Source organism: Monodelphis domestica, chromosome 6 (assembly GCF_027887165.1).
Source record: "Monodelphis domestica isolate mMonDom1 chromosome 6, mMonDom1.pri, whole genome shotgun sequence".
NCBI classification, from domain to species: Eukaryota; Metazoa; Chordata; class Mammalia; order Didelphimorphia; family Didelphidae; genus Monodelphis; species Monodelphis domestica.
In genome coordinates, this window is record NC_077232.1 from 133,227,767 (window position 1) to 133,371,945 (window position 144,179).

At 34.9% G+C, this 144,179-nt stretch overlaps 2 protein-coding genes across 7 annotated transcripts; one reads left to right on the top strand and one right to left on the bottom strand.

The window, feature by feature from the left end:
* The first annotated feature begins 325 nt into the window (after positions 1 to 325).
* Positions 326 to 39,996, top strand: GUF1 (GTP binding elongation factor GUF1). Its single transcript, XM_001372735.5, has 17 exons — positions 326 to 1,243; positions 2,243 to 2,354; positions 2,680 to 2,828; positions 3,057 to 3,137; positions 5,905 to 5,982; positions 7,312 to 7,395; positions 14,285 to 14,349; positions 14,525 to 14,728; positions 15,971 to 16,110; positions 17,606 to 17,729; positions 18,570 to 18,702; positions 21,109 to 21,252; positions 23,346 to 23,479; positions 25,975 to 26,076; positions 36,573 to 36,692; positions 37,192 to 37,228; positions 39,763 to 39,996. Exons 1-17 carry the CDS (start codon positions 1,061 to 1,063, stop codon positions 39,898 to 39,900), a joined length of 2,028 nt encoding a protein of 675 aa, XP_001372772.3. The 5' UTR covers positions 326 to 1,060; the 3' UTR covers positions 39,901 to 39,996.
* Positions 39,997 to 40,604: 608 nt separating this feature from the next.
* Positions 40,605 to 72,654, bottom strand: GNPDA2 (glucosamine-6-phosphate deaminase 2). 6 transcript variants are annotated; one of them, XR_468998.3, is made up of 8 exons: positions 72,473 to 72,636; positions 70,841 to 71,002; positions 67,846 to 67,947; positions 66,518 to 66,700; positions 64,266 to 64,450; positions 56,556 to 56,730; positions 46,903 to 47,011; positions 40,605 to 41,642 (listed from the first exon to the last, which is right to left on the bottom strand). XR_468998.3 is itself a non-coding variant. In XM_056802578.1 (8 exons), the coding sequence occupies exons 2-7, from the start codon at positions 70,962 to 70,964 to the stop codon at positions 48,499 to 48,501; spliced, it is 828 nt and encodes a 275-aa protein (XP_056658556.1). In that variant the 5' UTR covers positions 70,965 to 71,002; positions 72,473 to 72,636; the 3' UTR covers positions 46,914 to 47,011; positions 48,477 to 48,498. The 6 variants fall into 6 exon arrangements, 3 of the variants coding, with proteins under 3 accessions (XP_007496560.1, XP_056658557.1, XP_056658556.1); XR_469000.3 differs by lacking the exon at positions 46,903 to 47,011 and adding an exon at positions 50,196 to 50,259; XM_056802578.1 differs by lacking the exon at positions 40,605 to 41,642 and adding an exon at positions 48,477 to 48,557 and having other exon boundaries at positions 46,914 to 47,011.
* Between the last annotated feature and the right edge of the window lie 71,525 nt (positions 72,655 to 144,179).

Here is a 144,179-nt window from a genome sequence, read left to right on the forward strand (position 1 = left end):
AGGGAGAAGGTAGAATAAGTCTTACATATACATTCTTGTGTGTACCCATTTCTATCTTCTCTAAACTCAGACTAGGAGCAATAGGTAGAAATGTCATTACCTGCCTGAAATTTAAAATGGATTTCAGGAAAAGCTTACCAACAATCAATTTTCCAAAGTGCACTGAGCTGGTGGTGCCCAAACTTGGTTGTGTTATACGGTGAAGTGAGTGGCTGGGCTTCTGGAATCCCTCTATGATGCTGTAACTCCAGGTAAGCTTTCAGCTTTCACTTTCTACCCAAATGGAACCTGTATTGGCTGAACCGTTTAAAATTCGAAGCAAACCGGATGTAAAGGAGGAGGATTAAAAGAAGTTATTGTATTTAGGCTTTAAGGCTGCAGTGTTAATTTAGTCGAGAATCCAGTTGGCAATGAGTTGAGGATTACTAAGGAAGCAGAGGCTGCAGGTAAAGGTCTCAGTGAAAGGAGGAGGATCCTGGGCTCCAGTTTGCAGGGAGGAGGGTCAAGGAAAAGGGTTCTCAACAAAGGGCAGACGACCCAGGCCCGTGTTCCTGCTCTTGGTTGGGGCTGAGGAATGGAGCGGTTCTCAAGCCAAGTCCCAAGAGCCCCAGGGAATAGAGTGGCATCCAAGTGACAGTGGCTATTTGGGCAGGTCAGTGGGAGAACAATACTCTGTCAGTTCTCCCTAACCTGAACATCGGGACAAGTAAGGTGAAGAAACATACTAGAAACAAGTACGAATCACCAGCCAATAAGCTTTTTCTTATCAGTTACTGGCGGCGGCAACGTGCAGACGCAGTGACGTCAGGTATCTCGCAGAGGGCGGTGTGAGGACCTAGCGTGAGGTCACGTCCTCTGCCGGCCGTGACCGCGGGTACTGAAAAGAGATTTTATTAATGGATCCTTGAGCTGCCCAGGGTGTCTCCGGGTCCGGAAAGTCTAAGTTTCTTCCAGACATTGCCATATCCGGTCGGGAAGGTCGACTGCAACCACCGAAGTGGATGGACATGGCTCTACGCTCTGACTCCTGAGAGCGGAGCGTGAAGGAGGCTTTGGGGCGATGTTGGCTCGATTAGGGCCCGGACCGGGGCACCGGGGGGCTTGGGTGGCGCGGGCCACACTGGGGACCCTTTGGGGCCGGCTGCCGATGGCGGACCTGGCAGCCCCCTTCTCTCCGCGTCTAGAGAAGAACCCTGCCTTTCGGGTGATCCCCTGCAGAACACATAACTACACGGACCAAACGGTGACCGCTGGGCCTACTCGGGAGTATTTGGGCGGACTGGGAAGCGGGATCCGAGGCTGGAAGCCTGGGAAGTTTACTGGGAACTAGGCCCCCCGGAGGAGGGATTAGCTTGCTGTCTCACGAGACTTTGTTAGGCCTCTATACTATTGGAAATTTATTCTGGGTAGGAGGCTATCAATCAATCATTTTGCAAAACTTATGCAGCTCCAAAGGGCGTATGTCCTGGGTGGTCTTTGCTAATCCAATGTTGCTCTTATCTTAGAGCTGAAAGGGATTTTTAGAACTCAGTTTGTCCCAACATCCTGCAGAGAGGAATTTTAAGACCATAGAAATGCAGTGAAATATCAATTAAGATTTGAACCCAGCATTCTAAATCCGTATTCCCTATACCATTCTGTGATATAAAATGGAAATGAAATGAAAAAGTTGATTTTTCAAATTAAAAAAAGATTTTCTTATGGGTTTCTTTCGTTTAGCTATAATTTGAAATAAAGTACAAAATATGAAAAGCATTTTGAGGTTTGGCAGAATGATGGTACAGGTATGGGAACAATGTTTTAAAATTAAAGTTCTTGAAGTTATGCATCTTTTGTGGTTTTGCATCTTAATTTTAAGATCGATTTTTATGGAAATTAAAAAAACAGACTAAATGACTGAAACTATATTTAAATAGTTGGAGTTAAAAGTAAAAGTCAGTGCAAATGTGTTTTCGCCAGGCCTGTCTTTTCTATTTTTCTACTCTTCTAGTAAATAAAGGGTAACTCTCCAAAGGATGACTTTCTTAACCTCCATGTTCACCTGTATTGTAACATTTATTTGTTAAATTCTGTTACAAATCCTAGTACCATTACCTTTTTTTGTTATTGTGAAAGGTGTAAGAAAAAGTCTAAAGAAAAAAAATTCCATAAAAGCAGTTTTATTAGAACAGAGGTAAAAAGTGTGGATTTGTTCAATCTGTAAACACATATTAATGAGTTTCCTATTTTTCTGCCTTTCTAGGAAAGAATGGATATGTCTAAATTTCCTGTTGAAAATATTAGAAATTTTGGCATCATTGCTCATGTGGATCATGGCAAAAGTACTCTAGCTGACAGGCTTCTGGAATTAACAGGTATGTAGACTCTTTAATGTGGATTGGAGACTTGAACAGTCTTAATTTGGCATAAGGTTAATTCATAGACTTATTTTTTACATGTGTTGTTATTTTGTTTCTATTCCTTAACCAGTTATTAATATGTATGTTTTCAAAATGTTGAATGTTGATTTATTCATTTAGGCCTATCTTAATGAAAGACTCAGTTGGTATATTTCCTTATATAAAATGAACTTTTAAGAATTTGAATATGTCTCTGCATAACCTAACTCATCTTCAAAGATACTTTGTAAAACTCATTGCTATTATCTTCTGATAAAAATTCACAAAATTTTGTTCCTAGGTACAATTACCAAAACTGATCATAATAAACAAGTACTTGATAAACTTCAAGTAGAACGGGAAAGAGGAATCACTGTTAAAGCACAGACTGCATCTCTTTTTTACAATTATAAGGGAAAAGTATACCTTTTAAATCTCATTGATACACCTGTAAGTTAAACTTTAATCTTGGGTTTTATCTTGTTTGTTAATGTTATCTAAATTAGCCTTAAATTTATTTGTAAATCATGCTTTTCCTTTGACTACTGTTCCCTTTAATGTCACTTGTTTCCTGAATGATTAACAAATAAATAAATCCAGGTTTAATTGAAAAAGTTAAGATCAAATAGTAAGAAGTTGGATGTCACATTCAGTTGTTTTAATTTTTTTTCTTCTTAGGGTCATGTTGACTTTAGTTATGAAGTGTCAAGATCACTTTCTGCTTGTCAAGGTGTCTTACTTGTAGTGGATGCAAATGAGGTATACATTTCATTAAATTTTTTAAAATAATAAACAATGATATTTCTGTTAAATTCCCTTGGAATATATATGTGTGTGTATATTTATATATATATTTATAAAAAGGAATTCTCTTTTTTGACTGAACAGATCATTTAGTTCAAAATGATGTCTTGTGCATTCTGTTTGTTAGACTCTGGTGATATGTATAGCTATTATTTCTGTGAATTAAGTTTTAAAAAGTAATGTGAAGGACGAAAACTTTTAAAGATATGACATGCCTATTTTTAGTAATAATTTGGTCATAATCTCAAGTATGACTAAAATTTATAGCACTAACCTGACATTTGTTTCTGGCATACTTAGGAATCAAATTTTGAAAATTAATGATTGTCAGGATAGTTGAGAATCACAAAGTACGAAAAAAATATGATAAGCCATTATTTGGAAAAATGTTAGGTTTTGAGGAAAATTAATGTTGAACTGAATTACATATTAGTAATATTTCTATGAAACATTTCTTAAACTAAGTTTTGAAGGTCAGCTTGCTTCCTTGCTAAAGGAATTTATTCCCAGCCCCAAGGCATCTAACTGGTCTGGGACCTTGTGTCTTTTGTTTAAGGCTTTGAAAGGAGGAAGGCCCTTTTTTATCTGCAAATGAGAATACTTTCCTTAAGACCTTTGAAAGCTGAATGTTTTGGCCTTGTATCTTTAGCTATGGGAAGATCCACCTATCTGAAGAGTAGCCTGACCTCGCCTTGGGTGAAAGTTGTGGGCTAAAAGTTGGAGATCTTTTTAAGTCTCTTAAAAAATATCCCCAATCAGAACTACTGGTGTCGATCTCAAGGACAAACTCAGGCCAATCAGAAAGAAGGCTCTCCTCCCTACAAAAGAGAGGGTCAGGTCTTAGGGAATAGCTTTTCATGTAAGAGGCAGATTAGAGGGACCCTTCTTTCATTAATAAGTTGCATGCCCCTTTTAATAAATGATGTTATTCTCAGGCATGTGGCCTCATTATTTATTGGTTAAAGTGCTGGGTGCTATGAATTTAAAGAAATTAATCTCCCAGAAGGGTAATAGAGAGAAGTACTGCAAGGTAGCATAATGAAGCAATCACTAGACTTGGAGCTGTGTGTTTGGTTATAAAATTTTCTTCAGATACTGTATCAATATGGACAAGTAACCTCATTTCTCTGAGCTTCATTTATTTATTGATAAATGGTGTCATGGTGAATAGAATGCCAAGCTTGAAATCAGGAAGACTCATCTAAGTTCAGATCTAACCTCAGATACTTAATAGCCATGTGACCATGGACAAGTCATTTAAGTCTGTTTGCCTCAGGTTCCTCATCTCTAAAATGAGCTGGAGAAGGAAATGGCAAACCACTGCAGTATCTTTGCCAAGGAAACTCCAAACGGGTCTTAAAGAATCAGACATGATTGAATAACTAAATAACAACAACAACAACTAAATACGAAGTAAAATAAAAATAACTTCTGCCATAGACCTTACTAAGCCCTGGAAACCCCCCACATTTTATAGTAAAATATTAATTCCAGTGTGTCTGCTTTTTATAAGGCACTGTGCTAGGCTGTAATACTACCTCTGCCTTTAGAAATGGCAAATCTTATAAACTATTTATGTCACTATTTTTAAAAAAATACTTTATTCTCTAGCAGACACTGGGATCATCTGGATTTTATAATTGTAGAATTTTAGAAGAGGAAGAAGAAATCATTTAGTGTAACCCTCAAATGATAGAGTAGGAAACATGGGTACAGAGAGATTTAAGACTGCTCTTTTTCTCAGTACTGAGAAAGAACTTGCTATATAGAAATTTGATCATTCAGATTCCCCTTTGTTTTTCCACGAACTGTTATCTTTGTGTCTGACTAGTTAACTGCCATTCCTGTGAGTGAAAAATCCCCTACTCCCTTATATGAGGATTAAATTTTAAGGTTAGCAGTAGTCTTTAGTTAATCGTAATTGTAATTCTAGGAGAGTTGAATATTGTTAGCATAAGTGATGATTTTAGATTTAGATTAGAATTTTTGTGATTATTTTAGTATAAGTATTAAGATTGAATTAAATGAGATGACTGAATTAACATATTTAATCATTGTTAGCATAGACCTCAGTGTCAGCCTTAGACTTCAAATTTTTTTATATCATGTACCATCAGCAATAATTATGGTCTTGAACTTGTGATCCAGTATAAGTCACTAGGCCTGACTCTGAGTTCAAATCCTGGTACCACCCAACACCACCCATTCTTATCATTTGCATCAGTAGTCCAGGCTCCCCCGCTCCCCCCTTGTCTATCAAGTGACTTTCAAGTCATCATCAAGTGACTTCTACCAATGAGAAGTCTTGGATTATTTTTAGCTTTGTATATAAGTTGTGATATTCTTTGGGGTATATAAGTATATATTTTTTCACAGTGCGCTGGGTCTTGGTCTTGACCAGAAGTCCAGCTTTATTGTGAGTCTAGCCCTGTTACAATAAACCTATTTCTTTTTGGCGTGGAGACTCAATTTCCCTTATTTGAGTTCTTGCAGTTAGAAATTATGCAACACTCCTGGGTGATGATTGTTCAGTGCCATTGCTCTTCTGGTGTCAGCATTGTCTGATTTGAGCTCCCTACACCAGAAATGTGCATAGGTGAGGATCTGGGGATCATCAATATTATGCCAAAATGTTAATTTTTAAAAATGTATAAATCATGTTGATTTTTGTTTTCTAGTGAATTGCAAGCACTTAGAAATTTGTCTACTTTAATATTTTTAGGGTATTCAAGCTCAAACTGTAGCAAATTTCTTTCTCGCCTTTGAAGCACAACTTTCAATAATTCCTGTTATAAACAAGGTAAATATAAAAAGTACTATGTAATTATATTTTTGTGTTTTTAAAATAACTGTTTGACTGATTTAGTAATAAAAAGCCTAGTATCTTATTTTTCTAAGTGATTCTCTTCCTCCCCCTAAGGAATTTCATTTAAATCAAAGTTAATTGTCTTTCATCAGTTAACTAATAGCTATGGATTGCTTTCTAGGTGCATACACTGTATTAGCCACTATATTGTATTAAAAAAGTGGCCTTGTTATAAAGAAGATTATTATTTGATAAGGGAAACAAAAGTTAAATATGCAGAATTCATTGAATTGTAATGGAGACAATAGCCCTGATGTTTTTGTCAAGGTTATTAATATAGTGGTACACTATCCAAGCACAATAGCCAAAACAACTGGACCAAAATGTATAAGCTATTAAATAATAAATTCTGAGCCCAGGGTCTTTTGGTCTTGCTTTTGTATTAATCTGGAGACATCAGATTTATAAGCATTTATTAGTAGAGAGAGGAACAGATAGAGGAGAAAAAGATCTTTCTAACTTAAGGTAAAATTAGGCTCCTGATTCCAACCCAGTGGTCCCATCCACACTGTGGGTAGCAAGATAAATAGATAAACTGTCATCTGAATGGCTCAGAGAGAGAGAGAGAGGAAGAGCAGAACTCCAAAGAGACCATTCAAAAGCCCCTTCTTCCTGTGCTCGCCTATGGAGAGCTTGTACTGGTGGGGGGACGAGCCATTAGGCCAGTCAGACAAGCTATGTGACTGACTCCTATGTCCCATGTGCAGGATCCAAACCTCCTAAATAATTACTTTGCACAGGTCCATTTGGATAAGTCCAGGAAAGTTTCAAGGAAGTGGATTTTGAACAAAGCTTAAGAAAATCTAGCTTTTATAAACCCAATTCTTAGGGATGTGATAAAGAAAATTAGATGTCTATTATTGAAAAAAAATTAATATAATTAATTTGCATGTATTAATTTGGAATTTGCTAAGTTAGACATTGTATTACTAGAATGTAGACCATTAGGTAAACTTTTTAGCAATAACAAACTTAAGAAAGCATCTAATTAGGAACAGACAAGCTGCAATTCATATTAGTGATAAGAGAAATCAATGATCTTTTGAAATATTTGAAGAGTAAATTTGTCAGCAATATATAAAAGTTGCTAATGCTTAATCTAAACTATATGTTGTGCATTAAAATATTAATTTGTATATTCAGTAAAATATAGTACTCTCAAATTTGAGGGTTTGGGGAAAAAGGCAAACAGTTAAAATTCTTTTACATTTCTCTGAGCATTTTTATTTTAGCATGTTTAGATTTACTATTAATGTTTTATAGATAGATCTGAAGAATGCTGACCCTGAAAGGGTTGGAAAACAAATTGAAAAGATGTTTGACATTCCCAGTGATGATTGTATTAAGGTAAAAATATCTCATTTTTGTTCTTTCATTTGTACTTTTTTACCCAGAAGGCTAAAGTGGACTTGGTTTTAACTTTAATCATCATTGTCATCAGGAAAATAATTTTAACATTTTCATAGATTCGGTGGTACTGTCATACTTTTGGAAACAAATGAATATTTGATCCACTGTTGACTTACTATAATTTCCTGCCCAAATTATTGAGCTAATATCTGATGAAATGATACAGTAAAAAGAATATTTAGCCTGTTCAGAAGATTTGGGTTCAAATCTTGACTCATAGTTAATGTTTTTACTCATGGGGCCCACCATATAACCTCTGAGCCTTTTTACATATGTAAAATGAAGATAATATTTTTGCTTCTCAGTTCCTAGATTTGTCATAATGAAAGTGATAAATTAATCTTAAAGTATTAAATGAAGACAAGTAGTTATTAAAATGGGTTTTTGCCTCAAACAGGTATTTGTCCAAATATAGGACACCCATAATTTAGACTTCTTTGAAAAGAAAAAAAATTTTGATTATAGATATGCATGCATTAGAAAAATGGGCTGTACAAAGAGTTGATACAAGCCAAAGTTATGTTGGAAAGTATATTCTCTGTTCATATCCATGTCATATTTTCTAGTGATATAGTCAAGATTATTCAGTTTCTATCCAAATACCTTTTAAAGATTGAGTTGAATTAATAACTTTGAATCTTTGATCTTGGTTTAGAGACTCATTATTTTCTTGCTGCTTATCACCATTATACACTTGATGCAACTTTTATTTGTGTCCTGTAAATTTTCTGTGGGGAGTCCTGGCTGTAGGACTTATTCTATATCTTACTTATTACATTGTCTGGGTACTAAAACAACATTTGATTTATACTTCTGTTAACATTTGTTGGTTGATTAATCCACTTCTTTTTCCAATTATGCATTTCTTTTACAACTTTTCATTTGCATAATTTATTAGTTGTAATGTTAACTTGTCTGTCCTTTCTGGGAAAAAATTGTGATCATTTAAAGTGCTAGGCAATATTTTAAATGCAGTTTGGCACAATCTTTCTCCTGTTCAATTTCAGATGTACTTAAGTGCCTTTTTGTTTAAAAAACATATATATATATATATATGTATATATATTATATATCATAAATATATATAATTTTATCTTATCCAACAGGGTAAAGGAGAAGGGAAAACCAAGAGGGGTAGGTGGGGAGGGAACACAAAAAAGGAGGGAAGGAGAGGGGGGAGGGGAAGGTAACAAAAAGGGAGGGGCTAGAAAGGGAAACATATCAAGGGAGAGGACTAGGGGGACTGATTTAACGTAAATCACTAGCTTAAAAGGTTATAGCTAAAGAAGAAAGGTCAGAATTAGGGGAGGATATCAAAATGCCAGGGAGTCCATAATTGACAATCATAACTTTTAACATAAATGGGATGAACTCACCCATAAAATGTAGACAAATAGCAGAATGGATTAGAACCCAAAACCCTACCATATGTTGTCTTCAAGGAACACACATGAGGCGGGTAGACACTCACAAGGTCAGAATTAAAGGATGGAGTAAGACCTGGGCCTTAACTTATAGAAAGAAGGCAGGAGTTGCAATCATGATATCTGAGAAAGCCAAAGCAAAAACAGACCTGATTAAAAGGGATAGGGAAGGTAAATATATTTTGTTAAAAGGGACTTTAGTTATGAGGAAATATCACTAATCAACATGTATGCACCAAATAGTATAGCACCGAAATTTCTAATGGAGAAACTAGGAGAATTGAAGGAGGAAATAGACAGTAAAACCATATTAGTGGGAGATTTGAACAAACCACTATCAAATTTAGATAAATCATATAAAAAATAAATAAGAAAGAGGTAAAAGATGTGAATGAAATCTTAGAAAAATTAGAGTTAATAGACATATGGAGAAAAATAAATAGGGACAAAAAGGAATACACCTTTTTCTCAGCACCACATGGCACATTCACAAAGATTGACCATACACTATGTCACAGAAACATGGCATACAAATGCAGAAAAGCAGAAATAATAAATGCAGCCTTTTCAGATCATAAGGCAATAAAAATAATGATCAGTAAGGGTGCATGGAAAACCAAATCAAAAATTAATTGGAAATTAAATAATATGATACTCCAAAATTGGTTAGTTAGAGAACAAATCATAGAAACAATTAATAATTTCATTGAGGAAAATGACAATGGTGAGACATCCTTTCAAGCCTTATGGGATGCAGCCAAAGCAGTAATCAGAGGAAAATTCATATCCCTGAGTGCATATATTAACAAACTAGGAAGGGCAGAGATCAATGAATTGAAAATGCAAATAAAAAAAACTTGAAAGCAAACAAATTAAAAACCCCCAGAAGAAAACCAAACTAGAGATCCTAAAAATTAAGGGAGAAATTAATAAAATAGAAAGTGATAGAACTAATACATAAGACTAGAAGTTGGTACTTTGAAAAAACAGACAAAATAGACAAAGTATTGGTCAATCTAATTTAAAAAAGGAAAGAAGAAAAGCAAATTAACAGCATCAATGATGAAAAGGGGGACATTACCTCCAATGAAGAGGAAATTAAGGCAATCATTAAAAATTACTTTGCCCAATTATATGGCAATAAATATACCAACCTAGGTGATATGGATGAATATTTACAAAAATATAAACTGCCTAGACTAACAGAAGAAGAAATAGAATTCTTAAATAATCCCATATCAGAAAATGAAATCCAACAGGCCATCAAAGAACTCCCTAAGAAAAAATCCCCAGGGCCTGATGGATTCACAAGTTAATTCTATCAAACATTCAAAGAACAGCTAATCCTAATACTATACAAACTATTTGACATAATAAACAAAGAGGGAGTTCTACCAAATTCTACTGATTCCAAAACCAGGCAAGTGAATTCTATCAAACATCCAGAGAACAGTTAATCCCAATACTATACAAACTATTTGACATATTAAGCAAAGAGGGAGTTCTACCAAACTCCTTTTATGACACAAACATGGTACTAATTCCAAAACCAGGCAGGTCAAAAACAGAGAAAGAAAACTATAGACCAATCTCCCGAATGAATATAGATGCAAAAATCTTAAATAGGATACTAGCAAAAAGACTCCAGCAAGTGATCAGAAGGGTCATCCACCATGATCAAGTAGGATTTATACCAGGGATGCAGGGCTGGTTCTATATTAGGAAAACCATCCACATAATTGACCATATCAACAAGCAAACCAACAAAAATCACATGATTATTTCAATAGATGCAGAAAAAGCCTTTGATAAAATACAATACCCATTCCTATTAAAAACACTAGAAAGCATAGGAATAGAAGGGTCGTTCCTAAAAATAATAAACAGTATATATCTAAAACCATCAATATCAATACCAATAATATCATCTGCAATGGGGATAAACTAGCTGCATTCCCAATAAGATCAGGAGTGAAACAAGGATGCCCATTATCACCTCTATTATTTGACATTGTACTAGAAACACTAGCAGTAGCAATTAGAGAAGAAAAAGAAATTGAAGGCATTAAAACAGGCAAGGAAGAGACCAAATTATCGCCCTTTGCGGATGACATGATGGTCTACTTAAAGAATCCAAAAGATTCAACCAAAAAGCTAATCGAAATAATCAACAACTTTAGCAAAGTTGCAGGATACAAAATAAACCCCCATAAGTTATCAGCATTTCTATATATCTCCAACACAGCTCAGCAGCAAGAACTAGAAAGAGAAATCCCATTCAAAATCACCTTAGGCAAAATAAAATACTTAGGAATCTATCTCCTGAGACAAACACAGGAACTATATGAACACAACTACAAAACACTCTTCACACAACTAAAACTAGACTTGAGCAATTGGAAAAACATTGACTGCTCATTGGTAGGACGAACCAATGTAATAAAAATGAACATCCTACCCAAACTTATTTATCTATTTAGTGCCATACCCATTGAACTTCCAAAAAATTTCTTTACTGATTTAGAAAAAACCATAACAAAGTTCATTTGGAAGAACAAAGGATCAAGGATATCCAGGGAAATAATGAAAAAAAATACAAAGGAAGGGGTCTTGCAGTCCCAGATTTCAAACTATATTACAAAGTAGCGGTCATCAAAATAATTTGGTACTGGCTAAGAGACAGAAAGGAGGATCCGTGGAATAGACTTGGGGCAAGTGACCTCAGCAAGACAGTATACAATAAACCTAAAGATCCCAGCTTTTGGGACAAAAATCCACTATTTGATAAAAACTGCTGGGAAAATTGGAAGACAGTATGGGAGAAATTAGGTTTGGATCAACACCTCACACCCTACACCAAGATAAATTCAAAATGGGTGAATGACTTGAACATAAAGAAGAAAACTATATGTAAATTAGGCAAACACAGAATAGTATAAATGTCAGACCTTTGGGAAGGGAAAGACTTTAAAACCAAGCAAGACTTAGAAAGAGTCACAAAATGTAAAATAAATAATTTTGACTACATCAAATTAAAAAGCTTTTGTACAAACAAAACCAATGTAACTAAAATCAGAAGGGAAGCAACAAATTGGGAAACAATCTTCTCAAAAACCTCTGACAAGGGTTTAATTACTCAAATTTACAAAGAGCTAAATCAATTGTACAAAAAATCAAGCCATTCCCCAATTGATAAATGGACAAGGGACATGAATAGGCAGTTTTCAGATAAAAAAAATCAAAATTATTAATAAGCACATGAAAAAGTGTTCTAAATCTCTTATAATCAGGGAGATGCAAATCAAAACAACTCTGAGGTATCACCTCACACCTAGCAGATTGGCTAACATGACAGCAAAGGAAAGTAATGGCTGCTGGAGGGGATGCGGCAAAGTAGGGACATTAATTCATTGCTGGTGGAGTTGTGAATTGATCCAACCATTCTGGAGGGCAATTTGGAACTATGCCCAAAGGGTGATAAGAGGCTGTCTACCTTTTGGTCCAGCCATAGCACTGCTGGGTTTGTACCCCAAAGAGATAATAAGGAAAAAGTCATGTACAAAAAAAATCCGTAGCTGTGCTCTTTGTGGTGGCCAAAAATTGGAAAATGAGGGGATGCCCTTCAATTGGGGAATGGCTGAACAAATTGTGGTATATGTTGGTGATGGAATACTATTGTGCTCAAAGGAATAATAAAGTGGAGGAATTCCATGGAGACTGGAACGACCTCCAGGAAGTGATGCAGAACCAGGAAAACATTGTATACAGAGACTGATACACTGTGGTACAATCAAATGTAATGGACTTCTCCATTAGTGGCAGTGTAATGTCCCTAACAATGTCCTAAACAATCTGTAGGAATCTAGGAGAAAAAACAATATCCACAAGCAGAGGACAAACTGTGGGAATAAAAACACCGAGGAAAAGCAACAGGGGTGGAGGGGATATGAATGAGGAGAGACTCTAAATGAACACTAATGCAAATACCAACAACATAGAAATGGGTTCGAATGAAGAACACATGTGATACCCAGTGAATTGTGGGTCGGCTATGGGAGAGGTGGTGGGAGGAAAAGAAAATGATCTTTGTCTCCAATGAATAATGTTTGGAAATGACCAAATAAAATAATGTTTAAAAACAAAAAAACAAAAACCTATAAATGAACTAGCTCTGTGGACTTCCCCTCTAACATCCTGTCACTGCCCAGACAACTAGCATTCATTTACTTGTTTCTTTTTCCTGTAAGTAGTTGTTGAACTTTAGTAATTGAAATTTCATTAAGAAGGCTTAACAAGGCAATATTCAAATGACTTTGTTGAATGTTGCATAATGTAGTGTCATCTGCATATGGTCCTTAAAAAAACCCTACTATCTGTAGTGAAGTCTTTCTTTTGAATTCTGTAGTGATAGTATACATGATTGAGCCAGGTATTTTTTTTGTAGGCATGCATCTTCTTGTTTTATTTCTCTTTTGATCCTGTTAATTAGGATCTTCAAATTTTCAGTGTTGCCTCTTTGAAGGTATCTTGTACAATGTTAAGTTGGCACAGGATACACTTTATCAGAGAAGAGCCCTTAAAGATACAGTTTGCTTTTTCCAAAATAAATACTTTTTATTTTCAACAAGTATAGTACTTAGATTCTCTTTATCTTCATTTAATTATGTGCCTAGAAGGATGAAGTCTTTTATATGGTACATTTATGAAAGATTGACTCCTTCATATACTGCATCAAAAATGGGTCTAAATATGTGAGTAAATTATTCTTTGAAGTTTTGGATTGTTTTAAAAATTATTATGTCTGTGTTTTTTTCTTTTTTATGGATCTTTAGAATTGATTTTTTAAAACCCTTACCTTCCCTCTTAGAATCAATACCATGTATTGGTTCTAAGGCAGAAGAGTAGTAAGGGAAAGCAATTGGGATTAAGTGACCTGCCCAGGGTCACACAACTGGGAAGTGTCTGAGGCCAGATTTGAACCTAAAACCTCTCATCTCTAGATCTGGCTTATCCACTGAGCCACTCAACTGCCCCTTTAGAATTAATTTTTGAAACACAGTTGCATTCCTTCTCCAATATTGCTTTAATGCCATTTCTGCTTCCTTATATAATAGATTAGAGACTTTAATGTTAACAATCCAAATGTGGTATTCTACTGTCATTGATGGGAAAATATTACATTGTTGAAATCTTTGTTAATTTTTCCCATCTTTTGTCATCCAGTTTTTATACTTTTCTTCTACTGCTTCTCCTTAGGAACTGATACTAGTTGTTATCTTTCTTTATGAGATGTTACAAATAAGCTATATATTCTAGCAGATATTAAGAATTCAATAAATAATAGCTATATTGCCAAATATTTTTTCTTTAAAATTTATCATATTTTATATTCTTTTTGTTAGATTTCTGCTAAACTAGGAACAAATGTTGAAAAAGTTCTTCAAGCAGTCATTGAAAGAATAGCTCCGTGAGTATTTGTTTTAGTCTTTCTAAAAGTATGCAATAGATTAATTGCTGATTTGTGTCAGTAGAGGGAATTCCTTGTACTGATGACATGATCTTTAGCATATTTTAAAATATATTTCTATATGTGTGTGTATGCATGTAGTGGAGTTTTTATTTTTATTTTATATGTTTGATAGGCCAAAAGCAAATCGAGAAAATCCCCTGAAGGCTTTGGTATTTGATTCTACTTTTGACCAGTATAGGGGCGTTATAGCTAATGTAGCACTATTTGATGGAATTGTTTCCAAAGGAAATAAGATTGTATCTGCTCATACAGAGAAAATTTATGAAGTTAATGAAGTTGGAATTCTAAGCCCAGATGAACAACTAACTCAGAAACTGTAAGTAATCAATGCTACAAAGAGTTTTAGTAAAATTTTTATCTGCAAGAATAGCTGAATTTTCAGTTTAAAAATTTGTATTTAGTCTTATTGATAAATTCATTTTTGTGAAATAGCATTAAAAATTTAAAAAAAAATTAAGCTGGAATGTTTGGAGAAATTCTTAAAGACAACTCAATATAGTACCATGGAATTGCATTGAAAAGACTGAGGTGGTGGTCATATTCTATATTTTGCAAATTATGTGATCCCTTTAAGTTCACTTAATGAAAAATTTTAGGATTGGGTTGGATGATCACTTTAAAATTCCTTTTCTCAGAATATTAATTCTGTGATTATATTTTTGTGATTATAGTTAATAATTGCCCAGAGAATATTATTTCAATGAGTTATAGAAAGGTCTAAAATTATACAAAGATCATTCCTCATGGCAAAATTCTAAATATCACAATTTTTCATGATTGAGTTACAATGATCTTAAAAACATAAGCCCAGGAAATATCTAGTAGCTTGCCTTTTTCTTTCTTATTTTTTGACTAAATCTATGGTATTTTGTCTCATGTAGTTTGCTTCTCTTTTTTTAAGTTGTATATATGAAAGAAAACATTGGCACTAGTTGTTCCTTTTAGTATACTTAATGTGTAACATTATTCCTAATGGAGAAAGTTAGTGTAGTATAGTGGATCAAGAACTCAGATGCTGAGCTTGGAGTCAGGAACACCTGGATTTAAGTCTTGACACTGAATAGTAACTTGGAAAGTCAATTAATTGTGCATTCTCAGTCAGCTCCTTAGCAGTAGCATTTATCTAATGAGTCATAGTGGGTTTTCTTTCTGCCTTGGATTTCCTTTTATTTTCATATTCTGCATGGGGAAATAACTGTCACAAGCCATCTTCACAGTTATTCTCAGTATCTTAAGTATTAATTTCTACCTGTTTTCTTTTGGAAAGAGGAAATAGACTTACTGAAAGGGAATGGTGTTGGGGATTTTTTTATGTTGAATATTCTGTTGGTGGAGGAAAATAATATTAAAGAGAGCTTTACTGGAGGCTTTGGCATAGAGATCTACTTCATATTACAAGAACGGAGCCATTGGTTGCTTCAAGGACAAATGATTTGAAATAGAGATGTTTTTTTCTGTATTAGAAGAATTAATGGTTATAAATGTAAAGAATTGAGCTGCAGGAGTGGGGTATTCTTAAACTGTACACAATATTCCATATAATGCTAATTTTATTTAGCTATGCAGGACAGGTGGGCTATCTGATTGCTGGGATGAAAGATGTCACTGAAGCTCAAATAGGAGATACATTATATTTACATAAACAACCAGTGGAACCCTTGCCTGGGTTTAAGTCAGCGAAACCAATGGTTTTTGCAGGTGAGGTGTTCACAAGTTCAAAAAATTAGAGCAGTTATTTTATTCTTAATTATACTATACAGCAAGAATAATTGTGACATAGATTTTTGTTCCACCTAATGAAATATTTTAATATTTAAGTAGTTTTAAAAGAGATTAAATACATATAGTGATTTTTAAACTTTTATTATCAAAGCATATTACCTAGAATATCCCAATAAATAAGTTCTGAAATGCTAAAACCTATTTACTAAATTTAATTCAGCTTTTGTTCTAAGGAAATAAATACCTTATGATAGCATTATAAGTTTGATTGGGGGTCTAGGGAAGTCCTAGGATAGAAAGGCCTTCTACCAATGCAAGAATGTAACACAAGGCACTTATAAGTTAAATGACTTATCTGGTCACCCAATAGATAGGTATGAGAGAACTTTGGTCTTGAAACTGGCTATTCCTGACTTCAAGGCTAGGTGAAATCAGAATGCTTCAAAATAATTGTAATGTAGAATAATGTATAATGTATAAGTAATGTTTGCTTATAATAGAAACAAGCAGAATATCTTGTTAACAGGATTAGAGAAGAATTTATTCTTATTACTTTTTTGGGGGGGATTTTTCTCATGAAGAGAAACATAGGCATGAGATAATAAAACAGATCGAATTGTACACATGTATAGCTTTATCAAATATTTTTCACCTAAGATTTAAACCTGTGCTTTAGAGTGGCAATTCTTTTTTAAATAATGACTTAATGGAAGTCACTTGAAAAGTATTGATCTAATCAGAACTGGAAGACTTTGTAGTTTACACTGTTCCGTTTTCTGAAGATGACATACTGGAAATAAGCTGTGTTTTTTTTTGTTTTTTTTTTCAGACTAATAAAACATCTAACTGAATAGTATTTCTGGAGCAGAGTTTAGGGTTTCCAAAGGGTTTTCTCGCTAAGATAATAAGCTATTTTCAAGGAAGATTAAAGAAATCTCAATCTATAAATAAAACACATTTCAGGATACTGTCAGTAAATTGGAGCAATTGCCTGTTCTCATTTTGGGTAATCTTTCTTGTGGTACCAAGAATCAACTGCATTAGTTTTCACTATTCTTTATAAAATATTGTACATAGCATTTGACAGTTTACAAAACATCTTCCTTACAACTTTTTTTAGAGGCTGATACAAATTTGTTATAGAATATCTACTTTGTAATCTTTGAGAAATATGCAGTGTGATTTATTTTTATAAGAATCCCTTTCCTAAATTTTATTTCCTCAACATTGATAGAAATATTTTAGTTGGTAGGTAGTGAATGTTATATGATAGTTGATTGGTAGGGTGCTAGTGTAAAGTTAGGATGATATTCTAGCATAAATTTATTTACAGACTTTTAGACAAATCGAGGAATATCTAGTAAAACATGGGGAAAAAAGTTTGTGATGTAGGATTAATGTATGTGGTATTATGTCTTAGACTAAGCTTTTCAGTGTGTCAAATGAAACATTTTATTAAATATTTTCATAGGAATGTACCCCATAGACCAATCTGAATATAATAATTTGAAGAGTGCTATAGAAAAACTGACATTAAATGATTCCAGTGTGATGGTACATCGGGATAGTAGCCTTGCCTTAGGTGCTGGTTGGAGGTAAGATTCATTATCTATTTTTTAATGAGAGTTTTAATCAGTAACGCATTATTAATCATTGACTAGTAGCCCTGAGCTTTGTGAAACACTAGGAATGCAAAGACAGAAGACCAATTCCTTGCCCTTAAGGAGCTTATGTTCTGTAGAAGAGATAACATATACATTTGTGGAGAAGTAACTAGCAACTGAGAGAGGGTATCAGAAACAGCCTTCCATTGGAAGTGGCTTCTGATCTGACCTTTGAAAGAAATTTGGGATTTTTAGAGACAGAAGTGGGGAAAGAGTCCATTTCTCTCCCTTCCATGGGAAACAACTTGTGCAAAGAAAGGTATGGAGTTGGGAAATGCAGTGTACTATGTAAGAAGCCACAAGAATGACATTTTGGCTGGGCTGAAAAAATATGTAAAAAAGCTGGAAAGTTGTGTTCAAGCCAGATTGTGAAATGCATTAAATGTCAAATTCACGAGTTTATATTTGATTCTAGTCCAGAGGGAGTGATTAGAGCTTTTTGAGCTTATGGAACAATGACATGACACATATTTGCCAGAGAGCTCTGAATGATGAATAAAAGAGGGAAGAGACTGGAAATAGATCAATTAGAAAGCTATTTAAATTGTTTAGGAAGGGTATAAACTAAAGTGGCATCCATATAAATGGAGAAAAAGGGATGGATGCAAGAGATTATATAGAAAAATTATGAGATCTGGCAACTAATTAGACATTGGTTAAGTTGTATATATTGATGGCTTTAAAAAAAATGATTTAAAATAGCACTTAAAATGAGCATTAAGGGTTTATGCAATTGGAGTGACAATTTTGATTTTTTTGTTTTCCTCCAAGGTTGGGGTTTCTTGGTCTCCTACACATGGAAGTTTTTAATCAACGGTTAGAGCAAGAATATAATGCTTCTGTTATTTTGACTACACCTACTGTTCCTTATAAAGCTGTTCTTTCATCAGCCAAGTTAATAAAGGTACTTGAAATTTCTGATCTTGAAATTCATAGCACTTGCAATATAATTAAATATTCTGTATTGTAGTAGTTGGAAATGTAAAGTCAATTTTGAATTATAACTGATGAAGAGCAAATTAGCTTTGTCTTTCTTATCAGTAAAATAAAGAATAGGAACAATACTTTATAGAACTCTAAGGTTTTTGTTTTTAAACCTTTACCTAACATATTGGTTCTAAGAACAACAGTAAGGGCTGGGCAATGGGGTTTAAGTGACTTGCCTAGGGTCACATAGCTAGGAAGTGTCTGAAGCTAGATTTGAACCCAGAACCTCCCATCTCTAGGCCTATCTCTCAATCCACTGAGCCACCTATCTGCTCCCTAGAACTCTTATTGTTAATTAGGGAAGAGCTAAGTTCTAAGAATTCTACCTAACTGTTTAACATAGATCTTATCCCAACTTTTAACTTAAAACAGTTCCATGCATTCCATAAAAGTATTTTTCATTGAAATCTTTTACTGGGAAAAATGTAGATTTGCCTAGAAAAATGGTGTTCTAATTGGAAATAAAAATAAAGATTTATTACTTTTGATAAAAAGTGAAAAACATGGCAGAGAATGATAACTTTCAGGGTCAACCATAAGGGGCAGTGAGTTCCTTCTTTGTAGTCTTTTGAGCAAGTTCTTTCTTGTATCCTATAAATATATTTAAGCTATACATTTGCTCTGAATGCTATTAGTGGATAGATGAAGATTTAATGATATATTTATCATGGTTGACTTAACCAAATTTTCAAGAGGACAAATTTTTTCTCAGACTATAATTACAGAAAGATTATCTGCATTGGTGGAGTATTTGTACAAAACAATAATTCAGTCATCATCAAGCATTTATTAAATGTCTGCTTATGGGCCAGGCACTCTTGTCAGTTGATTGACTATAAAAATAAGCCCTTCAATGAGCTTATATTTGAAGCAGGGGTAGCTGCATATTCACAGAAAATAGATACAGTAAATACAAGATGCTTTTGGACTTGAAGAGGGAGGCATGCTTAACATCTAGTGATATCAGGATAGGCTTCTTGCTGGTAGTATTACTTGGATCTTATCATTGAAGGAAGCCAGAATTGAAGAGGTACAAAGTGAGAGAATATTCCAGGGATGGGGACAGCTTGTACAAAGAACAGGTAGGAGATGTAATGTTTCGTGTTTAGGAAGCAGCAAGTAACCTGATTTGGTGGGGATTTAGAATATATGAGGAGGACAGAGTAATCATTTTGAAAAATAAAACAGACTCAAGGCAGATTATAAAAGGTCTTTATGTGCCAAACAATGTAGTTAATATTGAGGTTACAGATAGCTACTCAAACTTAAAGCTTTAAAAGCCATTACTTTACCACATTAAATTATAGATCTGAATGGGAGGGAAATTATCTTATTACTACTTATTAATTGGTAATTATTTGCATGACTATTGTAGGGGCAAACTAAATATTAGATCATAATACACTTTGCTTTTCAATGTCTACATGGAAGGCATGAAATAATTGGTAGTACCTTTAAAATGCTTTCTTATGTGTGTGTTATATGTATATCAATAATGAACTATAAAGGGGGATAGCTGGGTGGCTCAGTGGATTGAGTCAGACCTTGAGATGGTCCTGGGTTCAAATTTGGCCTCAGATACTTCTTAGCTGTGTGACCCTTGGCAAGTTACTTAATCCCCATTGCCTAGCCCTTACTGCTTTTCTGCCTTGGAACTAATATATAGTGTTGATTCTAAAATGGAAGGTAAGGGTTTATTAATAATAATTGTAATTATAAATTATCAAATTAAGGATTATAAATTTGGGATTTAGTGTTGCGTAGTAACTGAAAGCAATGCAGAGAACTTTCAAAACTCTAGAGGTCCTAGGATTATGCCTTTCTAATTGGAAGGTAATAAATATCATTAGCCTTGGTGAAGTATTGACACATGTACCCAGCTAGCACAGAGGCGGCTGCTCTCTTCCCATTCTTCCCAGAGCCTGGGGACATTTTTTCACATGCCCTGCCCCTCTGCCCAGCTGCCCAAAGTGAGCACTTCCTCCCTCCACTCTCTGGGGTAATGTGTGTGGGGGCTCACAGGCAGCTTGAAGTTGCAGTTTGAGCACCCAAACTCAAAAATGTTTGCCAGTGCTGGTCTAGGTGAATTGCTACCTTTCACAAGTGAGAAAACTGTGGCCTTGAGAGCTTAAATGACTGGCTCAAGGTTACATAGGTAGAAAATAAATTGCAGACCAGGATTCAAGTCTAGCATTCTTTCTATTCCAAGTTATTTCTGATTCTAATAAAAAAAAAAAGGTGACTTTTGAAAAGTAAAATTGAATTATAAGACTGCATTGAGAATATTTTCAAGTCAGTGATTTTTTTTCTCCCCCACTTTCAGGAATACAGAGAAAAGGAAATTACAATCATCAACCCTGCCCAGTTTCCTGATAAATCAAAAGTAACAGAATATTTGGAGCCAGTTGTTTTGGGTACCATTATAACACCAGATGAATACACTGGAAAAATAATGACACTTTGCCTGGTATACACAGAATACAATCACATACTTAACTCTATTACTTCACCTAACTTTTGCTTGGATTTAGAATAGTACTTTATCATTTTTAATTGACTATTAATAAAAAATGTATTCATATTTTAAAAAGAATGTTTAAAATAAGCATATACTTTCATTCATTATATAAAAGAAACATTAATAAAAGGTTTATTTAGAGATGGAAAATTTTGGAGGCAAATGTGACAAAATTTCAGAGACTGAATTCTATTAGAATTACTGTTACTGTTCAGGTGATGGGATATAATAAAGTAAGCAATGAACATGGAGTTTGGAAGACCTGGGTTTGAATTCCATCTTTTGACATTTACTTGCTATTTGATCCTAGGCAAATCACTTAACTCTCCTGGGCCAAGTTCCCTTATCTATAAGACAAGATTAATGATAACTGATATCCATCTCATTTTGATTGGAATTCAACTGATTTTATGTATATAAAGTTCTTTGAAAACCTTAATATACTTTGTAAATGCCAATAGTTATATACATATATATATATATATACATATATATATATATAGTTATAAATGCACTTCTATTTTTCTTTTGTTTAAATTTAGTAATAAAATTTTAGAAAAATCATTCTTTTGGGATGAGGCAGGGAGGGGTGGGGAACTGAAAGCCAATAGTCCTGAATGGAGCAGGTAACCTGACTGTGAATTATTTGGGAGAAAGGAGAGTGATATTCATTTTCTTCATTTTCTAGATGATCTGAACTCTGATCATGAGCAAGTAATCTAATTTCTTTATGCTTTGGTATCCATATATATATATATATATATATATATATATATATATATATATATATATATAAATTGAGAGGTTTAGACTTAGTGACTCTGTGTTCCTTCCAACTCTAAATATGTGATCTTGGGACCATGGAATCAGGAACACCAGAATTTAGATTACATCCTTGTGCTTTTACAACTCTGTTACTGGTTAATTATTTTCTGAGCCTATTTTTTTTTTAGTCTAAAATTGAGAGGCAAACGCCACCTCATTTCCCTGGGTTCTTAAGTTATAAAACACTTTAAAGACTTTTTGAGTACTCTCTAAATCATTATCACTATTCTTAAATTTATTATTTCATTAAATATTTCCCAACTATATTTTTTAAAATTACGAATTTTTATAATAAATTGAATTCCAAATTCTCTCCCATCATCCATCTACCCTGTGAGAAGGCAAGCAATATGCTATCATTTGTACATGTGAAATCAAGTAAAACATTTCCACCCAAAGGGAAACACACATATGTACACACAGTGAAAAAAGTATGCTTCAGTATGCATTCATAGTTCATTAGTTGTCTCTGGAAGTAGACAGCCTTTTCATTATGAGTCTTTCACAGTTCAATCATCATTACAAAATTGCTGTTACTATGTGCAATGCTCCCTTGTTTCTGCTCATTTCACTTTGCATTGGTTTATAAAAGACTTATAAAGTTTTTCTGAAACCATCCTGCTTGTTATTTCTTATAGTAAAATAGCATTTTATCATAGTCATATATAATAACTTTTTTAGCCATTCCCCAATCATTGGGTTTCTCCTCAGTTTCTAATTCTGTGCCACCACAAAAAGAACAGTTTTAAATATTTTAGTAGAAATAGGTCCTCTTCCCTTTGATTTCTTTGGACTACAGACCTAATAGTAGTACATAAAATTTTATAACCCATTGGCCATAGGTCCAAATTGTTCTCTACAATGATTAGACCAGTTCACAACTCCACTGCATTTCTGCATTAGCATTTTTATTTTTCTGCATCCCCTCCAGCATTTATTCTTTTCCTTTTCTGCCAATTTGGCCAGTCTATCATTCTTAACAGAGTTTTGAGGAAAGGGTGATTTATTCACGTGTAGATGAGCCTAGAGGGAGTACAGGCCCCTTCTATTTAGATCTTTCCCTTATGACTATTTTGTTATTAAGATGCTAATGAAATTTTTATATTTTTGCCAGCCACAAAACACTTTGTTTTACTAGAATTTTAAGCATAGAATTTACATATTTTTAGTAATCAGTTTTTAAGTAACTTGTGACTAAGATTTTTATGTTTTTTTAGGCTCGAAGAGCAGTTCAAAAAAATATGGTGTTTATTGATCAAAATCGAGTTATGCTTAAATACCTTTTCCCTTTGAATGAAATTGTGGTGGATTTTTATGATTCCTTGAAATCTCTTTCTTCTGGATATGCTAGGTAAGTATTTTTGTGAGAAACAACTGTAGACATTTTCTTTTAAGAGTATAATAGCATTCTTTTTTTTTTTTAACCTATGGTTATTATTCTCAGACACTTTCAGTTTTCTGGAATACAGATGAGAATCTAAATTTTGGATTATAAAATAATATCAGTGTCAGAGTTTATGCTCCAACATTTTTATATTCTTAGTTATTGGGAGATATAAGGTCCTCAGTCAGAACCTATGTATTTTCTCCCTCGTTCTACCAAAGTGTTGTTATCTGACTTCTCAGAAGCATATATATATATATATATATAAAACAGCAAATTGGTGTGGTAGGGGAGGGCTAGAGGCAGATACAATTGATGGCAGAGAAACAATAAAACCAAAAGCAGCCTGCTACCTATCATCTTTTAGGAGCAAGCAGCACCATGCAGCTCAATAATTCAGTATTTTATAGTAATAAAGATCCTAAATCAAAGAAAAGATTATCTTTATTGTATACTAAGAAGTGAGGGGAATGTATAATGTACTTTAGAAAAAATTCTTTCTAAAAAGCTAAAATTCCCCCCTATAATTAATTGATAAACAATCTTTAGTGAAAGATGAACTTGGGCAGAATATCTCATTCTCCACTAATTCCTAATAAGTGAATAAGATTACCGTTTTTTTGGAGTAATTGTGAGGTTCTACCTCTAACTTTTACAAAAGCAGATTATTTTACCTTTTTCTATGTTGAGTTTATTCCAATTAGTCTGTCATACAGGTTTTTTTCTTTTTTTTTCTTTAAACCCTTCCTTTTTGTCTTAGAATCAATTCAAAGGCGGAGGAATCCTAAGGGATAGGCACTTGGGAGATTAAGTGACTCATTCAGGTCATATAGACAAGTGTCTTGCAGTCAGATTTGAACCTCAGGACATCCTGTCTCTAGGCCTGGCTCTCAATCCACTTTGCCACCTACTACCTCCACAGGTTTATTTTTTATGGATTCCTTGTAATAATGAAAAAAATATTTTAAAATTATTAATACCTTTTGTTTTTGCAACATTTTTGTTTCCATATTCCTTATAACAGTGTATCAGATCTAAAAGAGGAATTGTTGAGCAGATTAGAGATACCTACTCATACTAAAAAAAAAGCTTTAAATACAACTGAAGGATCATGTAAATAAAATGCTTAAGATTTTTTTCCCTATTATGATTTGTTTTGAGAAAATTACAAAATATTTTTCAAGTGATATTTTTTTTAAATACCTTTATCTAGAGAATCTTAACTTGATTCCAGGCTTAATTAGAAATTATATTTTTGTAGTGACTAGAAATAAAATGATGAAAATTTGAAAATTAAGATTTATAAATATGTAAGCAGAAGTCTTGACTTTAAAGCATCTGTAAAGTCCTTAGAAGAATCAGCATGATATAAAAAAAAAAGATTTTAGAAAGGCCTGAGTATGAGACCCATTTCATAAGAATTTAAAACTGTTATTACGACAAATCACTTAAATGCTTAGAATCTCAGTTGCCTATAAAACAGGGACTAACACCTTCTTTATTAATATGCTATTATTTAGTATTGATAGATGTGAACAACTTGATCAGCCTTCTGCCTAGAATTTAGAATACTAGTTTTGAGGGTGTCAAGACTGAAGGGTCAAAGATTTTTTTTTTTTTTGATGTTGGGTGCTAACTCAAAATCTGTAGTAGAAATTTTCCTTATCTACTGGGTTAAAACAAACAAACATTCCTGCTAAAAAGTAGTTATCTTTCTCTCATCTCATATTGTGGCTCATGGGGCAGCATAGTTAAGAGAAATTAAACAATCCATTTCCTTATGGAGCTTATATTTTATCAGGGATATGATTTTTAGGTGGGAGCATAAGGAGCTGAGCTTCATGCAGAAAGTGGTATTATCAGGAAGAACAAAATTCTTTAGATAAATAAAAAGGGCAGGTGAAAGGAAACTCATTTTTTAATAGAAAAGCAAACAACAAAGCTAAATATCGTAACTGCTAAAATCCAAAATTACAACATGGTCAGTACATTGTGTGTCAGTACACATGTGTGACCTAGAACTGGGCCATTATCATTTTTGGGTCTTGGCTTCCTCATCTCTAAAATTGTGGAAGTTAGATTGTGGAAGTTGGACTGACCTCTCACATCTCATATATATAGATATACATATCTAGAAGTCAAAGGGCCTAGGTTAAAAATCCCAGCTATGCCCCTTACTCTGTTACTTGACCTTCATAGCCTTCCTCTGTATAATAAAATAGGTGGAACAACTTATCTTCTAGCTCCACACTTTATCCTACAGCACCTTCTGAATTCAATTCAGTAGAAATACTGTGTCTCATAAAAACTGATTGTCTCATTACCTCTTAGATGCTCCTTCTGGGAATGTAGATGAAATATTTTAATATGAAGCCAGGTATTTCGGTATTGTATTTTCTCATTTTCAAGCATAGTTTGGTAGGAAATATAAATATTAACCATATGGTTGTTTCCTCCATTAGTTTTGATTATGAAGATGCTGGATATCAGACTGCAGACCTTGTAAAAATGGATATTCTGTTAAATGGCAGTCCTGTGGAGGAGTTGGTAACAATTGTACACAAGTAAGTTGCATAGGGTCCAATTACATGCAATTAAAGGAATCTTTTTTTTTTTTAAGGTTTTTCATTTTACTCAAATTTTATTTTTAGAAATCTTTTATAATAACAGGAAAAGTATTTAAAGAAATCCTGTATTTGGGATATATTACAGAATCTCAGGTGTTAGGGGTCACAGAGACCATTTAGTCCAAGGCTAATTTGAACAGTAGTTCCTTTTACAACAGAGCTAATAATTCATGCTTTGCTTAAGGACTACCTATATGAGGGATCTGGTACCCTTTCATTAAGAAAATGAAGCTAAATTTGCATGTGTCCCAAACTTGTTGCCAATTTTGCCCTTTCAAACTAAACATAAATATTAATCCCTTTTCTTGAGGCTATTTCCCCAAGTTCCTTCAGCTAAACTTCATTGGCATGATCTTTAGATGCTTTGCTAATCTGAAGAATATCTTAGGTTATTTATGTCCTTCCTGAAATGTTTTCAGAATTGAACACAGTATTCGAGATGTGATTTGATCAGGGCAGAATACTTGGTAGGAATATAATTACACTTCTGGACAGAGTGTAGATAGCCTCCTCTTGCCAATGCACCAGTCTTTTGTTTCTACTTTTCTCCAAATAACTTTGAGGAGAAACTGATGATGGAAAATCAGAATGCTTATGCAAATGGTTTACCGCTATTTTTGTGTTTATATGTGGTAAATTTTTTGAAATCAATAAAACTGTGGTATGAGGAATTTAGGTTTAAAAGTTAATTATAAAACTTGTTTCAAAAAATAGTTCTTATGATTTTATATTCAATTTTTATTTTATATATTTTTTAGATTATTATTTAAAAAAAAACTCATTACTTTTCATCTTATCCATTCCAAGGCAGAAGAGCAGTAAGGACAAGTCAATAAGGTTTAAGTGATTTGACCACAGTCAAACAGCTAGGAAGGACCTTCTGTCTGTAGGCCTGGTTTTCTATCCACTGAACTACCTGAGCTACCCTGGTTAATTTATTCTTAACATTTTTTTCCTTAATGATTGAGTTCTGAATTCTTTCCTTCTCTTCTTCATTGAGAAGGCTAGTAATCTGATACCAATATACATGTGAAATCATGTAAAACATTTTCATATTAGCCATGTTGCCAAAAAAAGTGAGAAAAACAGTGAAAATATTATAATTTGTCATCAGAGTTGATTTCTCTAAAGGCAAATAGCATTTTTTTTCCTTGTGATTGCTTTAAATAATCCTCTTAATATTACCTTATTGCTCTTCTTGTGTAAAATTTGATTCTGCTTATTTAATTTAGTATCAATTCATATCCATCTTCCCAGGCTTTTCTGAAACCATCCTTTTGTCACTTTTTGTAGTGCAGTGGTATTCTATCACAATCATCCATGATACCACTAAAAACGACTTTAAGTATTTTTGAGCTAATAGGTCCTTTTCTCTTTCTTTGGTCTCTTTGGGATACAGACCTTATAGTAGTATTTCTGGTTTGGAAATGCAGTTTTATAGTCCTTTTTTTATAGTCCTTTTATAGTCCTTTATCAACTCTTGCCTTATTTACCTCAGCTAAACAATAAGATTCTTCCCCAGCCCTTTCTTTTAACTCTTGATTTCTTACCAATAATAAGTTGTTTTTTTGGTTTCTAATACATTTTGCTATCTTGCTTCCATATTCTGAGTAAATTCATTCCATTCACAGTTATGATTACTGTATATATTCTCTCCCTTCCATTTTTTCTTCTATTGTATCTTTATTTCTTTTTATTCTGTCCCTTCTTAAGTCTGCTTCACTTCTGACTACAGCCTCCTTTAGTTCACCCATATTTTTATTACTCCTTTTTTTTATTACATTTTCAATTAGATAAGATAGATTTTTATTTCTATTATTAACTGAGTATGTATTCTTCACTCTTTGAACTGATTCAGAAAGAGGTATGGTTCAAGTATTTCTCCTTCCCCCTCCCACTCCTTATCACTGTTAAAATCTCTTCACATGTTTCTTTTATGTGAGATAATTTTCCCCTTCTTCCAGTGCATCCCTCTTTAAATTTTCATTATTTTTTGAAATTATCCCAACATAACTGACTCACATCTATGCCTTCTGTATTTGTAGAAACTTAAAACTACCTTAATAATGACAAATTTTTTAGGACTTACATGTATTCCCGCATAGGAATATAAACAGTTTAATCTTGTTGAGCCCCTTATTTTCCTTTTTTACTGTGTTTTGTATTATTTGAGTTAGATTTTGTTTTTTGTTTTCTTCAAGAATGCTTGAAAGTCCTCTATTTTATTAAATACCCATTTTATTCTCCTGAAGGATTGTACTCTTTTGCCTTGAAGCTTATTCTTAATTGTATTCCTAGCTCCTTTGTCTTCTTTTCTGGCAATATCTTCTTGAACTTGGAGCTCTGGAATTTGGCTATGATGTTCTTGAAGATTTTCATTTTGAGATCTCCTTCAGAAGATGATCAGTAGATTCTTACCATTTCTATTTTACTCTCTGGTTCTAGGACATTGGGGCAGTCTTCCTTTATAATTCCTTGAAATATGATATTTAGGTTCAAGGTCATGGCTTTCAGGAATTTTATCTCTTGATGTATTTTCTAGATTGATTGTTTTTTTTCCATTGAGATGTTTCACGTTTTCTGATTTTTTTCCTTCTCTTTTAACTTTTATTGTTTCTTGATGTCTCATGGAGTCATTAACTTAATTTTGAGTGTTTTTTTTTTAAGTGTAGTTCTTCTCGTTGGTGGATTTTTGTGCCTCTTTTATTATTAACTAATTAGAAAGAGCATTAAGTGCTAGGCAATGGGAATTAAGTGATTTGCCCAAAGTCACACATCTAATAAGTACCCGAAGTTAGATTTGAATCCAATGCCTCTCTCTCTCAATTTTTGTTAGGCTTGTTTCAACTAATTTTTTTATTCTTTGAAGGTTTTTGCATTTTGCTGTTTTCTCATCATTGTCTTTTTTTTTCATTGTCAACATTTTTAATATTAAAACTTCTATAGTGTGAATTTCAAAAGGAAGGAATGTTGTACCTCTAGGGGTCCTACAGACACCATTCTAGAAGGAAGTCTTTTAACTCTTTGGGTTATTCCTGATACTCCCATTACATTCTCTGAGCCAACAGAATAACATTGTAAATCAGGTGTTCTCTTTAATACAGACCAGGAAGCTCTAGTGTCTAATAGACAATCATAATAGGTGTTACCTACCTTTAAAGTAACATGGGGTTCATTAGTATGGGGGGGGTAGTGGATAGGAACAACGGGTAGTAGGACATCAGGGTCCGGAAAATCAAAAGTTGTATCCTCTGATTCCTGTGCCCTAGCCCCACCCCTGGACACCTTCATTGTGTTTGAGAAGTTCCTTGGGCACCCCCCTGAAAAGCGCCCCCCTGAAGGGCACCCCCTTGAGGGGCATTCGCGCCTCGAGTATTTTTTGGACGAGCACCATTTTTTATATTTTGTTGTGGAGTTATTTCATTTGAGTTATCATTTTCCCAATATCCATTCCTATAGTCATCATTCCTAAACTTGTGGTTTTCATTGTCATAATTATATTTATTTCTATAATTATCACTTATGTAGTTGTTATTAAACTGAGTATTCCTTCCTATAATCTTGAGAAAAGCTCTACACTGTACCGTATTGTGGCTCTTCTTCCCACAGAAATGGCAGGTAATGGATTGATAATTAGATTTCTGGAGAGGGGCAATTGTTGTTGGTTCATTATCATGCCCACTTTCTAATTTAGTTATCCTATCTATTACACATCTCATTTTTTTCTTCATTTCCTCCATGTCATCATTATTTTCTTCTTCCTTTTCTTTGTTTCCCTTTAAAACATATATAGCTGTTTTTCACAATTCTTCCAGGTCCATCTCTGACCATCTTGGACATTGTGTTCTAAAATAATTCTGAATTGCTTTGCAAGAGTTATTGACAAAGATCATTCTAACTTTTCTTAAGCTAGTTTCTTTAGTTAGGTCCCAATCCAGGTATCTGTCCCCAAACTTGATTATTCTGTCCATGAATCTGGAGGGTGTTTCTTCCTCCTTTTGCTTAATTTTTTCAAGTTCCATCCACTTATCTGTACTGTGTGCACATTCCTTCATTGCTGTAAGGATGGCCTCTCTACAACGGTATAGTTGTAGATAATCCTCAGGATTGTTATAGTCCCATTTGGGATCCTGAGATGGCCAATGTGCTGCATTATGCCCCCGGGTTTTGTTGACATGAGCAATTATTTTATTTTTTTCACGTTCAGTTAAAAAAGCCTGTAGCAAGTTCTCAACGTCCTTGTAAGACGGATTATACTGAAAAAAATATGTCTCCCATCTTTTTTGTTACTAGAAAGGGATCTTGTTCATATGTGGGGATATTTCGTGTAAATTCATTTATTTCTTGGTGAGTAAACAGTATCCTATGTCTTAAAGTCACCACATCCCCATTTTGTCCTAGGTTTCTCTAGGAGGATGAGATCTCCTCTGCGTTGGAATTTGGTTTTCTGTAGGAGAGGGAACATGAGAAACTGGGATTGCAGGGGAAGGGTTTTGGGGATTAAATTCAGTCAAGATTTGCACTATACGAGAGAGGCAGTCTGTTAACTGAGCTATAGGGAAGGTTTTTTCCATCTCTATTTCAGGGAAGGAAATTTCCTCATTCAAAGGTTCAGAAACAGGTCTGTTTCTGGTAGAGTGGGTGTTTGCCAATTGATCCTGTAAGAAACATTTTAGATCTTCTAATTGGGCTTGCATTTTATCCTCAATTTTTTTCATTTTAACATCTCTAAATATAGTATTGAGGAGTACAAAAATTACAGTACATATTAATATAAAAAATTGGAGGTATCCTGCAATCCTCAATGCCCCTAATTCTTCAGCTGCCATATAAATGTCAAAGAATGTAGTACTCATTTATATATATGTATATTTTATAATTATTTCTCTAACAGTCTTCACAAAATACATGGGGAGCAGGGCAAAGCAAAAAACTTTCCACAAGGATTTGTTGTTGTTGTTGTTGTTGTTGTTGTTGTTTTCTAAACCAGGAAGTTGTTCCTTAAGGAAAAGGATATTTAGAAACACCTCTCCCAGCCAGGACTTTAGGGTCCTGTTGCTGAGATTTAAAACAGCTGTTTTCTATCTAACTATCAGTCACACAGCTGGGAAGTATCTGAGGTCCGATTTGAACCTAGGACCTTCTGTCTCTAGGCCTGGCTCTCAATCCACTGAGCCACCCAGTTGCCCCTTCAGATTAAAGGGAAGAAAAAGAAAAACTGCTGATTCCAATTTAACTTAAGGAAAAAAGAGGAGAAGAAGTTTTTTATACTCACTTGTTCTAGCAGCTGTGTCTTTAAGCCGAGTTAGCTGTTAAAAGGGACTAAGTGGTGAGAAGGTAGAGTAAAAAGGCAAGAAAATTCAGAAGTTTATTGAGAGAATTCTTTAGACTCCTGTGTGGTCAGCCACAATGTGATATGGAAATCACTTTAAAAGACTGATATATATTAAGTTAAGGTCGCCAAGGAATTCAGCTATATAATTCCTAAATGAAAACTCAAGTTAGCAGTCAACCGTTTATGGAGTTTTTAATTACTAACAGGAGGAAGAAAGGTATGAGAGAGAGAGAGAGAGAGAGAGAGAGAGAGAGAGAGAGAGAGAGAGAGAGAGAGAGGAAGGAGGGAGGGAGGGAGGGAGAGGGGGAGGGGAAAGGGGAAAGGGAGAGGGGGAGAGAGAGAGGGAGGGGGGGGCAGGCTGGGCCAAAGATAGGCACAAAGAAAATAGATCAGTCCCTATCACTCACGTGACCAAAATGGAGAAACAGTCTCAGGGCCTCCACTCTAAGCACCATGGAGACAATGATTGGCAAATTATGCACTGAGACCCATTTAAAATGGCCTGAAATTTTCCCTCCCGCCACATTTTATCTTAGAAGTAGGCCTAGAGGAGACTTATATATTTCACCATTTGAGATGCTTTTTGGACATCCGCCTATACAGGCTAAGCCTTTCTCCCTGGCATATACATCACTATTAGGGGGAGATACTACTATTGCTTCCTATATACAAGAATTACAGCATAAACTGCATGAACTTCATGAATCTGGAGCTGCAGTACAAGCCGGACCACTAGACTTTTCATTTCATGACCTGAACCCAGGAGACAAGGTGTATATTAAAAATTTCCAGCGAACTGGAGCAACTCAACCTTCGTGGGAAGGAAGGACCATTCCAAATATTGTTAACTACTCCAACTATAAACGTTGGAGAAAAGGACTCTTGGATTCATTGCTCACATGTGAAGAAAGGATCTTCTGTTGGGACTGATTGACTGTACCCTATCATATGCATTGGAGATAATAATCCATTGACAAGTGGATGCTGTTTTTTCAAAAACACATTGAATTCCTGATTTTTTTCTTCTCTTTCCCTTATTTTTTTATTATTGCTTTTCTTTTGAATATTTGATTTTTTTCCCTTTCCTCATTTCTTGTACAAAAGGTACATACAATTAAATTTTTTTCCCTCTCTGCAGTAATATAAGTTTAAATATATATACATACCCAAACAGCTGTAGACTGTGGGATCCTGCCATTTATTGATAAAATGTTATGGGACTATGATTAATGTTTGTGTCTGATTCCAGGAAATGGGATAAAAACAAGGAGCACAGACTTTACCTGAATAGTGCCAAAAGAGCACACAGGAAATACTAATGTGGACTGGAGGTTGCGACGCTTGACATACTTTAAGTCATAGGACTTCCTTGTATCTACACTCTTTATGAAGTACTCATACAAGTACAAAAATTTGCTGGCTCCCTATATCCTTGAGAATGAAAAAAGTCAGACCAGGGAATGACTCTTCCCTATCAAAATAAAATTCTAGTTACTTTCCTTCTTATAATATGACAACGTCCTGTAGTCTTGGCTGCAAATGAGTAAGTGAAATATTACTGCATTCTGTCCTACAAGAAATTACTTTAAATTGGACCTTTACAAGGGCCCATTATGAAGTTATTCTTGTTTATTCAACATTTTATACATAGATTTTGGTATTTTGATTCTGATTTTGAATTTTTTTCTTCCCTTTCTCCCAAAAGTTTAACTTTCTTCCATATTTTTTCCCTTTATATATTTTTGTTTTGTTTTTGTTTTGTTTTTATTGTTTTTGAATTCTTTTAATAACTGACTCATATACCCTCATAACTCAACAATGCATCCTGAGCTAAACTGTATTTTTTTAACACCCACTTCAGGGGGGGTTGTATTTTAATAAAACTCCAAGATTTTGAAAAGTTTTTTTTGTTTGAGAAACATCTTCAAGGAAGAAGCTCGCTAACTCCTAAATCCAGAGAATGAATTGTTGCAGAAAGATGCCAGAAAACCTATATTACATCAAGATCAAGAATGATCCTTGGGTGGGGTTGCTTGAACTGAAGGTTGATTGAATTTATTTTGAATGTACACTCTTCTGCCAAAGGGGACTGCCCCCTAATTGGCTTTTGTCAATGTGCCCAGCAAAACATTGGTTTTGCTGTCTCTCCATCTCTTTTCCCTTACCTCTAACTATTGTAATTTCATAGCTAGTATGTTTACAAGACCCATAGGAAGGTTAGCCTTCCTTGGGCCTCAGGGGGGATTGTGAATTTCAAAACTACTCAACCCTGTTCAAACCATTCTTTAGAGGATGGGATTTGGCTATTTCCTGATCAATAACAATAGAGATACTTGGAATGACAGAATCAGGTCTTGGAAACTACAATCTCCACCCTACTCAAGGTAACAGGATTTAGAAAGGGCTGCAGCAAAGCTCAAGATTTAATTATTTGAGAATATGACCTTCAACAGACATGTGCAAAGGGGACAGACCTCTGGGCGGTCCTGGGTTAAGCTAGAGCCACCATTGGCTCAGGTGAGACACAGGAAGTGAGGTAGAGGAGAGCTGAGGAGGCTGGGGACTAACTGTGTGAAGGAAAGGAGGTGGTTGGAGCCTGGTGCTTGGAGTGGAGGCCCTGAGACTGTTTCTCCATTTTGGTCACGTGAGTGATAGGGACTGATCTCTTTTCTTTGCCTCGGCTATCCAAGGCCTTGGGCCTTTGGCCCAGCCTAAGCAGAGGGGGTATTTAAGCCCTATTCCCTTCTCTCCCCTTTCTCTCTCTCTCTCTCTCTCTCTCTCTCTCTCTCTCTCTCTCTCTCTCTCTCTCTCTCTCTCTCTCTGTGTATATATATATATATACACACACACATATATACATATATAAATATATATATGTACACACACACATATATATATACACACAGCCCTACCAAAAGAATATACCAACAATAATTTTGCCCACACAGAGGCTTATAGACTACACTGCCCATCAATGCAGCCTTTCTAGTCCACCTCATTTCAGCCTCACCAGTGGCTATATTGGTAGAACTCCACTTTTACCTCAGGCTCACACTGGTACGGTGCAGGAATCGGCATGATTACAGAGCCGGTTCCTCCACCAACTTTCCAGTTCACACAACCTTGTGAGAACCGCACTGTGATCTGTGAACTCACACAGGGTAAGACACATGTGATCAGATTCCACTGGAGGAAAAAAGAAGGCACGACATTAGTGTATGTCCTCTTGCGGTCCGTATTTATGGATCTGTAATTATAGACTGTTATACGAAAAACACATGCCTTACTTTCCCCCACATAGTACAATGGCAACCATACTCCCCCCAGATGCATAACATAATGTCCCCTATAACCTCCCTTTGCCCATAAGTCTCTCCCCACATTACTACACAGTAAAATGGCCCCCATATTCCCCCAGATACCCCTACAATAGGGTTATTATGCTGTGCATCTAGGGGATTATGAGGGCCATTTTACTACCACATTTCCCTGAAAATAATACACTGTCTTATATTAATTTGACCCCCCCAAAAAAATAGGGGGTGTCTTATAAAACACCCAGTGGCACTCGTGGGCTTTTCACAATAGAGGCCCATTACTGATATCACAGGCCAGATTACCGCTATCCAATGCCTATATACAGTACAGGAGGTAGTGCTGGGCCTGTGACATTGTATACCGCTGTCTGGGACAGTGGAGGCTGTAGCATTGGCTGAGATGGGCCTCTCACACCTTGCAGAGGCCCATCACTGCCACCACTATACCAGGCAGCAGTACACACAGCGTGGAAACCACTCCCCCCGATTGCTGCTCACCATACTGACATCTTCCATTGTGCAGCCACATAATCCTTTGCCCCGTGCCTCGTCCTCATTCAGTTACTCTCAGAACAAGGTGCCACATAAAAGATTATGTCACTGGAAGTAGTACTGTACATGAGTGCTGCCATGTATAGTGCTCCTCTCACAACCGATGAAAGAGGTACCCCTTTTGGAAGTGTGGTGGGGGCCGGATAAATGGCCTCGGGGGGGCCATAGTTTGGGGACCCCTGCTCTAGAGTTATGCAAAATATGGTCTAAATCAGTATTAGGGAAATGCAAATGAAAACAACTGAGGTGCCATGCCACATCCATCATATTGGCTGTTAAAGACAGAAAAGGAAAAAGATGAGTTGTAAACTGATTTAATCATTCAGGAGAGCAATTTGGACTTGTGCCTAAAGGACTATAAAGCAATACCTTTGATCCAGTGATGCCATTACTAGGTTTTATCCCAGAGAGGTAAAAAAAGGTGTAGGCATATGTATAAAATATGTAAAGCAGCTTTTTAGGGGGCAAAGATTTGGAAAGAGATAACTATTAATTGGAGTATGGCTGAATAAGTTACAGTATATGATTGTAATAATACTATTGCACTGTAGGAAATGAGAAGCAGGAAAAGCTCAGAAAAGCCTGGGAAAATACAAACTGAAGCAGAGTGAAATAAAGAGAACTAGTATATTACCCAGTGATAGGAATACTTTATAATGAATAACTGTGAATAGCTAGTTTCAACAAAAGAATTATCCAAAGCTATCCCAAAAGACTCATGATAAAAAATGCCATGTATTTTCAGTGACAAAGAACTGAGTTTGAACCCAGGCCAAAGTAAATTTTTTTTTCACTTTTTCTTTTCTATTTGAGTTTTCTTCTACACCAGGATTAATATGGGAAAACATTTTACATGATAACACATTAAATATATAAGAGATTGTTTACCTTCTCAAGGGGTGGGTCCAGAGAAAGGGAGAGATTTCAAGGCCCAGTGTTATTTGAAACATGTTGGAAATTGTTTTTATGTGTTAATTGGGGGAAAAACTAAATTAAAAATATAGTTTTTTGGAGGGGAATACTGGGGGAGGTCAGCTGGGTTACTGCCTCTACATTGCCATCTTGGTTCCTTCTAATTTTATTTTAGGTTTTCTTATGTTGAGAATGCTGTTGTAGATGCCCAGCGTGCGTAAAAACTTCACTGTTTTTCATAAATTATTTTTATTGACTAGAAGTACTTTCATTTGCAACATGTAACTCTAAAGTATAATTTGCCCTGACCCTTCCAGAGAAAAGGCACACCCTATTGGAAAAGCTATATGTGAACGGCTGAAAGATACAATTCCTAGACAACTATTTGAAATAGCTATTCAGGCTGCTATTGGAAGTAAGATCATTGCCAGAGAAACGTGAGTTGATGCTAATGTTCATCTATTTATTTTGGGGAAAATACCTGTTTGTTAATATGTGTATAAGTTGTCCTTTTTGTTCCTTTAAAAAATCTGGGTGACATGCAGTTTTTTAGGAAATGTTTTTAGAGCTCTATCATTATATGTGGATGTTTTTAAAATACTAAAGAAATAAAAAACTTTAGCAGAGCCAGTCCTAGAGATTGGAGATCCTGGGTTCAGACCTGGTCTCAAATGCTCTCTAGCTGTGTGGTTCTGGGAAAGTCATTTCCCTAGCCCTAGCTCTTATTGTAAGTCTAAGGTGGAAAATAAGAGTTTTAAAAATAAACGGTAAACATCCTCAAGATGCCTAAAGCAGCTAAATGTTTTATATTTACAGATAATTCTACCAATGTGCTTATAAGAGGGGTGGGTTTCATTTAACAAACATTTAATGTGTACCTTCAGCAAAAGATTCTCACATGTGCAAAATGTTAATATAAAATATTTACTTTTACAGTGTGAAAGCATACAGAAAGAATGTCTTGGCAAAATGTGTATGTATCTTTTTTTTTTTTAATTTTAGAAATCTCTTGTTAACTACTTAAGAGCTTTAAGTGACTAATTCAGATAGTTTGAAAACATAAAAGATCAAAAAGTTGCCAAAAGGATTGTTTAAGGGCATACAATCGTGACTCTCCTAACGTAGGTGTGTTAACCTTTTTGTGTCATGGACCCCTTCTTAGACTGTTTTTAAATACATATAATATATAAGATTACAAGCAAAACAAAATAATGAAATAGTTTAAAAATTGGTAGATTTCCTGCTAATCCTGTTATATATTAAGAACTCCTGCTTTAGGATACAATTGCAACTCCTCTATTTAGCTTTTTAGCCCTACACAACCTATCTTTCTAATCTCATTGGGTATTATTCTTCTCCCAAGTTCCCCAATACTGAGACTAGCCTCTGTTTCTCATACTACATTCCATTTTTTCTCTATGCCTTTGCACTGCCATTTTCATATACCTGGAATGTATCTCCTCTTACTTTTGCTTCATAGAGTCATTGAGTTAATGAAGCATTTAGCAGTCACTTAAACAGTGTACCCAGGTACTGTGGTAAATGCTGGGAATAAGTACCACCAAAAAAAGTACAGGATTTTCTCTGCTTTAAGGAGCTTATATTCTATTGAGAGGAAACAAGACATGGGGAGAGGAAGTGTATAGGAAGTAAGAAGGAAAGATAAGCCTGGGTCATTTCCCAAAAATGGAAGTCCTGGAGGAAATTCATGGATAGGACAGGGGTGTGTGGTATAGGTGCTGAGAGGCAAGTTCCAAGAAGAGAATGCAGCTAAGGTATCATGGCAAAGTCTGGAGAGTTAGAAACAAAGCTGGGGGGGGGGGGGGGGGAAGGGGATTGGCCTGATCCCCTTCCCAAAATAGAGACTATCCTACCTCTCCTTTTCCCCATAGAATTCATCAAAGAGGAGAAGGGGCCATTTTATTTTATTTTTTAAACACATACCTTCTGTCTTGGAACCAATGCTGTGTGAGTGGTAAGGGCTAGGCAATGGGGTCAAGTGATTTGCCCAGGGTCATACAGCTGGGAAGTGTCTGAGGCCAGATTTGAACCTAGGACTTCCTGTCTCTAGGGCTGGTTCTCAATCCACTGAGCTACCCAGCTGCCCCCAGAAGGGGCCATTTTAGTAGAGGAATGTTCTAAGGTTAGACTTATCTCCCTATTCCCTTAAAATGCAAATTAAACAGCATCTTCCTAATTCCCCCAAATGTCTGATACCCTGCATCTCAAACAATATTGTGCAAACTATTCATATATACATATGAATATTTGCTATCTAACCATGAGTGATTGTGCTTCCAGTACCTAGTAGTTTAGAGATGTAGCATGGCCTTTGGATAAAGTTGTCCTCCTGAGGAAGGCCTTGGTTCAAAGTTTCACCATAGACATGCAGCTCTCTTACTACGGGCTAAGATAGGATTACACAAGTGGCAAAACTTGCCTGTCTGAAGCAGAGTTATTATAGGCCTAGCTAATGATAAAAATGCTTTAATTTCATCATATTTGCATAGTTTTATTTAGTTTTATAGTACTTTATTCATCTTTGAAATATTAAAAAAAAAAAACAGTGCAGTGAATTTGCTCAAATGAATGAAAAAATGAATGAAAAGTGCTATTAAATAACTCCTGGAGATACAAATAGAAAAAAACAGTTCTTGCTGTCAAGGAACTCATTTGTAAGAAAGATGTCAGCTGCCAATGGCCAGAAGTTCTTAGGGTATTAAAGGCATTTGGGTAATTTATCTTATTCAGTGTCATTTTGACTAAAACCATTTCCATTGGTGGCTGAATTTTTCCTTCCCTGATCTTCAGGATTGGTGGGAGCTATAACAGCAGCAGATGCCAGGTGCTATCTCCACATGGTTTGTGCCCCTAAATGATGCTGTGGAGCCCAGGATGGAAGCTAGGGACTATTTTATGTATTTTGAGAGTTTTAGATAGCAAAACTTTATTTTTTAATAAATGGCCAGTAAACGATGATTTCTTTGTTGATCTTAGAAAGATTATGGATGAGATTTATCAACAAATTGTTACACACATAATTTAGTTAGATAATAGAACTTAATTAACTTTTGTTTTTCTATTTCCAGGAAAGGTTTAAAGCAGTGGTTCTCAACCTTTCTAATACCATGACCCTGCAATATAGTTCCTCATGTTGCAGTGACCCCAAACCAAAAAATCATTTTGGTGGCTACTTCAAAACTATAATTTTGCTACAGTTATGATTCAGAATGTAAATACCTGATATGCATTATGTATTCTCATTGCTACAAATTGAGAGGTTGAGAACCACTGGTCTAAAGGGTAATCCTTTATGAACTTTGCATGATGTTACTCCCCAAATTGAGTCTTAACTAAGCCAGCTGCATAGGGTGAGATTTATTCAAAGGAAACAGTTTACAGTGACTTAAGCAGCTACGGCTAAGTGATTCAAAAGCCAGCTAAAGCTTAAAATTTTTTATGTTAAAAACTTTTCTCCCCATAACTGGTGATTTTGTTTTTCCCTAGTATGGTGGAGATATCACTCGAAAGATGAAACTATTAAAGCGACAAGCAGAAGGAAAGAAAAGAATGAGAAAAGTTGGCAATATTGAAGTTCCAAAGGATGCTTTTATAAAAGTTCTAAAAAGACAGCCTGATAAATGAATGTTTCTTAAGGTATAATTGTGACATTTATTTTGAATTATTATGATAGTAATTTTTAAAATCTGCTTTTAAATAAAATTAATCCCACTAAAAAAAGTCATTGGTCTTCCAATTTTTTTTCTTTCATTTCTAAGATCAGAGATCAGAGATTTGGTGCTGGGGAAAAAAAAAAACAACAGATGAAATATAGTTCACTTTTTTTTTTAGGTGAAGTGATGTGTGTTCTAAGGTTCTACAAGTAATTTGTGAAAGGGGCAGGACTTGGATACATATCTTTTTTTGAAAATGTTGTGTTTTTTTTGTCTTTGCATTACACCATTCTTTAGAAGCTGGAAGTAAAGAAGAGGCTGTCTATTATTAGTCCAATCCTCTTTGAAAGATTTTAAGGCTCTATAGGCTAAAACAAGTAATACCTGGTTTTCTTTTCCTGTTGGCATCTCTTGCACATATAAACATATACCCCTATATTTAAAAATTAGTTCTTGGTAAATCATAATGTATGTTTTGTAAAATAGTTAAGTTTAGCTGTATCTATTTTACTTCCCAGATGGATTTTTAATGTTCATTGATAGTTTAAAATACAGTTTTCACTTTTCCCCATAAAGAGAACATTAATATAAACTAAATAGACTGAAACAAAGCCTCTCAAAACAGGCCTCATTGTATTCATGGAAAATATATAGGAAAAAATGCAAATTCACCAGTACTGTCAAGAATTTAAGATTTAATACTTGGAATGCATCCATAGCATATCTATTTCTTTTCATTCATCTTTTGGAAGTCAAATTTGTAAAGGGTTATACATGATAAGCTTAAAGTTAGAAAACAACACTAATATTTGAGCTCACAAAGTAAGAAATGATTCAAGTTGATACTGTAATGCAAAATAGATTATAATGATTCATTTTATGCATGCCTGTTCTTTTAATCATATTGATTTATTATGAAATAAGCTAATCAGAGATGTAGTTTTAACAAGCTTAAAAAATTATGCTGCTTGGATATAAAGATCATAATTGCCAAAGTACATATTTAACTAAAAGCATGAACCTGAGTAAATGAAAAACACATTTTTAAAAGTGTTGTGGCAGGAGCTGCATAAAAACATGCACATAAAAAAGATACTTTTTTTAAAAGGAAGTAAACTATATAGGCACTGTCTTCTCATATCAAATTAAGTTTCTTTTACCAGCATAATATAACAGGACTTGAAATGCCCAACTGCTACTGTAGTAAGATGCTTTTTAAGGCAACCACGTGCAAAAGCTTGTGTGAAATACATAAAAAATGTAAACACAGCTTTTCCAAAAGTAAGGATTGTACAACTAGTATAGTTCATATGTTTGACTATTGACAGGTTAGGAGAGTACTGAAAAGAAATTATAAATAAATGACTTACAGATTTTTGCTTTCTCAAATTATATCCCGAATTACATACTTTTTAATTTCTGATTTGCAGTATCTTTAATGTGTAGCTGTGAAAGTTCTCTTCAAAGGTTTAAATGCTGGGAAAATGGACTTAAGTTCTCATCATATGGAATGTTTAACAACATGTAGATACCGGAGCTTTCAATTACAATCCTCCAAATTTGTTTTATTTAGCAAATTGCATAGCAGGAGATTTAGTTCACTACCTATAAAAATGTTCTGTTCAATCAAGGAGAATTTCACATCAGTCCTTCAGTTTTCTTCTTTCATACTGTACAGTGGATCCACAAGTTTATTGTGTACATGCATTAAACCTTAAAGGAGAAAAAAAAGCACAGTTCTAGTTGTATTAGGGTTATCAAATGAGTTATTTGCAAAGTGCTTAACATAGTGTCTAGCTCATAGAAGGTATTCTTTTCCCTTTCCTTATCAGTTGTTTTTACTAGATCTGAATTCGATTTTAATACAAATAGGGAACAGTAAAACATCATAATAGCTAGTTAATACATATAATATTTAGAAACAAAACACTCAAGTGTAAAAGTTTAAGCAAGTTTAGTTTTTACTAAAAATAAGAAGCCCCATTACATTACATGGAGAATTTTTTCCCCCTGCACATCATTTCAGAAAGCAAATTTATTAAATATTAAAACTTAGCACTGTAAGTATAAAAGATCCAAAAGAGGTGTAGACTGTCTTTCCTATCCTCAACATTCTGTTCATTTAGCAAAACTTATTAGATGTAGCAGGGGACAGAGATGGTCCAGGAAATAATTAGATTAAAAAAGCCCTTCTTCTTATGGAATTAACATGTAAAGGGAAAAGATTCCAACACTGCACTGGAGAGTTAGGAAATCTAGTGCTAAATGAAATTTGGGGAGAAAATCCATTAAGGGACAAGGGAAGATTTCTCTGGCACTGGCCTCTGATTTGGGCTTTAAAGAAAGAAGAAACAATTGCAGAATGATAGAGAAGATACTGAATACAGTGAACAATGGAAGGCTAGAAAAACTAGTTGGAGAGAAGTGCAGGGAAGTAATAATATAAAGCTGGAAAAACTGGGTGGTGGTATGAGGCTGGAGACAAAAAAGGGTTAATGAACAGAAAATTGCTTAAGGTTCATAAGCAAAAGAACAAATGCTTTAGCCAGATGTACATAAAAGAAAATTAGTTTACTAGTGATGTGAAGAATGGATTATAAACTATTTGCTATTTTACTGATAACACTTTTAACATGGCCATTACATTGTGTTTCTTTTTTATCACTGATTTCTCTTTTAAAAAGTCAAGAGACCTTTCTAAAAGCAATAGTTTAAATAAGGTAATTCAATCTGATTTGATTTATAGCAAATCTACATTTTTAATATGGCAAATTTAAGTATGTCTTAATATAGCAACATAATTATAATTTTGGTGCATGCTACTACTATTGTAATATTGTTCTTCCCCCAAATGTCTGACAATTGCTAGTAAAATATCTTAATAAATTACTCAAATATTTTTTCTTATAAATATTTTAAACTTTAGCAACAAATATCTATACATGTACACGGAATTACATTAATTCATTCATGAAAAATTAGGTCCTTATATGGACTATACTAATTTTGAATTTATGACAATTTAAGATAGAATCCAGATAGAAATTAACCTCTAACTGTGAAAAGAGGGCTTATTAAATTAATGACCTGGATAGGGTGAAAAGTAAATGTTTAAAGTCATGTGATAGTATTTTCAAATATGATAAATGTTTAAGGTCATGTGATAGTATTTTCAAATATGATAGATACAGTTCATTGTAATAAGAAGGAGAATAGGCCTAGTGAAGAAAGTCAGCCCCTATAAAAGACCTGGCATTAAGTCCCACTTTGAGCACAGAATAACTGAATGATATTGGGCATGTCACTTAACCTCAGAATACTCCATACAACTCTCTTTAAGACTACAAATGACAGAAAAGGTGCAGGTCTCCATTTGTGGGGAAACTTTTCTCCACCTGGGAGTTTCCTACATCAATGAAAATCCAGGTCTAGTACTTATCCCCATTTACAAAGAAAAACTGAATTGCTAGTTAGAAATCATTCCTAGCTAGTCATCAAAACAGATATCTTAAGTGCCTTTTTAAGGCAAAACTATCATGACAATTTCTTTATATGAAATAAAAAAAAACCCCTAACTTTTAAAAAATGCTAATTTTTTTATTGATCTAGATTTTGTATGTATACAAAACTCACACACACCTGTGATCTTATCAATGTAGATACTATATCCAACTACAGGGATCAAAGTTCAACTGTGCCTTCTCATCCTTAGGAAATTCTGTTTGTGACCTCTCACATATCATAGGAGATCCACTCAACATGGGCAGTGGAGGGCAAAGGAATGTTCAACTTTTATCCTTTGCTCTCACTTTATGCTCAGCCCATTTCCTTTTTCCACTTACACAATATTTTATGTCTCTGTGTGCAACTAACTCGTTACTAATTTGTTGCAACCTTTCTTGTGTGCATCGCACATTCACGCACTTCAACTTAACCCTTAAAGGTTTAATATTCCATGACTAAAGACATAGAGCATCAATGGAAAATTACTGATGTTAAAAAATGGGTCTAATTTAAAGAGACTTGAGAGTAGTAAAAGCGTTGTACAATTTCCCTGCTCTCCTCCTATTCAGTTCTGGAACCAGTTCATTTTTCATTGGTACTGTCCAAAATATATTTACTGACAGTTATGGGTTAGATAACCACATCTCGTGGTCTGGACAATAGGCATTCTTCATATACATTTTTTCTTCCTATATTACTAGATTAATTTTTGAGTGATTAAGTATCATTTAGAAAATTATAAACAACAGGCAAATTTGAATTCTTTGAGAATTCAGACAGGAGCTGAATAAAGTTAACAATATCTGGGGAAAAAGCACTTGTCAAAATAAATAAAAAATGATATCTGTATATGTAAATGTGTGAACACATGTATATACACTTATATACATATACACATAAACCAACAGAAGAATGAAATGCTTAAACTACTGAAGTGTGAACTGCATTGAAATATTTTCAAATATATAAGTACTAGTCATTATTCTAGTTATGAGTAGATTTCCTCTTTATTTTGACTTTCTCTTTTTACAGCTGACTCTAATGCTTGGATACTTTCCCTTCATACAAATCTGGTGAAATCTTTCTCTTTTTCCCAGGCTCAACTCTGAAGCGCCTACTTCCATGAAACTTTCCCTGACTCCCCCTGCTCAAAATGTATAATAAATTCAACTGAATTTTCTCCTTTTGTGGAAATCTGGCTCAGTCAGCAGATACATGTTGCAACATAGCACTTGCTAACATCTAGGTGCTCCTTGTATTTGTAATAGGGAAGGGATTTCACAAACCATTCACAATGACTTCTTTGAAAATACTTAAATTTTTGAGAACATGTCTACTATATTCCTGCATAATTAGCTTTTATTTAGCTTTTCCTTGTAAACAACCAACATTTTAAGTAGGTAAGATTTTTATGAGAATTAAAGTCTGAATTCATCAAATTACTCAACTTATTTGTCAAATAAGTCTGAAACCTTAAAAATATGACAATAAAAACTTTAGCAACCTGTTAGTTAAGCATCAAGACATTCTATTTCTAATCAATCAGCAAGCATTTATTAAATGCCTACCATATGCAATGCACTAATCAGTGGCTCCAAACATAACTATGAAGAATGACACAATGCCTCTCAAGGGATCTTATATTACTAATAGTGAAGACAAAAAAAATATTTAAGTATAAATAGAAAACAATAAAAAGAATAAACAAAGAAATATAAAGTAAGTATAAGATGGATTAAGAGAGGGCAACTGGGGGAAATAAAAAAAAGTTTCATGTAAAAAGTGGTGCTTGAGCTGTCTCCTGAAAGATAAAAGGGATCTATGAGGCAGGGGTGAAGAGGGATTTAATTCTAGGCTTGGGAGGGGTATGGGGTGAGATTGACAATGCAAGAAAAGGAGTGGGGAGAGATGGAATAACTTGTATAACAACAACAAAAAGAGCCAGTCTGGAATGTGGACTTTTGGAAGGGAAAGAATGGAACAATGTCCAAAGAAATACAACAGAGAGCCTGGAAACAGGTTGTGAAGGACTTTAAAAACTAAGCCAAATAGTTTATATTTTACACTAGAGGCAATAAAGAATCACTGGGTTACATAGTCAGAGCTGAGCTTAAGGAAACACTATGGCAGTGGTATGGAGGATAGTCAGAAGGCAAGAGACTTGAGGCATAGAGAACAATTAGAAGATTCTAACAATAATTTAGGTAAGAGATACTTAAAGGCCTGAACTAAGGTTGTGGCTGTGAAAAGGGAACAGTGTTGGACTCGAGAAATGTTGCAGAGGTAGAAATGGCAAAATTTGACAACTGATTAACTATATGAGGTGAAGGGGAATTTGGAAAAAAATGTATATGAATAGGCAGCCTTTAAAAGATAACATCAATTATATAACTCATTCTATCTTTTCATATACAATAATAATAACAAAATTTACAAAGAAAATTACAGCTATTATCTGAGCTTAATGATCACCCGATAAGGCTCTATGGGCATCACTGTTCCCATTTTTGGAACAGGAAATGAGGCTTATAAGTGATTTGTCCACTGTCACAGTTACTGAATATGATAAACAAGAGTCAAACCTTTCTGACTCTATGTTGCCTTCCCAACTATATGACTTCCATAAAGCATGTTTTGGTCTGAGTGAAAATTGCATTTGAGCCCATATGGTAACTTCAAACAAAGAGGAAAAAAGAGAATCGCAACTACCGTAAAAACTTCTGTTAGGGGATCACTCTGAAAAGAGAACTAGAACTCTACCCAGGTCCCGATATACTCATTCACAAGATGCTATTGTGTATTAGTTTATGAATAGCTATGGCCAAAAAGTATTTCATTACTTTGTGACTAAGCTTCTGGAGATAAGCCTCTCTGAACTTATCTGTCACCTGGCCCATACTCTCAATGCCTTGTTTGATAGGTAGAACTTCCTGGGCAGAAAAAAGAAAGAGAATAGTTCAGTAAACAAATCCTAGCACAGAAGACTGATTTTAATTATCTGAACATGTTAAATTCTCTCTGCCAAAAGGAGAGTGGTTAATAATATGCAGACGTATTTTCATGATAATTTCATGCTACATGAGGTAGAAGCAATGAGAATTCTATTCTTAATCTAATTCTCACCAAGAAGTGGGCAGAGTTGCTGGGGGTAGAAATCATGGTAACCTTGGGAACTAATTAACTCCAACTAAGAATTTGTGTTAAGGGAAGAGAGGAAGCTTATCCCAGTCTGATGTGTCCAAGAGGGAGAGCAGACTGCAAAAAGTTTAGCAAGAGACAGGAAAGGATACCATGGACTAAATTTCTACAGGAGAATGCCTAGAAAAGATGGAAACTCTCAAGAATTAAATTCAAAAGGCCATAAAGAGGAACAATTTTAATTAGAAGGAAAAGAAAAGTTGTCTAATGACACCACAGTCCTCTCAATCAAATTTTCAACTCTTTATCATGGTGGCTATTGTATACTGACCCTTAGGTTATTCTTCCTTTTGCAGCTAGCTCACCACTTCCTCTCCTTCCCAATTCCTGCCCTTATACTAGTGGACTTCAATATTTACATCCTGTCAGTAGGCCCTGCCCTAGAAAAAAACAAAACAAAAGACACTGAGGATGATCTTCATGCCCTGAGGCATCAGAATAGGACCTTAATGAAGGTAACAACTAAAAGAAATAAGACAGTTAAGTTTATTTATAGCTATTGTGATGAAGTACTTTTAGAAAAATGGGGTTAAAGGAATTTATGATATTGAAGTATAATAAATATTTTAAATTATGTAAACAAGCAATCAAATAGTTAAAAACCCTTGAGGAAATCTTAATATTAAATTCACTCCTATCTGATCTTTTGGGAACTATACATAAAATAAATAGGAGAAAATCTTAACTAGTTGTTTTTTCTTTACAAGGATTAAGAAATAACATGAAGTGGCAAAACAATTTTCAGCAATAACTTCTTAAAAACAAGTACATTGACATAAATTTTTTTTAAATTCAATAAGCTATAATATACAGTATATTTAGAGTATATTATATTTTGGATAATCATTAATCTAGAAAATAGGTCCCATACATTAGTTACCAATTTCTAAAGAATTAGAAACAAAATCATTTCAGATTAAAACTATAAGGAATATAACTTAAATTTTCATAAGTGACTTAGAAAACACATGGATTTTAGAGCACATCAAGGTTATCATTAAGACTATTAATTATCATTTGTGCTGATAAAATAAATGCTAGTTTGTAGAGATTTTTGGTCAACAACCAATTTCCTATGTATACAAATAGTGTGATATTAAAACTATGGCAATGCATTTTCAAGCCTTTTTCTGGTTTACATATAGGAAAGTAGAACTTTAAGAACACAAATTTCCATTTAATTTGTCATGCCAACTTTTGTACACTTAGATTAACTTGTATAATAGCTACTATAAAATGAAAGATACTTCTTTAGAAAAACTCTTAAAAATAGCTAAAACCAAGTTTATCAATCCAAAAACATTTAAGTAATTTGTTTTGATTCTGATATGTGATTTAAAAAATTACATCTTTTGCATTATTTTTGACTCCTGCCCTTCTAAATATTCTTAAATTCCTTCTATCTAGGAGCAATGCATTATAAACCTCTGAAGGAATGCTATTAAGATTCTACTTTGTAGTTTTGTTAGGAACTAAAAATCCAATGTGTGCGAGTGAGGCTTTTTTTTTATGTGTGTGACATAAAAGCTCTGGTAAGTGGAAAATCTGTAGTCTCTATAGTAACTATCACAATGTGTCCCTAAATAATCTTTTTTATATTTGAAAGAAAATTCTTTTTTCTGGCAACTGTCATTGTTTAAAATGCATCTAATCTGTATTTGTAGTCTAGGGTAGTATTGTTAATACTTCAATGACTTTCAATTAGCCTGGAACTCAAACCTTCTCCTATCTTGTGTAGCTGGGGAAAAAAATAAAAACAAAACACCTAATGTCTACCTGAAGATGAACCTTTCCTAACTTAAGTAAGTCATATCAACAAATATAAAGGGCAATACTGAGCCTAACCTTTTCAGCTCATTAGGATCTGTCAAAGCTTGTCATCCAGGATCACTTTCATGCCACAATGAGGAATCAGAGAAAGTATATCTATATAAATACATAACAATAACAACAAAATCTCATGAACAAATCTTTATTCTATTTTTTCCTCTGTTCTATTTCAAGGATGAAATCTGTCACATGCATACAAGGCAGCATAGTATAATGGAAAGAATGCTAGGAATTTGGATATCTAGATCCTATAGTTCCTGGAGCAAATCAGTCTTTAAGACTGATTTTTCCATTTAGAAAATAATGTATGAGATGCCAAACTATATATCCCACCACACATTTCTGCTTCAAAAGATATGAAAAAGAACTTATTACATTTCTTCAAAGCCTACCCCTCTTCCAAACTTCTCTTTCAAGGCTACACCTTGCACCTTCTATCCAGGCTTCCAAGTTCAAAACCTTGATGTTATTGAAAACTCCTCTTCTCATATATCCATTCAGTTTTCATATCTTGTCATTTCTCCCTTCATGCCTTTCACAATCCACTGCTTTTACTCCTACCATCAAGATCATGGATGAGTTCTTCATTGCTAAGCATCAATTAATTCCCTTCTTGGTCTCCCTTCTTTACTTCTCTTCTCCCTCCACTTCATCCATGCTACATATAGCTGCTGAACAGATCTACCTAAAGTGCAGGTCTCATTGTAGCACTTCTATTCAAATGACTAGTGGACCCCTGTGGCCTCTAGGATAAAATATAAACTACTCACTTAAAGCATTAATTGTGTTATTAGGTGTTAATCCTCTCTCTTCATTCTACATTGAAGCCACTATTTTCTTTTTTTAAAACCCTTACCTTCCATCTTAGAATCATTGTGTATTGCTTCCAAAGCAGAAGGGGGTAAGGGCTAGGCAATGGGGGTTAAATGCCTTGCCCAGGGTCACTGAGCTTGGAAGTGTCTGAGGTCACCTTTGAATCCAGACTAGGATTCACTAGTTCTGGCTCTCAATACACTGCATCCCCAAGCTGCCCTCCATTATTCTATTTAGAATTCCTCACAGGACGCTTCATCTTCATGTCTTTTTACTATTGTTCTTCATGTTTAAAATGTATTCCTCACTTTTGACCCTAGAATTTCTGCATAAGCACCATTTTTTGAATGAATCTCTAGCTTTTAGTGCCTTCACACTTGTGCCTCATTTATTTTATATAGACTCTGCACATAATTAAATATATATTGGTACTACTACAAAGAAGAGAACTCTAGGAATGAGTTGTTTCAGTTTGAAGCCTAGAAAGGAACCTGTCACAAAACAAGTACTTAATTTTTGTTGATTCTTTTAAACATTCTGGTTCTGAAATTTTATGATAAGACATTTAAAAATACAAATAACAAACCTTTTCTTTCCAAATAATTTGTGATCAGAGTGTCTTGCTGGTCAAATTAGTAAATCGTGGCTATATTGAAATTTCAATATTCTTTTATATTTTGTACCTTTCAGTGACAAGCACAATGTCTAATAATAAGAGGGCTTCAATAACTACTTCAGGAATGATAGGTAACTAAAGCACCATGAGGTCTATTGTTTAAATATTTATTTAGCAATTGTGATTGAAAATGATATTGATTCTATACTGAATAAACTAAATAACTACTCTGGCTCTGGGCATATTAATAAGGGTATGTTATCATTATAGGTAAATAGTATCTACATAAAATGAAAAAAATTCACCTTAATAACTCTCAAACAATGTCCACTTGATTTTCCAATTGTGTAGCACATCTCTAAATTTTTGCTTTTAAAAAAAATAAATTAAGTTGTTAGACCCTTACATTAAAATGAACTATTAGTTTCTTATATAAAACACAAAGAATTAAAAAGCAGTGTTTAGCGCTAAGGCAAAGAGACTACCACAATTAACTTTGCCTTTGTTCTCCCTCCTTTACCCTAAGAGGGGCATAATTTCAATTCTAGTGAGGTATTATTGGGGAAACTTAGGTACCTAGGAAATGCAAGAACAACTCTCCTCTGTGTCCCTCAGCCTCTTTAGTCCTAAGCCAAATCCCTGAGAATGAATCTAAACTAGGTTATCCTATGGGCAATGTTGCTCCATGATTTTAATTTTGTTTTCTTATATAATATCTTTTCTCAAGGATATAATTAGGAGTACTTGGGATTTAGAAATGGCTAAGAAAATGAAAATAAGATTTTAAAACTAATGGAAACCAGTAATATAATTGAAATGAAGAACAATTACATACAGGAATCTGTCTTGAGGTTTATCTCTGAATCCAAAGTAAAAAGAAGTATTAAAATGGTAACCCAATCGATAACAAGACAGGGAAACAAATGTGTTAACAACATACATTAAATAGGATAGTTAAAACATGACTTTTCCTATTCCTTTCATTCTAAGTTTTATTGCTTAGTTTTTCAGTGTATAATTTGGCTTCACATTACTGAATAACTTAGTATCAAAGAATCAGATCAGGTGTTCGGAGGGCATCAACAATAGATGATTATTCCTGCTTTTTTTTTCTTGATCTATGCAAAACCTATAGATTCCTCAAATTTCTCAAATCTAATCTCAATGAAACCCTCTTGAGCTTCCTCAGCTCATGTTAACAGTGTTAATAATGGAGTGTCTCTGAGGCTCAGTTTCTTATTTTTTGTATCAAACAATTTAGGAGTTCCTAATTCTATATATTTCAAAGCACTTTGTTTTAAGTGCTTTCATTTCATAAAGTATCTTACACATATTTATACACTGTCCTTTAATTTTTCATCTATGTTATCTTCTCTACTAGATCATAGGATCTCACCTAACTGCACAACAAATACTAGCTGATTTATTAATGTTAACTTGATTATGAAAATTTAGATATTTAAAGCAAATAAGTAAAGGGATGATTATTTGGATCAGAAAAGAAATTTTTCCTGAGGATAAAGATTCTTCACAAATATAAAGCTCCAAAATAGGAATCATTCTATAATAATTTAATTTGAGTGTTTTTCCCCAGAAAATAGGTATTATTCAGAGAAAGCTTTTATAAAATATGTACATTCTGATTAAGTTCTTAATTTTTTCTTCTGATGAAATTGGAGTATATGGGAAGACTTTTTAACTGAAGTTCTCCCATATACATGTATTACTGAGTGAGAGAGGTAAGACTGATGAAGGGAAATGAGCTATCACTTCCCTTTTGGAAATGTCCAGAAGGGAATACTTCTAGAAATAGGGAACATCCAAATCTGACTATGATTGATACTCAAAGAATGAGAAATATAGAAATACAAGTGTGGGCAAAATAGTACTGGGTTAGTTATGGGAGCTTTTTCTTAAAATACAGCAACCTTAAACATAAGCTAAGTATAGTTTATTGTCTTTATTTTTGTTTTACAGAGTCAGGAAAGAAATCAAAGACTTAATTTAACTTATTTCTCTCCACTGATCATGACAAAACAGCAATTAATACCTACTTGGTCTTGAAGAAGCTAAGTAAAAGCAGTATTTTTGCACTGGTCACCAACCTTTTAGGTTTTTAATAAATATCAATGGTATAGTGGAAAGTTGGTTCAATTTGAAGTAAGAGAGAACTAGTTTTGATCCCTGGTTGTGTTTATTACCTTGGGCAAATCATTTGACCTCTATGGATATTTCCCCGTCCTAATGACATGGAGACTGTATGAGATGATATCTTAAATCCCAACCTACTCTTGAGCATTTTCAACTTATGACTGTTTCCCCTTAATGCAAGTCACTGTTTTTACAAAGATACATGGACTAGATCACATATTTAGAACTAGAAGGTGCTTAGAGATCATCTAAAAGAGGCCAGATGACTTGTCCAAGGCCACACAAGTGGTGAGTAACCGTACAGCCTGGAATAAAATATAGGTCATCTGCCTCCAATATTAATTCTTTCCACTGCATTGTGTTGCCTCCTATATCACACAGAAAACACATCAGCTTAAATAACAAATTTGTAGTGAAACCAGTTGACAATTTTGTAGATTCTTCTAATTGTATGCTTTAATACATAAAAACGGGCAAAGAAGACTAATGGTTGGAGTAATCCAGGATTGGGGTCTGGCAGAGCATGAGCAGAGGCTGGTGTAAAGGTAGAGAATTAGGTACCTAAGAGAAAAGTAGAATGACCTAGACAGTAGATGACTACATCACAGCTCTAGAGAGGATGAACCTGATGAATTGACTAGAATAATCCTCAAAGGAAGGCAAATTGCTAAGTGGTGGTGGGATATTAAGAGAAGCTAAAGCAGTTAGGTGGTGCAGTGGCTAGAGTGCTAGATCTGGAGTCAAGTTCAAATATGGCTTCAGATACCTACTAATTGTGACCCCAGGCAAGTCGATTTGTTGGGTTCATTTTCTTCATTTATAAAATAATATGAACAGCATCTATCTCTCAGAATTACTGTGAAGATAAAATGTAATGGTATTTTTAGAGTACTTTGCAAACTTTATAGCATTATATGATAGCCATTATTATTCATACCACCATTGGAAAAAACAGAGTATGCTTCTACATGTAGTCTATGTGTCAGAAATCATGAAAGAAGATGTGTACTAAAGAGGAAAGAGTAATCAGGGATGCAACATTTTCTTGAGAAGTTAAGTCTTCATAATTATAAGAAGACAGAGAAGGTCTGAGAGGAGGAATTTTATGATGAAAACAAGTTCATTAATAATAAAATGGGATTTACAAAAGGCACAAAGGAATAGAAAGGAAGAGTAAGATAATGACTTAGGAGGCATAAAGAAAAAAATAAATCTAATGTTAAAATTATCTGGTACACATTGTTAAAGAATCTCCTCTACATCATGTGCCCTTTCCATTTCAATCTAGATTATAACCAAGGATTTACTAAAATTCTAAAGAAATCCACTGTTTTTCTACTCTTTTATAAGCAATAATGCAAATTAATGCAGTTATTGGCACTAGGTAGAAAAAGATCCAATTTTTTTTCCCTGCTATTTTATTGCTAATGCCACTGGACAGGTAATTTTAAAATATAAAATTATAAAAATAAGTAATCTTAAATAAATAAGACTGTTGAAGAAAAAAAGAATCAAAACGAAGAAGAAATAGGTTTGTAGAAATATTTCCTTTGGAGAAGGAGATATGAAACTATACTAGCAATAGGATAAGGACTAGAATTGAGGCAGCTAAAAATATCTACTATGACACTATTACAAGCTGAGGACCAAAACATTGCTTTAATAAGCAACTAAATTTGTCCTGTCAATTTGTTGTTGTTATTGTTATTATTCTATAAGTGACATCAGAAAAGTAAATGGTAGTTTTTTAAAGTAGTAACTAATTATTCTGATTTTTATTATAGTTAATAAATTTTTATTATGTTAGACAAAATAATGAAAATCTGATTTAGATTCCTTTTAACATTTCTTAAAGAAAGAAAGGAGAATGAGATAGATGGCTTTCTGGACAAGAAAGGGGATTAAAGATTCCTAAACCATGTTAAAAATGGTAAATAGCCTTATAAAGATTTAGAAAAACCAGTGGATACAGCAAACATGTAATGGAGTAGTCTCACCACATACCACATCTGCATATCTAGACTAATTAGAATAAGACACAATCCAGACATACAAAAATCCACATTAGAACAGGTATAATGTTTGGTAGGTAAAATGTTGATCAACTGAAAGGCAGGCAGTAGTAGATAGATAGATTATGGGACTACTGAGTCAGAAGACATGTGCTTGAATCTTGACTGGGACAGCAAGGAATCTTGTCTTGTTGTATGGCCTGAACAAGTCACTTAACCACCATAGACCTTAGTTTCCCAATCTGTAAATGAGGGAATTGGAATTATACTACCTTCTCGAAAAAAATACCTTATAAGATTATATATATATATATATATATATATATATATATATATATATATATATATAGGCCCTATATGTAAGATCTGAAAGATACTACACTAAATCCAAAATGATAAATGAGGAGGTAGTATAGTATAAAGTTAAAAGAAACACTAATAAGAATCTAAAGATATTACTTCCAATCTCTACTTTACTACACACTAACTTGGAAAGATCATGTGGTTCCTCTGGCTCTCAATTATAAAATGAGGGGATGGGATTAAATGATCTCTAAGGTGAGTTCTAGCACTCTTTACTATTCTATATTTGTACTTTGAAAGGAATTATGTATCCTCCATCTAAAATTACTTTTCATTTAATTCTTCAATACAAATTTCCTTTCTCTCCAAAGGCAGCTAGATGGGACGGTGGATAAAGTGCTGGTCCTAGAATCAGGAAGACCTCCTAAATTCAAATCCAATTTCAGATACTTACTTGCTATGTGACCCTGGGAGAATTGTTTAAACCTCTGTATACCTCAGTTTCCTTGAGGATAATAATACCTACCTCTTGAAGTTGTTGTGAGCATCAAATGAGGTGATATTTGTAAAGTGCTAAGTGCAATGCCTGGTACGTAGTCAATACCTAAAAAATCCTTGTTTCTTTTCCCATTTCCCTCACAAAATATAAGATCCTTGAGTCTAGGAACTGTTTTGCTTTTGTCTTTGTATCCCCAGGATCTGGCACCATGTAGTAGGGGCTAATAAATGCTTGTTGAAGTTGAAAATGTAAATATTTTACCATCAATGTAAATAGCCACTGTTCATGTTTCTATAAATATATATCATGGGGAAAAAAGCTGTTGTAAAATTCTTTTCCAAGTAACATGATATTTAGGAAGACATCTGAATAAATAAATAGGAAAATGTCAGGAAAAATTGTGACCAATCACATTTTATTCAGAACTCAATACTATAGTGTTCACGTATTCAACAAACACATATTTTTCAATTACAATGATGTTTCTGATTTTTCAATGATGCATTTGTGGCTTTTAAAAAGATTAATGAAATTTAACATATTCAAATCTAAATGGATCTTTTTTTTTCCTCTTCTATACTGTTAGGATCAAATAAGTTAAAAAACAATAAGTAATGAAATGTTAGCATAAATATCATGATTTATTATGACTAATCTATCTACTATCAATAAAATTTAGGAGAGAAATGAAGGAAGCTGTGTTTTAAACAAACTTCTTTCCCCCCCTTAGTCAGAAATATCAAAAGAAATGCATTAAGAAATTCAGTATTCTCAACTGTTACAACAAATACAGTGAATAAAAAAGACTAAGCAAAATAGACATTCCATTTTTAAGCAGTAGATGTATAACAAAGGGGAAAAAATAAAAAAATTCTTACAAAAAGTTATCACTGAAAAGTTCAATCATATGACAATCAAATTTTTAGTCCCTATTTAAATATTAATAGTTTTAAGATTCTTTAAACTTTTGGAATAACTGGTCCCTTGAAATATACTGAGGTGTTTAATGCAAGTATCATTTTTACAGTGTTCATTTCTATGTCCTTCTATACATGTAAAAATTACTTGTACAAATCTAAATACTATATAACTTAATAATATAGATTTCTTATTTTAAAGAAAGTTCCCAGTTAAATACGAAATGATTATTTAGCTCAACTCATTTATTTTCATCTAAACTAGCAGAGAATGTCAAGAAAAAAAATCAAATATAATTTTACTAAAGTAAAATATAGCACCCATTATGAAAGTTTCAAAATTTGCATATAACAGTGAACTCAAATTAAGGAAACTCAAGTTGACATGATTTTTCAAAATGGATGTGAACCCGTAAAATGCAATGGACAATAGCAGAGAAAAAGGCCCATATAGATATAAAAGAATTAAAACTATAAGATTTCACTTTTGATTAAAATTTCCATATGTAAAACTGAGTCATGAATAAAATGTCTTAACAAAAAGTACAGAATTCAGGTCCTCCTAATGCTTTACTTTTTCAAAATGTGAGAAAAGAAATAGCTATTTACTCAGCAGCCACTATTACTTTAATATAGACATTCTTACTTCTTGAAAACATAGGTAATGTGCCAGCACAATGTCAGTTTTCAGGAATAGAGGGCAGGATTTAATTCCATAGCCATATTAGAATTTAAGTATATCATTAACAAATCATACATAGTCAACTTAAATTCAGTGCTCACCTTTAAAGTATTTCACAGTTTTAACTCTTAATTCTAAGGTAGCATCTTCATCACATACAAAAATAGTTCGAGGATGCTGCTGGAAAGCTGAAACAGTCCACATATGATTGACTCCTTCTTCTATTGCCTTGTACAGTGCAAATGCTTTATGTGCACCGGTTATGAGAATCATTACCTGGAAAACAGCAAATTTACATTAAATTCTGAAAGAACCTATATAATTTTAAGTGGAACTAACATTTGTAATAATTAGCATCAGCCTCATAAAAGCTTATATGTACAGACACACAAACAAAGCATACAAACATATTTTGCAAAACTAAAAAAGGAAGTATTCTATCCAACTTCTTCCATGAAAGTCTTGATATCAAATGTTAGAGATCAAGACAAAAGCTATAGATCACTATCTCTAATGCATATCAATAAAATATTAAGATAATTATCAAACAGGTTACAGAAACATTCATATTGCTTGAAACATTCAAGAGAAGTATTCACTATGACAAGATTAAATTTATATTTGGAATGATAAGGTTGGTTCAACATTAAACTATAAACAAAACAAACTTCATTAATAACATTTCTGGCATGTAGCAAGTATTTAATACATGCTTATTGACTACAAACTGATTATTATACTCTCATAAATAATGAATCTGATAGATTCAGCAATCTGGAAAGATTTATATGAATAGATGAACAGTGAACTGTGCAGAATCAGGTGAACAATTTAAACAATAACCACAATAATTAAAAGGAAAATCAATTTGAAAATTTAAAGAGGAAAAGTCACTTTGTGTAGTTTTAATTTAAGTCATTGTGTGGATTCATTTTTTAAAGATGACAAGTTTTAGGTATACAGATAAGTAATGAGTTTCCAATTGTGGCAAAATTGCACCTAGATCTCTGAAGCAAATGAATAACAATGTGAGAAGTAGGTATAAGTTTAGTAGGGCTAAAAGGAAGAGCCTTGGGACACTGAGATCCAATCCATTTTTTTGTTTTGAAAACAACAAAAAAGATGCATAAAAGGCAAGAACATTTAGAAGAGTCTCCTAATGATGAAAACAGGGAGTTATCCCAGACTAATTAGATAAAATTAAGAAATCCAACATGTTCATGTAAGAAAAATGAATCCAGAGAGACTCCTTGGGAGACCTAAAAAAGATTATCTCAGTGAAAATGCCTATACAAGCCTGTAAGGAGAAAATCCAGAAATAAAAAAGAAGTAAAGATCCTGTAACTTAGGGGTACATTTATCTGACTTTTAACAGGAAATCTGAAATTTTGTGTTCATGTAGAGAGCTGTCAAAACTAATATTTTCTCCCTCATGTTTTAGAAAGAGAGAAATCTACTTTATTAATCACAATCTGTGAATCAAAGTGTATTTTTATAAATGATGAAATTCCAAACATCTGAACATACACATCATCATCATCTGGAGTTGATAAAAAAGTTGAATAAAGATATGTTAGGACTGTCACCATGAGAAATGATACAAATATGGAAATGTTAGGACTGTTACCATGTGAAGTTACAAATAAAGAAATCCTGAGACAGTACTCTACTGAAAATGATCTAGGTCAGAATTTCTCAAACCTTTTTTTTTGGGAAATGATAGGATTCTGTGAAATAATCCAGGGGATATAGTAAAAAAAAAGAAAAAAAAACAAAATAAACAAAGAAAACCCCATTGTAATGGCAGATAATACCAAACAAAACAAAACAAATAAAACCCCACTCACTATAGTCTGTCACAGATCCATAATATACATATTAAGCTAGTATGGAAAAACTATCAGATAATGTTTAAAACAACTGATCATATGACAGAAAAGTTGGCTTCTGATACACTTTTCCTCATAATAGCCCATGTTGACAAAAATAGCATAACCACAATTCTGAGGTTTTTTTAAAGATTGGGAAACAATTTTATTGAAATTAATTAGAAGGCTTTGATAAAAGTCAAACAAGGTGAGAATATATGTATACATCAAGATCTAATAAACCTCACTCAGAAAATCATGAACCCATGGAATCACAGAAATAAGCATTGATAATAGATTAGAGACATAACTTATACATATAAAGGGAATATATGGTTTTCTCAGTTAATTCAGTACAAAAATTAAAAATATCTTGATAATTATTCAATTTCACCAAATGTCACGGTATTTTTAATTAAAATTGTGACTGAGTGGATTGAGAGCCAAGCCTATAAGGTAGGAGGTCCTAGGCTCAAATCTGGCCTCAAATACCTCCTAGCTATGTGACTCTGGGCAAGTCACTTAACCTCCATTGCTCTCAGTTTAATTTAATGACCCATAAATGCATAGCTAGTAAAGAGTCAGAAGTAGGGATTGAACATAAGTTTTTTTTTTAATTTCTTTGTTTCTGTTGTTGTAAATTATTATTCAAAGTTGACTGTTATTTCCCTTATACCACAGCCTCAATAGCAAGGGTAGAAGTCAATTCAACAACCCACAAAAAGAGGGGAGAAGGATCTAAAGACCCCCACCCCCCAATCTATATAAATAACTGATTCAAGTTAGAGTTGCAAATTACATAGAAAGAGTTGCTCAAAGAAGAATAAAACTGAAGAACACTTCTAGCAAAAGGGAAGAAAGGATGATTTCAAGAAGGAAATAGCACATTAGCTAGGTCTTAAAGGATGAGAAGAATTTCAATAGGTAATGTAGAAGAAAAAAAATTCAAATTGGGGAAATGATCCATGTCAAGTGTACAAAAACAAGAAGATAAGACAATACTGAAGAATGTCGAGCAGATTATTGGGGCCAAAATGGACAAAATATATGAATCAATCAATAAGCATTTATTTAGTATCTACTACATGCTAGGCACTAGAGATACCAAATAAAAATGAAACTGTAACCTCAAGAAGCATTCTGTGAAGTGATACAACACATAGGTAAGAAGCAAGTAGTAGGGGCTACATGGTAATTTTGAGAAAGGCTATTCAATCAACTCTATTGCCTCTAGAATCAAATATGAACTGTTTGACATTCATAGCTCTTCACAACATGGCCCTAAACACATTATGCACTACTCCTTCTTACACTTTGCCACTCTACCACACAGGCCTCCTTGCTAGGCTTTATTTAAAATATCATCTACCTTCTCTGAAAATATGCCCTTAGTCCTAAAATGCATAAGAGTATCGAGAGTCAATAGGGAGCCACTGGGGCTTATTGAATAGCAGGTTGATCTGCTTTAGAAGAAAATCACTTTGGCAGCTAAGGGGTGAAATTGATAAAATGCTGGATTTGGATATTTACTGCCTGGGCTAATCTCTTAACCTTCCTCATTCACCATTTCTTTATTTATAAAATGAATCTACCTCAGAGGGTTGTTGCAAGGATCAAAAAAGATTATATGTGTTCTCTAAATATTAAAGCACTGTGTAAATGCTAGCTATTATTACTGTTGTTATTGTAAGATGATGGTGGAATGGAAAATGGATCAAGAGTAGATGTAACAGTGTGAAATAATGCTAGAAAAGTGGGCTGAAGTTAGATTGTTAAAGCTCTTGAATGATGGTTCTAGATCCTATGTCAAAAGGAGTCACTGAAATATATAAACAGACTTTTGCATTAGGAAAATTATCATACTGCAATGTAAAGGATGAAATGGAGCAAAGAGATTAGGTTCAGAGAAATTAGTTTAGAAGTTGAAGAAGCTATTTTAAAAGTCTGACAGTATGATAAAGAAGGTTTGAACTAAGACTAAGAATGGAAACAAGCGATGAATGTGAGAGATACTAAAGAAGTACATTCAGGGCTGGGCAACATTTTCTTTTTAACTCGTACTTTTTGTCCTAGTAACAACTCTTAAAACAGAAGAGCAAGGGCTAAGCAAACATGGTTAGTTACTTGCCTAGGATGGCACAACTAGGAAGTGTCTGAGGTCACATTTGAACCTAGGACCTCCTGCCTCTAGGCCTGGCTCTCAATCCAGAGTTATCCAGCTGTCCCAGTGTGTTCACTTTTAACACATTGAATTTGAGTTGGTAAGTTTATCAAGATAGAAGTACAACAGGAAGCTGGAAATGTGGAACCAAAAGGCAACAGGATATCAAAGTCAAAGATATATCTGGAAGATAAAAGTAGACAAGACAGAAAGCATATAAAGAGAAAAAGAGATGAGAATCCAAGGCAGAGACACATTTAAAGGTATAGGAAGAAGAGGTATCAATTGAAGCATTCTGAAAGGCAGGAGAGAAGAATGTTAAGTGAAGTCAAGGGAGAATGGTAAAAGGTTAAGGAGTTAGGGGCCTAAAATGCTACAAAAAGATCAAGGATGATCTCACCTTTTTTAAAAAACCATATTGTAATCATGCCTTTGTTCATAAAAGCCAGATTAGGAACAAGAGTGGTGAGAAAATGGAGAAAGAAACTATACATAATAATCTTTCAGCACATTTAGTAATGAAGGGAAGGGTAGAGCTATGATGAAAGGTTTAAGGAGCAACTGGGCTAGGAAAGCTTCTAATTATACAAGGGAAACCTGAGCAAGCAAATAAGCAGGAGAGTAGAGAAAGAAAAGAATGAAGATTCAAGAGAGAATAGGGATAACTGAAGAAGCAGATGAGATTTATGGCACAAATAAGACTGGTTTGCTTAGGCAAGGAAGAAAACTACTCTTATCCTCTAAACCTAGCAAATGTAGGAAAGAAGGACTTGTGTATCAGGTTATTATTATTATTTTTTGGTTATAAAGTGATTTATTGGCAAAGTAATGGTCAATGGACTCCCCAGTGAGTCCAAAGACCCTAAATACAGAATAAACCAAATTCTTACTACCAAAGCAAATATGTTCAAAAGTATACTCAATTATAACAAAAATGTATAACCACTATACAATTCAGGATACAAAATTAGGTAATCTAATCAGAGGAAAGTTCAGGGGCTTTCCTAGTTGGGAGGGAAAAGAAAAGTGTTCAGGTCTTCTATTCATAATGTGAATTTTAGATTTTCTTCACCCTGATTAAATCTTTAAAATCCTAACAAAAACAGGAATGACTACACCCCTCCTTAAGGATTAAGTGTTGAGGAGGATGGCCTATGACCAACATGTGCTATCAAGTGACAAATCAGAAACAACTGATAGACTCCCTGGGCTGTCCCAAGTCAAGGTTAAGCTACCATTGGTACATGTGAGACACAGGAAGTGATGTAAAAAAAGTCTACATATTCGTGGTACTTCCTCTTGCTTGTACTCTTTTTGCAGAGACATGGTTCTCGCTCTGTCTCTTGCTAGTGGAGACATTGGTCTCCATCGGCAACGTGGGGCATGCTGGGTGGCATTTTGGCATTTGGCATCTTGGGTCTTGGCGTGGATGTGGAAGGTGGGTAGTTTAGACTGACCCTTTCCCTTTCCCTTTCCAAACACTATCCTCTTAGGAAGTCCCTAATCTTCTGAGGAGGTCTCATGGTGGAGGTCTTTGAACTCCCCCTGCCTCAGGCTAGGCCAGAGACATATTATACCCTTTTCCCTCTCTCTTCTTCTTAATTTCTTCCCTCTATATTAACTAAACCACCAAGAAATTCCCAAACTGACTTGAGTATTTTTATTGGGATTTGAATTAAATCCTTGGTTATCATAGTATAATATATACTATATATATGAGTATAATTCAGTCAAAAACCCCTAAATTTACCCCTTTATTGTAAATTAAAGGAGGTTGATTAATTATACCTGTATATATTTAAATAATAGATGGTTTATATAATCTAGTTTCCCATGGATTAATAATAGAAAAAAACAATGGAGGAAAGTACATGTGGCAGCACAAAATATAATAGGATTGGTTTTTCTGATTTGAACATTAAACTAATTGAATTTTGCATATGTATAGCAGATTAAAAAAACACAATAAGGTAAATCAAAACACTGGGAAAAGAGGGTGGATAAGGGGAGAAGACATTTTAAATATTTGCTATGGGAATAAGGTAGGTTGAGGCAACTAGGTGATATAGTGGAGCCAGGAGTCTGGAAGACTTGAGTTCAAATCTTATGCCAGATCCTTACTAGAAAATGTGACCTTAGGCAAGTCACTTAACCTCTTCTTGTCTCAGTTTCCAGTTTCCTTCCCCCCCACCCCCTGGCCCCATCCCATGGGAATAAAAACAAAACCTACTGTACCATGTTATCCTGAGGATCAGATGACATAATTGCACCTGGCATGTAGTAGGCATTATTTAAATAATTATTCTTTCCTGTCCCCTTATGGAGTAAATAAAGAGATACATAATTGGAATGCTAGTGAGCCATGAAGACTCACATGTATTTATGGTGGACCAAGTCAATATGGGACTATTTCTCAGCATTAACCTGGTGCCTTCTTTCTGTTTGTTCTGTCAAAAGAAAAATTGTGAGTATCAACCAGGGTTAGGTTGGATTTAGAAATGGGGGCAAACAAGCTACTCAAGAAAGGTGGAATAAATTACTGCACTAGCTATAAAGCCTATCACTAAAGAAGTGATACCAAATTATGGCTGAAAGACTACAAATATCACGAAGGTATCAAGAAACCAGAGACTGACAAAGAATGTACTTAATGCAAAAAATGTGAAATTGCCCAAAATGTCAATTTTAAAAAGCCAACACTGATTTTAATCTACTTCATTACACACACTATGCTGCTATCCTACTAAGGTGAAAACTACTGAAGTTGTCGCAGTTTTATTGCCCTTACTTTGCCACTTTTGTCACCAGTAACCTGTCTTCTTGGTAACAGGAGAGATCCAGGGTTCCAAATGATCTATTTGACAATAACTGAGTTAACTATACTAAGTACTTACTACAATTCTGACACAGATCATGAAGCAATAATTAGTATCAGTCAAAGAGGATGTTGATCCACTAAAAAATACCGCATCACTCAGACTGTGACTTATTAATACAAATTTAAAAGCTTTGCTCCTGAATGGTAGAAGATGAGACATTTAAGGAAAAGGGGAAATTCATAAAAGTTTAAAAAACTGACCTCCTCTGCTGATGATCATTCTATAACTATAAATGATCTTTCAGAAAGAATGAACTAAAGTATCTAGTTATCCTGAGGATTCCATATAACTAATTATCATCCTGTTCTTATTATTGATTACCATAAATCAGGCTCTAAAAACAAGTTTACTGAAAATACTGAAGTTCAAAATTAAGAATTTAGTTCAAAATGGAAGGAAGAATAAGTTGAGTCTTTCAAATGGATTAGAATTTTCAATTGTAATTTCAATTAAGAGTCTTTCAATTAAATCAGAATGCATCTCAGAACTCGTAAGACATCAATTATTAAAAACGGAAAAATAAAAACAATGCACACATTGTACACTGTACAATATAAAATACTGTCCACGTCATTTAGTTGTTTCAGCCATATCTGACTCTTTCTGACCCCATTTGGGTCACAGAGATACTGGAGTGAGTTGTCATTTCCTTCTCCAGCTCATTTTATATATGAGGAAACTGAAACAGAGTTAAGTGACTTGCCCAGGGTCACATATCTAATCTAGTAAGTATCTGAGACTGGATTTGAATTCAAGTATTTCTGACTCTAGAGCCTGGCATGCTATCCTATCCACCGCACCATCAAGTTGCTGCATATTTTATATAAGCTAAACAAAAACACCAGAACTTCAAAGAGAGGTATATATAGAAAACAAATACCAAAGGAACATCTGAATTCTTACTTCTCTAGCATCCATCACCGTCCCCACACCAACTGTTAGAGCCATAGTTGGCACTTTTGATAAATCTCCATCAAAATATTTAGCATTTGCCAAAATGGTATCCATTGCTAGAGTCTTTAATCTTGTCCTGGATACTAAACTGGATCCTGGTTCATTGAAAGCGATGTGACCATCTGGACCAATGCCTTTCAAAAGAAACAGACAAGTCATATGTATGGATTTGTATATAAAAATGAGCAAGGATCCCCAAAAGTTTTTAGTAGAAAATATTATAAATTTATTTTTCTTTTTCCCAAAAGCGATGTTCCTGAAAATCTTTAAAATTAAAGCATTAAAATTCTTTACTCTTTTGTAAAATGAATTATATTAAATTCAACAACTATTTATTGAGTCCTTAATTTATGCTTTATATTATATAGGGAACTCTACCAGAAACACTACAGGATAAAAAGGAATGAGCATTTGACTAGGTTCAGACACCTGAGTTCTGCTGGCAGTTCTTTCATCTTTTTTTTTTAAACTCTTACCTTCTGTCTTAGAATCAATACTGTGTACTGGTTCTAAAGCAGTAAAGTGATAAGGGGTAGGCAATGGGGGTTAAGTGACTTGCCCAGGGTCACACAGCTAGGAAGTGTCCAAGGCCAGATTTGAATCTAGGACCTCCCATCTTTGGGCCAGGCTCTCAATCCACTGAGCCAGCCCCACTCTCCCCCTCTTTAACTAACTTTGTAATCCTGGAACAGTGCATACTTCATATTCTTAATCTGTTAAATGAATACAATGGACTAGAATAATCTTTGAAATCTCTAACAGTGCTAAATGTATGTGAAACCATTAAAAGGTATTCACTATCAGTAGTGAATTCTCTCCTCTTTGTAATCTAAGCCTATGATTTAATTGTTGTATTGTACCCTTTATTATGGAAATATCATATTTTAAAAATAATGTATGTAACAGAAATAACAAGTCACAAACTTCTATAGAATTATTATTTTGTAATATACTCCTTTAGAAGTTGAAAAAAAAACCTATGGGCTCCATTTTAGAATATTTCTAAATGCACAATATATAAGATTACAAAGAAATAAATTACAATGAAATATAGCTACAAAAATATTTTTAAAACAAGTCCGTAGACAACAAGTTAAGAACTTTTTCCTTAGGGAATTGGTAGCTCTTTATCTCTTCTCCTCTACCTTCCTCTCTCCTGTGCTATTATTTATAAGGCTATATGTATGATGTTTGGTAAGAGAATTGCAATACCATAAAGTAGAAAGAACATTAGATTTGGAGTCAAAGGACTTAGGTTCAAATCCCAGCTCTGCCAGTTACAAACCATGACCATGGGCAATTGATCTATGATTAATTCCCCCTAGCTCTATGATTTATAGATACAAACTAAAAAAACGAAGGAAACATACATGCCTGTTTTCAAATAGAAACCATGCTATAAGTTACTGACTAGAAGAGCAGCTAGATGGATCAATGAATAGAGCCAGGCCTAGAGACGGTTCAAATCTGGCCTCAGACATTTCCTACCTGTATCACTCTGTCAAGTCACTTAACCCCCAACTACTTAGCCATTACCCTCGGAAGCAATGCACAGTATTGATTCCAAGATAGAAGATAAGGGTTTTAAAAAAAGTAACTGAATAGAATATGCCAAGATTCACTACTGCCAAAGTTAAATGATTCTTAGTTTAAAATATTTTGAAGCCAAAAAAAAAAGTTATCTATAAAAGGCTGGTCTAGTGGAGAATGGGAAGGGATCTAGTTAATTGCCTGAGGACAATCAGTAATGTGTTGGAATTAGCTCTTACAATTTGATGAGAGCTAAATGTTAAAATTTTCAGTGTGAGTATGTGCACCCCAGAAATCTGCAAACACTACATATCAGGGCTTACTTTATTCTTTTGTTGATTGCCTAGACTTAAAGTGATAATCTTCATTAAATTGCTCTGGTTATAGCAAATTTCTTAAATATATTTATTGCAAAAAGGTTAGTGCAAATATCAGTAATATGGAAATAGGTTTTGATCAAGGACACACATAAAAAGCAGTGTAATTGTGCATCGGCTACAGGACGGGGTGGAGGAAGGGAGGGAAATAACATGATTTTTGTAACCAAGGAAAAATATTCTAAATTGACTAAATAAAATTTAAAAAAAGGTATAGGGGTTGAGTGACTCAGTTTTAAATAAAAAAAAAAGCTCCATATTAGTACACAATGAACAGTAAGGTGTTCTACATACCTCCAACAAAAAGATCAATTCCTCCAGCTTCTTCTATTTTCCTTTCAAATGAATCACATTCTGCCTGTAGGTCTGAAGCATTTCCATCAAGGATATGAACATTATTAGGATCTATGTCAATATGCTTAAAGAAGTTATTCCACATATAAGAATGGTAGCTCTCAGGATGATTTCTGGGAAGTCCTAGAGTTAATAAAATCAATTTGATAATTTTTATAATTAGGGATCAACAAATTTCCAGAATCTCTTACAGACAACTCTCAATACCATACTTCAAACTCTATTGTCCCTTGTAGAACTACATGAAGGAAAAATATTTAAAAATACATTGCCTTTCTATACCATCCTTAAGCTCTAGTTCTAAGTATTATATTTATTTATTTTTTTATATAAAGCACTAAAATTTCCCTCATCATTTCTAAGGACCAAGAAGAATAAATCTAATTGTTCTGACATATGACAAACCTTCAATTATTTAAAGATTGTTATAATGTCATCCAAGTTTTCTCCAAGTTAACAATCTTTGGTTACTTTAAACAACCACACTTGTTACTTTCCCGTGGACAAATTCCCACTTATTAATCATTGTTTTTAAATGTAGCACTCAAAATTGAATTAATACTTAAATAAGGTCTGATGATGACCAGATAAAACAGAACCATTACTTCCCTCACTTTGGACATTGTGTTCTATTAATGTAGTTTAAAATCAGTTTACTTTTTTTGGCTACCACATTGCTCTGTTGATTCATACTTCATTCCATTAAAACCCCTAATATTTAATATGAGCTTTCTAGCTACATATTTCCTGTAATGATGGAATTGAATTTTTTAGGCTAAGCATAGAACTTTGCATTTATTGCTACTATAGCTTATTTGAGTGATTATTAATCCACCTTTCTAGCATAGAGTGATTACTTTGGATTGCAGTTGTCAGTCAATATATTTAGTTACCCCTTCTATTTCTGTGTCTTCCACACAATTTAATATACCAGGAAAATTATCCCAATGATATTTGGAATTGTTAATAGAAATTTGAGGAAGCCTAAAAGCTTAAGGGCAAAATACATAATTGAAGGAGTAGCGGCATATACTCCTAAAAAACTTAGGTTCATTCATTACCATATATATATATATATATATATATATATATATATATATATATATACACACACACACACACATACTATGTAATAATATGAAATTATGTATTTTTACCTGAACTCAAAAGTATGCAATCTGCTGATGACAGAAAACTGATAGAACTCATAATCATATGTGAAATTCTAGGAAATTTTTTAGTATCATTAAAAAATACAGCTTACCTACCTACATATTCATCCATGTTAAAGGTCTTTACATATTTAAAGGAAAGGTCTCCATTCTTGTGATATTCTATTAGTTTTTTGTAGCATCCCAAAGGTGTGCTTCCTGAAAAAAAACAAATAATATTCCTTTTTTTTTTTTACCAACAAAAACAAAAGTATTCAAAATATCAGTCCCTTCCTAACCCCTAAATTTCTATCCATGGATGAACAGAAACTCTGTTCTGTCAGGGCAAACTTCTGAGAATAGCTAAAGGCAGGGGAATCCAAAAGACATTCAGAGAACTTTCATTTGGTCATTTAAAAGTTTTGGAAAGAGAGAGGAACTAAATGGCAACACTGGGCTTGGAGTAAAGTGACCTGATTTCAAGTTCTAGTTTATTCATATACATCCTGGTTGTATGACCCTGAGAAAATTATTTGGCTTCTTAGTATCGGAGTTTCTCATCTATGAAATGTGGATAATGTTTACACTACTTACTTTATTGCTTTGTTACAAGGAAAACACTTTGTATACCTTAAGACACAATCTAAAAGTGAGTTATCTTCATAATTAGTGAACCACCAATTTAGAAATTGTAAGTTCTACACAAGTAGAGAACAAAGAACATCAGGAAGACCAAGATAAGGAGAGAAGGAAAATAGCAGGTTTTCTTAGTTAGATAAAGATTTAGTGATGAACCAAGTCTAAACTTTAAATTACTTTTAAAAATAATAACAAACTTAAAAGTTGTTCATTTGTTTCAGTTGCACTCTACTTTCTGTGATCCCATTTGGGGTTTTGTATGCAACGATACAGGAGTGATTTTCCATTTCCTTTTCCAGCCCATTTTATAAATGAGGAAACTGAAGCAAACAGGGTTAAGCGATTTACTCAGGGTCACACAGCTAGTAAGTATCTGAGAAGAGATTTGAAAATAGGGGAAGATGAGTCTTTCTGACTCCAGCCCTAATACTCTATCCACCCACCTACCCCTCTACCTGCACCAAAACTTAAAAATACAATTTGCCAATTGATTGTCTCACTTCCTCCTAACCCTGACTCCTCATGGATCTAAAGCCTCAGAATATGTGGCCTAACTTAAGGATGTTTAAGTATAGAATCTGTCTCTTTCAATTTATGGAATTCATATGACATCTATATAATATCTTTTCATAGGAAGTTTGAATTGTGGCTTTAAAAAATGAAAAAGCAAACAGAAGATTATGCAGCTTATTCCATTTTCTGTTTTGCTACACAATACACTCAATTGGCCTTTTTCCCTTCCTTATTTTAAAATGAGTTTGTTGGGTTTAGAATCAGGAAGACCTGGGTTTGAATTTTGAAGCTGATAGTTGTGTAACCCTAAACAAATCACTTAACCCCAGTATGCTTCAGTCAACTCTCTGGGACTTAGTCAATAAGTGCCAAATGAATTATTTATGGAGTTCCACAAGCTAACTAATGTTTCCAGATATTGTAGAAAGGTTATCTTTAGGAACTTTGTTCTTAATTATAGAGATGTAAATCTAGAGAAAGTGAAAAATGGGAAGTGATTATCAGAAATGTTACAAAACTCACTTTTTAATTAATATATCTTAATATAGTGGCCTTCGACAGAAAACCAACTGAAATACTTCATGTTAAGTTAAGAAAAAAAGAAATTTAAATGCCTTAATAACTTTGCATATCATCAAGAATAGAGATTGAATGTGTATTTATCCTTATTGGAAATCATACCTAATGTCTCCAGTGTTTCAGTGATTTGACTAGGCTGATGTAGTTAAGATTCTATCCTGAAAAAATCCTTTGGTGTAAGGTAACTTGCATCATTCCCTTGTAACACTTCAAGAAAAGAAAAAAAAAAGGAGGCATAGAAAATCACTAAAAGAAAATACAAAGAAGTAGTAACTGTCATTCATATAGCACTTTCAAGTTTGCATATCATTTTACATACATTATCTAATATGTATTTCATAACAATTAAGTAGGTCTTGTAGGTATTATCTCTGGTTTACAGAGATAAAGTTGAGAAATTAAATTATAAAGGGGTGATAATAGCACCTACTTACATGATTGTTAGTGAAGGTAAAATGAAATAATGTATATAAAGTGATCTGCAACCCCTAAGGTACTATATAAATGTCAGAATAACATGTGATAAAGTAGAAAGAAAGATGAATTTGGAGACCTAAATCCAGCTTTGCCACTTACTACCTTGGCAAATAATTTCTCTGGAACTCTACAAAATAAGAGAGTTGAACTAGATGACCTTTAAGGTTTCCTCCAGTTCTAAATTTATAACTTTCGTTATTATTGTTGTTAAATGGCTTTCCAGTAGTCATAAAGCTTTAAAGTGTTAGAAGCAGGATTTGAAACCTCTTACCCTAGTCAGAATGCCATAAGATCTTAATTCTGTAGTTGCTTAGTCATTTCAGTCATGCTCCACTTTTCATGATTCCATCTACAGTTTTCTTTGCAAAGATTCTAGAATGGTTTGGCATTTCCTTCTCTATCTCATTTTACAGATGGGGAAACTAAGGCAAACAAGGTTAAGTACTTGCCCAGAGTCACACAGCTAGTATCTGAGGCCATATTTGAAATGGGAAAGGGAAATCTTCCTGCTTTCAGGCCTGAAACTCTATGTCACACCTAGATGCCAGAATTCTTTCACTACTTATTAATCATAGTAATCTGTGGAAGTTCATACCGGAAAAAGGGGAAATAATCATAGTAATAACAACATCCCCCAACATACCCACAAATTCAAAATGAGAGATACAAAAAATTCTTGTGAAAGTAAATGAGAACCCCAATAGAAATATCTAAGAGCATTTTAGTTTATTCAATGAACTCATTTCTTCATTTAAAATTTTCTATCTCAAGAAATGTCTTCTTCTTCTTTTTATTCCGATATAGGTAGTAATCATGTAATAACTTAAAAAATTGGGCAAGAAGAACACAATATTAACATTTTCACAAATCTTAACTTTTTGACCTGAAAAAATTAGCTTATTACCTGTTGGCAAACCCAGGGTAAAATATCTGTCCTTTCTTGGTTTGAATTGGATAATTCGATTACAGATATATTTGGCTGCCCATTCACTGGCCAAGGCATAATTATCAAGAATTACAAGTCTCATTCTGGTGACACACAGCTCCTAGAACAAGTACTTCAAACCTGGAAAAATTCCATTGCAGAGGATTTAAAATAGATCATTAATACATGTTATGTTAATGGTTCCAGAGATGATGTTACTTTAAGAGTATGTTTATCATATTTATAATACTGAATTAATACATCTTAAATATTGAGGTTACAGTAGGCTTTCTCCCTAAACAAAGAGAAAATCAAATATCCAAAAGCATATTTTAAATCAAGTTTCAAGATTTGATCAAGGTAATGATTAAAAGGTATTTATTTTCTACAAAAGTTCTTCCAGATCACTCTATATAAAATTAACATGCAACTTTTTTTCCTGCTTTTGATAAGGAAATACATAATTATCCCTGGACTGGAATATAGAATATATCAGATGATTGTTAAAGTGAATTACAAATAGTGGCTAAATATTTCAACATAATCTGGGAAAACAATTAATTCTTTAGGAACTGACTGGTGTTCTAAGTCAAATATTTTGGATATATCAATGATGATACAATAAATCACAAGGTCAGTTACGAGGATCAACATGGCCTCTCCAAAAATGTACTTCCATCTTAGTAGCAGAAGACTTCTGACAACAAAATCAGAAATACTTGGGCTGTTGTGAGATGAAGGATAAATCTGCGTCTATTGGGAGGACCATATTGAAGGTATTCAATGTAATAACTGTAAAAAGTAAAAAAAAAATGTATAGCATATTTGTGTAAGTCTCTTGAGCAGACACTTTAAAATACCTTCAGCATGATACCCAGAACTCAAATCCACAACTTACTCCCCCCCCCCATTAAAGTTTTACCTGGTGCATTTACCTGGGACCACAAATATCCCTCCCCCACCTCCACCCCTTTTGGCGCATCATCCTCCAAAGAGTTTTGTTAAGATTACCATTCTGCTCTATCATTTTGCAGATGAAGAGACAAACTTACACATATCTATTAGCAGCATAGCTCAGAACTACAGCCCAGGTATCCTATTTTTAAGGGTACTTTCCCTTACGAGAATTAGTTTTTCAAATTGTCCGGAAGAATAGCTGAGGAAGGTATTCCTCCTAAGGGAGCAGCAGCACTTAGGCTGAGACCCAAACCACCAGAGCTACTAGGGCTCACACTTACACCGTCCCACAAGGAGAAAGCACTTTACAACTACCCCCTTAGGTACGCAGTCCAAACAATAGTTCAACTCACAGTACTTTTTTTTTAAAATAAGAAAGCAAGTTCCTGAGGCCCGGGGGCTGTAGTTGCTCTGGAGGGACACAGCAATAAAAGGGTCAGATTCAGGCTGGAACTTGGGTTGCCTGGCTCAGAGTCCCATGTTTTTTCGGCTTCAGCTAGACAAGTCCCACGAGCCCGAGAGAGCGTGAAAGGGTGAGGGATAAAGGGGTCAGGACCCATTTCCACACGGAGAAACTGAGGCCCGGCTCGGGAGGCCCACTCACTTCCCACGCCGTACCCATGACCCACCCCGTCTCAGCCCCACAGGACTCACCACCGGAACAGGTCCCAGAGGACCACCCCCCCAGCGCAGCTTGACTGTCACCCAAAGTGGAGAGAAAGGGAATAAGAGAGCGACCCAGGTGAGCGGGGGACCGGAACCTTGGAGACCCGGATGGAGAGACCAGCAGCAGGAAGAGACGAAGGAGCAGTGCGCCGCGGATGCCATGCGCATGCGCACCACCTTCTTCAACTCGAGGGGATGAAGAGAAACAGCCAATCAGGACCAGCCTCTTGGCCCACGGCGGTTTTGTTTGGTAAGCTTTTATCATCTTTTGCTGAGAACCTCTAACCCAGCTTTGACCCAGCTTGGAGCATCACCGCGACTTGGGATATCCAAAGAAGTCGGGTCTCAAAACACGGCCCTCTTTTTCCATCTATGTAAGGAAGAGCTTGTCTTTTCCTACGTATAATGACAGTAACAGAGCAACACTTTAGACTTGAAAAGAAATTTATGTTTTCGCATTTCATAATCACAAAAATGCCTATGATAGGTGCTATTAATCCATTTTACAGATGAGAAAATTTAAATGAAAAATTATTATTACTGATGATAATAGAAGGTAGAGACTTTCTGGTTTTTCTGTTTCACAATTTAGCACAGTGCCAGGCAGAAGATAAATACTTCACAAATAATTGTTGGATTTAGAGTCAAAATGACAAAATCCTTCCTTTTATAGATGAGGAATTTAAGGCACAGAGAACTCAGAAAATTTGCCCATCCAGTTTGTAAATAATCTTGCTCTGGTATTCAGTGACATTGTGAAGTACAGAGGAATACTAGGTATTAAAAGACTTAGTAAATTTTTTCATAACTGATATGTTCCTGAACTGATTCAATTATTCATTTGTGAGGCAAAGTGAAGCAATGGATAGCAGTGGATTTTCCCTAGGGAAAATACCTAGAGAATGGCAGATAATTGTAGTAATCAGTTAAGATTTAATAGGGAGGTACAGCTAGCGAGGTAGTATAGTGGTTAGAGTATCAAGCTAGGAATCAGATTTGGCTTCAGCCACTTCCTAGCTGTGTGACCAGGCAAGATACTAGTCCTTGCCACTCTTCTGTCTTAGAATTGATACTAGGACAGATGGTAATGGTTTGGGGGAAAAGATTTAATGGAGGAGGTAGGGATTTATTTGTATCTTGAAATAGAAGGTAGTAGTGATAGGAATAGTTTATAATGAATAACTGTGAATAACAAGAATACAATGATCCAAAACTATCCTAAAGGAGGATCCATTATGAAAACTACTGTCTACTTCGAACAAAAAAGAACTGAGTATGAATTGAGATGAAAGCAAATTTTTAAATTAAATTTTAAATTAATTTTTTCTGAGTTTCCTTCCATAAAAGGATTAATATGGAAAATATTTTATATGATTATATATGTAGAATCTATATGAGACTACTTACCATCTCTAGAGGAGTAAGGGTTTGGGGGAAGGGAGAAGGGAGAGAATTTGAGACTCAATATTCTTTGAAAAATGTTGAAAGCTTTTTATATGTAATTGGGGGAAACAAATTAAATGATTAAAAAAAACATTTAAAAAAAGAAATAGAAGGCAGGTTGGGAGAAAGAAAGGAAGTTGTAAATAATTTCATTCATACTGTTGGAAACAACTGAACAAAAGGTCCATCAGCAGAACTATAAAAACTGTTGTCAAAAATAGTGTACTAAGTTTCAATTGAGGATTAAGATATTATTTTGAAGGACAAGCTGGTGGGAAAGAGTGAGAGGTAAAGTTGGAAAGGTAGTTTGGGAATGGATCATTTTTTGCAAGTCTGTGGAGATGTGTGGGATGAAATTTTAACTTTGCCTGACAGTAATGAAGGGTGATGAAAATGTGTGTGTGTATACATAGAGGAAAGACAAGTACACTAATTCATTGCTGGCCAAACTTTGAATTAGTACAACCATTCTGAAAATAGCTAGGTATTATGCAAATAAGGTGATTAAAATATCCAAAAACTTTTACCCAGAAATATTACTGCTAGGCATGTACCCCTAAGAAAGTCATTGACAAATAGAAATGCTCCAAAATATAATAAAATATTTATAGATGCACTTTTTGAAGTAGGGAATAACTGGACAAAAAGTAGATGCCCATCAGTTGATGAATGCCTAAAAATATTGTTCTATAATCTGATGGAATATTACTGGGCTACAGATATGTAAACTAATGAAAAGTGAAGAAAACAGAGGTAGAAAAATTATACTCAGTACTCAATGACAACAATAATGCCAATGGAAAGAAAATAACCACAACAAATCTAGATGAATATTCAAAAAATATAATGAGCAAATTTGCCCTCTAAGAAGAAATGTGAGAAAACACTCTCCAATTTTTGTAAAGATGGAAGTACATGGGTATGGAAAATTGTATATAATATGTTGTGGGTTTTTTCCCCCAAAGTTTGTATGCGCTTTATTGAACTTCAAGAAAAATTCTGAGTTATAAAAGATGGCTATCTGGGACCTGGCAAGGGAGGGATAAAGAAGGAAAGATAAACAATATTAAAAAAAAAGACATAGGTTAAAAATAATCTAAAAAAATTGTGCACCATTTCCTAGGAAATGCTTGAGAAACTGTCATTATGGATAGAAAGTAGCCAAATCAGACAGACCTAGTTTTATCTCTTGTTCAAGTTTTACTCACACACATACTGCCTCAATGATCTTGGGCAAGTCAAATAACCTAACATTGCCCTAAGCAACTTTTAAGTCTCTTTTAAGTTACAAAGAAGATATTAACCTGACTTGGTAGAAGGATTTTCTTTTCAGGAAGTACCCTCAATCAAAAAACCTAAAGATATCTACTTAGGCTTCACTAAATTCTTTCTTCTTTAGGAAAAAAAATCTTCTTTATGCCTTCTACCTATCTTTGTGGTAGATGAACTTAAGCCCTTCACCATCCTTGTTGCATCCTTCTGGTGGTTCTCCAGCTTATCCAGGTCCTTTCCTAAATGCAAAGCACAAAACTGAATGAAATATTGTGCTCTACAGTGTGTAGAATTATCACCCCACCTGAATTTAAGACAGGGCTTTTTTCTATTTTTTTCTACTATTGTTTTATTCTAAGCAGTAACTTCTATATTTTCAAGGGTGTTGTTGTTGTTGTTGTGTGTGTGTGTGTGTGTGTGTGTGTGTGTGTGTGTGTGAAATAGATCTATTTACTATGGTCTTGCTAGTGAGGAAGAGGAAGATGAGAGCAGGGCAACACATCAAACTCCCAGTAATTTATATTCTATACAGGGCAAGACTCAAGTTCCATTGACTTAAGAGAATTTTCAGAGGACTTAAAGTCACCTACAAAGATTTTGATTTGACAACAAGCTTATTTATCTCTGTATCTTAAAAAAACTTTACATTTTCATTTCTAATATAGTTGGATTCTATTTTTTGATAGATTACTGGCTCATGGAATTGTGATTTTTATTATATACTAATCAGGTCTGGGATTTGGCTGTTAGATCCCTGGGAGTATTCATTTTGGGATCTCTTTCAGGAGGTGATTGGAAAATTCCTTGATAATTCCTTGAAATACAATGTCTAGGCACCTTATTTGATCATGGCTTTCAGGTGGTTCAATTATTCTTAAATTATCTCTTCTCAATCTATTTTCCAGTTCCATTTTTTTCCCAACTAGATATTTCACATTTTTTTTCTATTTTTTTCATTCTTTTGATTTTGTTTTGTTTTTTCTTGATGCCTTATGGATTCATTAGGTAGCCTTTATTTCAGAAATAAACTCTTCAAAATGCAAATACAGCAGAGAAAATAAAGTTAGAAAAGTTCAAGTAAGTTGAATGGACTAGTTGTATTAATGCTTGTCTCTTCAGAATACCACCCTCACTAAGGATTTTAGAAGATAAAAGACATCTATGGGCTTGGATACTTGGAATGGTGTTCACTATAAAAGGAGAAAGCAGTAGGAGAAAGAATTATTCTTTCTTCAAATTAGTGAACCATAAGCATAGGTCATTTTTGATTAAGAAATGAGTCAGGAAGGGAGTATCATAAATCACATTTTATCTAGTGTAGGCTAGGGAAGTATATTCTGTAGTAGTAAAAGTTCAATAAAATAATCATGGTATGACCTGGGAAAGGAAGAGTAAAGAGATCTTTTCTGGTTATTTCAAGGAAAATCCTTTTTGGTAAATCTTAGTTAAAGTTTTTTTCCTGAAAATGTGGTATTCCAAGATTCAAAGCTTTATAACACCACCAGAAAAATATTGTTAGAAAGATTGTTGTGGGGAGAAGATTGAGATTAATAAAAGTACTGTAAAATTTCTCAAATTTTTCTGACTCTTTCTGTTCAGTTGTAGATCAAGCTCATTGTCAATTTTAGTTTCTTTCCAAGATATTGTACTACTGGAATATCAAGATATTAATCGCATAACTCAATGCATTGTCCATTTACTTTCTTATACTTACATTTATATTTCACATATTGGACAATAGGCCTTCTTCTACTTGATTTTTCATGTGAGTGTAGTTAAGCAGAACAGTTTTTGGTCATTATAGATATCATTAATGCCAAAAATAAAGGCTCTATAATATTCAAGGCCTTATTTGATAAAGTTACACAAGATAATCTGAAAACAGGAGTGTCTGGAGCAGATGTGTCAAACACATGCCCATCGACTACACTATTGAATTCTCCTGATCCAGATTAAAATTGGGAAATATCAGTTTAAATAAAAAAAAATAAAACATAGATAATATTAATATCTTTTTGAAGTTATTATGAAGCCCACAGGAATACTTATATATGCTTTAGTGTTTCCTCCTCCCCAAACCCCTTTTTCTATTTGAATGTGACACCACTGATCTAGAGGGTCTTAACATCCAAAGGGATTCCAATGTCTTCCATTTGGACCCTAACCTGGACATCCTTCATAATAGTGGTGGCAAACACCTCTGGCATACATATTAATAATCAACAGGCAGTGACCAAGGATATGTATAAAAATTTTCAAGGAATCATATAGGTATAACAGAGTTTTAAAATATATGTTAACTTTTAATGGAGGATATTAAGTGCTTCATAGAATTTTTCTAGCTCATCATCTTTTACAGCAGATGTTATTTGTACAGCAGCCCCAATCATCTTCATGTTATTATATATTTTTGCAAATGCTTATCATGCACTCCAAAATAAAATGATGAGGTGACCTATGAGATAATGTTTCTTGTTGCCATTGGATACATGATAGATAGATCCAACTCTCTCAATTCCTTTATTTATCTATCCAAGGAAAACCAGTGATTCTTCCATTTGCCTTTTGTATTTAAAATATGAGTGGAAAAGGGAGAGGCTAGAAATACAAATATTCAAGGTAAATAGGCTGAACTTAATATCAAGGAAGCTAAAAATAAGAATGGGGAGAGTGTAATAAAGAATAAACTGAGAGAAACTACTACTTGTTGAACTAGAGAACGTAAACTGAGGAAACTTATTACTTCTTGAGATAATGAGGGCAAACTGAGGGGAACCAGTTTCTTCACAATGGCTGTGTGGAATTTATCTGAGATTTACATATCATAGGATTAAAAGACTCTGGCAGCAAAGCCTGCATAGCTTCCTTTTATTTAGTTCATATTAACAGGATGTGATTTTTCATTAATATATGAGATAGTTCACAAATTATATTCCTTTGATCTTTGGAACAGTTTATATATAACTTTTGGTTCCTCCTTTGCAATCTTATTTCTTATTGTTGCTTATAAACTTACTTGCTATACTGATTAGAAGGGGGAAGTAGTCAGAGGGACCAGAAGAAGATACAATTTTGACACAAATCCCTTAACAGTAGCTACAGAAATAAAACAAGAATTAAATAAACTGTGAGATAGATAATATGTATCTCAAGGACACATTATAAAGTAAAGAATGACTACCCAAATTATTAGGGGGATACATTTATGGAATCAGAAAAAATACCAGAATACATTTGGTGTGTTAAAGAATTAAATATCAAGGAAGACAATAAAAAAGATGAAAAGTGAGGCTCAGTGCTCTTAGGTATAACAAAACCATTTTCCAAAAAATACAGTTATTGGAGGTATTTTTATTTTATATATTACATAAAAATACAAAAGTTAATGAATGCAATAAACAAGGTAAGAAAGATCTAAAAACAAGTGAACAAAACTATCTACTCATCAGAGTATGTAATTTAAAAGAGCTACTGTGAAAGGTAAGAAGTAGTTGGCAAAGAATAATAATAAACTTAAATCAGTATCTTAAACCATATGACTCTACAAATCCAAATCTAAATATTAAAATCATAGTATAAAATTATAGGATGATACAATTTTACCTCTTTATCAATTATATATCAAATAAAGTTCATAATTAGACAGAAGATAACAAATGATAATATAAAATTGAAAAACTTTTGCTCAAAGAATGTTGATGAAGCTAGAAATGAGAAAGGACACAGATTAAAAGGGAGAAAAACTTTATTTCAAAAATCTCGAATAAAAACCTGACATTTAAAATTTTTTTAGATAATTAACACAAATTGATAAAGTTAAAAAGTGTTCCAATCTAGACAAGTAAAGGATATGAACACTTGTTAAAAGAAGAAATACAACCTTCCAACAATCATTTTAAAAATTATTTAATGGCACTAATTTTTAGAGGAATGCACATTAAAACACTTAAGTTACACCACACATCTATCTTATTTTCAGTAAAGTGAAAAACTCTTTGCAAATGCTAAAAGATTGTCATGTTCATGCAACTGAATTAAACTGATCATTTTTGAAAACAGTTTAGAATTATGCAAGAAAAATTACTAAATTATTTATACACTTTTAGTCATGAGAAGGGATAGGTAAGGAGATTAATGATAGTGAGAAAGGATTCACATATATAAGTGTTAAAGGGATTTTCTTAATCTCTTCCACTGTCTCTTTATGAGACAAGAGCACATTTCTAAGTAGAGCTGTAAACCTTAAAATTTCTTAGACTTATGAATGTTGGAAATTTCCCCATTTCCAACATTAGGTAGGGAGGGTCCTTCTCCTCCCTACCTAAGACTACTTTAGGACAGAAACCTTTTGCTAAACAATGGAAAGGGCTTTGACTTATGCTTAAGCATAGAACAGGAAGTTCTTTGAGTCATGATTGATTTTAGAATTGATACAATAGAGATACTTGGTATGACAGAACCAGGTCTTGGAACTTCCAATCTCTACCCTACTCAGGGTAACAGGATTTAGGAAGGGCTGCAGCAAAAGGATCAAGATTTAATTATTTGAGAATATGACCTTCAACAGACATGTGCAAAGGGGCAGACCTCTGGGCGGTCCTGGGTTAAGCTAGAGCCATCATTGGCACAGGGAAGACATGGACAGTGATTGGTAGATGTGAGAACTGAGGGGAGGGAACTGAGATGGTTTCCTTAAAGAGAGAAGGGTCTGATGAGGGGTTGTTGGAGAGGTTTTGCTCTGAGAGGTTGTGCTCTGAGAAGCTTGCTCTGAAGGAAGCTGGAGGTGGAGGCCCCTGAGACTTTCTCCATTTTGGTCATGTGAGTGATAGGGACTGATCTCTTTTCTTTGCCTCAGCTATCTCCTTTTGGCCCAGCCTAAACAGAGGGGGTATTTAAGCCCTATTCCCTTCTCTCCCCTTTCTCTCTCTCTCTCTCTCTCTCTCTCTCTCTCTCTCTCTCTCTCTCTCTCTCTCTCTAATACCTTTCTTCCTCCTGTTTGTAATTAAACTCCATAAAAGGTTGACTGCTGACTTGAGTTTTCATTTAGGAATTACATAGCTGAATTCCTTGGCGACCTTAAATTAATATATATCAGTCTTTTAAAGTGATTTCCATGTCACAGAGCATAACTGAAAGGTGCCAGTGAGCCATAGCTGAAAATTCTGTTACCTAGGAGGCAGGAGGTAAGGAAGAAACAGTTGGAAATTAGTTTTTTTCTTTTTTTTCCCCTTTGGATCATGAGAGAGGAGGAAGTCTGTCTCTGAGGCAAGGATCTACTGTCAGTTTTGTTACTGATGGTTGGTAGAAACAGAGTTAAGGAGACCATGGGTGGTGGCTGTTGATTTATTAGTATAACATAGGTAGTTAGTGAATCAATTTTAGATAGTGTAGGTTAGATAGGCCTGATCTGGCCAAGCAAGAAGAACCTGTCCACAGAAAATAGAACTGGGTTTTAGAAATTTTAGTTAATATTAGGAATTTAGGTATAGTCATAGGGTATTAGAATAATAATCCCTCTTTCCTCCTTTCTATTTTCTATCTGTACTTCTCAAATTAAACTAAGTGTTTTATTCAACTACTCTCCTCGCTTTTGTCAAACTTCTACCATTTAACCCTTACATAAGAATATGCATAACAGTATTATATGAAAGAACATATAGGAACAAAATATTCTCAGTGATTGGGAAATGACTTAGCAAAATGATATATATGAACATAACAGGATACTGTTCTTACCCCATGGTGAGAATGTATATAAATTCAGAGTTGAAAGATTAGATTCAAAATAAGGATATACTCAATGGCCAAAATCAAGATGAAACTAAAAGTCAGGAAACTCAAAGTGGAGTATAGCTATTTTATTTTTTTCTGTACTCATTCTTCACACTTGGACCAGAAAACAATATGACCACTTCTCCATAGACAGGTTTTTTTTTTAACCAAACTGGGCAGATTTCTACCTTTAATACCAAATAGTGGCTAAGGTTCAAAGACTCTTCCAAGAGAAATGTTTTATGAAGGAATTTATTTTATAGAAAAGAAATAATCCTGATACACTTATTTCTCTCAGATACTTCACACAAGAAGAATAACTTCGACAAATACAGAATATAGGTAATGCGTTTTGAATTTCAGTTAAACAGTGCTGCCATAGATTTTCTTAGTATAAATTTACCTTTTGATATTAAAAAACCCTCCAAACCAGACATAGTTTCAGATATAGTCTATAAGTTAACTGACATTTTTCAAATTAATTCATGTTTGGAACATATTGAAAATAAAATTTTATTTCTTTTTACAAATTTCTAACACAATACCCTACCCTTTTTAGGTAAGGCATAATTTTTGGATTGAATTGAGAAAATGTGAACTACACATTTAATGCTCATTATATGTTCAAGGTTAAGTATTTAATAAATGGCACTAAAGAACTTCCTGGCTTTCATTTGTTATCCCCTAGGGACCCTCATAAGCAGATAACTTCAGTGAATACCTACTGATATGCGACAACATTAGATCTTGGAGGATTTTCTCTCAGATCTAACCAGATTTTCAATATAACAATTATCACCACTGGAGGTCACTCTTTATCTATATATTACAGCAACATACTATTTCCATAAATGAGACAAATATGGTGGAATATGTCTTTTTACCCTATAAATGAAGAGTAGGGTAAGAAAAGCCTAAATTTAAAATGCAATTTCCACAGATTAAGAGAATTCAGATTGTTGAATTTTTAAAGGAATTGACCAGTAAGAGTATATTAATTGACAAAAGATATTAAAGCAGGGATTCTTAGCCCATGACTCTGGTCCCTAGGTGCCATGTATAGATTTCAGATTCTGTTAACTTAGGTAGGAAAACATTTACATGTGAAATTTAACATTTACTTCAAATATAAAATTTTAAAAAGCATAATTTAGAGATGCAATCTGTCATGCAAAAAAAAGTTCAAGAACTCCTATTAGAGTATCTTTTCTCTTAAGATCTTCTAACTTCCAAGGAGGAAAATGAGGTCAAATATCATATTTAGTGGTAGAATAAAGTCTTGAATATAGGTCTGACTCCTGAACTATTTTTTTTTACATATTTGAAACAGGTGAGTAGATCTAATTTCTCCCTTGCAATAACAAAAAATAAAGTTATTCAAGTTGAAGGCAACAAAGGAACTTTTTCCATTCCCCTTTTTCTGAAAGCACCAAAGAGGTAGAAGGTTTTTTTCCCTTATTTTGTAGGTTTATCACAGTTCATGTTTCCTATGAATAATAGTCAAAGTGGATAATACAAGTGACTCTACTTTTTGTATGCAAATGCTTGATGATTTAATATTGTGTGGTTTGATTCTGGTGTTGCCTTTCATAAGCCTTAAGTGAGTCTCTACATTATTTATTTAACAATATCTGAATTGCCCTCCAAATAGTGTTCTACTTGTACCATCAAGCCCAATGTGTTTGTCATTTTCTTTTTGGCCCATGTAGGAGATAGCCTTTTTAAAACTCTGCAGTGTCACCAAGAGCCACCAGAGAGTGTTCAGCCTGAAAAAAAATTATCTGTGGAATGAAGAATACTGCTCAAAATATTGACATAAAGCATGCTGTCTACATCTAACTCATGAATCTCCAAACTTCTAGAACTGTCCTCTCACTTCATAGGGTTTATTATATAAATTAAAAGGCAATAGGGTAGTTAGGTGTTACAGTGGATAGAGTGCCAGACCTGAAATATGAAATTTTTATCTTCTTGAATTCAAATCTGGCCTCAAACATGTAATAGCTGTGTGACTCTGGTCAAGTTACTTAACTATTTCTTTCAGTTTTGTCATCTTTAAAGTCAACTAGAGAAGGAAATGTCAAACCACTCCAGAATCTTTTATAAAAAACTCCAAAGGAGGTCATGATGAGTAGGACATGAGTGGAAAAATTACTCAATAACAAAAGATATTGTGAATATCACCTTGGGCAGCTAGGTGCTGCAGTGGATAAAGGGCTGGCCCCGGAGTCAAGAAGATTCTTATTCCATAGTTCAAATCTGACCTCAGACACTAACTAGCCATGTGACCCTGGGCAAGTAACTTAGGCCTATTTGCCACAGGTTCTTCTATAAAATGAGCTTGAAAAGGAAATGTCAAACCACTTCAATATCTACCCAAAAAAAACCCAAATGAGGTCTTGAAGTGTCAGACACAATGGAAGGTGACTGAACAACAACAAATGGCCCTAAGTTAAGAGTCCTTGCACTGCTAATTTATTACTAAGTCATTGAGGGGATGGAAAGAGGGAGGGATACATTTTTCTTTTATTCTAGAAGGAAAAAAATCTATGAGAGGATGGGACTAAGAGGAAGTTAAGGCACCTTATAGATTTAATGAAGATAAAACAATAATATAATAATACATCACTATTATAATTACTACCAAACACTTTACAATCCTGATATAGCATGTTGTTTGATCCTAAATCTTGTAAGGTAGTATAGCCATTTTACATATGGGAAATCTAAGATTCTGAGAATGGAAAACTGACTCTGATTCCATTATTTTCTAATATACTATATTGACTCACATAAATACCCCGGCTACTCATATACAATCTTTTTTTTCTGTTCTTTGAGTTGCAAAATCTTTATGTTTATTTCAAAGGTCTACTTCAGACCTAAAAATTATTTAAAACTTTTTTCTTCCCTATGCTTTCATGCCTTTCCCTACCATCTTCTAAGCTATCAAAGTAGTCAAAAATGTTCATTGGCAAGTCAATATCCAGCTGGAAGTTAAGGCTCTTGGAGAAATCTTCCTGAGATATGGATTTATGCCTCACTCTTAAGCTAGAAATTTTAAAGAACTCAAGAAATGTAGCTAGAAATGTATATTCCTGCAGAAAAGTAAGTTGAATGGTAATGGGAGGGGGGAGGGAAGGGTGCCATTTACAAATTAAACATCAATTGCATAATTCTCCAGCAAAGAATATCACAAAATGAATTCACAACAACATATAGTTCCCTAATCAAACATTGGAAATAGACTATCAGCACTTATAAGACTATATGCAAATCTCAGGAAAATGGGAAGTCTGTGAAGAGGTAAGATGGCCATCTGGAGCCCAGAGAATAGGATAAACATCTAGATAGAAGAAATGAGCCAAATTAAAAATAACTAACCCAAGGTTTCTTTTTCATCAGGACGAAACCTCTGATGTGTAGATTTCCTTTTCACCTATCTCCCACAGGGCTATATCCCCTATATGTTTGGCCAGCAGTTCTTGCCATCATCTGGGTATGGCCAAATTTCTCTTGCTTAGAACACAATAAATGTATTAATCCTTCTCCTTTTTTATTTCTTGAACTTCAATTACATATTTCTCCCCTTGTTTGAGAGTATTATGATTTCCATTTCACACATGAGAACATTGAAAGTGTGAATCTTAAAAATTCTCAGACCCTACTTCAGAACACTTGGTTAAGACCATTCCCCATTTTAAACAATGAAGGTACTTGATCAGGAATGTGGGAACTCTACTTCACCCATACTTAAGCATGCCTTAGGGGAAGATAAAGTTGTAAACTCCTTGCTGAACAATGAAAAGTACTTAACCCATACTCATAATAAGGCAAAAAACCCTTAAGCTGGGCCCATTTTTAGATCTAATACAAAAGGGTGCTAAGTACCTATAAAGATCAGGCAACTTGTAAACTTACAAAGGTCAAAGAGGTGAGAAATTATTCAGAGGTTTTAGTCTACTCAGGTGTGAATTACTCAAAAGTTTAGTCTACTCAGGTGTGAATTAAGAATGGTCTGTCTGGGATCATTCAGCTGAGAAGCAGCTGGAGATTCAGCTGGGAAAAGCTGAATTGGAGAAGGCAGCTGGTCAAAGCTGCCTTGAAGGACTTGGTGGCTGAACTTGTTTGAGCTAGCTGAAGCTGAACTGGTGTCTCTCTGAATACTAAAATCTTGCTTTGGACAGATCTTGTGGTGAGTTGATAAAAGACTGACTGATCTCTCTTAGGGCTTGGGCCGAGGCTGACCTAGGCTGACCTGGGCTGGCCTACTCTTTTTCTCATTATTTCCTCTTTCTCTCTCTCTCCCTTTCTTTAATTCCTCATTTGTATTAATTAAAATCTCTATAAAACCCAGCTGATTTGGGTATATTTCATATTTGGGAATTTTTCCCTGGCGACCACTTTATACTTTGATTTAAAACAAGACACTGTCTTGAAACCATATTTCTGTGGTGTCAATTTAAGGCAATCACTATTTTAAATGTTACAGTTTATGGCTTCCACTACTTTAATTGTAACAAAAGTCAAAGAAGCAATTAAATTTCCAAGTCATACTTTTAATAGTAAACAAGTTTATCAACATTGGTCTTCTGACCTCCAAATCTTAAGATCTTTTCACTATAGCCACATAACACTTAAAAATTTTAGTTTTCATTTTAGAATACCTGTTATTCCTCCCTCTACCATACACATGCAGATCTACTCTTGCTGATTGATTCTAGAGTGAATAATGTTCAAGAGACCTAGTTCCCATTGGGCTATTTTCCTCATTCAGCATACAGTATGAAGAGAATAATGTTATCAACCATCCATGCAAGTTCTACTCAGGGTTGTGACCTATTTGTGTATTAGTACATAAGTGGAATAGTTACCATGTGCCTTTTTATTTCTGCTTTCCCTTCAGATTAAGTCCCATAAGAGTCCTTATTCCTTGAATACTTTGTTTTCTCAGCCACCTACTTAGTCTCTACTCCTTGAGGCACTTTCTTAAAGCTTGTTTTTAAGATCACTTTTATATAGAAGACCGATATGACTAACACCTCCTCAAGAATTGCATTAATGGGAGGTAGGTAAGGTATTCAGTAAAAGGTTACATGGTCACCTGTTGCTCAGGGAAGATGATTTAGAAAAGAAGGTTATTGTGTTAATTTATGCTTATTGAGAAGAGTAACAGTATCATGAAGGTTAAACAAAGGAGAGAAGTAGAAAGAATAAATATGTACTTACTATTCAAAGAAATGATGAAGGAGATCATTTCAGGAATTAGGGTGGTGGATATGGGTAGCTAGAACAGTGGTTCAGAGCCTTTACATGGAAGCCAATATACTTACATTGTAGAGATGAATCAAATGTATAGATTAGAAAGGTAGGAAGGGGGCAGGTTGTGATGTATAAAATGTAACTACTGCTCTCAAAAAACCTTGACCATATTTGTAACCTTCACTTTCCTTTGTCTTTTCCTCCTCTAGGGTTTACCTCATTGAAACTACTCTATTTTTTCTCTGTTTTTTATTTTCTTACTGTGTTCTCATTGGTTCTTCCAGAAGAAAGTAAGCTTCACAATAAGAACTGTCTTTGTATCTCCAGTTCCCAGAATAATGCCTGGCATTCAGTATCCTCTCAATAAAATGTTTCCTGAATTGAATCACATATAAAGAGAATAATATATTTTTTTCTGGCATGATAATCAGCAAATATTTATCAGGTGCCTATTAGGTGCCAGATACTTTGCTAAATTCTAGGAATTGGGGGATGGAGAAAAGATACAAATTCTCTGATTGAAAAAACCTTATTGTAAGGAGTTTACATTCTAAAGGGGAGAAAACAATTATATATAGAATACATGCAAAATGAACATGAAGATAATACATACAAATAAATGCAAACTACCTAAGTGTAATGTGTGGAGGGAGGGAAAGTCACCATCAGCTGGAGTTGAGGTGGCAGGGTAACCAAGTAATTTTTCATTTGGTGGTCGTGTTTGAGCTGCATCTTGAATTCCAGATATGGGAAATAGCTATTAGTGAGAAGGCATGGAAATGAGAAATGGAAGATGGTGGTATGTGAGGAACAGTGAGGAAGATGACATCTCTATTTCAGATTGTAGGAGGGAAAGTAATAAAAATAATGTTCAATGAGGCTGGCAAGATAGGTTGGGACCAGGTTGCACAAGTTTTTTAAAGTAAAAGAGTTGCATATATTTGATCATAGGGAGTCACTGGAGTAAGTAGAATGGTCACAAGGTTCTGATCTGGAGGGAAAAACACTTTGGCAGAAGGGTGGGGTTAGAATGGAATTGAGAGAATTGAGGAAGGAAAAAGGCAAGGAATTAGAAAACCCTTATAATCAATCCTCTAGGCAAGAGGAGTTGGGAGTCTGATAGTGGTGTGAATAGCAAGAAAGTGTTGAATATAAGGGATATTGTGAAATTAGGAAGAGTAAGATTTGCCAATTGACTGAGTATATGAGATGAGAGAGAGTGAGGAACTGAGAATAACCCTGAATATACAAGATAGAAAGGACCTTTGTGAGAAGGAGGTATGAGTGTCAGTAGAGGTATGGAAAATAAGTCTATCAAAGACAAGCTAAGTTAGAGAGATCTCTGAGAAATCTAGTTTAAAATGTCCAATAGACAATTGGTGAAACAGGATTGAAGCTCAGAAAAGAGATTGTAACTTGGCAATATGAATTTGGGCATCATTGCCATATTAAAGGAGAAGATATTAGACGAGGGTGGAGACATAGAGAAAAAACACCTAGGACAGAACCTTAGGGTGACACTCAAATTTAGAGGACATGCTGTTGATGATGACCCAGCCAAAACACTGAGAAGCAGTGGGCAGGTAAATAGGAGGAGAACCAGGAGACAATGGTATCATGAAAGCACAGAGGAGAGGGAGTACCTGGGAAGGGAAGGAGGCCAACATTATCGAATGCTGCATGTAGTTTGATAAATATAAGGTCTGGAAAAGAAAAATTTGACAATTAAAAGGTCACTGGTAACTTTAAAAACAGCATTTGTAGTTGATTGACTCAGTTGGAACACAGATTGCAAAGGTTTAGAGGTGAGAGGAGAAGTGGAGGCAGTGGGTATAAACATATTTCTAGCACATAAAGTACATATTCATATTTCACAGGGTTTAAAAAGTATGATAAGAAAGTAAGAACTAAACTAATTATATGTCTAGTAAAATAACTGAGAATACTTGTACATCATCATTTTTGGTTAGTAAAATTCTAAGTTAGCCTGGAGAGATGAAGCAGATCTGTCAAGAATATAGCATTGAAAATTCCTGATGCTTTCTATCTTTGCATTAACCTTTTGGCAATTGCCAGTGGTGTTTGAAATGCCTTTTTTTCTTCTGTTTTTCATCTTCATCTAAGGGATCCTTTGGGGTCAATATCGATACCAATGTATTAATACTGGTTGCTCAGGCTTATCAACATTATTACCATATGATTGGCATCTCACACTTCCTGCTTATGTGAACGCCTCCAAGGACACCTCAAAGCATGTTTATTAAAAGGCGTCCCTCTCTCTAAAGCCTTCCTGATCATTTTTTATTTCAGTTTTTGATATTTCTTGTGACAGAAACATAACAGAATCATTGATGTTAAGTAGGATTAAATTTTAGGTTCTTTGGAGTCATCTAATGCAAAGAGTTCATTTCCTAGCTTGAGGGATGATGGACAATTGGATGAGGCAGGCCTGGTCACATGGCGCTCCTCTAGGGAATGATGCAGATTCTAGTAGCCTAGTAGCTACAAAGGAACCTCCTTTCTGAGGAATAGTTGAAAAATTGAAAACTTTAGAAATACTGCATAAAATGAAGTGAAACTTTTCTAGCTTGAGGGACTCTTTAGATCACAGCATCAACAGGCAGAGGGAGTTGCAGCTGGCTGCTAAATTCCTCCACCAGGTGGCTTTTTAACTTGGAAGTTTTAGAAAGGAAGAGCCCCAAATGGGCCATCTGTTCTTTAGGCAATCTGGAGATAATAAATAACAGATGTGGAGTCACGTTAAGAGGAATTCTAAGGGGAAATGCTTGGGACAGTTTTCTCTCCATGCTACTACTATTGCCACTAGAAAGGAGTAGCAAAATTCAAAAAGATACTAGTCTTTGGGAAGATAACTTGGTTTGTAGTGTTCTTTTCCTTCCTGGCTTTGATTTTATTAGCAGTCTCCTCCCTCCCCAATAAAATCATTCTTCTGCACAAATTTCACAGAACATTGTAAGCAATCTTGGGAAAATCTACAGAGAGTTTTAAGCAAGTGACTCCAAGGAAATCACCATTGCTTTGTTCCAGTCTTACTTTGTCATCAGATGTGAGGAAGTGTAGTATAATTAGTATAATGTATTGAATATTGTATTTGGAATGAAGAAGACAGATTCAAATTCCATATCAGAGCTTCAAATAGGTGGGTGGTCCTGGGCACTTGATCTCTCTAGTCTTCAGTTTTATTATTTACAAAATGGAAGGATGATTGAATTTAAAGAGCACTGAATCCCTACTAGCTTAAAATCTATGTTTCTATGCATTGAGATGTAAGAAGAGTGAAGGGACCACGTGTTTTTTTAAAACAACTTATAGGTGCCTGGCACATAATGCTAAATGCTTTACAAATATTATCTCATTTAATCCTTACTATTACTCTGGAAAGTAGGTGCTATTATTAAACCTTTTTTCAAATAGGAGGAAAGTGCAGAAAGGTTAAGTGACTTGCCCATGGTCACACAGCTAATAAGTATCTGAGAAATTTCAATTAAGTTCTTCCTGATTTCAGGCCCATTGTTCTTGACTTTATATAGCTGATACATTATGAGAGGTTTTTCTCATGACTGTTTCTCAAAACAATAATTATTTATTATATATGAACATTTATGCATCTATAGAACAGCATGCATTTGATATATGGTGTTTTGGATGTAAAGATTAAAGAGTAAAATGGCAATGTCATGGCTATCATTAATTTAGAGTTGAAGGAGATCTCAAAAGTTCCATATAACTACCTGTACATATGAAAATATGATGCTAATAGATTTCTTCCCTAAGGTGATTAGGGAAAAGGGAAATGACTATGTTCTAAAACATTTAAACAGCTATCTTTGTGGTGGCAAAGAATGGGAAACTGAATGTCTACCAATTGGGGAACAGCTGAACAAATTATGACATATGATTGTGGTGGAATACTATTGCATATCAGAAATGATGAACAGGTTAGCTTTGAAAAAAAAGACCTATATGAAGTTATTAAGAGTGAAATGAGCAGAATCAAGAGATAATATAAAGTAAGAGAAATATTGTTTGAAGACTGACTTGTATATATCCACATCTATAGAAAGAAATGATAAATAGAAATAAGCAGGACATATTTTGTATATACCTGTATCCTTTTGTCAAATGATGCCTTCTTTAATGGGAGGGAGGGAAGGACATGGTTACCTGTGTATTTTAATGTAACAATTAAATTTAATTTAGTTTTAAAGAAGATGATGTTACTCTCTCCCCATCATTTGTTTCAGCATGTGAAAGCATCTATAGAGTACTATGAATTGACAAGTAGAAGTTAAGGATCCTTTTTAGCTCTAAATCTGTGATCCCATGAATTTATTCTTTTTTTTCCCCACACAGCTCCTACAATTCAGGCTTTCTTCTATCATAAACTAGGTATATTTTACTGAACATTACAAGATGATTGTTTTCTTTAAAATCATCTAACTTGTGTTAATTGAACTCTTTAGGATGTTTATGTTCAATTGAGTTAAATATGTTAAATTTTGTTGTTTAAGAATACCAAGTAACAGGTCTTTATTCTATTTTGACAGAGCTTTATTAGAAGTTTTTACAACTTGGGCAAGCTGATGCAGATGAAATTCTCTATTTAGCTAGGTAAGGGAGGAAAAATGGAGAGACCTCAAAATCTTGAGGTAAAGTCTTCTAGCTCTGGCTTTGCCTGGGTACTCCCACTCCTGGAAATGTCTAAGCATTGGCTAGGTACTTGGTAAGAATACCAAAGAAGGGGTTTGTGTATTTAACATATGGATGGTCTAGATCAGGAGTTGTTAATTTAGGGTCCATGAACTTGTTTTTAAAAAATATTTTGATAACTTTTTCAATAAAATTGTTTTCCTTCCTAATCTTATTTATTTAGTTTATTCATTTAAAAATGTTGTTCTGAGAATGGATCAATATGCTAAAATAGTCCATCACACACAAGAAAAGATTAAGAATCTCTGGTCTTCATGAATTCTTAGGTCTTTCCAACTCTGATAGGTAATTATTCTGTATTTTAAAATATATACATATATAGACACTTAAACCAACCCACAAATAAACCTAACCAAAAAGAATGATTTTCCTGATAAAAATTTATGAATTAATTATCAAAAATTATAAACCCAGATTGTTTTCCCTAGCTAACTAGCAGCTAGAATCACAGATTTTGAAGTGGAAGAGATCTTAGACATCATCTAGTCCAACTTTTTCATTTTACAGATAAAGAAACTAAATCCTTGTCAGGTTAAATTATTTATCCAAGGCTGCCTCAATAGTAAGGGATCAGGTTAAGATTCAAATTCATATCTTCAATCACAAGTCTATCATTCCTTTCACTGCACCATTTGCCTGGAATGCAAGCAAGATCCTTTTACTTTTATCATAATCAAGCTGCAATTTACTAAGTATATCAATCTCTAAATAAATTATAGAATGCATTCTTTAAAGAAAATGTAAATGGTCTCTGGAATGTTTCTTCCCATACCACTTCTTCCCACCATTTTCATGAATAATGGAAAATTAATGCTATATTATACTACATGACATTTTAGGAATTCAATGTTATAAAGACTTACCAAATCATACCAACGTCTTCATATTTGTAGTCATGATATTGAATCTCCTTCAATAGTCATTGAAAATCATCCCAATGGCAGAGCCAAAGTGGCAGAATAAAGGCAAGGAGTCATCTGAGCCCACCCCAAATCCTCTCCAAACAACATGAAAATAATAACTTAAAATGAATTGTAAAGCAGGAGAACCAATAAAAGAAGGGAGTGGAACAATTTTCCATTAAAATACAATTCATAAGGTTGGCAGGAAAAGTTTGTTGCAGTGGGGTAAGAGTAGAGTACAGTGCAGCTCAGGTCACACTCTAGCAAGCCAGCAGCTGACCTTACGGTTGACTGAATCAACGGCATCAGCTTCCAGAGATCTCAGGACACACATATTAATGGGGCTGGAAAATTGGTCAGAAGATATTACAGGTGACTCTTTTCTGGCACTGGGAGAAGGACTCTATTGCATTACCAAAACATAGGTGTGGGTCACAGACCAAAGGTAAGGAGGAACAATATCAGGAGCAGGGACCCTGATCACAGTTCCAGGTCAGAATATAGTACTTGTGATCAATCAAAGACCAAAGTAGAGGCCAAGGGAATAGTGACCAAGGAAATATTCTCCTTGAGCTTCCTTCTTGGAAGAATTAAAAACTCAAAGACCCCAAGCAATAGCTCCAAAAATAGCAGCATGAAAAACCTGAAGCTTGGGACAGTACCCTTTTCACCCAACTTTAACAGAGAGTCTCATTTTAATATAAAATAGAATTGGCCAAATGAAAAAGGAGGTACAAAATCTCAAAGAAGAAAATAATTTCTTAAAAATGAGAATTGGGTAATTGAAAGCCAATGATTCTATGAGACATCAAGAAACAATAAAACAAAATTAAATGCATGAAAACATAGAATGAAGTGGGAAATAATTCACTGAAAAATAATTGACTTGTAAAATAGATTGAGGAGAGATCATTTGAGAATTATTGGATTACCTGAAAACCATGATGAAGAGAAGATCTTGATATCTTATTTCAATAACTGTCAAAGTAAGCTGCCTAATATCCTAGAACCAGAAGGTAATTAGAAATTGGAAGAATCCATCAATCACCTCCTCAAGCAGATGCCAAAATGAAAACTCCCAGGAATATTATAGCCAAATTCCATTCTTATGTTTCAAGTTAAAAAAAAAACCCATAAACATTCAGGAAGAAACAATTCAAATTTTGTGGATCCATAGTCATGATAATACAAGATTTAGGTTTCTACATGAAAGGATTAGAAGACTTAGAATATGATATTCCAGAGGACAAAGGAGCTAGGATTAAAATCATGAATTACCTATTTGGCAAAATTGAGTTTAATCCATCAGGAGAAAAAATGGATATTTGATAAAATAGAGCACCTAAGTATTCCTGATGAAAAAACCAGAGTTGAATAGAAAATATGACTTGCAAATATAAGGATCAAGAGTGGCATTAAAAAGTAAACAGGAAAGAGAAATAATTAGAGAATCAATAATATTAAATTGTTTACATTCTTACATGGGAAGATAATGCCTAAGAATTCCCTAAGGGAAGTCAGAAGGAGTATTCATGGGGAGAACGCACAGGGTGTGATATAATGATATAAAAATAAATTTAAGGGATGAGAAAGAGGGATGCTCTGGGAGAAGAGGGAAAGGAGAGCTGCAATGGGATAATTTATGTAACATAAAACAGGCATGAAAGTGTTTTTTACAGTGGAGAGGAACATGAGGGGTGTACAAAACTTGAATCTTATTCTCATCCTAATTGGCTTCAAGAAGTAATAATATACAATTTAGTTTACTATAGAAAACTGTCTTACCCTACAGGGAAGTAGGAGAGGAGGAATATGATAAGGGGGTATAGGAGTGATAGAATGGAAGACAGATTGGGGTAGGCAGTAGTCAGAAGCAAAACCCTTCTGAGAAGGGATATAGAGAAAGGAGAGTGAATGTTAAAATAGGTTTCTATAAGTAATTTGAAAAAAATAAACATATTTTTAAAAAGGAAAATCACCCCAATGCTGTTATATTTTTACAGTACATAAAAATATCTAACGCTATAAGGGGAAAGATTGCATATGGAAGGAAAGGATTTAAGTTACAGAAAATCATCAGTCTTTCCCTTGTCTTTGTTTAACATGTTCATAGCAGAGTAATGATGGTTATTTTCCCATGTCCTTTTAAAATCTAAAGTCTATAATCTGCTTAAAAGTATTTTTAGGAGAAAGATTTTAGAAAGGACATGAAAAGACAAAAACATAAATAAAACCAAGCAAAGAAACAAAACACCTCCACTAAATTATTCACAGTAGGGAATACACATAATGACTATGCACCCACTATCCTTTACTCTGGACCCTCTCATTTATAGTATTGAAGGGCTTTAGGGAATGAAATAGGACACTGACTGAACAAAACTTTAGTATTTTCTATCCATTAAATTTTTCTTCTGCCTCCCATGTGGCTATCTGCTTCTGCCAAAATAAAGTGGAGGGAAAAAATGACAGTAACTGAGATACGAAATATCTAGAAATTAAGGTAATCCTTGATGGAATTCTTTTTTGATCCTATGTTAATTAAATGCATTCAAGTTATATTTTAGTATAATTTTATAAATGAAAATGATTTTTTCCAGAGTAAATTCAAGCCAAAGGAGAGGTATAGAAAATTCAGTAGGTTTAATTGCCCCCTCTAAATATCTGGATAGGAGAGCTATAAAATCGACATCTTAATGCAACAAACCTCAGGATTTGAAAAACATTCTCCAATTGCCACCAACCCAAGTGGCTCATTTATGGGTAACTAGCATTGACAGAAATTGCCATTCATTTTTCTAAGTGTAGCTTTGGTGAATCACAATAGATGGTGCTCCAGGGGAAATGGATGGCTTCACCATTTTTGACACAAACAAGCAAATAGAAGAAATGGGAAGGGACAGAAGAGTGGATAAAAGTACTGTTGATTAATAGCACCTGTCATCTGATGGGGATTTCTGTTTGTCCCTCCAGTGAGTTCTGGTCCAAAATCATAATACATTATTATAGTTGGAATCAATACTTTCATAGAAAATAACTCGGGCCCTTCCTGTAGGTAATGGAAGTCTAGATAGATCTTATGACATGTACAGAATATTATTTCTGGAATTTCAAGAACAGAGACAGAAAGTTCAGGTGGGTTAAGATTTGGATAATGTGGATGGATAATGCTTTGGAAATTTCCTAGTCCTTTAAAAGGTGATCTAAAGATATCTCTTGAGGCACATAGGAGATGTGGCAGGATCTGCGGTTCTATTAGGGGTTGGTAAAGTATAGGAATGTCAAGACTTTATGGTATATCACTCTCCAGGAAACCAGTTTTCTCTTACCATTTCATTTTTATAGAGAAAATCTGTTTTACAATGAACATTAAAAACAACAGTGGGGGGAGGCAAGAGGGTGCTGAGGGGTGGGTGGAGAAGACAATGAAAGATAGTACCCATGGCTATAGAAAGGGGGCAGAGAAGACTGTATGAATTGGCTCAAATTTGATGAAAGGATCCTAGTCTCACAAATATAATTACAGGACTAAATCTGGAAGGTACTTCAGAAATAATAAAATCCAAACCATCTTACTGTATAGATGAGGAAATTGAAGTGTAATGGTATAAAGTTACTTGCCCAAGGTCATATAAATAAAGATTCAGTCTCAATCCTCTGACTCCAAATCCATTGCTCAAGGAGAAATGGTCTCCAAGTTGAGGTTAATTTTATTTCCATTTGATTATATTGACTATCTCACTGTGCTTTCACTCTGCATCCATGAGTTGTCAGTTCTGGCTACTTTGTTCCAGGATAAGGCCAAGGATGAGCAATCCAATTTGCCATGCTCATGTCAGCTTTTGCACACAGTGTTTGTCTCTTTCAGCAGTGAACACAACATGATCATCACTGTCAGGTGAAGTTAATCTCAAACCTTTTAGAGGTTCTTTTTAAGATTTGATGATTTTCCTGCCCTTTCTTCTCCCATTCTTTTTAACTCCTGCCTACTCTTGTCTGTGATTTACTGTACAAAACATTAAAACATGATAAAGAAATGATAGAACCATTAAGAATAGGTTCTGTAGAACAGAACCTTTTGAAATGGCTGAGATTTTAATATTTTGGGGTTCCCTAGAACCCCCTGCAGTAGCACCAAACCCACCTAAGCCTGTCATTCTAATAAATGAATATTTTACTTGGAAAATTGCCCCTCATTCATTCTCATCTTCCTATTATTAGTGCCACTACTTTGAGTCAGCTGGAAAGAAAGTTTTGGATCAATTTACATGAATATGTTAATAGCTTGGACATAAGACTTCAATGTATCCCTGACCTCACTGATATGATTACTTCCTCTAAGAGTATATATTTCAGCCCATTTGAGCCTTATTTTTCTATATAGTTCCTGTCTCTGTGCTTCCATAAAGCTGTCATCTTCATTCATAGACAAACTCAGTAGCCTGGAGACCTTCCTCTCAGCTTTTTAATTTTCCTATGGATTCAAATGTTAACACTGGAGCTGTCTCCTCTTGGCTGTCCATTTTCTTTTCTGGATGACATCACTGATAGTGTTGCTTCTTAACGTCAACCATCATTGGTGATTTATACATAGCTAATGGCATATAACAGTTTAATGTGCCACCCTTCCTAAGGATATATAGCATTTAAGAAGTAACAATGCAAGGGAACTATGCCTGATTAAAATGTCAGGCATTTTATATATGACTACCCCCAAACTATACTATTGGGTCAGAAGCAACTTGGGGTGACAATCAAGGTAGGCCCTATGTTTTCAATGGCTCTTGTTCTAAGCTTTGAAGGAAGCTTGGGATTCTAAAGGCAGAGAAGAGGATACAGTGAATTCCTAGCATTCTGGACATTTTGGTCAAAGAAACAGAGAGTACAATAAGGAGAGCCAGAGTTGAAGATTACACTGACATTTAGCACTTGGGTGACTTGGAAATATAATGGTGTCCTCACAAGAAATAGGGAAGTTTATATATATATATATATATATATATATATATATATATATATATATATATATATATATATATTGCCAAAGCAAGCAAAGAAATAGAGAAGTTAGGAAGAGGGGAGGGATGTGAGAGTAAAGGTAATGAATTCTGTTTTAGACCTATTGCAATGTTTATGGGACATCTAGTGGGAAATGTACAATAGTTATTTGGAGATGTGAAACTATTTGGCGATGGATCTAGAGGACCACATGAATGAAGGATCTCATTTGGTTTTAATTGTAGTAGTGATCACTATATGAATATTGTCAACAGAATTACTTAAATCAAACTCTTTATTATACAGGTAGTGAGTATTGCCTGAAACCAAAGGGATTTGCAGAATCACCCCAGAAGAGTGGGAAGTGGCCATACAGGTAAGAAGAGAACAAGTTGAGAATGCAATTTGTAAAATGGAAATAGTATTTAATATATTACTCAGTTGATTTGGGGAAAGTATTTTAAAATATGTTTTTATTGATATCTTTTGTATTTTCCATTAACATTACCAAAATTTTGCCTAGTATTCCTCCTTTTCTCTATGTTCACTTTTGATTGTTTTGTATTTGTTCTTTCCCTTAAGATTATTGGTTTTAGTTATTGTGGATATTGTTTTCTTGACTTTTTTTGCATCAGTTCACATAAAATCTTTCTATGCTTTTTGGTATTCATTGCATTTGTCCTTTTTTATAGCAATGCTCAAAACTCATGCTCCATAATATTTAGCCATTCCCAGTTACTAAGCATCTACTTTGTTTCTAATCTTAGTTACCACAAAAAATGTTGCTATGAGGGGTAGGTAGGTGGCTCAATGGATATACAGCCAGGCCTGGAGTCAAGAGGATCTGGGTTCAAATCTTGCCTCAAGTACTTCCTACCTTTGAGATCCCCAGGCAAGTCACTTAACTCATTGCCTAGCCCTTAACTGATCTTCTGTCTTGATACTTAGTATCAAGTCTAAGACAGAAGGTAAAGGTTTTTTAAGAAAGGACTTTGAGAAAAAAGTACAATATTATGATTTATATAGCAAATTGAAGGAAAATATTACATAAATGTCAAAAGAATATCAAATGTGAGCCACTATCACATATTTTTGAATAATTTTTATTATTATAGATAATAAAAAAATTACAGTTGGATGATACTTTTGACATCATGTTGTTCAATTCCTTAATTTTACAGATAAAGAAGCTGAGGCATAGAGCGATAAAGCAATATCTCCAAGGTCACATAGCTAATTAGCATCAGAGCTAGAAGGAGAATCCATGCACACCAGAACCCAGCCAAATGCCTTTTCTGCTATATTGACTTGGTTAAAAAAAGTACTATATCTCCTTTCAGTTCTCTAATGTGCCTCAGTTTCCTTATGCTTAAGATGAAGAAGTTTAGTCCAGATGGCTTTCCAAGTCCTTTTGAGCTCTAAATATGAGAGATCCTTTATTATATATCTATGATGCTATATGATTCACCGAGATACAGTGTTACCCAATGGATTGAGCACTGGTCTTAAAGCCAGCAAAATATGAGTTTGAGTTCTGTCTTTGACAGATTTAGGCTGTGTAATACTAATCAAATAATCTAACCTCTCAGAATTCTTGGAAACTCTTAACACAGTGAGTTGTAGAAAAGGTGTCGTTCTGCCTTAGGAGGGGGAATTTTCTCCCCCAGAAGCTCCCTATGTCGTTGAAATCACAGTTCTAGTCCCTATCTGTTGCTACTTCAAGAGAATTTAATTTTTTATTATTGTGTAATTAGATTTCCATATCAACTAAAGAAAATTTGGTAATAAAGCAGACAAATAACAGCAGACAATTTTTTTTTTCCCTAAGAGGGCTACTAATCTGAGCAACTTCCCATTAAGAGGAATGATGTACCTGCTGTAATGTAAGAAAGAGATATCTAGGGGGTTGCAATGAGAAGCCAGGTTGAAGGAGAAATCAGCTGAAGAGCAGTGGTGGAGGGGCAGAGAGAGAAGCCTGTGATTTCTAAAGGGGTTAGAACTATGAAGCTCCAACTGTCAATGGTCTTCCAGCCAGGGAGGTGAAGGAGGAAGGTGGTTTTCCTGGAAGCTGAGAAAGAGCCCATCCATTTGGAATCTGTTATTCCTTCTGGGACCCAAAAGTACCTCCACCAAGACTCCTCAAGAACAGCTACCTGAATTCTCAAGGGTTTTTTTCAGATTTGGACTCACTCTGCTCAGAGCCATCCAGATCTTTCCCTGAGCTTTCTCTCTCTCCCTGACCTGTTCCTGGACTCCTGAATTAAAAGCTAGTTAACTGAGGAATAGGAATCAACCAGCAGCTGGCTGGAAGAAGGCTCAAGCCACTCAGCCTTGAACCCCAAGAACTTGGGGGGACAGTCTACCAGAAGGGACAAGTGTTAGGGTTTCCTACCCCCCCCACTTTCCTTGACTGACTCCCCTACCTCTCCTTCCCTGTGTGAACCCAAATAAATTGTTTACTACTTTAGAATTAGGTCTGGCTGGTTTCTGTTACTAGGAAAGGGGGCAGAAGATTTGGGGGGAATCACATCTCTCCCAAAAAGGGAAGGTTCGCCCAGGATCCTAGTGATCCAAACTGCAACTGCCTAACTCAAGGAATAACATCTCTCCTTGATAGTGGGGTGACCCAAGGTTTCTGAAGGGAAGTGGCAGTGGATGTCCCTAAGGAGAGCAGAGGCAGAAGAATCCATCCTGCCTTTCAACAATAGCTGGTACCAAAGGGGAGGTAGTGGGTCATCTTACTAAATCTAATCTCTCCAGTGAAGAAACATACTGGGAACTTGCCCTCCAGATGATATCCTAATGGGCCCCTTGTCCCAAGAACTAAAGTTGACATGTCCTTAGTTATGTGGTTTCACAAGGATATGTTATCCCAGGTTTTCATAAGGATATGTTATCCCAAGTTTCACAAAGATATATTATCTCAGGGTTCACTGACCTGACCAGTCAGACCATATGTTAAAAGAAGCCATAAAGACCCTGACTCTAGGAGTTCTTGTCCCTCCCCCTCCTGACATATGCCAGGAACTGATAAGGACCCCAGCCCCAGGAGTTCCTGTTCACTCCCCCACCCCCACCCCAGGAATTCCTCTGTACTACTCTTACCTTAAAAGTGTATAAAAAGCCTGCAAGCCCAAGACGCAAGGCCAGCTCTCTTTTAGGGCTGCGCCCCAAGCTATAGTTTGGTCAATAAATGTACCTTTTGTGGATTGCATTACTGTGTGTGTGTCCTCCATGGAATCAGTACCAGAACCGGACATTACACCAGTTCTTGTCCTCCATTTCCCAGAACCATTCTCTGAGGAGACATGTTTCCTCTGTCAGGGGGACAAGACTTGGCTATCTCTCTTCCAGAAAGAGAAGGGAATAAGAATCTCTTCACCCTCTCTCCCCATTTTCTATCTCTCCTTTCATTCAAACCCCCACCCCCGTTACCTTCTCAATCCTTCTATTACAGTGGCACTCCAGATGCTTATCAGGCAGAATATTTTCCCCCATTTTCTAGGCTCCTACTCTGTTTGACTGTGTATTGACCTCTGGTTGGCTCCCAGGACATTTCCACCTAAGATGACTTTAAGGAATAACTATAGAAAATTCAAGGAGGTAACAAGGAACTTGAGATTGGCTTAATAGAGTAAGAAAATTTGTGCTGTGGGGAGGGCTGGCAGCTGAGGCCTCAGGTACCTCCCATGGTGAGGAAGACTCATCAAGCAGTACCTTGGGTAATCACCACTGCACTCTGAATATTGCTAGAAATAAGTTCCTTTACAAAAAAAAAAAAAGAAATCAAAAAGCATAATGTAGAAGTGAAAGAAGTTAGTATAATTGCTAAAAACCATAGATTTTTTTAAAAGGATATATTTAAATTAAAGAAGTTACCTTAAGCTAATATTAAAATTCCCTATAGATCAAGCCAGCTTTGAGTTACTCAACCACAGTAAATGAGTTTTAAAGCTTGTCACAACAAGAGTGGGGAAAATGATGATAGATTATGATTCCACTCCAGCTCGACACTGCTTTGGAAGTGTGAAATGTATTTACACTCTGGAAGAAGCAACACATACACAAGTATATTCATCTGCTGCCTGTCTGCTAGCCCAGCTATCTCTCTCCCACAGATGAATAGAAGTTACAGTTTTGGAAGAAGGCTGCCACACATCTCACAGCTGTTTTCTGTGAAGTAGCAAGGAAAGCTAAGATGCATCTCTACAAGTGTGCATGTTGGGTGCTGAATGAAGAATGGTGGATGTTTGCCAATTAGAATGAAAAGCAAATATCAAAAAAGTAGCCTCTTTGCCCCAAGAAGGATAGAACGAGATATAAATAAGTATATACAGACATGCACCCTACAAATCTAATTTATCTCATTATATAATAACATTGCAAAAACTATTTTCAAAGTATGAGAAACTAGAACTTCAGAAGAAAAAATGCTAGAAGGCAAATGAAAAATTTACAATATGTTGATGGAACCTAAAATATGAAAAGATCAAACAATTTTGAGTGGGTAGTGAGACAGAGGTGAACCAAAAAGGAAAGCACTTTAAAAGGAATATTTTAATAGGGTTTTTTACTGAATTGCTAAATTGATCCTGTCTGAATGCCTCCCCAGCACTCTACTTAATTCACCTTAATATATTTCCATTGACTTCCTTTGTGAACAAGATAACCTTTAGTATCCTAGACTCCTTTGCTATATATGGCAATGGTGCTCTTTCCAATGACACCTTTTGGCGTTAGCTTTTCTAATAGAGTCTTTTCCTTTATTCACTTCTATATCAAGACCCACTCTATCAGTGTCACCTTGGTTTCTTTACGCTTCTCATATTTGTACATGACTACTCTTATTTGTAGACAGTGTTTTTTACTAGAGGAATATGGAAGGTGTTGATAGGTTGTTTCATAGCATCATATAAAAAGGGATCCTAGATCTATAACTAGGGGGCAACTTAGAAGGTACCTAGTGCTAGGGAATTGATAATTAATTTATAAAATTATGAACTGGGGAAGACACTCCTGGCTCTTGAGTACTTGTTGGAAAAGACCATGATTGGCAGTGGGAAATGGGGCTGAAATTACATTTTAATTAGGCACAGTTACAAACAGGAAAGAGTAGGGAGGGATACAGAGGCAGATAGTGGTGTGGTAACATGTGATAGAATGGTGAAATAAGGCAGACCACAGGTGGAAGAAGAATGGAAGAAGAATGGAAGGAAGAATGGAAGGGGGAGAGGCAAAGACTGTCACTCAACTATAGATTAAAGTTGGGAGCACTAGGCAGCAGAGGTGGAAGAGTACTGGGGAGTGAGTTTATGGTCTCATTTTTATAGTTGTTTTTGTTTTGTTTTTTTTTTAAAGATCCAAGTTCTAGCTGTGCCACTTTGGAGTTAGTTTACTAACATATCCAAATCATCTCAAAATTGCTAGCAAAACTTTCAAGTTACAGCGCGAAGATATCAGCACCTTTTTGATGTTCTGCTGGTCTTAAGCTGTGGAGGTTGGGTATTTGTATCTCTTTCCATAGCAGGACCAAAAGGCCTGACAATACCACGTATGTATTCTATTGATTTATCACATATTACTAGGATATGAATTTTGGTTACTTTATGGTAAAATTTAAAAATTCTGGTCCTTGGATCTTTGAGATGGTCTTTACATGACTTTCAGTTTCTCCTTTGCAATCTTATTTCCTGCTATTGCCCTATTTTATACTGGCTCCTTATAAATTTACTTATAAGACTAAATGGGGGTGGGAGGAGGTTGTGAAGGGGACTAAAACCAGATCCAATTTTAAACAACTATCCTTGTTTTTTAACAGATGAGGAAATTAAGGCTCAGGAGGTTTTGCAACTTGCCCAATAAATGTCAGAACAGAATTTGAACCTAGGACTTCTGAATTCAGAGGGACTGTTTTCTCCTTTGTATCAAAATCTTTGGCTCTCTGTACTTCCGGTCATACTTTAGGGATAAAAGAGAAAGAGAAATTCTAGCTTCCAGTCTTCACTGGAGCTTTTTATTCTTTGTCATCAAGCTTGGACTCATTTGGATGTTCACAACTAAACATAGTTTCAAACCCTAAACACAGTCAGACTGTGTGTCTGTGTCAGATTCAGTGTCAGCTTTTGGGTGGATATTAAATGAACCAAATCCTAAAGCTGGTATGATTTAGCAAGAACCTAAATGAAGAAATTGACTTTATCAGTTTTGAAAATGTCACATGGTTGACAAATCAGTTCAACAGACCAATGTGTGAATGCCTACTGGGATCTTCTGACCTGAGAAGGCAGGATTGAGAAAGATTTGGTGGTAGAATGGCTAATACGTGATCAAGAAAATACTGAAAACTAACAGCAGAAAGTTTATAATCCATTTATGCCTTCATGGCTAGTCAAAAATTAAGTGGAAACTTCTATAGGTTCAGGGAAATAGAAACATATAATTCATGCAACTACCATTTACTGAGTAACTGTCACATGCAAGGAGCTGTGAACATGACAATAATTAAATAAATTATATATGCATGCACATATAGTTCATATATGTATGTGCACACACATATGTGTTATGTATAAAATATGTCTAATGCAACACAAATTAGCAAAACATACTATATATACATAATTGCATACATATATTATTAGTATATGTAAATAGGTATATTATATAAATCTAGTTACATATGGGTATATATGTGTGTGTGTGTGTGTGTGTATCATAAATACATATATCTTTACATATATAAAATTCTACTGAACCCAGAATAGTTTATATTCAAGTAAGTTACAGCTTGGCCTAGACCAATGATAGTGAAAATGGAAAGAAATAGGCAGATGAGAGAAATCATGGAGAATTGGCAGGACTCTGTGATAAATTGGATCACCAAGATTAAGGGGGTGTGCTATAATAAGAGCACAGTCTTGGGAATCTAGAGAACTAGGTTATAGTTCCAGATCTGCTACTGATTAACTTTGTGACCTTGTAAAAATCACTTCCCTCTCAGGAGATTCAATTCTCTTGTCTCTGAAACAGATTCTCCTAACTGCTGAATCTTCCTTCCTCCAACCAGATTTGCCTTGATTTACATATGTAAGGGCTATTGGAGGCCTGGTCTCTACAGGCATAGTATTTAAAGTCTAGCTATGGAATTTTCTTCAAGATGAAATTTTAGCATTTTTTTCTTACCATTCTGGAGACAGTTCTGTGATCATCTGGAGACTCTGATCTATGAATCTGTGCAGGAACAAGAATGCTTAGATGGAGTGCTGTCATGTTGGGAGTTTCTGAAATGGGTGTTGTCATAGCAACGGAGATGATAGTTGCATAGTAATATATGTGAATGTTTAGTTCCCCCCCTCCCCCAGGACTATGGGATCACACATTTAGAGCTGAAACAGGCCTTAGAGGTCATTTAGTCCATTTCCCTCATTGAAGCAATGGGGCAGTAGAGGAGAAATTATTGGACTTGGAGCCTGCCTCAGATACTTATTGATGGCATGATCTTGGATAAGTCACTTAACTTTTACCTTTCTCAATTTTTATCTATAAAATAGAGATAATAATACTACTCAATTCCTAGGGGTGTTTTGAGGACCAAATGAGATAATATGATTCTAAAATATTCTAAATTAATTAAACTTAATTAAAAATAAAATAAAAAATTATAACATGTATTTTCCACAACACAGAAATTAAAGAGATAAAAGCCTAGTTTTTGATTATGCTCAGACCTAGGATCAGGTCCTAAAGAAAGCCTAAATAATTATCAAAATTCTAACCATACTTCTTATAAACAAAATTATGGTCAGAGATAAATATTTCATTTACATATGACAATCTTGTATTCCTCTGAGGCCATAAAAAATTAAAGAAAGGTAGTTCAATAATAGCATTCTTTCTTCAGTTTCATAAAATGTGAACACACTCATTTAAAACATTATAATCCCTCTGACCTCCATGGAAACATTTCTCATCAAACAAAATCTATGAATAAATTAAGTCAAGTTCCAGATTAAACTACATTTAGAAGGTTCACAAGAGGCTAAGTGTGGGGGAAAATTTACATATTTCTATGTAATTATGAGCTTTTGTGATTCTTCTTCTGACTTCATATCTAAGAAATAATTAAGTCTTTAGGTAAATTTCACATTCCATGGGTTAAGTTTCAGTCAACTCAACAACCTCTCAATCAGAAGATAGAACTCAGATCTTTCCTTAACATTATTATTTCATGAATCAGGTTTTGGTTAGATGAGGTTAATATTAACAGAAAACAGGCCTTAGTGAAACTTTCCGGAGAAAAAAATAAATTTAAAAATTCCAATTATATTTAAAATAATTGTAAACAATATAAAATACCTGAGAATCTAACTGCCAAGATAAACCCAGGAACCATATCACAACTACAAAACACTTTTCACATAGAAGTCATATCTAAACAATTGGAGAAACATTAATTGTTCATTGATTGGCCAAACCAATAGAATAAAAATGAAACTTCTTCCTACAACAAATCACTTTTTAGGTACCATTTCAGTCAAACTACCCAAAATTACCTCATAGAGCTAAAAGAAAATAACAAAATTTATACAAGAACTAAATACCAATAAATACCAAGGGAATTAATGAAAAAAAATGTGAAAGAAGGTGACTTAGCTATACCAGATCTAGAAATGTTATCAAAACAATTTAGTACTAACTAAGAAATAAAGTATATCAATGGGATAGATTAGGCACTCAATCCATAATGGTAATTGATCATTAATAATAAGCATAATAAATAATAAGCATAATAAAATGACCATAGTTACAAACAAACCCCCAAATCCTTGCTTTTGGAAGAACTCCCTATTTGACAAACTCCCCTAGGAAAACTGAAAAATAATGAGGCAGAAATTAGGGACAGATCAACACCTTATATCATATACCAAGATAAAGTCAAAATGGATACCTAATTAAGAAATAAAGGGTGATAATATAAACAAATCAGGGGAGGACCTATCACACCTATTATAAGAGAATATAAAAAATCTCAATAATAAAAAATATTTTCAATTATACATTCCCCCTGAGACCCGCAGAAGACTAGTCTCTACAGTGGGTCTTTATAAACATACAAACTTTGAAATTACAATAATTTGAGGATAAGAGGAAAAGAGAACAAAACTAATAATTGCTAGGTGCATTGACAAAAAGCCAGTTAGGGGGAAACCCCTTCAGCATAAGAATATACATATAAAGCAAATGCATTCAACCCCACACATTTCAAATCACCACAACCCAAAGTTCCCTCTAAATCTTCTGGTGCAACATGTGGTCTGTGGAGATGTCTTCATGGTGCCTTCTCCAAAGAGTTCACTTTCTGAATTTGGAGAGGTAGCATGTTTCTTAACTTAAAATTACTCTCAAAAAGAATTTAAACTTCGCAATTTAAAATAATAATACATTCTCCCCTGAAGAGGATGTTGAAAAACACAGGGATCACTTAGGAATGCATGGCTGAGTTATGAGGTATATGAATCAATTATCAAAAGGAAAAACCAAAAACATAAAAGAAAAACAATTAGAAGAAAAAGTAAACTTTTTTGGGAGAAAAGAAAAAATTCAAACTCAGACTCAAAATATAAAAATTTATGTACATAAAATTTTGAATAAATAAGAATGAATTTATAACAGGCCCTTATATTAGGGTCTAATTAAAGTAATTTCTATCCCACAAGTCTTTAGGACAAAATGCAGATCTATTTTACTTATCCATTTGCAGTCAAGATTACAGGAAGTTGCCACACTATGAAAGACAGAATAGGGACTAGATTATAGGAGCCAGGTAGGAACCAAATTTGAGATAGTTGGTAGAATGTGGGACAAGGAAGACCTGCCTCTGACATATGTCAAAACACCTGCAACCTCAAACTCCAAACAAGTTAATGTCCTCTTGTCTTGGCTCAAAATTTCATCGATCCCATTGGGATTCATTGGTCTCTTTGACCTTGTACTCAATTGGCACTATGCAATTTAGCTTTGTGCTTCTTTGGCACTATGCAATGGCTCTTTTTGTATTCTCTTGTCCTGGAATCAGACAGAGTCATTAAGGGAAGTCCCACAATTATTTTTAATAAATGGCAGGTTTCCATAGTCTAAAGCTTTTGGATATGCATTCATATTATAGCAAATATATTTTAAACTTATATTACTGACAATTCAAAAAAAGTTAAATAAAATCTTTTCAATAAAGTTGACATGTGCTTCAAATACAAAAAGGAGAGAAAAAGTAAAACCTAAATATATTGCACATGCAAGCAAAAACAATAAAAGAGTTTTAAAATTCAAAAACATATAGCTTACAATCATTAACACACTGTGTCAACTAAGGAAATGTAGAGTATAAAGGTTTCTCACCCCCAAAATGAAATCCATTTTCTTTTTAACTTAACCACTGTGTGAGTACAAACAATATTCAGAATAAAACAGTAATACAGTAGACAATACACATTCAAAGAAGTACCAAAGACCCCCAAATTCACAATAGCCTATTTAATTAAAATAGCAGACAAGCCCACTATCGTATTTCATATGTTGTTGTAAGACAAAAAAAATAAACAAACTATGAACTGATGGATATTTGTCACAATTTTTTATAGATATAGCAAATCTTTCAACCTTGGCAAATATATTTTTAAACAAAGTAAAACTTATTTGGGTCTAGAACATCATCAAGAAATCTAGATTGTTCTGGTGGAAGTAAATTAGACAGAAGAATTTTGCAGGAGCTCTTTTTGTTTTCCTGCTTCATATAAACACCTTGGTTGGAACATTTCTTTGTTTCTCTACCTTTAACACAACATTCTTTATAGTATAAATATTAAAAAAAAATCATCCATTCAGAAAACATTAGTTAATTAAAATTATTTATGAAGACCCCTTAGAATTACCATTTAAATTCTTAGCTCATTAAATTCTCCAAAGGTTGTTAGCCAGATTGAGTTCATCCATCATCTATGTGACACAATAAATGCAAAATGGAAGAAAAAACAGCTTTTATGGGCTTTACAATATTTTGTTTAGTATAGTTATAGTGGAAATGTAACAGAATATATTTAATAGTTAAAATACAGTAGACTAAACTGATTTAGTGTAACAGAATAGTATTGAATACATTAATGTATGAACTTAAAACAACAAAATTAAATCTTAAACAATCAGCAAAATACAATAAAATATGGAGACATTCATAAAAACAATGTGGTTTGAAAAGGATTAAAATCTTTGCCTCCAGTCTCTTTAAAATTCCTTTCTCTATTCATTCATATTCCAGAACAGTGGAATTTCCCATAATAAGGGAGAACATCTGTTTGAGGAACTCAAACTGGATGAATCTTAGAGACTGCGAAGGCCCAAATGGCAAATGGCTGTAGGAGGATGAATTTCTCCCCTGAATCTCAGGCAAGATAATTGAAAGGATCAGTGGTAGAAAGAAAAAGCATCCTAAAGCTGGAACCTGTTTGAAATAGCCAATGCACTGCTCTTTCATAAAATATGCCATTCTTGTAATCAACTTCCTGTTTGGAAGAGTCTCTTCCTTCTCCCGGTCCCCCCTGAGGTAAAACACTAGTTTCCCCAGTATAAAAATTAAATTAGTCTCTAGTAATAAAAATATTATATTTTATGAGGTTTAGTAAGGATTATTAGAAATCAAGGAATAAAGAAAATACAAAATAAGAAACCACGTGCCTAGGGCTGATTAGCCCATTCAAAGTTTACTTACTACATCATTGCAATGGCCTAGCAGAGATAGCCTGGGAGGCAGAGAGCCAATTAAATACTAACTGTGATCTCGCCCAGGTGGAGACTCATGTGAGATTATAGGGAATTCTGGGAAATACCAAGTTCTTCTGGGGATTGAAGTCTAGGGTTCAATTCTCCATTTTATACCAGAGACAGTTAGGAGGCTAATCATTGTCTAAGGAAAAAGAGACCCTGTTTTGTTTTGTTTTTTGTATTTTTTTTGTTTACCATCTGCCCTGAGGAGTAACTCTAAGGACTCCTAGCTTCTTGGTGGCAGCAATCAGCCTAGCAGAGGCAGCAACATCGGTCAGGACCAAGGTGGAGGCAAATTTAGGAGATCAGGAGGAGGATTTCTGGAGGCTGGGGGCTGGGCCAGGCCTGATGAGTGATTGGAGTCAGGGGCTGGAGGAAGCAGTATCAGCAACGCCAATATCAGCAGCAAGGAGGAATGAAGGAGGAACAAAGAATGAAGGACTCAAGCAGTTGGGTGAGAGAAGTGGTTTATTTCTTCTTCACCAAGAGTACCCTGCCTAAAAATAGCCTGGCCAGTAGGGAGAACAATCAACTGGGCAAAAAGTAGGAAAAGAAAAACACAGCAGTGCCAAAGAGAGTCAGAGTTTGCGAGGGTGGGTGGGGGTGGGGGGGCAAAAAGCCTTGGCATGAGAAATGTGACTTAAAAAAACTATCTAGGCTATCTTAAAAAATTGAGAGAGTTTCTTTTCCCTTTTGGTTGCCAACTGTAAAAATTAAAATCTCAATAATAAAAATATATATTTTAAGGGATTTATTAAAAGGTCATTAGAAATCAAGGAATAAAGAGGACACAAAATAAAATCCACTTGCCCAATGGCTGGTTAGCCATTTTTAGCCATCCCCACACCCATCATCCCTGTTGATTCTACGTCAGAGATGAGGAGCTTCAATGCCCACGCCCTTTATCCTCTGTCTACAGGAAGTATGTAATGACAGGAAGTCAGTTGGCTCTTGGGATATGTAGTTCTTTTTTAGGGTAACAGATTTTCAAGAAGATATACAAGAAGAAATTAGGTCAAAACAAGACATAGAGAAAATTATTGTGTTGTAAAGTAGATAAATTTGACTACATTAAAATAAAAACTTTCTGCACTATAAAAGCAAGGCAATCAAGATTAAAAGGCAAACAGCAAACTGGAGACACGTCTTTATTAAGTCTCTCTGACAAAGGCTTCATTTTTCAAATATAGAGTCAAATTTATAAGAATACAAAACATTCCCCAATTGAAAAAATAGTCAAAGGAGATGATTAGGCAATTTTCAGATGAAGAAATTAAAACTATCTTTAGTCATATGAAAAAATGCTATAGATCACTAGATCACTATTGATTAAAGAAATGCAAATAAAAACAGTTCTGAAGTACCACCTCACACCGATCAGACTGGATAACCTGACAAAAAAAGGAAAATGATAAATGTTGGAGGGGATGTGGAAAAATCAGGACACATACTCTGCTGGTGTGGCTATGAACTGAGACAACCATTCTGGAGAACAATCTGGAATCATGGCCAGTGGATCATTAAACTGTACATAACCATTAACCAAACAGCATCTTTACTAGGTCTGTATTCCAAATTCCAAGGAATTTAAAGCCTGGGGGGAAAAACCCTCCTAGTGGTGGCAGAGAACTGGAAACCAAAGGGAGGTCCATCAACTGGGAAAGGGCTGAACAAGTTGTGATATATTCCATAATGGAATACTATCATGCAATAAGAAATGACAAACAAGCTGATCACAAAAAAAGTCCTGGAATGATTTATATTAAGTTAGTAGAACCAGGAGAACATTGTACATATCAACAAGAATCAAGCATGATAATCAACTGTGAAAGATTTAACTATCAACAAGACAAGGATCCAGGACAACCCCAAAAGACTCAGGAAAATAAAAGTATATCTAAGGCCACAGAAGTAACAGAATCTGAATGCAAATTGGAATATAACATTTTATTTCCTCCAGTGTGAGCAATATGTATGTCTTCTTCCCAACATGATGAAATGGGAATATGTATTAAATGATCATATATGTTTCCTTCTCATGGAGGGAGGAGGATTGGGAAAGAGATAGAACATGGATTGCAAAATATCAGAAAAAAATCTCAAAAAAATTTGTTGACATGCAATCTGGAAAAAATAAAAATGTATTATAATAGAAAAATTTTCATTACACTGGACATTGAATCAGGGAATTTGAGCAATAAGCTTATATACCATGACTTTAGCTTAGGACCTGGTTCTTTGTACTTTCAGCTACTATACTCAGCCATAAGGAGGTGTTACCAATAGTATGCTTTGGGGTGTGCCATACAGGACAGGTCAGACAGAATGGTATTAATATCTCATCTGTTGCCAAAAATTGTCAATTTCACCTTTGTGACATCTCTCTTCTGACATTGACACCCCTCCAGTGTAGGACCTCATCACTGGATTATTCAATAATCTGCTCATGATTTTGTCTGTCTCAAATCTCTCTCCACTCAAATCCATCTCCATTCACTAAAGTGATTTTCTAAAATGTGGGTCTGATCACATAACCCTTTATCTAGTAAACTTCAGTGGCTCCCTATTGCCCTGAGCAAATACAAAATACTGTTTAGCATTCAAAGCTCTTCATAACTTAGTACCATCCTACTTTTCCAGGCTTACTACATTTTACTCCCCAATATATACTTCTTTTGGTCCAGTGACATTGGCCTCTGGATGTTTCCATGACCAAGACAATCCATCTCTCAGCTTCTGGCATTTTCTTTGTCTCCTCTGCCTGGAATGCTTTCTCTCTTCAGCTCTCCTTACTAACTTCTTTGGCTTCCTAAACTAAATCCCAGCCTTCCATAACTGTTTTTAATTTTAGTTCCTTCCTTCTGTTAATTTTTTCATATATACATATATGGAAACACATATATGTACATACAAATATGTACAAAGAAAGCTAAATATATTATATATTTGTACATATTTGCATTTTTTCTCCATTATATTGTAAACTCCTTGAAGGCTGGGATTGTCCTTTGCCTCTTTTTTTATTCTTAGAATTTAGCACAGTTATTTACCAGGGTAAATAACAAGCACTTAATAAATATTGATGGATTGATTTTTAGCATTTATTGATTTCTAAAGGGTAAATTTTCTCACTGAAAATTTAAAAATAAGTTCTTTTGAGCAAGTCCAGATTGGCTTTAGCATATCCCTAAGAGGAACAAAATGCTTCCCTAAGCCTTCCTATTCTACCCATATACAGTTCTAGTTATTGTTCTTCCCTCTTTGGGTCAATTTCAAAGCACGTAAGAGTTGAGTATTTCCTATTTCCGACCTCTTTACCCTTCCAGTGTATTGATATTCTCCCCCCTCCCACCATGAGCTTCTTTGTGACATATAAATTTACCCCCATTTGTTTCTTTTCCCATTTCTTTTAATATTAACCTATCAGTTCTAGTTATTGAAAAGCTTTTTTTGACCTGAAGTACAAATCTGCTTCTTACTAACTTCTACCCATTGCTTCTATTCCTGCCACTGGGGACCAAGTAGAAAAATCCCAATTCCTTTCCCAAAAGACAAATTGTCAAATACTCACTGTTTTTACCTCCTAACTCATCCAAAGGTTGGTTCTCTAGCATACAATTCCAGAACTACCTGTCTCAAAATTCCAAGAACCTCATATTGATAAATCAATCCCACTCCACAGACAAACTTCTAAAAATGTAATATATTTATTTTTAATTCAAGTTACTGGCAAATCTCATTAATTACCCCCAAACTTGGATTCCTCAAAACCTGAAAGAAGGTTTGTGTTTTAGCTAGTTTGTACAAATATTACTTTTCCTGTATACTCTGAATGAGCTGCTTTGCAGCTGATTCAGGTTTCTTGAGGCATCATTCCTCCATTGCCTTGGCAGACATTTAGAACACCTGCATAAGGAACCACATATGATGCCCCAATGAGATACCTCTGCATTCATTTTCAGGTTTGCAATTAGTTGAATTATTGCTTGCTATAGTTATACTGCTGAACAGAGTCAAGCTCAGCTTTGATTGAGGGGATTGATTTCTTGTAGAACCTAACACAATTCTAAACTTTTCAATTCTTGCACCCCATGCTGCTAGCAGCTGGGCCACAAACAAACTCAGAGCTCAACTGTTAAGAGTTGTGACTAAGTTAATTACCATCTTCTCTAATAGCACAACAGGGACTCCAGAAAGTGCTATGAGGGATTATAGTATTTCTATCCATTTGGAGACCTTACCGGAAGCCATATGAGATTTATAATTAAAGATGTGTCATTCACCTCTGCTGCAAAGTCTTATTTTACTAATCATATAACCTACTCCATATCCTTTGTAATTAGAATTTCTAGGTTAGACACACTTAATCTAGGTATCACAATTAGACTGATGTCCTATTTTGGAAGAATAAGAAGAATATCTGGTCACAAGTTGTGGCCAATATTTCATTGATAAACATATTTAGTGAAGAAGTGATTCACCCATTTTATGTAACTATAAGAAATTAGAATTTATTCATACAATATCTTGATATTTTGAATCTGAGGTAATCCTGGCATCTCTGTCCCTACCTCAGTTAGTAAGTTTCTATCATCCTTCTGGCTGGATCAACTTTCACCTAGTAGGAAGTATAAATCAGGACAGAGAGTCCACTGCCTGTAGTGGGAGTTCAATCATGCTTGCTGGACCTTTTCTTTCTGAATCACGTAGAGAGTCCACGGACTCTATATTTGTCTAGATCTACTTTCTTGGTCTTGCTTACCTTGGCTGATCTAACTGACTAACTGAACTTGTACCCCATCCTGCCTGAATATAAATTGTCAGATCTTTTCTGATTATAGCAGCATTTCATATCCTACTGCTGCTCACGACCGGGCCAGATACGTAAGATACACATTTGACTTCAATCACTGCTCAAATTCCCAACTTAAGTAGAATAAGTTATTTAAAAAGTGAAACTATCTTCTGCCAAATTTGATCAGATGTCATCTTCACCAGGAAAATACACTTCAGCTGCCATAGTGAACTGAAACAATTCTGTGCTAAATCTGTGGGTGAGAATTAATTTTAAAATAGATAAGCAAAAGGCATATATTGGGATCTCAGTATAGAAAAAACACACCAAGGGCATGCAAGCTTGAAAAAGATGGAGACACATGTAAAACTTTAGAGAAATACAAAAATAATAGTTTTTTAAATCGATTGGGAATTATTTTCAAAGAGGATAGATTTAGACAATGTAAATGAACATCTAGAAAATTGCTGGGGGAAATACTAGATAAATTACCTTGTGTAATATGCTGAGCTCTTTATATAGTTTATATTCCTAGACGTTTTGATATTCCTTTTTTAAAATTATAGTCATCAACTAATACGTGCTTGTTATCACATTATCAGTTTGCTGGGATATTGTCAACTCAGGCATCCACAGGTATATTTTCAACTCATTCAGTAAATATTAATTTATAAGAGCTATTTGATGTTAACTGTTTAAATGAAATTGAAGAGTTATTACTGGAGTATATCAATGACATGAGTATGATACTAATTATGATTGTTAGTAGAGAAGACATACCAGCATGGAAGGCTCAAATTGATAGTATTAGGAAAATTATCTATAATGCCTCAAGGGTATTCTTAAAACTTTGAAGGGGTTCTATGATCAGGGACCCAATTTATCTAGGAGAGTGGGGATTGTGGTAAGAATACTCAGCTTATAAATGGCTATATTTACATAGGACTTTATATAAAACACTTTTGGCACATTATTTCATTTGTTTCCCATGATACTTCTTTGGTAGGTAGTATATTATCATTCTCATTTAAATAGATGAGGAAATTGAACCTCCCAGAGAGAAAAAAAAAACAACAAACAAACAAAAAACTTACTTAAGGCTAAAAACAGTTCTTCACTTTTTTGCAATGTAGATAACAATTTTGCAATGTAGATTTCAAAATTTAATAAAATCTATTGGTTTCTTCTCAGGGCATTGCTTTATTTTTTAAAATAAAAAGTCACAATTGAAGAACATGCTAACTTATAGAAAAAGGGTAGTAAAAACAAAGATATATTTTTTCCACCTAAGTTTACTGCTACCCTGAACTAGAAAGTGGTAAAGCCAGAATTTGAATCTTTGAATGATTTTGATTCCATCTTTCACTTCTAGTTTTCTGTATTGCCTGACTAATTAACACAACAGCACCAACTTTGGCTAATTGTGTGTGACATACCAAGATCCTATTTACTTTGGAAGCACACTGCAGAGAGGATTTTTCCAGCCCAAATAGTCTTCTATTTTTCCATCCCTTGTGAAGGCTGGAGCATCAGTCAGTCAACAAATATATATTAAGCTCTTAATATGTGCTAGTCACTAAGCATTAAATGTTGGGGTTAAAAAGAAAGGCAAAAACAGTCTTTACCCTCAAGGAACTTGCATTCTAATGGAGCAGACAACATACAGATACTTAGTTGCATCCATAATAGATACAAAGGGAAACCTTGGTTTTGTGCTTTGCATCAGTTTTGAGAAAAGAACTAATCTCTAAAGTACTGGATTTCAAGGATAGAAATGTAGAGAAAAAATGGATAGCTTTTTAGTTCCTCATAAGTTAGATCTTCATGGAACAATTTCATTTTTTTAAAAAGTGAATTCCTAGAATAACTGAAATGGATACAGTTCAGCTAACTCTAATCCTCAAAAAGATCTGTGATCTTGTCAATTTGGTTGTACTGTCCAGTGATACAACCCATTGAGATCTGCACATCCTTGGAAATTCTTGTTCATATCCTTCCAGAAGTTCCATGCAGAGGGTCATCCAGGTGTGCTGGATGCCAATGATCATTTAAAAAAAAAAAAAACCCTTACCTTCCATCATAGAATCACTACTGTGTATTGATTCCAAAGTAGATGATCAGTAAGGACTAGGCAATGATGATTAAATGACTTGCTCATTAGGGTCACACAGGTAGGAAGTGTCTGAGACCAAATTTGAAGGACCTCCTTTCTCTAAGCCTGGCTCTCAGTCCACTGAGCCACTTAGCTGCCCCATCGCCATTTTTTACATTGCTAAAATACTACTAGAACACAGAGGTTGTCTACCTGTAATCCTTTAAGTTATCATATAATTAGTCTATACATTTCTCTGTTCCCCCAAATAAATTGCTTATGTGTGATAACCCTCACACATAGCATGTGTCTTTCCTTTAGCCTCTTTGTAGAAGATAGAAGAAATCCTCTCATTTGGAGAATGATGTGAATCATGTCTTGTAACCATAATGCAACACCAGGAAATAACAATATAAATAAAATGGGCCTTCCAGGAAAAATTGCAGTTATCAAAGGTCCTTGGCTATATATTTTAAAAACATTTTTTTCAACATGACAAATTTGGTTTACTTTACTCTATGCTAGAGTATTTCTTTAAATCTCACATTATTAGATTAGGTCAAAGGAAGGAGTCTGTGGACTTGAATGGTAAAACAAATTATATCTTTTTTTTCTCATTAAAATCTAAGTGAAATTGAGCATTTCCTTTAATTATATAATGTCATTTGGAGAAGAGATCCACTAGCTTCACAAGAACACCAAAAGAGTCTATAAAACAAAACATTTAAGGACTCCTGACTTATACCATGATTCCTAAAATAAAAATTGACACATTGCCATAGCACTATACTTTGTAAACTTTGAAGTGCTTTAGAGATATGCTATCATACTTTAATAATCATCAAATTAGACACTTCTAGAGCCTTTAATGTTTGCAAGCCCCTTTGTATATGTCATTTCATTAAATAATTGCAATAGTCTAGGTCCTGTTGACTCCATATTGCAAATGAAGAAACTGAGACTCAGAAAGACTGACTCATCTATAGTCACAAAAATAGTTGTGTCATTCAAGATTCAAACCTAAGTCTCTACTGACTCAAAATTCCTTAATTTTCCACAATGTCTAATAATAGTAGTAATCATTCATCATCGTAGTAGTAGTAGTAGTAGTAGTAGTAGTAGTAGTAGTAGTAGTAGTAGTAGTAGAAGTAGTAGAAGTAGTAGTTGTAGTAGTAATGTAAGACCAGTTCCAAAGTCCTTTGATATCAATTTTCCCCTCATTGGTGAAGATCAATGCCCTGTGCTTACATGAGGAGAGGGGTGGATTTGGTGAGAACTAGAGAGAAGATTTTTTAGGAGCTTTTGATTATTGATTTATTTCATATTCTGCAATATCTTTGGCCACATTTGGCTTCTAATTTCAAGAAATAAGTTGGAAATGCTAAGCCCACTTTAGGTTGCTGAAGGAAAAGATTAGAAAAAAGCTAACAGTGGAGGAACAATCTCTATCATGTCCCTCTCTCTAGCTTGCTACAGGTAGACTTCAGGTAGTTTCTTCTTATTTGAGATCCAGGATGCTATCTCCTGGTTGAGCTGAGTTATCTTGACCACAATGAGAGAACTTTTTCATTCGATCTTGTCTGGTACATATTTCTTTTTGTATAATTTCTCAGATTTCTCTTTTGCTTCCAATTTGCACGAATGGGTTTCTTTGTATTTAGGAACGTGTAGTTAGTGGGAAGGGAGTTTCTTATGGAATCTCATATATTTTATTTTATGTTTAAAAATATCATTCTAAGAAGGGGCCCATGGCCTCCATCAGATTGCCAAAGTTGTCCATGATACAAAAAAGGTTAAAAAATTTTATATGAGAATGTAGAAAGAGAAAATTAGAAATTCCACTTGTATTTTTAAATCTAAAATAAGAAAAATAAGTTTTATTAATTTTTAATATATAGATATACACTAACATCCTCAGTACATCCATGTGATAGTCCCAATAGGACTTCTTTCCTCCTACCCCTAATACAAAGAAGCTTTGCCTAAAAGAAATCAAAGCTACCCCTGCATGCTTATCAGTTTTTTTTAAATGATAACAGTATGCAAACAAAAATGTTAACATTAAGGGAAGTATTCATAAAGCTAGGGGAAAAATAATAGTAACATTTATGTTAGCCTTTTAAGGTTTGATAGGCATTTTATTCTCACAACCCTAGGAGGTGGTATTATTATTCCCATTTTACAAATAAGGAAATTGAGGCAAACAGATTAAGTGACTTATATAACTGGTGAGCCGGTCTACCTGATTCCAAGCGCAGTGCTCTTTCCACATTGCTTCAATGTAATTTGATTTCAATATTGTCCCAAATACATCTGATCCTCAAATACTATCAAGTTGACTTCTGTAATCTATTAGTATATATTTTGATAGATTTCAAGCAAAATAAGTATTTAGGGAACCTCAAATATGGCTAATGTCATATAATGATAAAAGGGCAAAATGATAAATGATAAATGCTGGCAGGGATGTGGAAAAAATAGGGACACCATTACATTGTTGGTGGAACTGTGAACTGATCCAACCATTTTCTAGTACAATCTGGAATTATACTCAGTTATAAAACTGGGTATACCTTTGACCCAGTAATACCTGTTAGTTTTAATTGTTAAATTGATAAAAGAAACTCTGTGTTCTAAAATATTTATAGTAGCTCTTTTGGTGGTGGCAAAGAACTGGAAACTAAAGGGATGTTCATCAATTAGGGAATGACTGAACAAATTGTGGCATATTATTGTAATGGAATTTTATCATACCAAAAGAAATGACAAACAAGATGATTCTCACAAAACTTAGATTTGTATGAAGTGATACAAAATGAAGTGAGCATAACCAGGAGAACATTGTACATAATAACCATAACAGTTTGTGATGATCAACTGTGAATTACTTAACTATTATCAACAAGACATGGATTCAGGACAGCTCCAATGCACTCATGATGAAAAAGGCTATCCACTGCCTTAGAAGCAGAGTTTGAATGCAGATTGAACCATACAATTCTTCATTTTATTTCTTTTCTTATGTATAAGCAGTATGTGTCCTCTTTTGCAAAATGATGAACATGGAATTATGTATTATATGATTGTATCTGTACCATCTAGATCATATTATGTGCCTTTTGGGGGGAAGGGGCAGAGGGAGAAAAAGGGAGAAAAAAGAATGAAATATATATGTTTGGACATAACTAACATTAGAACTAGTTCTTCTTGGATAACATATTGATAATTTCTTACATATTTATAGCAAATTATATGTAGTATATTATTATGTTAAATATTATATTATTATACATAAAAGTGGTAATACAACAAAAGACATGAAGTGGGCTCATTTTAAAAATGACATTTTACAAAATGTAAAAATTTAAAACTATTCATTGAATTAGATTTCATTTAAACTGATGACATAAATCATGAGCTAAGAAATGAGATTTTCAGATTAAAATGTGCTTATTATCTATACCTATATATGACATATATTTAAGTAAATATGTATGTCTACACACTTGTATGTGTATAGTAAATTTGGTAAGATTATGGAAATAATATAGCAATTAAAGATTCAGCTTTTTCTTTCTAGGGTAAAACTATTTTCTAGGGAAGTGTATTTCTAGGAGGCCAAATTTTCAGGGTGACATGATCCTTTGTTTCTAAATTCCCCATTTTGTTTTAAAATGTCCAAGTGACTCTCCAGAATGAACATTTCACCTTCCTCATGTATGTGGAAATGGTTTCTCGGGAATTTTTAAACATAGAAAAAACAGGTTTCAAATTTAGGTAAAAGACTTCATTGGTTAGTTCCAAGGCAGAAGAGTGGTAAGTGCTAGGCAAATGGGGTTAAATGATTTGTCTAGGATCATACAGCTAAGAAGTGTCTGAGGCCAGATTAGAACCCAGGATACTCCTTTCTCATTAACTGGTCATTTTTGAAAATTTGGGTGACAAAAGAGTTTAAGAGATCCTGCTTTGATCTAGCAGTTTTCATTTCTGGGTATCTTACACAACACTATTCAGAGATTAAGAATTTCATGCCAAGTAGTATTATGGGGCCTCACACTCTAACCCATTAACCCATGAAAAAATATGCACATATATTAATACAAATTATGTGAGGAATTCTGAATTGCACATTCTCAAGATTTCAAGTTATTAAACTTGAAAATTTTGTCAATTTTATGTAACACTTTAAAAAAAAGTTTTATGGTGTTGAAATTAGTATGAAAATGTGATGTTCTTAACATGTATTCCCAAAATGACTCTGTTTTTAATAAAAAAAAAATTGACAAGCAAAGTAAGTAAAGTAAAAGTAGTTACTTCTCTTTCTAGTACAAAATTTTCATACGATAAACTTCTTGTTTAGGAATGAGAATATATCTCTGTATTTATATTTATCTCTAATCAATTATCTATATCATCTACCTACCTCTCATCTATCTGTCATTGAGAGTCAGTGTCATAGTATAAAGCTGGTTGCCTCAGTCACATATTAACTGTGTGTAGTCCTGTGAGCAAATCACTTATACTCTCAGTGCCCCAACCAACTCTTTAAGATCACAAGTTATAAATTCATTATGGAGAATTCCTATACCATAACTTTCTCATATCAGTGACCTCACAAGAACTGACCAAATATATCTATATCTATTGCCATATCTAGTGTATGGATAACATATCCAAACCTCCATTTCCACAGCCACATATGTAATATATGATTATAAATATGTACATGTATTGGGAAAATTGTTAGATGTGTTAAAGATCTACTGTTCCAATGTTTTTTTTCACTAGATAAAGATCTCAATCACAAAGCAAAGATTTATAGAATAGTTGACCCAATCTGATTATTTCATAGAACAGAAAAAAATCATGAATGGAAATGATCACTCATAGTCTAATTGATTGTTCAATCAACCAGTGATGAGATTGCTTATAAAAAGTCATAATATCTTTTATCAGATCTATATAATTTAAGAGATGGAACTTAAATACTTATTCTTTGACTGAGTAATGTGATTGGCCAATATACAGCTTAAAAGACTAATTCTTTTCTCCTTATGCTATCTTTCTTCTTGTTTACCACTTTATTGGGAAGCAATGATTCTAGTTCTCTTTAAAGCATCACATTCCATTTGATTTTTTTTTTTACTTTAAGAGTGTGCAGAAAATGAATCAAAGGATTAAAAATGCCATCTTAGGCAGCATTGGTACTAGGGAAAATTGTGAAGTTGACTATAATTCATCCTTGATGTATGTTCAAGCCATCTTTTTGGTTACCCCTTTAAACCGTTTTTAGTTACTGCCATACCCAGAAGATTATAGGTTTAGGATTTGAAGGTAATCCTAGAGATCATCTAACTTTCTCTTTTTACAGAAGAGGAAATTTAGACCCATCTAGGTAAAGTGACTTACCCCAAGACTACACAAGTAGTAAGTGGTACCACCAGATTTTGAACCTAGATCCTCTGACTCCATACCAAATGCAAGTAGGAAGCATTTTTATCTGGTTTCCCAGAAACTTCCACTATAGCAGAGCAATTTGGGTTCATCATAAAAATGTATCCATTTTGTATCCACTTAACTTTATTAAGGTTCTATTCTAGGTGACAAAGTATGGCTAAAATCAGATAAGCTAAGATCTTTAGTTAGTGATTATTTTGTTTCTTCTTGTTATGTGATATCTTTCTTGATCTGATTAAATGAACAATTCCTCTAAAAAACCCTAAAGAGTGCTGGAATTGAAAGAATTTACAAATACCTGTGTCATAAATGGTTGGGGAGATATTTTGGATTCTAAAAATGTTTGTTCTTGTCTCTTAATAATAGTAATATTAATTTTGTTTACCTACCTTCAAAGAGGCTTGAGACCATACAAGGCCTTTATTTAGCTCAGATATGAAGTAGAAAAATTTCAGACTGGAGTAGATCCTTTCAGGTCTGTTGTCATATACCTAGATTGGCTTATTAGCCCAAACCAGTAGGGATATAAGCTAGCAAGATCCAGTGGCCTGAAAATAGTGACGCTCAGGACCAATGATGCTCTGACTTCATCCTTTTGTGGATACTGAAATTTATTGTATCAGTTATATGTAGAATGCCAAGAATTTTTAATCACAACCATCTCTGCTAATAATATAGCATGTACCTTTCCTTTGAACATTGTCAACTAGAAAAAATGCAGAACTATTAAATAGTCAAAATCACTCTTTAATCAAGTGAAAAGGATTTAGCGCTACTAATGCAACAACAGAGCTGCTTCCCAAGACTGCACAGAGTCAAGACACCCTGGTCACCAGTCCCTGGGAGTGCCACCAACTCAGGATGGACTCCGGGGAACAAAAGAACTTGGGGAATCTATATACCCCTTGGAAATCCAGGGGCAGGGAAAGATGATTGACATCACTATGGCTACAAGGAAAATGGGAGTGTTCAAACTACACTGACAAGATGCAATCAAGCCAGAAGCTAGGGTGCAAGAGAAGGGGGCTGCTTACAAAGTTACTAAAGGATGGTTCATGCCCAGGTCTGACCTTCCTGAGAAAGGTTTTAATACAACAGGGGACACTACCTAAAACAAAGAATGTCCTTAGCATATGCTTATCTCACCCAACCAGAATTATCATTTCCCTTCAGGGTAGATTCCATGGGAACAGGGAACAAGTACAAGCTTTTGGGGTCTACAATCTACAAGCTAAATCTAAAATTGGGGTTCATCAGATCTCACTAGGTAACAAGTTTGGGATTTCTAAATTCCATGTTGACAACATCAATGCGATTGAAGGGAAAAGGGAATTGGAATTGCATTCACATCTCCTTTTCTTCTACATCTAATGGAGAGAAATGATTTTGCAATTCCACTCCCACCATGATTATATATCTGGGTTTATTTGGTTTTTGTCCAATTTCATAATTCTATCTGATTTGATATCACTCCATGTATTCCTTTTTACTTGGCTTCATATTAATTTTAAATGATTTGTTTGTTCTTTTTGCTATAAATGGAGATCTCCATTTACTTTAATAAGCTTCCAGGACAGTAGGTTTTGGTTTGGATTTTTTACGAAGCTTTGCTTTTTTTTATAAGCATACCTTTCAATGTAAGGTGTGGAAATACCTATCAATTCTTTTTAAGAGGACCAAAACCCCTCCCCTCCTGATTAAACCTTAGTTATTGTGCTTACACTTTTTGCTCTTTTAAGAAGGATAATTTGATTGATTGGAATGATTCACTTGTGCCTTCTAGAGGATGGGTTTTATTAACTAGGATTACTTCCAAGATGAATTGGTTGGCTTAGAATCTTGGTTGAATGGACTGTTGACAGTAGAGCCATCCTTATTGTGATGGCTATCTTCATCAAGGACTTAGTTTTATTTTATTTTACTTTTTCCTATCCTGGAGACCACAGTAGGGATGGATGGATGTGTGTGTATGTGTGTAGGAATTATTTTCTAAGAATTCTTAATGATTTCTTTGAGAAAAGATGCAGAAATGTACTCATACACATGACCTGAGGAAAATTCTTCAATGCCTTTACCTCATGGACCCCTGGAGAACCAGGACTTTGCTCACCCAGCATGTGAAGACTGTTTCGGTGGAACAGGCAGAAGAAACCAACAAGAAGTTTCAATGGCTGAGATGGCGACGCAGCAAAGCACTGTGGAGTGCTTAGGGTGTGTTGGAGCGCAAAAGACAACACGGCCATCCAATGCAGCTGAGGAAGTCTCCAGGTGTAACGACTTTTCGTGCCAATGGACCCAGGCTTCTAACGCCAAGAGAGTGGGACTGTCTCTGTGCATTGACTTTTCCACTTAAATCTTCACACACAAGTGTCTTTGTGCACAAAAATGCACAAAGACAATCGTCATCCTCGGTTACCGAGAGACTACTACTACTACTATGTTGCTCTGAGTGCCCACTTGAACAAGAGTTAGAGACCCTGATAGAGTTGCTTAAGTAAACTCCTAGTGGAGGCATAAGAAAGTCAAGAGTGAGAATGACTTTTAAAAGTAGTCCCCAGGATTGGATCCAGTCTATTATGAGCCTAGAGCTTGAGATTGTTGATTATACTTCTATTTGTTCCTCATTTTGGCAAACCAGACACAGTTTCAAAAGAGCCAAAAATTTCTATGCTGAAGAACAGTGAGGGCAAACTCCCAAATGAATATTATGTGCCTTAGGCATATTCAAAATAATTGACTCTATTCAATTTATTTTTTTAAAAAATCCTTCTTGAAATCATTGTTATCACATTAGAAATGGTCTCAAAAGTAACTTCGGGAAGAGGAGAAGGAAAGAACATATTCAGATCTTTTGTATACAGTTCATTATTATTCTACTTTGGAAGTTCCAAAACAACAGCCACAAATAACTAATTAAAATGTGATGGCTCTGACCCTAGGAAGTTAGAACTGTTCACTAGCCTTTATTATCTATTGCAGAGGTTTAATTCATTTTCATTTGGTCTGGATCCTGAGCACATTTCATTAAGTTGTGCATTATCTTTTGCAAATACTGTGGCAATGGATGTAGCCTAGAGAAGTGGTAATACGTTTTGTGTATATTTATGATTCACTTATTGCTATCTGTAAACTCTATTACCACCACCAGCTTGAAATTCTATTAGCATGCTCAGCTGCTCCTTGAAATGTAATTTGTAGCCACAGGAGAGTGATTGACACAATGCCACATGGACCTAGTAAAAATGGCTGAATATGAATCTTATATGGATTCAGCCGTACCTACTGCACAACTGTACTCCTGAGGTTTCTTCCCCATGATGACCCTCTCTCCTTTCCTGCTGCCAAAAGATCAAATTCAGAAGTGAGATTGGTACAGTTTGACCTGTTACCAGATAAAAATAATACAGCAATATTTGGGTTTTTTTATAATAACTTCTGCGATTTGAATTGAGGGATTTGAATAATACATCATTTTTCAAATAGTAGCTATTCTGTTCTGGCAGACCGCCTTCATTAATTTGCATTTGTGTGATGCTTTAGCAATACTGCCTTGTGTTTTGAATATAGTTAGTTTATATGTATACATCTTAAATAACTAGCAAAATTATAGGCTTCCCCAATGTGATATTTTCTATCTCATACAGAGACACCTTTCCAAATATGTTTTCTAGAATGATATTTTAGTGAAAATTTTATATCACCCTTATCCAAATGCCTCATTCAACAGGAGTGAAACAGTCTTTTCTTTCCACCTTTTTCTGTCTCTCTTCCCTATCACCTTAATTAGTATATTTGAAAATAATTCATATGAACCAGGTAAATCATAATTTTCTTTTTCCTGTTTTGGAAATGAAAATGCCGAGACTTGGAGAATTTAAGTGACTTACCCACTTAGCCACTAAGTGGTAGAATCAGGACTTGAAATTCCTGATTATAGCACCCATATGTGTTCTCTTACACATACCATATTAGCTCTAAAAACAGTAGTTCCAAAATGTTATCCCAGAAATTTATTACACATATTATTCTGCTCTGATTATAAGAACTAGATAAAATATTCCTTCATGTGTCCTCTTCAATGCATAGTGTGGAGTCATTGGAAATAATGTCAACTATTTTCACAGATAGGCATGAAATTCAATCTAAGTTACCTCAAAACAAACAAACAAACAAACAAACCATGAGTTTCTTCTGACCTTTGAGTGAATTTCTAACAATAAGAAGTGAAATGGAAAGAATAGGACCTATAACACAGCTTGATCCCAATATATCAGCTGCGATTTTTTTTTTTTGTGATAGGCACACTGCTAACTTTTGTTATCTAATTTGCTGTTGGCAGTAAACATTTATGGAGAAGAGCAGAGTTAAATGACTTTTGGATCATGTATGATGTAGAATGTTCAGGGAAAATAGCTCTTAGAAGAATACAGCTGAGATCAATCTACACACATTGTTGAATATTTGCTTTAAATAATTTGATTGTCAGGAAGGAATCATTATTTCCTACCCATGATTTAAAGGAACTCAAAAATTACTTTAGGTATTTGCCAGTCAAAACAGAGCACTATGATCTTCAGCCATTTCTTTCTCTCATCATCCATTTAACAGTTTTTTCTCGAATGGCTTTTTATTGATATATCTTTCATTATTGCATTATCTGCATTTCCCCATGTATCTCTTCCCTTCTCTCACTGAGAATGAGGAAATTTAAAAGAGAAGAGCAAAAGAAAAAATGCAGCCAAATGAACCAACATATTGAAAAAAATGGAAATATATCCAACATTCTATGTTTTTGACCCCAACATCTACAAAGGAGCAGGGCTTAGTAGCAATGTATTCTCATACCTCCATTGTGGTCAAGCGTAATATTTATAATTTTCAACATTCAGTTTGACTGTATTAGTAATATTTATAATTTTCAACATTCAGTTTGACTGTATTATGGTTATGTTTTTTTCTTCCAATTATTTTGTAGTCATTGTATTTATTGTTTTCCTGGTAGTTAAGTTAAAATTAGTTCATTTAAGTCTTTTTAGACTTCTCTGTAGTCATGTTGAATTTTTCTTTTTTTTAATAGCCACAGAAATACTCTATTACTTTTATTTGCAACAATTTGTTTAGTCATTTCCCAATCAATGAGCATCTTCTTGCAACAATAAAAGTATTGCTATAAATGTTATATGGACTTCCCTCTTATCAATGTTTTCCCTGAAACTTTTTCCACTGAGTAGAATCTCTGATTCAAAAGGAACGGACTGTTCAGGCATTTTATTTACATAATTCCAAATTGTTTTCTAGAATGGCTTTCCTAGTTCACTGTTCCACTAACAATGTATTAGTTTGCTGATCTTTTTATAACTTCTCCCACATTGATTTTTTTCACCTATTATCAGTTTTTCAGTTTATTGGGTGTGAGAAAAAACCCTCAGATGTGTTTGACTTTGTAGTTTTCTTTCTTTCTTTTTTAGTTATTTGGATTATTCCTGTTTATGTTTGTTGTTTGCTTTTTTCTTTTGAAAACTGTTTATATATTTTAAACCCTTTTGAATTGGGGGTTGTGTTTGGTCTGTTAATGGTCTTAGATATTGAACTCTTATCAGATATGTTTGCAAAAAAGATTTTTCCCCCAATGGCCATCTTCCTATTTATAAATATGTTAGTTTCATGTAATCAAAATATTTATCTTTCTAATTGTTGCTTTGATTGATTAACCATTGTGCACATATTTATAGTCTTCCTAAATTTAAATTAATATTAATAACTCCTAGTATTATATTTTATAAAGTTTATTAATAATAACTTGAAGTAGAAGAAATAAAAGAACAAATTTAGAAAGCCTAAGTAAAAAAAAAAACATGTGGGTAAAATTCTCCTGCCTGACTCTCACTCAACCTCCACAACCATCTTCCCAGGAAAAGAGAGAGGAAGAGGAGCTACTTATATCTTCCCTATGTTAGTACATTAGTATAAATACATAAATGGGATGCTGGGAAAGACAGTCCTTGGGAGCAAATTCTAAATACACACCTTGAAATATTTATCATCTGCTTCTCTTCCATTTTTAATGATGTGATCCTTAAAATTCATATCACATACATTTTGAGTTTATTGTAGAACATAGTATAAGTTTAAGTGTAATTTCTGCTAGACTACTCTCCACTTTTGCTAGGAGATAGTAAAGGAAATGAAATTCTCATTTAAAATAATTAAAGAATACATGAAGTACTTGAGTCAATATAACAAAGCAAATTCATTATTTATATAGATTCAATTGTAAAATGTTGCTTAATTAAACAATGGATGAAGGGCTATTTAGTTGTAGATGGGCCATAATAAAAATCACAATAGTATTAAAGTTAATTTATAGTTTTAGTACATATCAGTCCAGCTACCTAAAAGATACTTTGGAAAACTAGATGAGATAATTACAAAATTCATTTGGAAGAACAAAATATCTACAATATTATTGCAAGAATTTTTGGGATCTTTGTTAGCCATTGCATGAAAAAAAACCCAGCACATTTTATTAACAGGTATACTGCAATTTATTTATACACTCAAGATTGTGTAAAACACATAATTAGCAGGCTATAGACATGTGGGTTTCACAATTTCATGGAAGCTATGCATACATAAATACTGATATATATAAATATACACATATAAACATACTAATTCACATATATATGTATATATATGTTCTTTTATCAGTCAGTTAATTAGCATTTTAAAGCCCCTATTATATGCATTATGAGATAGGATAAAGAGTAGGGGATGAATTTCTGGAAGTATCAAAGTCATATTGTTTAGGTCTGGGATTTCACCCACCACCATGGAAGACCATGGACAATGCAAACAGGCAGGGAAAGGCCATTTATTGAACTGATACACATCAGTGGGAACCTCTGCCATCAGAGTTCCAAGTTGCTTCTGAGAGGCTGGGCCTTAAGTACTCTCCAGCATGTATGGCCCCCTCTTCCAGCCCCTTATCTGCTACATACAATTCTTGGAACATTGCCAGCATGTTTGGCTCCCCTCAGCCCTTATTGGTTGCATACTATTCTTGGGACCTTGACAATCTTATGTTATTGGGGTCTTCCTGGCCTTTATCTGGTACCTACTGCAGCTGCATGTTTATTGGGGTCTTCCTAATTTTCAAGGCCAGCCAGCTTGTTAAGGTTTTCCTGTATTTTCAAGGCTGGTCATTTTGGCCTCCCTCACTATGAGTTTTCTTTTGGAACCATGAAGTGATTAGGGGAGGGAGAGTCCTAGAAGTGACATTCAGTACTTCAGTGTCACAGAAAAAGAATAAATATAATAGCAAATATAGCATAAAAGTTAATCTCAAAAATCTGTTAGACAATATAATACAAAACAATGAAAAAGGAATCACTTCCAGAATTTAAACTATATTATTAAGTAGCTATCAGCAAATGCAATTATTACTAGTTCAAAAAATAAATGAGAAAGTAGGTCAACAAAAAAGATTAGAAGAGCACTAAAAGGAACTCAATCCAATATCCCAATCCTCAAAAAAACATAAATTCTCTAAGAAAAAGGTTCATGAGTAAATCTCTGTAACCAATGGGATGTTCCAAGACACAGACCATAAGCTGGTTTGTGTGCCTTAAAACAAGATGCAGGCTAGTAGGAATGATTGCTGAGTGTCTTCAAAATTGACTTTCTCCAGCACCAAATCATAAGGCTGTTAATTTGCTGAACTTCTTGCCTTTCTTATTCTGCAAACTTAGTTGTAATTGGTCTACTTTTAGCACATATTTCCTTCTTTTCTTTTTTGTGTTAGTTTGAGTTAGTTACTGAAGAAGATGTCTGGTTTTCCTCATAGTTTTCCCCTTGTTGGTCAAGTGAGCATACTAAACCCTCAGTTGTCTCTCATCTCTGCTTGGAAGGCTGAAGAAGAGCAGCAAACTCCTTCTAAAGCTTTCCTTTATAGCAGTGGTTCTCAACCTTTCTAATGCCATGACCCCACAATACAGTTCCTCATGTTGCGGTGACCCCAAACCAAAAAATTATTTTGGTGGCTACTTCAAAACTGTAATTTTGCTACAGTTATGATTTGGAATGTAAATACCTGATATGCATTATGTATTCTCATTGCTACAAATAAAAAAATAATTTAAACCTAGTGATTAATCACAAAACAATATTTAATTATATGTTGAGAAATATTAATCCAGCAGGAGGCAGCCTGAGCGCTGGGGCAGGAGGTAAGTCCTGCCTGGGGAGGGGGTCTGCAGATGCCGCCTTCTTCTTCCTGTCTTCTCCCTCCAGCTCGAACTGAGGCTTCACTTTGTTGGGGTTACTCGGCTCTGTTATCCATTCCAGGACTCATTCTTAACCCCTCCAGAGCCCAGGTGCTCTCTCTGGGTCTCTGTTTGAGTCCAGTCTCCAGGCAACAGGGTAAATCCATCACCCCTCATAGGGGGAGGGCTGCTGATAGGTAACTAATATTAGTACAATGTGTGGGCATCATGGTCCCCGTTCTTTCTGAGATTTTGCTGTAAAGTAGCGCAATTTCTCAGCAGTAAAGCCATCGGAAATATGTATTTCCCATGGCTTTAGGCGACCCCCGTGTTTTGGTCTTTCGACCCCCACTGAGGTCACGACCCACAGGTTGAGAACCTCTGCTTTATAGAGAGCTCAGAACTTTGCAAGCTACTCTCCATTTTCCATTGGCAACTCTGTTTGGCTTTCATTCCTAGGAACATCACGCCTCTGCTCCATTTACATCTTTCTTTTGTGTATCATCTTCCCCAAGTAGATTATGAGTTCATTGAAGGCAAATATCATCCTCCTTTTGCTTATTTGTCTCTTTGGCATTTAGGGCTATGGCTGGCAGTAGTATGTGCTTATTTAATAATTTAAATAAATGTTATTTAATTGAATTGGGGCTAAAGGAAACCCAGGTCTGAACTGTTGGTAAAAATGTATCTAAAACAGGTGTGAAGAAGCTTCAGCTTCATTTTATTGAAGAGAAAGATTTTAAGGCTCTCAATTCAAAGCAGAAAGATACATTTAAAACTTGATTGACTTAGTTAAGATATAAGTCCAAAAGCTGATAATTTGATTTTCCAACCCACAAAAAAATAGATAAAAAAGTAGAAGGGGGATGAAAGAGGCATATTGGAAGAATTAATGAATGACTGAAAAACAGAGGCAGGATTATATTGCATATTAATGCACTGTAGAATTTTAGAATCTCTGAGTGGGAAGAAACCTTAAACATTATCTGATTTGACTGAGACACGTGGAAAGTTAACATTAATTGGTAATCCTTTGGTTCCTCAAAAAGACTTTTGATTTTAAAGCTCAAAAACTTTGATTTTAGGTCAGAAGGTCAAGGTGTCTCTCCCTAAATTTATATTGGTTATTCCCTTCTTTCGTATAGATATAAAAACTGGCAGGGAGGACACTATAAAAAAAGAATTCTCTTGAATGGTGAAGTAATCAAACAACTAGGCAGCTGCCATTTTGGGGAAGGTGTACACTGTGTGACCATGTTTCAGAGTGACTTCACATTTGGAAGACCTGCCACTTCCATGGATGAAGTCTCTTCAGTTCATTTATTGTGTGGCTGTTGACCAGTGTGAAATCTCTTATGATGTCCTGGGGATAGACTGGGTGATTACATCATGAGGAGCATATATTGGCTTGCCATATTTTTGGCCAACCCTGCTTTCCTTCCTATCTCTCCTGCCTAGCTGCTAATTTTGCTTACACTTGAGTCGGTGCTCTGGTTCTTTCTTTCTTTCTTTTAAATAATATTTTATTTGATCATTTCCAAGCATTATTCATTAAAGACAAAGATCATTTTCTTTTACTCCCCCCTACCCCCCATAGCTGATGCGTGATTCCACTGGGTATCACATGTGTTCTTGATTCAAACCCATTGTCGTGTTGTTAGTATTTGCATTAGAGTGTTTGTTTAGAGTCTCTCCTCTGTCATGTCCCCTCAACTGTTGTAGTTGGGTAGTTGCTTTTCCTCGGTGTTTCTACTCCCACAGTTTGTCCTCTGCTTATGAATAGTGTTTTTTCTCCTAGATCCCTGCAGATTGTTCAGGAACATTACACCACTACTAATGGAGACGTCCATTACATTCGATTATACCACAGTGTATCAGTCTCTGTGTACAATGTTTTCCTGGTTCTGCTCTTCTCTCTGCATCACTTCCTGGAGGTTGTTCCAGTCTCCATGGAATTCCTCTACTTTATTATTCCTTTTTGCACAGTAGTATTCCATCACCAACATATACCACCATTTGTTCAGCCATTCCCCAATTGAAGGGCATCCCCTCGTTATCCAGTTTTTGGCCACCACAAAGAGTGTAGCTATGAATATTTTTGTACAAGTCTTTTTCTCCATTATCTCTTTGGGGTACAAACCCACCAGTGCTATGGCTGTATCAAAGGGTAGACATTCTTTTGTCGCCTTTTGTGCATAGTTCCAAATTGCCCTCCAGAATAGTTGGATCAGTTCACAACTCCACCAGCAATGAATTAATGTCCCTACTTTGCCACATCCCCTCCAGCATTCATTACTTTCCTTTGCTATCATGTTAGCCAATCTGCTAGGTGTGAGGTTCAGAGTTGTTTTGATTTGCATCTCTCTGTTTATAAGAGATGTAGAGCATTTTTTCATGTGCTTATTAATAGTTTTGATTTCTTTATCTGAAAACTGCCTATCCATGTCCCTTGCCCATTTATCAATTGGAGAATGGCTTGGATTTTTGTACAATAGATTTAGCTCTTTATGAATTTGAGTAATTAAACTTTTGTCAGAGGTTTTTATGAAGATTTTTTCCCAATTTGTTGTTTCCCTTCTGATTTTAGGTACATTGGTTTTGTTTGTACAAAAGCTTTTTAATTTGATGTAGTCGAAATTATTTATTTTACATTTTGTGACTCTTTCTAAGTCTTGCTTGGTTTTAAAGTCTTTCCCCTCCCAAAGGTCTAACATGTATTTACCCAATTTACTTATGGTTTTCTTCTTCATGTTTAAGTCATTCACACATTTTGAATTTATCTTGGTGTAGGGTGTGAGGTGTTGATCAATTCTACCTGCCTCATATGTGTTTCTTGAAGACAACATATGGTAGGGTTTTGGATTCTAATCCATTCTGTGATTGCTCTATGTTTTATGGGTGAGTTCATCCCATTCACGTTCAAAGTTATGACTGTCACTGGTGGGCCCCCTGGCATTTTGATATCCTTCCCTAATTCTAACCTTTCTTCTTCAGCTCTACCTTTTAGTACAGTGATTTACTTTAAAATCAGTCCCCCTTGTCCCCTCCCTTGATATGTTTCCCTTTCTAGTCCCTTCCTTTTTGTTCCCTCCCCCTCCCCCCTCTTCTTCCCTCCTTTTTTTGTGTTCCCTCCCCCATCGGTTTTCCCTTCTCCCTTCCCTTGTTGGGTAAGATAGAATTCAAGATCCCAATGGATCTGGATGTTCTTCCCTCTCAGAGTTGATTTCCCTGAGGGTAAGTTTAAGTAAAAACTCTCTTCCTCTCCTTCTTATAGGAGTTTTCTTCCCCTCCCCTTCCCGTGTGAATCTTTGTGTGAGAAAGATTATTCTATTTGGTCTTTCTTTTCCCCCTATTTACACATTACATTTTCCCCACATGCTAGTATACATAGATTGATATAAATGTAGTCCTTATAGAAGAGAGTTTGAATAAAAGAAAAAGATAACATTTTTCTTCTTTTTTCTTTCCTTCATATTTACCTTTTCAGGTATTCCATGCTTTTTGTTTTTTGGTATCAAACTTTCCACAGAGCTCTGGTCTTTTCTTTGCAAAAACTTAGAAATCTTCTATTTTGTTGAATGCCCATACTTTCCCTTGGAAGTATATAGTCATTTTGGATAGATAGCTGATTCTTGGTTGAAGACCCAGCTCTCTTGCCTTTCTGAAAATCATGTTCCATGCCTTACGATTATTCAGAGTGGAACTTGCAAGGTCTTGTGTGACCCTGATTGGCATTCCTTTATATCTAAATTGTCTTTGTCTGGCTTCTTGTAGGATTTTTTCTTTTGTTTGAAAGCTTTGGAATTTGGCAATTACATTCCTGGGAGTTGTCTTTTGGGGATTTAGTGTAGAGGGTGTTCTGTGAGCTCTGTCAGTGGCTGTATTTCCCCCTTGTTCTAGAATCTATGGGCAATTTTCTTTGATTATATCTTGTATTATGATGTCGAGTTTGCTGTTTATTTCTGGCTTTTCTGGAAGTCCAATTATTCTTAAATTATCTCTTCTTCCTTTATTTTTCAAGTCTGTCACCTTGTCAGTGAGATATTTTATGTTCTCTTCTAATTTCTTGATCTTTTGGCTTTGCTTTATTGATTCTTGCTCTTTTACCTGCCCATTGTCTTCGAGTTGCCTAATTCTGACCTTTCCTTTTCAGTTTGGTCAAACTGGGTTTGTAGATGCGTGAATATCTTTTGCATTATTTCCCACTTTTCCTCCCAGAGGGCTTCCATCTTTTTTATCCTTTCTGATTCAAATTCTTCCTGGGTTTGTGGAGAGTTTCCATTTCCTGTGGAAGGTGTTGGAGCATTTGCTTGTGTTTCCTCTTCTATCTCCTCTGTATTTTGTATTTTTGCTCCATAAAATGTGTCCAAAATCGCCCCCTTCTTCTTGTTTTTCTTGGAATTTTGGAGCTTTTGTGCTTTTGTGAAGTTTGCCATCTCTATCTGAGTGGGGAGGACTAGCTTTTCTTATCTCTGCCTGGCATTCAGAGGTTTTAGCCCTAGGCAGATTGTCTGTTCTATGCAGTTGTTGTTCTGTCTTCCAGGGGAAGCCAGGAATTGTTGGTGTTTCCGTGTTACTGCCCTCCTCAGTTCCCTCCCGATGCTTCTCTGTTGCCTTACTTCCATGCTCTGAGCCTGGCTCAGCCCTTTCCACAGGGTGTTTGTTTCTGTGCCTTAGCTGGCCAGGAGAGCCAGTACTCTGAGGGGGGAGGGGCCATGGCTTCCCAGAGCTCCTGATAAGATTAACTTCCTCTGGGTTGAACTGAGTGTGCTTTGAGGCAGGGACCTTGAGACTCAAATGGAAGGATCCAGCCAGGGTGCTGCAGGCTCCCCCGTATCTTTCTGTTTCCCTGCTGTCTGGGTGCTTTCGCGACTGGGTCAGGTTGTTTTCAGGATGTGGCCTTCAGAATACCGGCTCCCAAGGCCCTTTTGCCAGCCCTGAGGGTTACTGTTGTTTCAGAGGACCCTGCTCTCTGATGGGGGAGGGGCCGTGGCTTCTTGGAGCTCTGAGGGCTGGTGATAGGATTAACCTCAGACTAAGTATGCCCTGAGGCAGGGACCTTCAGTGAGACTCAGATGGAAGGATCTGGTCAGGGGGCTACAGGCTCCTCCTGTCTCTATCTGTTTCCCTGCTGTCTGGGTGCACCCTCAACTGGGTCAGGTTGTTTTCACGAAGTGGCCTTCAGGATAGCCAGCCCTGAGGCTCTGAGGTTCCCTCTGCTGCCTCGGACTCAGCACTCTGGATTGGGGTGATGGGTCCTGTGACCTTCCTTCTGCCTACCCCTTATGTCCGAGTGATCTCGTGTTCTGGCTTTTGGGGGGGCCGTACCTTTTGATCCAGGTTCAGGTCCAGGAGGAGGATTCCCAGGCTCTATGCTGTTGTTTTTTTTGAATTTCGGTGCCTTAGGAGCATATAGTTTGAATTCAGTAGGGAAGGGTTTCCGGAGATCTGAACTTTAGCTTTCTCTAAGCCTCCATCTTGACCGGAAGTCTCTGGTTCTTTCTTCAGGAAGCCTACATCCAGCTACTTGAGCTTGGCTTGGTTCTATAAGAGCTTTGTGGGCTTCTTACCCAGCTATGAGTTTTATGGTGTCTTTGTACTAGAGGGAGTTCTCTGGTTAGTGTAGAAATCTTGAATGGTCTTTGAATAAAATAATATAATAAAACTAAAAATGCAGCCTCCAGATAATTTCATTTGTCACATAGGGAAATGGAATCCTCATTATAACTTTATTTAACAAATGGTCATCTAACATTTGCTTGAAGATATCCAATTAAGGAGACCTCACTACCCCATTAAGCAGCCCTGCCTGCTTTTGGACAGATCTAGTTTTTCCTTATATCAAATCTAACATTTCCACCCACCACTCCTAGTTCTTCCTGGAATGAAGCACCGAAACAATAATGCCTCATCATAAGAGGATCTCATTATGTTCTTTACAATACTTGAAAAGATCTAGAATGCCACCCCCCAACTATTCCTTTCACAAGATTAAATAGCTCCCAATTCTTTCAGTCCTCATATGCCATCAACTCTAGGCCCCTCACCATGTTGATTGCCCTCCACTGAACACTTTCTAGCATATTACTTTTCTGACTAAAGCAGATATTTTTTAAAAATTAATTAATTATAAAGTATTTTTTCATGGTTAAATGATTCATGTTCTCTCCCTCTTCTCTTCTCTCCCCATTCTCAGAGCTGACAAGCAATTCCACCGAGTTATACTCAATTCCTATTTCCATATTATTCATTTTTGTAATAAAATAATCTTTTAAAACTAAAATCCAAAATCATATACCTATACAAGCAAGTGAGAAATCATATGTTTTTTTTCCTGCAAATAAGAGATATTTCTAATGATGAACCAGATTCATCAGGACAAAGTTAAATTATTTTCAATATACTCTATTTAAAGAGTAAGAGGAGGATAAGAAATATTTGATTTACATTTAGCATAGGAAGAAACCAGAGTATAGTGGAAAAACACTGGACTAGGACTGAGAGGACATACATTTAAGTCATTGCTCTGCCTTATATTACATAGATGATATTTTAAAATCCCATGTGTTAAGAGCCTTCCCTTCCAAATAAGTTTGTTACTGTTTAGAATGCACATGTGGGCATTATCATTCATTAAAGACATATGCATATGTTTCAGATCTCTAACAATCTTTTAAGGTTCATGAGAGCAAAGATGGGATCTATTTAAACTCTGGTGGTATTTATATTTTAAAAAATATTTATTGAATTCAATTGATGAGATGAGCTTGAGTTATCTGAAAAGTATGCTCAAGTTCCTAAAATTCTAAATAAATGAAATGCTATTATTCTTTTCTCCTGCATCTTTTTCTTCCTTAATAGAATTATCATGATGTTGGCATTATCCGTAATCGTAGGATTCTTTTGAAAGGTCAACTTGTCCTCTGCTTCAATCAATCTAGATTATACAGAATTTCCCCCATACTGCCAGATTTCTTTTTTTTCCCATTCCAGTAAACTCCATTATTGTATCTTCCCTCTTTCTTCCTAAATCCCCTATTACTGTCAAGGGTATTACCATTTTCCTAGCCATCTGGGATCTTAATTTAGGCATCATCCTCTGTTTCTCAGACCCTCTCATCCCTCAGCACCAGCTGCCCCCCACCCCCACAATATGCTCCCATCATAATTAATCAATTGATAATTTTTTTTCTTTTCTAACTTCATGACATGTCTTTTTAAAGGCCCCTTTTTTCTTCCAACATTGTCACCACATTGGTGTAGGGCCCTTATTATGTCATGCCTCTGCTATTCAAACAATATACTGGTTGGTCTCCCTGCCTTAATTCTTTCCCCCCTCCTCATTCTCAATTCAGCTGTCAAGTTGATTTTTCTAAGGTGTGAGTCTGACCATGCCACCCCCATATTCAATCAACTCCAGTGGTTCCATATTGCCTCCAGGATCAAACATCAGTTCTTGTTTGGCTTACAAAGCTTTCCATAACCTGTTTTTCTTTTTTTCTTTCTTCCTTTCTGTTTTTCTAGTCTTCTTACATCTTATCCTCCACCCCATATCCTTGGCAACCAGGGACATTCCCTCCCCTTATGAGCATTTTTACTGACTGCCACCCAAGTATAGAACTTTTCTGTCACCTTATTTCATGGATTCCTGAACTTCCTTCAAGTCTCAGCCAATATCTCACCTGCTACAAGAAGCCTTCCCCAATACCGCTTAGTCCTAGTGTCATCCATCTATTGATTATTTTCAGTTTATCCAGTTGATATCTTGTCTGTACATCATTGCCTCTCCCATTAAGACTATAAGCTCCTTTTGAGAGAGTGTCTTTTGCCTCTCTTCATACCCCCTAGCAATTAGCACAGTATATTAACATACTTAATATATGTTAACTGACTGCCTTACTTTGTTAGAAGCTTGAAGAAATTTCATTACATTATCAGATCATAGATTTGGAACTCACACCTTAGAAGTAATCTGGTCTAACCTTATTTTACAAATGAGGAAACAACAGCCCTGTGATGTTAATTGACTATAAAGGTTGTAAATAATATGTTTTGAACACAGGTCCTCTGATCCTAGAGCCAATTTACTTTGCATTATAACATCCTGAGTTCTCAATTAATAAGTTTCAGGGCAAACCCGTTTCCATCTCCTCCAAGTAAGCAGTATCTATCCTCTGTCTCTTCTGAACTTTTACCTTTAGAACACAGAATCTTAAAACAAGAAATAAAGTAGCTACTTGGCTTTGGCTATACTGTTCTACACTGCAAGGGTTAGCAATATCAATTCCAGCCTAGCTCCCCAACGTCATCTAAATAGAATGGTTTTTTGCAGGGAAGAATAACAGGATGGTGGAGGTATGGGGGACAAAAAACAATTAGCTAGTCCCGATATTAGAACAAGAGGGAAGGAAGGGATTCTGCTGCAAAGCCTTAATGAGTTATCCATAATGACTGGCAAGCAGTCAACGACAGGCAGTCAAAGCTTGCACCTGAACTCTAAAAAATTCCCTTTTGACCTCCCAGACCCAAACTATAGGGAGCCAATTAAAGGTAATATCTGGAGCAGGTCTGAGGAGGGAGGAAAATGGGGAGCCCAGCAGTGTGTCTGAAGTCTATCATCTTTATCTTCTGCTCTCTTCTACTTATCTCTGTCCTCATTCTTTCATAAGTATTCTTTGTTTCTTCAGTTGCTACTAATCTGGCCCAATAGAAAATATTTTAGAACTTCCCCAATTCTGTCCATACCCAATCCAAGTATACTAAAAGTCCCAGGGGACTTATTAATGTATTATTTATGTTCAAATTTTATAGGTATGAAATCCTTTATAGTACTCTACTATGAAATGAAGATCTTCCTTTAAACAAAGGAATAAACAGAAAATTCTATAAACTTCTCATTCTCCCATGAGCTTACAGGATTTGATTCCTGTTACTGTGTAGAAGTTCCTTGCAAATAAGATTTTTTTTGTATTATAAAGCAATTTTAACTGCTCCAGTCTTCTTCATTTCATTACTTTAAATCACTAACAGCAACTTCTAAAACATACTTTCTCAGCTGGAAGTATATCTTATTAGTTTAGTTTTTACAGTTAATGGAATAGACATTGTGTTCTAATCTTTCCTCAATCTCAAAACAAACAAATAAACAACCAAAGCTTTGGGGAAAGAAGGGATATGATTATGTGTGGGAAGGTAGAAACAGAGAAAATTGTTTTTTGACACTTAACAAATAGCATTCATGTGGGTGTTCATTTTGTGGGATTGCCTGTTGGGCAGCAAAAAAATAAAAGTCTCTATACAGATGTGGGCACCACAGGGAGTCACCTGCTTGTTTTAAGTCCCAGTTTTAAAACCCAGAGTTTTAAGTCCCAGAGTCCCAGAGATAATTGAGCTCTGGCTGGCTGCTGTGGCCTTTTTCCCACAAAACTCTTCAGATTTGGTCTGTTTCCTCTTTATGCTCTTCATTTATACCATCCCTTCTATCTCAAGATCTTCTTCATCTAATCCTCTTTGAGAGAAGTTATAGGTTTAAAATATTTCCCTCTGTCCTACTTCCTCTGAAATAAACATACAACTTTTAAAACTTTACTGCTAGAATAAGAGGAAGCAGTAATTAATCATATGAATTGCATAATTTAAAATGTAGGTTAAAGTAAGAATAGCTGACATTCAAAAAGTGCTTCAAGATTTGCAAGGTACTTTACATATATTATCTTATGTTATCCTTACCACAAACCCACTATTGTCAACATTTACATATGAGGAAATTGAGTCTTAGGGAGCTTAAGGGACTTACTCAGTCACACAGCTGCTAGTAAATATTTGAAACAGAGATTTGAAATTATGTCTCCTTAAGCTAAACACTCTATCCACTGTAGAACCTAGGTGCCTAACAATAGGAATAATCAGCAAATATCTTGAACTTCACTTTTCCTAAAGGAATTAAATTTCTGTCTAAGGTGAAGGATTTTTAGCACAGCTCCATTCTGTTCCAAACAACATAGCATCTGATCAAGTGAACGAGAAATGATGTTAGTAAAGGGCCTTTGTGGCATCCATGCTAGTCATCTCAAGAAAGTGGAGTCTTCCGATATTTTTGGATGTTGTTTTAAGCACCAAAAAAAGCACCAGGTTTGGTAAAGCAAATAGAATCCAAAGCCTACAATGAATAGTAATTATGTAACCTTCTTGGACTTCCCTAGTTCTGCCTGATGAGAGCCCACAGGCTGACAATAGCAGGCAACTTTGATGCCTAGTAACTGATGTGGGACCTGGAATGATATGGTGGGAAGAAAATTCTAAATCAATAACCATTTCCTTCTATTGCCTCTGCTTCATTCATTCATTCACTGATCCATTCAATAATCATTTTAAGTATCTACTATAGGCCAGGCAGTGTGTTAAGTATTCCTTTCTACTACCTAGCTTTTCTTTTCCAGAAACTCACTTCAAAATTTTCCACCTCTCAGATCTCTCTTTGAAGCTTGCCTATGAATGCTCTCATTGGATATGAAGGTCTGAAAACTCTGGAAATGTGGCAAAACTCCAGAGAAGTTCTTTAAAATAAACAAGATGGGAAAAATAAAAACTTCCACAAGACTTTAAAAATTTCTGAGTAAAATGCCTTGATTTTTCAGTGAAAATGTAGTTTAAGCTTTGATCTTTCTTAGCTCCCTGAGTACAGTGACTCAGATTGCATTTTTTTTATCTAGATAGCATACAGAAAACTCGTGCTCCTAACTTGAGATAGATTTGGATCCTAAAGAATACTCTTATAACTTGTTTTTTTTTTTCATATGTTTTGTGGGAACTTTGCTATAGGACAGAGCCTATTTACCAAGAGGCAGATTGTCGAATGTTTTTCAGGCTATACTGAACTGAACTTGAAACCTCCTTCTTTAGTATTCCAGATGGTTTTCATGGTTCTAGATTATTTGGAGGCTTACCCTACCCCTTGATGAAGCTTCCTCGAACCCGTGAGAAGCCTCAAGGTAGGAAGATAGAGGAAGGATAGAAGTTCTGGATGCGGCGAAGGGGATAGCAGAGCCAACTTAGAGATATGAGGTGGCAGGAATGAGTCAGAAATCCAGGCCTTTTTCATTATCAGGAGCCACAGCAAAAACTTTGATCAGTGGACTACTCAGAAGGCTTATACCCGTCCAAAGATCCAAATTTAATACCACACAGGTCCGAGACATGATAGAGAAAAAAAAGTGCCTGGCCAAAAGCCAGGTCCCAGGTGGGAGAGGTAGATAAGGAAAGGAATCAAAGATGGAGCTTGGCCAGAGGCCAAGCTCCAGCAACAACAGGCATCAGTGAGAGCTGAGATCCAAGAGGAAGAGAGTGAAAGAGAGGGGCGGAGCTTGCTGTGGCCCTGTATTTAATCTCTTTGATATGCAAATATACACAATACATAGGGATGATTATCATTGGTTAATGACAAGGTATAGGTGTGGTTTCTCTTAGCCAGGTGAGCACAAAGAAACCTGTTTTCCTGCCTAACCTGGGGGAAGCTGGGGTCAAGGGTCAGAGGCTTTCCTAGCCATGTGCAAGACTGAGCATGTTCAAGACTGAGCATGCTCTCTTCTAAGCTACTCTGTACATACTGTTTCCCTTGCCCATAGCTAGGGGTGGACTGCTACATCTGATGAGAAAAGTTCATCCCAACATGACCCTAAAGAGTACATCCTGGGCTTCAGGACATCTTCCACTGATGCTTTTTTGGGCCTTTTATACCTTTGAAGGTCTTGATGGCTCTGGCCCCTAGTACTTTTTATATGTCCATGACCTATTTCTTTCTGTCCTTTTTAGTTTGCCTGACACCAGAAGAATGCAATCTAGATACTATGGTCATCTAAGAGGGAGGAGATAAATTCAGGGAGATAGTAGATAATAGGAAAACTGTTTTAAAGGGTATAGATTTCCACATATTTTTAGGAGGGGGCAGGGTAGAGCCAAGATGGCAGGTTAGAGACAACCGAATGTTCAACATTTGCCTTCAAACAACTGCAAAATAATGCCTCAACTCAAATTTTGAAGCAACAAAACCAACAAAAGGTCAGGGTGAGATAATTTTTCAGCCTAAAAAATCTTTGGAGGTTGGTAGTTGAAGTTACAATACCAAGCATGTTAGGAGCCCCCACATACAACAGCTCTGTAATAGCAACTTCAAAAACTCAAAGCCCAGAGACAGTAAGGGGATCAGATATTTATAAAAGAGATTAAAGGGAACCCTTTGCTGGCATTGGGTAGAGCTGACCCTGGGCATAGCGGACACTGATTGGCAACTATATTGTCCATACACAGTTCTGGGTTACAGTTCCAGGGCAGAGAGGAGTGCTGGGGGTCAGTCCCAAAGAAACAGGGGACCTGGTTATACTTCCAAGGTAAAAAAGCACTACAGTAGGTGACTGTGGGGGGCTAAAGGCCTCTATGTAAAAATAGGAATGGGATTTATATGCATAAAATATTGATATCAGTGTTTTTGAATGGAAAAGAACTGAAAATTAAAGGGATGCTCATCAGTCAGGGAATCACTATACAAGTTATGGCATATGATTGTGAGGGAGTACCTTTGTACTGTGGGAAATGATGAGGGAGGAGGTGTCAGCAAAACATGGTAAAACCAGTATGAACTGATGCAAAGCAAGGTGAGAAGAACCAGGAGATCATTGTGCACAGTTATAATAATGGTATAATGATCATCAGTTATGAAAGACTGATTGATACAATGATCCAAGATAATTCCTAAGGAATAATGATGAAAAAATGCTATCTACCTCCAGAGACAAAACTGATGAACTGAATGCAAGTATAACTCTCTATTTTCCTTAATTTTGGGGGGGGGGTAATACTATGGAAGTGTGCTTTGCATGATTTCATATGTATAATTGATATCATATTGTTTGCTTTCTCAGTGGGTATGCGAGGGCATGGGAGAGAAGAAGAGAATATGGAACTCAAACTTTAAAAAGAAAATAATGTTAAAAATAAACAAGTAATTTTTAGAGGATAGTTCAGAGATAGTATTGATAGTAGTGGAGAGAATTTGGCATAAGAATGAGGAATGAGAAATCTGGTTTGGGGTCTCACGTGAGGGGATTGGGCAAGAGAAAGTGAAGGACAAGCATGTCCAGTGGTCCTGCCAAATCAATGAATTGGGGTATCCAGATAATTGTTATTGAACCTTCTTGATTACAATCTTATTAAGGATCTTCACCATGTTTCTCTCTTCTAAGTTTCAAATTGATCATATCCAATGAAACTCATTTACATACACAAGTGAAGCTCTCTCATCCTTCCAATTCTTGGGATCAGACTTGAAGCAGTTCATGTGACTGTCCAAATAGTACATGTAAATTCACCCCCAAAATATTGAACTTCCCTTTTCCATGTATGTCCTTTCTCAACCCAGGACAACTGCCCAATTTAACATAGTGAGTCCCAAATATACCTACTTGGTTTCCCAAACACAAAAGCTTCCTTAATCTGAACAGTTAAAATATGCAAAGCTATATATGGAATACAAGTTGGCACTGCCCTAGGGAAGGCCAATGCTCTCTCCTACTTCCCCCAGAAAATAGGTTAGGATATGACACATATAAGGTGAAAGTCTTCAGAGAATGGAGTTTTGATATAGACATTCAAGGGAATTGTGAATGGAGAATTAGGGCAGTATGTTATCTTGCCTTTTCCAGTAACAATGAGAATATCAGTATTATTATTGTACCCAGAGCAAGAAGAAGTAGTGGAAAGCAGGCAGGAAAAAGGAAGCCTGGGAAGATCTATGCCAGATGGCAGGGCAGATGGCTAGATGTCTGTGCTAGGTAGGTGTTAAGATTCTGATAAATGGCTCTATGGCATGTAGAACATGGTTTGAAGCAGACTAGACGTAATGGTCTGAGGTGAGTTTTCATTCATCTACCAATCAGGGCATCTCAAAACCAGAGCAGAGTCCTATAAATTAATAAATTTACTTTTGAGGTGGGTAGACTTGGGCAGTGGACCATGATTGCCTAACTGAAAGATTGTCTGATTTTGTTAGCCCTTAAATGTCTCTACTGGTCTTAATAAACACCAATTTTCCCCACAGTTCTGAGAGTCAAGAAAGCAACTTTTTTTTTGCATTGTTAATGGCCTTTACCTAAGAAATCTGTTAATCTCAAGAGCAATGTTACTTTAGAAATGATCTCCTATATTTTCTGACTTCCTTTTCCATCTACTCAACTTGATTTCTCTGATTCTATTAGAGATATTATAAATCTGCTAATTACCCAGATTTTGCATCTTGAATTCACCTTTGACTGTCCTCTTTTCCTCTCTTTCTCCCACCTGATATTGAAACTGTCACTTCATTCTCTTCACTTGCATCACTCCTTTTTATTCCTATAACTATTATCCTAGGTCAGATTATTTATCAACTCCCTTCTGTGCTACTGAAATAGTAACAGTTATTTCCCCTTCCAATCCTTCTAGTACTTCCACTAGACTTAAGCATCCTAAATGACCATTTTGATCATATAACTCTTTTGCTCAAAAATCTCCTTTGATTCCTCATTGGCCATGGGATGAATTCCAGACTTCTTGTTCTATCATTCAAGATCCTTCACAACCTTTAGTATTCCTTTCTTCCAACTACTTGGACTCAGGAATTCCATCCATCATATCTGAGAGGTGTGGCAAGTGCTAAGAGGTGGCTAATTTATCATCTATCTATCTATCTATCTATCTATCTATCTATCTATCTGTCTGTCTGTTTATTTCAAACCCCTCCACTTCTACTATGATTGGAAGACCATTCCCATATGGCACAGCTGGCTAAATGTCTTCCCTGCCTTCTCAAACCTCTGCCCTTTGTTTCTCCTGACTTGCTTTTTAATTCCACAGCATCCCT

What these genes read in the sequence shown, in the direction of transcription:
- GNPDA2 (XM_007496498.3), bottom strand. Translation starts at nt 70,964, where the DNA reads ATGAGACTTGTAATTCTTGATAATTATGCCTTGGCCAGTGAATGGGCA. An exon ending in TACCCTGGGTTTGCCAACAG is followed by an intron (nt 67,948 to 70,840) that starts GTAATAAGCTAA and finishes GTTTTTTTTCAG; the next exon opens with GAAGCACACCTTTGGGATGC. An exon ending in TAACATGGATGAATATGTAG is followed by an intron (nt 66,701 to 67,845) that starts GTAGGTAAGCTG and finishes TATTAACTCTAG; the next exon opens with GACTTCCCAGAAATCATCCT.
- GUF1 (XM_001372735.5), top strand. Translation starts at nt 1,061, where the DNA reads ATGTTGGCTCGATTAGGGCCCGGACCGGGGCACCGGGGGGCTTGGGTG. An exon ending in CATCAGCCAAGTTAATAAAG is followed by an intron (nt 18,703 to 21,108) that starts GTACTTGAAATT and finishes CCCCACTTTCAG; the next exon opens with GAATACAGAGAAAAGGAAAT. An exon ending in CTTTCTTCTGGATATGCTAG is followed by an intron (nt 23,480 to 25,974) that starts GTAAGTATTTTT and finishes TTCCTCCATTAG; the next exon opens with TTTTGATTATGAAGATGCTG.